This window comes from Daphnia carinata, chromosome 7 (genome assembly GCF_022539665.2).
Source record: "Daphnia carinata strain CSIRO-1 chromosome 7, CSIRO_AGI_Dcar_HiC_V3, whole genome shotgun sequence".
Classification (NCBI taxonomy): Eukaryota; Metazoa; Arthropoda; class Branchiopoda; order Diplostraca; family Daphniidae; genus Daphnia; species Daphnia carinata.
Genome location: NC_081337.1, coordinates 2,120,998 through 2,263,983, shown reverse-complemented (window position 1 = coordinate 2,263,983; position 142,986 = coordinate 2,120,998). Strand labels below are relative to the sequence as shown.

Sequence of the window (142,986 nt, the reverse complement as noted above, 5' to 3'; positions counted from 1 at the left end):
ATTGCCAATTGAGTTTATTTTATTTACGAAATTGAACATTAAACGTCAGATTGTGCCATAAAGAGCTGCAGCCGTTTACAAGTGATATGGTACAGTATAACAGACTTGATAAAACAATTTTTAATTGGTAACGGTGTTTGGTTCACTAGCGCCGTTACTGCGTGTATAACTGTTACTAATGAATGCTTATCTAATTGCAGGTATGGGAATGGCGGAAATGGAGGCGGAGATGGATTGGTGCAGTCAGTGGTTGGCGTGGTAGCATGTGCATGTGGTGTCCAAAAAATTACAGTAGCACTTGGGTTGTCGGTAGACCGCGTTTCTTGCGCCGCTCAATGGGTACACCGACGTAATAAGATTGCGTCAGCATGCACCTACCACACGGATCTCCAAACCACGGACATTCCTCCAATGCTGGGACCGCATTCTACAAGATTAGTGCCAACGTCCTGCCGTTTAGAGCATAAACGGCGTAGGCGATGCATTTATTGGCGAGTTAACCTTATTCAAGAGCCAAAGATGCCATTCAAAGCTATGCCATAGCTAGGTATAGCCACAATGTTAAAATAGTAATTAGAATTATAAAAAAAAGATGATATTTTAAAGAATAAAACAAAACAGCAGTAGTAGTAAACATTTCATAGCTTTTTAAAACCGATTGAACTCATTATACATAACAAATGTGCATTACTCTTGTAAGTCCAAAGGTTGTATTTACCTTAAGAGCTCCCACAACAACCATCTGTTGCAACTGTTGCCCTCTATTGTCTATTTCAAGTGCTGCCATCTTGTGTTTGACCTTATTACCTTGTCTGTTTTCTGTATTACTGTCTTTCCACCCCTAGAGGTCAGGTCGAACCTTAGTCGACCTTTGGCCTCTGTTTTATTCAAACGGGGAGTCGGGATTTGGCCCGATGTCAGATAGGACGCTAAGAGGGGGCTCTGCTGTTGCTGGCTGCCCTCGCGTAAGTCCTTTAAGAAGGAGCTGTGCATGACTGCTGGCTTCCTTTCGCGTATAGTATATGTGTTGTAAATAGTATCTGTGTGTATTTTGTATGTCTTTGTTGCAAATTATCTGTGAAACTAAATGTATGTAAGAAGAAACTGTAACACATCGATGCACCGATCGAAGACGCACCCAAATCCAAGGACAACCGAAGATGTAGAGCTGTCGACCCTAGAAAACCAAAGTCCAGGGACAAGCAGCGATGAAGAATCGACGCCCGGTTGTGCGGGCATTCAAAAACAAAAAAAAAGAGGTTATAATAAACACACCCTTCGGAATCTGCAACGTAGAAGGCTATTGATGCAAAAGCTGCGCGGTCCCCATTTGCTGCGGTTTTTTCTCCATCATACTCCTGGCAATGCTTTTTGTTCTTGGTCTGCTTCTTTTCATGTATTTTGCAGGTATCAGCAGAACAAGTATTTGTTCTGGGCACCTGGAAAATGTACCTGATATAACGTATTTTTAATTAAAGATTTCATTCTTTTAATAGGACAAAATTTTAAGCCCGACAAAATAAGTCCAACAAAATAAGCCCGACTTTTAGTTTTTTTACGGTTATTTCAAAACCTATAAGGCCAATGTGAAAATAAACATGATATTCGTAATCTTACCTTTCTTTAACACCAATCCTGTTAGAATTCATCGATGATTGCGAATATCATGTTTATTTTCACGATATATCATGTTTATTTGCGAAACATGATATTCGCAATCATCGATGAATTCTAACAGGATTGGTGTTAAAGAAAGGTAAGATTACGAATATCATGTTTATTTTCACATTGGCCTTATAGGTTTTGAAATAACCGTAAAAAAACTAAAAGTCGGGCTTATTTTGTTGGACTTATTTTGTCGGGCTTAAAATTTTGTCCTATTAAAAGAATGAAATCTTTAATTAAAAATACGTTATATCAGGTACATTTTCCAGGTTCAGAACAAATACTTGTTCTGCTGATTGCAAAATACATGAAAAGAAGCAGACCAAGAACGAAAAGCATTGCCAGGAGTATGATGGAGAAAAAACCGCAGCAATTGGGGACCGCACAGCTTTTGCATCAATAGCCTTCTACGTTGCAGATTCCGAAGGTTGTTTATTATAACCTTTTTTTTTGTTTTTGAAAAACCGGGCGTCGATTCTTCATCGCTGCTTGTCCCTGGAAAGGGTCGGGCTTATCTTCGGTTGTTGGATTTATTTTGTCGGTGCATCTTAAAATTTTGTTTCACAGATAATTAAAAGAATGAAATCATTAATTAAAACATACGTTAGGAATCAGGTACATTTTAAAGGACTTGGGCAGAAGCAAATACTTGTTCTGCTGATGACATCGGGCCAAACTCCCCGTTACATTTTGTCAAAAGTTCAACCTTTTTGGTTCAACTAAGTGGTTGACGTTAAAATGGCCTGAGGTTGAACTGCCCAGCTGAACTACTAGTTTACGGTAAAATGACAGTTAATGTCAATTGACATCCGCCTTTTGCATGGCTGCCTGCTACATTTTCGTCTGCTTATTTTTGTTTACATTCTGTGTAACATTGTACGATTTTATAATTGTCAAAGTTAAAATTAATACAACCATTTTATTATCTAAAAACTTCATCCTAAATATTTGTAAGTATTTTATTATTGTTTGAAGTGACTATGTATAATAACATTTATATAAATTTAGGTAATATGGCAGATAAAAGAACATTATGTCTTCTTCTGTCGCAATATATTTACAATGAAATCCAATCATCCAGTGAAGAAAGTGAATCTGACATTTTTGTAAATCAATATTTTTAGAAATGTAGCCTCTATATTCTTTGCGTAGATTTTCCCATTTGGTATTGCACGTTTGAATTTTATCACTGCCACGAATAGAAAATCCAGCTTCTTCTAGTTCAGTGGCTATGCAGTGCCAAATTTGCCGTTTGCCTGTCTTCGAATCGCTTAACATTCCCATTTATCTTTTAATAAACCTAAATGTAAATGGGTTGATGTTTTAAATTATAAATTTTAAATGAACTAAGTATAATATAATAACTTACCCAAAAAACTTTCGGTTTCAGCATCAATTGCTACTTGTGTGGCAGTTTTTTTCCCATTCCAACACTCTTTCTTTGGAATAACTTCTTCTGTTTCACTTACATAATAAAAAGGACTTTCCATTTTGATTGAATCTGTAAATTAAAACAACTAAAAAAAAGTTAAAGAAAATCAAGTTTAAAAATACAAACAACGTCTGCAATAAACAAGGATGCAATACTTATTTTCTACAGAAAACGAAATGCGTAAAAAAAATTACTCTACCACGGTTGACCTAGGAGCTCAACGGTAGCAGTCACCGTTGAAGAAGTTCAACTTTTTCAGTTCAACTTACCCTTGCAGTTGGCGCCAAAACGGTCAGCGGTTCACCATCTACCGGACTTTGACGCAAAAACGCAAGTTCGCTGAAAAAGTTGAACTAAAAGTAGACGCCAAAATGCGCCCTGAATAAAACAGAGGCCAGAGGTCGACTAAGGTTCGACCTGACCTCTAGGGTGGAAAGACAGTAATACAGAAAACAGACAAGGTAATAAGGTCAAACACAAGATGGCAGCACTTGAAATAGACAATAGAGGGCAACAGTTGCAACAGATGGTTGTTGTGGGAGCTCTTTAGGTAAATACAACCTTTGGACTTACGGAAGTAATGCACATTTGTTATGTAAAATGAGTTCAATCGGTTTTAAAAAGCTATGAAATGTTTACTACTACTGCTGTTTTGTTTTATTCTTTAAAATATCATCTTTTTTATAATTCTAATTACTATTTTAACATTGTGGCTATACCTAGCTATGGCATAGCTTTGAAAGGCGTCTTTGGCTCTTGAATAAGGATAACTCGCCAATAAATGCATCGCCTACGCCGTTTTTGCTCTAAACGTCAGGACGTTGGCACTAATCTTGTGGAATGCGGTCCCAGCATTGGAGGAATGTCCGTGGTTTGGAGATCCGTGTGGTAGGTGCATGCTGACGTAATCTTATTACGACGGTGTACCCATTGAGCGGCGCAAGAAACGCGGTCTACCGACAACCCCAGTGCTACTGTATTTTTTTTTGGACACCACATGCACATGCTACCACGCCAACCACTGACTGCACCAATCCATCTCCGCCTCCATTTCCGCCATTCCCATACCTGCAATTAGATAAGCATTCATTAGTAACAGTTATACACGCAGTAACGGCACTAGTGAACCAAACACCGTTACCAATTAAAAATTGTTTTATCAAGTCTTTTATACTGTACCATATCACTTGTAAACGGCTGCAGCTCTTTATGGCACAATCTGACGTTTAATGTTCAATTTCGTAAATAAAATAAACTCAATTCGCAATTTTAACAAATACACTGTATTCTTTACTTCTTTTAGTATCTTTCGAATAGAATTCTTTTAAGAAAAAAAATACACGCGAAAAAAAACCACAATAAAAAAATCGTATGCTCGAATGACGGATCGTGAATTTGAAAGTGTCCCACCGGAAGACCGGGAAGCTTCTGCTCGGTCGTCACTTGGTGGCGAGTGACTAGCACACTTAACTAAACCTTTTCATTCATTTCTCCCTTTGTTGCGATGTCCATTTTCAGCATTTTAGCTTCGTTGCGGGTCTCCATTTCCACAGATTAGAATTTCCTTAAGGTGACCTGGGATTTGAATTTCTTTAAGGTGACCTGGGTAAGGCAGGTGAAAAAGGTCAGTTGAAAGTTCTCTCATTTTTTAGTTGAAATTCATTTTGTTAGCATTAGAGATAAGACGAACTCTTGTTCCCTCGCCCCTAAACCGCTAAATTACAAAACAATAGTGAGGAGTATCCAGAAAATGCTGTCATTTTAGTTGAGGGTGTTTATTTGGATTCACAGAATGCCGGCTTTGTTGTTATCATAAGGCAACTAATTTTCATCATCCTTTAACCATCTTGGTTCTTTCTTCTATTAAATTTTAACATCTGTTTTCACATTAATTAGAAATTTTCATTCTAGTTTTATATGCTGTCAACCAAATTTTGTTTCTTACAGCAAATCATACATGGAAATAAATTGTCATCTCAGTTTTCAGCATCCCTCATCAAACAGTTAAATGGGCACTTCAGCGATCTGCCTTCTTGCGTCATCACACTCCTTTGAAGGTGGGACATTTCCATAAGAAAAATGGTGTAGTACAATGGAGTTGTCAGAGGTATGTCTAAGCATATGAGTATTTTGAAAATATTTGATGCATCTGTTCTTGTTCTAGATGGAAAGATGAGTTAGGAGAAAACCGAGTGCTTGGTATGAGTTACCTGGTTTTCCTTGAGGCTATCCTGAAAGACTTTTTTGAAACGAGCAACTTTAGTTTGTTAATATTGGCTGACTGCCGTAACATTGTGAATGATGAAGCTTGGAAAAAAAAAATATTGGCTTTATATGAAAAGTCAGCCAACAGTCTACATCCAAGAATCCTAGGTTAGACTGCTTCAATTGTGACTAACTATGCAAGCCAATGGAACTATTCCCATTGATAACTATTCTGGAAAACAAATTGCAGTCAGCTATTTCCTCTTCAAACAATGTTTTATAAGCATTGCGGTGAGGAACCATAAGCATTAAAATTTTGATTTCTACTCTCATCTATTTAAATTATTGATTTAATATAGGCATTCAACACACCCCAAACAATTAAGTGTGTGAAATATCCTCAAAGCCTGAAGCCACTCGGCTCGAGCTAGAAATAATGGATCGCGTTTAGTGGTTGAATAGTTATCTTCGAGCTCATCGGCACGATCCCAACAAATATTAGTAGTAGAGAAGTTTAGCCACCTTAATGTTCTTCGCCGATTGGACATACTCCGTATTTATCGACCGCCAATAACTTCAAAGTTGCCCGGAAACAACGATCCATCAGAGCAATTAGATTCCACCGTAATAGTTGATGCCGACGGTCTCGCTGATCAAGTTCAAAAATTGTCCACGGAAAGATTACAGCCCGTAGAGTTACCTGAAAATGGCCGTCCTTTGTGTGTCGGCCAACAACTCAATCGGGTCATGTCAGTCGTCATAGGCGTCCTGATTTCCCTGCTCGTCATTACCGAATTCGAGAAGACGCTTATCAGCTATGTGAAATGATTTTCACTGAGAGGCATACCTCAGCCAAACTACTCTTATCAGCTGTTAAAGGTAATCAAAAGATGATGTTACATTATCCTTGTTGGATTAAATACCTTAATTTACTGTTGTCTAGGATGCAAGTCGAGGCGACCCTTATTTAGCGTATGTAAGCCCACTGTATACTGTTGGTCGAATGGAAGGCATGACCGTAAAAGAGATGGAAAGTGAAGAACGCAAACAAGAAGACGTTATGAAGCGTTTTCGTAGTCGCGATTGTAACATTCTTGTAGCAACGAGCATTTTAGAGGATGGGATTGACGTTCCAGCGTGCCATCTGGTTATTCGGCACGATTTGCCACAAACTTACCGTGCGTATGTTCATTCAAAGGCTCGAGCGCACGCAAAAAAATCAAATAATTTTCTGGTGGTCGAGAATGAGCGCATGGATGAATTTCCGGTGAATCTCTCTGACTTGCATGCCACTGAACAAATTCTGCTAAGTAAGAGTGGCTATCACAACTGTTTGGCCTAGGTCGTCATTCACAGTGAAGATATGCTCAATAATATTGAAAAACCGTACACTTCTGGTGACGCTTCAAAATCTTATGCGTCTTTACAGTTCTACAGCCAACAGTTTCATCAACGTTAATCAAAGTTCTCATTACCATCGTCGACGTCAATAAATTTGGGTTTTTCAACAATCAACACTGAAAAGCAACCGCAACATCACTTTGATGTTGCGGTATTGTCCGGTGTACCATCATTGACCATTTCAAGCGTTCGATAGACGTCGTGTTGCAGTAGATCCGCAGTGGAAACGTATCTATTTGAATCGAGGCTTCATGTCGCCACGTTACGAGTTGAAAAAACCACGAAAGAAAAGACGGCCAATAAACAAAACAAAGAACAATTGGAAATTCCATTCAAATAGGATCGCAAGTCTCGCAGCTGGTGACAGTTGAACAGATGCGGCCGGGTCTCTATTGTTGCCGATGGCGGATGGCAGAGAGCGTTCGTGATTCCGTTGTTACGTCAACGCGTTCAAATTTCGCGGCCGTCGGCCGAGCTCATACAGCATAGCGGCCACCTGGATGGCGAAGAAGTACAACGTTATTGTGGAAGCGTCACGAGAATTTGTTTAGAAATCGAGTCAAGAAACGGCTAAATTATTCAGCATCGGGGAAGATGAATTGGACACCGATGCCACAGCTACCCCACGAGAAGAGAAAAGAAGAGATTTGCCGCAATCCGTCTGGTTTTAGTGACGCAGGGAAGACATTTACTGACAAAAAAACAAATTGATTTACGATCCACTTGAATTTTTTTTTTAGTTGGGCAGAATCAAATTTTACCTGAATTAGCACCTGGAGTTTGGAGAGCGAACGATTTCCAGTTAAACACTTCACTGGGCCAACGCTCGTTATCTTATCGTGTTATGACCAGTAGGCCATGGGAGGGATGCGGATTGGCATTCCGTTTGTGGATGGACTTCCAAACGACCAGCCGAGGCGAAAAAACAACATTGAGGCATTTCAGCGATGCATTCACCAATCGCTATATCACAGCCGTTGTGCGTCGAGGAAAAGTTAAGTGAAAAAATCGGGCAATTTTTATTTATTTATTTAATTTTTATGTATTATTATTATCATTTATTCTTATTTCTTGCTTTTTGCGGTTCTGTTTTAACTTAAACGCATGAATTGTGTGATTGAAATAAACCAGGAAGCTTTCAAAGTGTATATCCTTATAAGTTACCCCCTTCTGTTACACAATTTACCCCTTTTATACATATTTCTTGAGCTTTAGAGAATAAAAATATTTTCTCCTATTAAAAATTCATGTTGTTAATATAGTTCATTATTTGTTTTATCGATTTTTAGTTAATTGCTCATTTTAAAGCAACAAAATGGTTGAAAAGCGGCAACGTGCAGCAGCGAAATTACGGGTGATAACTACCTGTATAAAGGAGATGCCTGTAACACCAAGCGTTGGGGTGGATGGAACTAGTGGCGCCATCCACGGCCAATGAAGGTGTCACGGCGTATTGAGCCGTGAATGTCCCCCATACCCCTGGGGTCATGCCTGCTATACGCAAGCCACCTTACATTGAAGGCTATATAAGATCCACACAGGTAAGTCTACTAAGGTAACATCCCATAAGGTAAGTAAGGTTCCCGAGGAGGGAACCCATTTTTTCCCCTGTGGATCCTATATGTAATTATTCCTCAACGTACGGTTATTTGATGGCAAGGATATTTAATGATAAGTAAACAACAGTGGTTGTTTGTTTACATTAAATGCATTATTCCCAAATGTTATATTATTTTCTATCGTTTTACAAAGATCATTATCGTTTCAAGATACATTTAAGACATGTTAAATCCTATAAATTTTGTGATTTTTGTGGTTGTTGATGCCTATATAACAGCTTGGTTGAATGTTAAATTTCCACATATTTTACAAAATCAAATCAACCAGACAGTTGAAAAGCAACGTTGAGTTGACGACATAACACTTTGAAATACATTTGAACTTGGAACTGGCTAAAACGGCAAAGTTTGAGAAGGACGCACTAGGGCATTGTGGCACCTTTTTCTTAAGCAAGTGCATTGGACGTTGTTTCCAGTTTCTCACGCGGAAAGTGATGTTGGCCATCCGCAGATGGTTCCGTTCAGAATAATCGAAGACATCCATAAGATCAGTCGTTTTTGCTTTTGAATGTGGTTTGTCGTAAAGGTTGTAGCGCCATTTCGATTGAGGTAAAGGCTTATGAAGTGTCTTCAAAGTCCAGTAAAGCTCATTGCACGAATTGCCAACTTTATCTGAACGGCCTCGCTGAACTTGCCGACAAAGCGACGGAGAAAAATGGCCTATCCGGTGTACCGCTGATCCCAATAAGTCACTGGTTACACGGTAGATTTCCGATCCCTCATTCCACATTTGTTCTGCCACGAGGTCATCCGTATCTGTTATTTGATCAAGCAATCTCATCTTGCACCGCAACACATCTATGAGGGCGCTCTAAAATTGTAAAAAAAAAAAAAAAAAGAAAGAAATATTTAGTCCCTGGGATATCAAGGCTCTTTTAAAGATGAATACAATTAAAGCAGCTCCCAAAAAGAGAATATTTTTTTCAGTTTGCGCGATTTCATAGAATTTATATAGTAAGGCGTTCCAGTGTTCCAATGTAGCTGTGTCCAGATGCTTGCTGCTCAGACATCTTAGGGCCATCAACGCTCTGCATTGTACACCAATGTGCCCGTCAACATCAGCAATAATACGACTCAAGTTGTTGATGACATCAGGGATTGAGCAGTCGATTGATAACTAAAAGATGAATATAAAGAAAACGTCACTACTTCAATACTCAAAACTTGTGTTACGGAAAAACCAAAATACTTTAGCTAGAATGTGTAACGTGCTGAAAATCAGGTGGAATATACTATCATCCAGCTTTGCTCCCCCATAATTCAAAATAAGCTCTTGTACCAACTAGAGGAAGCATTTATACTGGAACTAGAAAACAAATGTAAATAATTAAGAAAGATCAGTAATATTTATGCTAACATGAATGAAGGTAAAATTACCTCAGAACCAATGTGAAGATGAGAATTGTTCATTAATGCATTGCAAATTTTGGGTATCCTTTTGACAACATGGGAATTTTCTCCACTAAAGGCAACTAAATTTCTTAAAAAACCAGAAGTTGGTAGATGGCACGGGAAGAGCTGATACAGTTTGCCGCAGAGAATTTATTGGTAGTTGTAATGGGCAAACATACGCTACATCCAAGCGCTTTTTCGCTGCTGCATCGCTTTTCTGAAACAGTTTGCACCATGTGTCCCATACAGATAGGTCAACGTATTCTCGCTTTAACTGTTCGTATTTTCCAAACAGGAATAAGGCGAGTGAAACAATCACTGGGCAACTTTGCGCAATATCTAAAAATATTTATCTTTCTGAAATTTACAGCCGTTTTTATTTCAACCCATTTGCGTTATACCTGTTAATGATGGAGATGGCGTTTTGTAAAGACGCATAAGATTTTGAAGCGTCACCAGAAATGTACAGTTTCTCAATATTATTGAGCATATCTTCACTGTGAATGACGACCTAGGCCAAAGAGTTGTGATAGCCACTCTTACTTAGCAGAATTTGTTCAGTGGCATGCAAGTCAGAGAGATTCACCAGAAATTCATCCATGCGCTCCTTCTCGACCACCAGAAAATTATTTGATTTTTTAGCGCGCGCTCGAGCCTTTGAATGAACATACGCACGGTAAGTTTGTGGCAAATCGTACCGAATAACCAGATGGCACGCTGGAACGTCAATACCATCCTCTAAAACGCTCGTGGCTAAGAGAGTATTACAATCGCCACTATAAAAACGTTTTATAACGTCTTCTTGCTTCCCGATCTTCACTTTCTATTTCCTTAACGGCCATGCCTTCAATCCGATCAACGGTATACAGTGGGCTTACATACGCTAAATAAGGGTCGCCTCGACTTGCATCCTAGACAACAGTAAATTAAGGTATTTAATCCAACAAGGATAATGTAACATCATCTTTTGATTACCTTTAACAGCTGATAAGAGTAGTTTGGCTGAGGTATGCCTCTCAGTGAAAATCATTCCACATAGCTGATAAGCATCTTCTCGAATTCGGTAATGACGAGCAGGGAAATCAGGACGCCTATGACGACTGACGTGACCCGATTGATTGTTGGCCGACGCACAAAGGGCGAGCCATTCTCAGGTAACTCTACGGGCTGTAATCTTTCCGTGGACAATTTTTGAACTTGATCAGCGAGACCGTCGGCATCAACTATTACGGTGGAATCTAATTGCTCTGATGGATCGTTGTTTCCGGGCAACTTTGAAGTTATTGGCGGTCGATAAATACGGAGTATGTCCAAAAGGCGAAGAACATTAAGGTGGCTAAACTTCTCTACTACTAATATTTGTTGGGATCGTGCCGATGAGCTCGAAGATAACTATTCAACCACTAAACGCGATCCATTATTTCTAGCTCGAGCCGAGTGGCTTCAGGCTTTGAGGATATTTCACACACTAATTCTTTGGGGTGTGTTGAATGCCTATATTAAATCAATAATTTAAATAGATGAGAGTAGAAATAAAAATTTTAATGCTTATGGTTCCTCACCGTAATGCTGATAAAACATTGTTTGAAGAGTAAATAGCTGACTGCAATTTGCTTTCCCTAATAGTTATCAATTGGAATAGTTCCATTGGCTTGCATATGTTAGTCACAATTGATGCAGTCAATCCTAGGATTCTTGGATGTAGACTGTTGGCTGACTTTTCATATAAAGCCAATATTTGTTTTTGTTTGTTTCCAAGGTTCATCATTCACGTTACGGCAGTCAGCCAATATTAACAAATTAAAGTTGCTCGTTTCAAGCAGTCCTTTCAGGATAGCCTCAAGGAAAACCAGGTAAGTCATAACAAGTACTCGGTTTTTCTCAAACTCATCTTTCCATCTAGAACAAGAACAAATGCATCAAATATTTTCAAAATACTCATATGCTTAGACATACCTCTGGCAATGAACTGTGGTTTAACAGACGAAAAGCTATGTTTTTAAGGATAAAAAATCGAAAACAACAGAATCTTTTAGGGTCTGAAGGATTTCTCTAAACTGAATTTTGATGAATAATTTTAAGATAACTAAATCAAATTATAAATAATCTCACTTTGCAATGTCAGAACTAGACAGCAATCTCCCTTATTCTTTTAGTTTGATGAGGGATGCTGAAAACTGAGATGACAATTTATTTCCATGTATGATTTGCTGTAAGAAACAAAATTTGGTTGACAGCATATAAAACTAGAATGAAAATTTCTAATTAACGTGAAAAAAGATGTTAAAATTTAATAGAAGAAAGAACCAAGATGGTTAAAGGATGATGAAAATTAGTTGCCTTATGATAACAACAAAGCCGGCATTCTGTGAATCCAAATAAACACCCTCAACTAAAATGACAGCATTTTCTGGATACTCCTCACTATTGTTTTGTAATACGCTTTAGGGGCGAGGGAAGAAGAGTTCATCTTATCTTTAATGCTAACAAAAATAATTTCAACTAAAAAATGAGAGAACTTTCAACTGACATTTTTCCCCTGCCTTACCTAGGTCACCTTAAGGAAATTCTAATCCCAGGTCATCTTAAGGAAATTCTAATCTGTGGAAATGGAAACCCGCAACGAAGCTAAAATGCAGAAAATGGAGACCGCAACAAAGGAAGAAATGAATGAAAAGGTTTAGTTAAGCGTGCTAGTCACGCGCCACCTAGTGACGACCGAGCAGAAGCTTCCCGGTCTTCCGGCGGGACACTTTCCATTCACGATCCGTGATTAGAGCATACGATTTTTTTTATGTGGTTTTTTTCGCGTGTAATTGTTTTTCTAGCTTAAAAGAATTCTATTCAAAAGATACTAAAAGAAGTTAGAATACAGTTCATTTGTTAAAATTGCCAATTGAGTTTATTTTGTTTACTAAATTGAACATTAAACGTCAGATTAGGCCATAAAGAGCTGCAGCCGTTTTACAAGTGATATGGTACAGTATAAAACACTTGATAAAACAATTTGTAATTGGTAACGGTGTTGGTTCGCTAGCGCCGTTACTGCGTGTATAACTGTTACTAATGAATGCTTATCTAATTGCAGGTATGGGAATGGCGGAAATGGAGGCGGAGATGGATTGGTGCGGTCAGTGGTTGGAGTGGTAGCATGTGCATGTGGTGTTACAAAAAAAATTCAGTAGCACTGGGGTTGTCGGTAGACCGCGTTTCGTGCGCCGCTCAATGGGTACCCCGACGTAATAAGATTACGTCAGCATGCACCTACCACACGGATCTCCAAACCACGGACATTCCTCCAATGCTGGGACCGCATTCTACAAGATTGGTGCTAACGTCCGGACAGGATTGGTCTTAAAGAAAGGTAAGAAAAAAAAACTATGTGACTTGATCACTTGAGGAACTAGTGATGAACTGAGGAAGTTGATCACTAAGATCACTGAGAAACTAGTGATCAAGTCACATAGTTTTTTAGTTTTTTTTTTCTAACTTCCGCCTCGGCCTACGGGCCAAAAAGGAGCAGGGGCATGGCCCGTGCTACTACATTGAAGCACCACCGAAATACTATTAGTTAGCCATGCATTTTAAAGCTGAATGGTGAAATTTGATGTCAGCTTTTGATACGCCTATTGTTATTTCATCTATCATATTTATTCGTTTATCGCAGTCGTTCCCAAATTGAAATATGTCCACGTTAACCATTCGCAATTCAGTTTCTTTTCCATTGTACGACGTGTGTACAAAAGAAGCGTGGCTTGGTGAATCGGGTTTATGTTCAAAGCTACGCCTATATGACGCATCTTTTCACTTTAGCAAAGGCCTTATGGAAATTCTTATTGGCAGATTAATAAGGCTTAAAGAATCCTGTCTTATACCTTTCATTTTCCAGTTTTTAACACTTATCTCTTAGTCACTAGTTATACATTAACAAAGGCAAGGCTTTATTACATTTGAGTTTTTAAAATGAAATTCTGCAATGCAACGTGCATTTATGTATCATTAGGAATTTTATGTGCAAGTGCTACAAGTGTAAGTGTATTTATTGTTCCTTCCTTGTAAGTTAACTTCGCATTGTATTATAACCTGTTGAATAACGGACAATTTTCAGTTTTTTTCAATATTTCTTTATTCTGCGGAAGGAAAAAAGTGCTTCGAGATTGAAAGGTTCGGAAGAGAGTCCCCAAAATAAGCCATTGCAAAAGACGTTCGGCTGATGGAAGCACTAGAGAGACTTGCGCCTTGTTTGAATTGTTTGAGTAGCCCTTTGTATTCACTTGGAAGTGTGTTACGATAAACATGATTCCTAGCGAATGTTTATCAACATGCAAAAAGGAATCAAGAAAATTTCTATTTTAAAATATTAAAGAAACACAGCAGTGTGAAAAACAATTAACAAACAAAATTCAAACACCGATTACGTAGTGGCTTAAGTCCCCGAACGCTCACGGCCGCATCGACGCAACTTGACTAAAGTAAGATAAACCTAGCCCACATGAAAAAGGTCAATACTCGACACAGTCAAATACTTGATCAAAGTAGTTTTGAAAAGGTTTTCATGACAAGCAAATGGAGAAACCTACTACATTCCATTCAGTGTTAGTTTATTATTTAAAGTGTATTCTGTAATGTTTCAAGAATACCATAAAGAATAACATTTGTCATGCAGGGAATTTTGAAGCCATTATGAACACCAAATTACGAATATTTGCTCGCCTTTACGGTCAACACCATTATTGACTTAAATAGAATACCAAAAGCAGCAGTAAAATTTTTTCTATATGATAATGTCAACATATTTGTCAAAATCACTATCTTTCAAATTTTATTGATAGTTACCAACGCAAAGAATAAAAAACAAATCAAATTACGCGGCCGTCGGCCGAGCTCGCACAGCATCACGGCCACCTGGATGGCGAAGAAGTACAACGTTATTGTGGAAGTGTCACGAGAATTTGTTCAGAAATCGAGTCACGAAACGGCTAAATTATTCAGCATCGGAGAAGATGAATTGGACACCAATACCACAGCTACCACACTAGAAGAGAAAAGAAGAGATTTGCGCAATCCGTCTGGTTTCAGTTAAAGAGCTAAGACATTTACTAATTTAAAAAAATTGATTTAAATTCACTTGAATTGTTTTTTTAGGTGCGTAGAATCAACTGTTACCTAAGTTAGCACCTAGTGTTTGGAGAATGAACGATTTCCAGTTCAACACTTCAGTGGGCCAACGTTCGTTACCTTATCAGGTTATGACTGGTAGGCAATGGGCGGGATGCGGATTGACATTCCGTTTGAGGATGGACTTCCAGACGACCAGCCGAGGCGGAAGAACAGCATTGAGGCATTTCAGCAAAGCTTCCACCAATCAGAGCTACTGTGATGTTCAGTATGATCCCGGATCTGAGACGATAGGAACCCACGTCGCTGTCCTATCAGCTCGAAGTTCCGTCTTCTCATTTGTTCGGCCACCTGAAATAATCCTATGCAAATGACTTGGTATACCATGTTGTGTCCACCTAAACGGTGGATTATACGGATCTAACGACCAATCCCACTCTTTTGGGTAAGTTGAACTTCATAAATAGTTTTATTTTATTTAAATAAATCATGGACATCAGTCACTAATCAAAGTAACGTGTCAAATTATGTAATCAATTACGTGTTGGAAAGTTATGAAGTATAATAGCATGTAAAATTAGTGGGGGCAGGATATACGCAAATGATACAGGCTGAATAATTTAAATAAAACGTGCTTTTCAATACGGAAGACAATATCTACTAACAATAAAATGATTCGTCCTCTTCAGTTCATGAGGGAAACGCCCCTAGAATAGTAGGCTGGAGAGCCGGAGGTTTCACGTACCGGAAAGGTTGTCTCTAACAGAAAGTCCACCGATCCAAGAGAGTAAGAGTAGCGTGCGCTTCCATAAGCGACGTCTATTCTAACCGACAGTCCACAAGCCCGTTACGATAAATATTTGAATGACCATCTATAAAAGCAAAACGTGTAAACCCGTGCAAAATTTTGTAGAAATTAAAGGTGTTTTTTTACGTTGATTGCATTTATATTTACACCGCATTATTTACATGCACATTTTGGCCGATAGCCATAATCAGCATGGTAAAACTGTTGAAACATTGAAAGATTCTATAAAACATTTGATTGAGAAATCTGAAATTTGCTACGATAATGCAAATGGCTCATGATAGCTATTGTTGCAAAAAATTCGCACGGTCAGCCTTATCCGACGGAGCGCACGAATTAGGCTGTGGCATCACGCACCGTTAATGATATGCAAAAATCCTCCACATCACCTTGCGGTCGATATTGGTACTAATGGATTCATGCGTTGGCTGGGTGTTATTGCAGTTGTGAGGAAAAAAATAAGTTGAAGCCAATCTGGGATCGTCATTATTCATTTTTGGCATTTATTGTTAACCTTGCACTTCCAGCCTCGACATCGCGTTGTCATTATAGGACATATATCTTATCATCATTTTGATAACGCGCTCTGTTTGATTCATTTGTTAAAACGCATTCGTTTTCAATTTGTTAACCACGCCACAATGCTGCCGTTGGCTGTTGTATCTCTGATGGCTGGAGAGTCCATGGGTGTACCGATGGGCTCGGCATCTTTTGGATACTACACCACCAAGGCTCCTGAGTCTTACACAACGAAGAAGACCAAGTATTACACGACCACATAGACTGGCTTTAGCTACCGCACCGAACACCCTCCCCCTCCAAGTACTACACGTCCAAAATCTGGAATATTTATACACCACCACCTAATATGCTGCTCCAGTGTGCTGCACCGTAGCCTCCAAGTACTACTGGACTCCAAGTTATTACAAAGAGGCTCTAGTTTATTGCACCACAACATACACTACTCCAAGCTAATACACGGATGCTCCCAAATACTATACAACGAAGTCACCCGGAGTACTACACAACGAATTACGATAAACCGAGCTGCAACACTGAAGCCCAGAAACACTACGCTGCCCCAAGTTGGTACACCACGGCTGTTTCTTCATGCTACTTGTAACCTGGCTACTATACCACAACTTATGCTGCTCCGTCTTACTACACAGAGGCTGCACAATACTAAACAACGAAGGCTGCTAAAAGACTACACAATTAAAGCTCCGGAGAACTACACCATGAAAGCTGAGCCAATACCACTATATACGCTGCCCCTGTTTGCTATACTGAACCTCCAAAAGGACTACTCGGCCCCAATCTACTACCAAAAGGAAGGCCCGCAGTATTACACCGCAAAGACGCCCGAATGCTACACCGTTAGGTATTCTGCTACTAGCTACTACATTGATGCTCCAAAATATTATTCTGTCGCGAGCTATTACATTGAAGCACCACCGCAATACTATTAATTAGCCATGCATTTTAAAGGGCTGAATAGTGAAAGTGGATGTCAGTTTTTGATGCGCCTATTGGTATTTCATCTATCATATTTATTCGTTTATCGCAGTCGTTCGTTTATCGCAGTCGTTTATTCGTAGTTTCTTTTCCATTGTGCGACGTTTGTACAAAAGAAGCGTGGCCTTGTGAATCAGGTTTATGTTTAAAGATACGCCTATATGACTCGTCTTTTTACTTTGGCAAAGGCCTTATGGAACTTCTTATTGACAGATTAATAAGGCTTAAAGAACCCTGTCTTATACCTTTCATTTTTCAGTTTTTACCACTTATCTCTTAGTTACTAGTTATACATTAACAAAGGCAAGGCTTTATTACCATTCAGTTTTTAAAAAATGAAATTCTGCTTATGCAACGTGCATCTATGTATCATTAGGAATTTTATGTGCAAGTGCTACAAGTGTAAGTGTATTTATTGTTCCTTTTCCTTGTAAGTTAACTTCGCATTGTATCGCAACATGTTGAATCAACGGAAAAATTTTCTATTTTTTTTCTATTTTTCTTTATTCTGCGGAAGGAAAAAGGTGCTTCAAGAAAAACAACTATCCAAGGCTTTATTTTAATTTTGTTTTTAATGAATTTAACTTTTGTGGTTTGGGTAGTAACAACAATAAACATTGCTTGCATTTTACAGCCAAAAGGTTTTTGATTAAGAAATACTTGTTATTTTCCTGGATGTCCCTTTTGTTTGTTGTCGGACACTGACTGGATCCATCTCTGACCGGTAAAGCCATTGCCATCTAAAACTATATAAAAATAGCCCATTACAATATCAGTAACTAAACTAAAATTGACAGAGCGGCATGACTGTGCTGAATGAATGAAAGGCACCTATGCTCGACAAATTTAACTGTGTGCCTTTTTATTTGAATGGATTTTTACATTTGAACTACTAAATGGAAAAGATCGAATGACATTCATATTTTGACCGACAATCGATGCGAGTTGTCCCATTTCCTTATTTTTTTCGTTATACTCCCGGCTTAGAAAATGTGAAGGTGCCACTGGAAATTGGCACTTCAGCTTCCATTATACCAGGACTAGGTGACCTTACCATCGCCTACCCTATAGATGAGGATCTTATTCGAATCTAGAGGCGGAAAACGAAAAGTTCAAACCGATTTCACGTTAATGGAACAAACGTGCAGCGTGTTGGTTGAACCAGACACGCTTTGTTGTTGCTATTTGGGAAGGACATTTGACGAAGACGTTCGCAGTGTAGGAACAAACGTATCAACAAAAATTGAAACCTGCATCTGTCAAAGACAGATACGTTTAACATACAAGATCTTGGTGCATTGATGATAATGTCACTGGTATTTCAAGTCGAATTTCCATGTTCGAATCCCGCCCACCCCAGATGATCACGCCACCTATGTCGCGATCGCTGCGTTTAATCATCGTGCAAATAGGTAAGGACAGCCGTCTGTGGGTGTTTAATGGCATTAGTGTCTCATGTTGAAGATAACAATAATATATCTTTGAAAGAAGACTGGTTTAGTAAATATTTAACGTTAAAAATTTTCGAATTACCACTCGAAACGTCAATCATTGATATGGGATTGGCCCACCATTGCAAGGCAAAACTGAATAGAGAGATAAGAACTATCAGCTGATGTCACGATGGGCATCATATAGTACAGTAATATGATCGTCATCGGGGCAGGTCTGGAGGTTACTAGCATGTCATTAAGAAGTTCGCGAAACTTTTTTTCATTTACGCAAAGCACGCGTAAATCAACGTCTAGTTTTCACCGGCGTCAATAGGTTTGTGCGTTTACATCAAATTCCCCGTTAACTCGAAGAATTCGGCTACTCTTTGGAATGCTATTAGCATTTTATAAATCCTGCACTTTCAGTAAAATCTGACGGTTTTGCAAGAACATTGGCAATATGTTGAGCTGGCTGTAAAGTAGCAGAACGAGAATCCTGTGTGTTAGTAAATCAAATTAGCAAAGGGCCGTGAGAAGCGGATCAATCTTCAAAGGATGTTCTCTGCATTCAGGTCATTTCCATTATCATTTCCATCTTCTTTGTACATGTCCCAAAACGTCGACCAGCGTCCTTGTCTTTAATTACAGATAAGGGCCCTGCATCCATTTTAATTCTCATTCAAGTAAATACAACTCCCCATGCTGAATCTTGGTCGTCCTTGTGAAGCTATAGGCACCATTTAAACCGCTGTCATGTGAACGTAATGAGATTCAACGAAATATAACATCGCATTGATTTCAATTGGTGCTCTATGTATTTACACAAAGACCATTGACGTTGGTCCGAAACGTTTACGCACGAAATTCTTACCTGTCAACGCCCTGCCAATAAAATTAACACACTGCGCGCGTTTTCAGTAAGAAACGTGACAATTAATCGTTACGTGAGCGTTCACCTTTGTTTTTTACCCTTGCCATTGAAAAGAAAAAAAAGCCCGTCATCCACCCAGCACGATTCTTGTCCATTGATAAAGTACACGTGATGCACAATATCCCTGACTGCGGACTGTCTCCATCATAAGACGGAGCATGATTCACTAGCATCCTCATTGTCTATCGATTTTACTCTTGACGCCCTTGACGTATTTCATCCGGAGAAGTATTTCTTTTGTACAGATATTTTTTATTATTACAACGTGGCACAACAAGAAACATTCGGAAGTGAGACAGTTTTCCAGGACATGCGTCAACCGTTAGTTACAATAGAGAGGGACAGCCAAGCTATAGGGAAACCAAAGCCCTGTTGACGGCTTAAGGAGTTAGTAGTGTCTGATCTAACGCATTTCGTCACTCGTCCTACTTGTTTTACTTGTGATGCCGTATTCTACAGCCAACAGTTTCATCAACGTTAATCAAAGTTCTCATTACCATCGTCGACGTCAATAAATTTGGGTTTTTCAACAATCAACACTGAAAAGAAAGTGATGTTGCGGTATTGTCCGGTGTACCATCATTGACCATTTCAAGCGTTCGATAGACGTCGTGTTGCAGTAGATCCGCAGTGGAAACGTATCTATTTGAATCGAGGCTTCATGTCGCCACGTTACGAGTTGAAAAAACCACGAAAGAAAAGACGGCCAATAAACAAAACAAAGAACAATTGGAAATTCCATTCAAATAGGATCGCAAGTCTCGCAGCTGGTGACAGTTGAACAGATGCGGCCGGGTCTCTATTGTTGCCGATGGCGGATGGCAGAGAGCGTTCGTGATTCCGTTGTTACGTCAACGCGTTCAAATTACGCGGCCGTCGGCCGAGCTCATACAGCATAGCGGCCACCTGGATGGCGAAGAAGTACAACGTTATTGTGGAAGCGTCACGAGAATTTGTTTAGAAATCGAGTCAAGAAACGGCTAAATTATTCAGCATCGGGGAAGATGAATTGGACACCGATGCCACAGCTACCCCACGAGAAGAGAAAAGAAGAGATTTGCCGCAATCCGTCTGGTTTTAGTGACGCAGGGAAGACATTTACTGACAAAAAAACAAATTGATTTACGATCCACTTGAATTTTTTTTTTAGTTGGGCAGAATCAAATTTTACCTGAATTAGCACCTGGAGTTTGGAGAGCGAACGATTTCCAGTTAAACACTTCACTGGGCCAACGCTCGTTACCTTATCGTGTTATGACCAGTAGGCCATGGGAGGGATGCGGATTGGCATTCCGTTTGTGGATGGACTTCCAAACGACCAGCCGAGGCGAAAAAACAACATTGAGGCATTTCAGCGATGCATTCACCAATCAGAGCTATATCACAGCCGTTGTGCGTCGAGGAAAAGTTAAGTGAAAAAATCGGGCAAGTTTTATTTATTTATTTAATTTTTATGTATTATTATTATCATTTATTCTTATTTCTTGCTTTTTGCGGTTCTGTTTTAACTTAAACGCATGAATTGTGTGATTGAAATAAACCAGGAAGCTTTCAAAGTGTATATCCTTATAAGTTACCCCCTTCTGTTACACAATTTACCCCTTTTATACATATTTCTTGAGCTTTAGAGAATAAAAATATTTTCTCCTATTAAAAATTCATGTTGTTAATATAGTTCATTATTTGTTTTATCGATTTTTAGTTAATTGCTCATTTTAAAGCAACAAAATGGTTGAAAAGCGGCAACGTGCAGCAGCGAAATTACGGGTGATAACTACCTGTATAAAGGAGATGCCTGTAACACCAAGCGTTGGGGTGGATGGAACTAGTGGCGCCATCCACGGCCAATGAAGGTGTCACGGCGTATTGAGCCGTGAATGTCCCCCATACCCCTGGGGTCATGCCTGCTATACGCAAGCCACATTACATTGAAGGCTATATAAGACCCACACAGGTAAGTCCACTAAGGTAACATCCCATAAGGTAAGTAAGGTTCCCGAGGAGGGAACCCATTTTTTCCCCTGTGGATCCTATATGTAATTATTCCTCAACGTACGGTTATTTGATGGCAAGGATATTTAATGATAAGTAAACAACAGTGGTTGTTTGTTTACATTAAATGCATTATTCCCAAATGTTATATTATTTTCTATCGTTTTACAAAGATCATTATCATTTCAAGATACATTTAAGACATGTTAACTCCTATAAATTTTGTGATTTTTGTTGTTGTTGATGCCTATATAACAGCTTGGTTGAATGTAAAATTTCCACATATTTTACAAAATCAAATGAACCGGACAGTTGAAAAGCAACGTTGAGTTGACGACATAACACTTTGAAATACATTTGAACTTGGAACTGGCTAAAACGGCAAAGTTTGAGAAGGACGCACTAGGGCATTGTGGCACCTTTTTCTTAAGCAAGTGCATTGGACGTTGTTTCCAGTTTCTCACGCGAAAAGTGATGTTGGCCATCCGCAGATGGTTCCGTTCAGAATAATCGAAGACATCCATGAAATCAGTCGTTTTTGCTTTTGAATGTGGTTCTTCGTAAAGGTTGTAGCGCCATTTCGATTGAAGTAAAGGCTTATGAAGTGTCTTCAAAGTCCAGTAAAGCTCATTGCACGAATTGCCAACTTTATCTGAACGGCCTCGCTGAACTTGCCGACAAAGCGACGGAGAAAAATGGCCTATCCGGTGTACCGCTGATCCCAATAAGTCACTGGTTACACGGTAGATTTCCGATCCCTCATTCCACATTTGTTCTGCCACGAGATCATCCGTATCTGTTATTTGATCAAGCAATCTCATCTTGCAAGGCAAAACATCTATGAGGGCGCTCTAAAATTGTAAAAAAAAAAGAAAGAAATATTTAGTACCTGTGATATCAAGGCTCTTTTAAAGATGAATACAATTAAAGCAGCTTCCAAATAGAGAATATTTTTTTCAGTTTGCGCGATTTCATAGAATTTATATAGTAAGGCGTTCCAGTGTTCCAATGTAGCTGTGTCCAGATGCTTGCTGCTCAGACATCTTAGGGCCATCAACGCTCTGCATTGTACACCAATGTGCCCGTCAACATCAGCAATAATACGACTCAAGTTGTTGATGACATCAGGGATTGAGCAGTCGATTGATAACTAAAAGATGAATATAAAGAAAACGTCACTACTTAAATATTCAAAACTTGTGTTATGGAAAAACCAAAATACTTTAGCCAGAATGTGTAACGTGCTGAAAATCAGGTGGAATATACTATCATCCAGCTTTGCTCCCCCATAATTCAAAATAAGGTATTGTACCAACTAGAGGAAGCATTTATACTGGAAATAGAAAACAAATGTAAATAATTGAGAAACATCAGTAATATTTAAGCTAACATGAATGAAGGTAAAATTACCTCAGAACCAATGTGAAGATGAGAATTGTTCATTAATGCATTGCAAATTTTAGGTATCCTTTTGACAACATGGGAATTTTCTCCACTAAAGGCAACTAAATTTCTTAAAAAACCCGAAGTTGGTAGATGGCACGGGAAGACCTGATACAGTTTGCCGCAGAGCAGAATTTATTGGTAGTTGTAATGAGCAAACATACGCTACATCCAAGCGCTTTTTCGCTGCTGCATCGCTTTTCTGAAACAGTTTGCACCATGTGTCCCATACAGATGGGTCAACGTATTCTCGCTTAACTGTTCGTATTTTCCAAAGAGGAATAAGGGGAGTGAAACAATCACTGTGCAACTTTGCGCAATATCTAAAAATATTTATCTTTCTGAAAATTACAGTCCTTTTCAACCCATTTGCGTTATACCTGTTAATGATGGAGATGGCGTTTTGTAAAGACGCATAAGATTTTGAAGCGTCACCAGAAATGTACAGTTTCTCAATATTATTGAGCATATCTTCACTGTGAATGACGACCTAGGCCAAAGAGTTGTGATAGCCACCCTTACTTAGCAGAATTTGTTCAGTGGCATGCAAGTCAGAGAGATTCACCAGAAATTCATCCATGCGCTCCTTCTTGACCACCAGAAAATTATTTGATTTTTTAGCGCGTGCTCGGGCCTTTGAATGAACATACGCACGGTAAGTTTGTGGCAAATCGTGCCGAATAACCAGATGGCACGCTGGAACGTCAATCCCATCCTCTAAAATGCTCGTTGCTACAAGAATGTTACAATCGCGACTACGAAAACGCTTCATAACGTCGTCTTGCTTCCCGATCTTCACTTTCTATTTCCTTAACGGCCATGCCTTCAATCCGATCAACGGTATACAGTGGGCTTACATACGCTAAATAAGGGTCGCCTCGACTTGCATCCTAGACAACAGTAAATTAAGGTATTTAATCCAACAAGGATAATGTAACATCATCTTTTGATTACCTTTAACAGCTGATAAGAGTAGTTTGGCTGAGGTATGCCTCTCAGTGAAAATCAGTCCACATAGCTGATAAGCGTCTTCTCAAATTCGGTAATGACGAGCAGGGAAATCAGGACGCCTATGACGACTGACGTGACCCGATTGAGTTGTTGGCCGACGCACAAAGGGCGAGCCATTCTCAGGTAACTCTCCGGGCTGTAATCTTTCCGTGGACAATTTTTGAATTTGATCAGCGAGACCGTCGGCATCAACTATTACGGTGGAATCTAATTGCTCTGATGGATCGTTGTTTCCGGGCAATTTTGTAGTTATTGGCGGTCGATAAATACGGAGTATGTCCAAAAGGCGAAGAACATTAAGGTGGCTAAACTTCTCTACTACTAATATTTGTTGGAATCGTGCCGATGAGCTCGAAGATAACTATTCAACCACTAAACGCGATCCACTATTTCTAGCTCGAGCCGAGTGGCTTCAGGCTTTGAGGATATTTCACACACCAATCCTTTGGGGTGTGTTGAATGCCTATATTAAATCAATAATTTAAATAGATGAGAGTAGAAAGCAAAATTTTAATGCTTATGGTTCCTCACCGTAATGCTGATAAAACATTGTTTGAAGAGTAAATAGCTGACTGCAATTTGTTTTCCCGAATAGTTATCAATTGGAATAGTTCCATTGGCTTGCATATGTTAGTCACAATTGATGCAGTCAATCCTAGGATCCTTGGATATAGACTGTTGGCTGACTTTTCATATAAAGCCAATATTTGTTTTTGTTTTTTCTCCAAGCTTCATCATTCACAATGTTACGGCAGTCAGCCAATATTAACAAATTAAAGTTGCTCGTTTCAAGGAAGTCTTTCAGGATAGCCTCAATGAAAACCAGGTAAGTCATAACAAGCACTCGGTTTTTTCCTAACTCATCTTTCCATCTAGAACAAGAACAGATGCATCAAATATTTTCAAAATACTCATATGCTTAGACATACCTCTGGCAACTCCATTGCACTACACCTTTTTTCTCATGAAAATGTCCCACCTTCGAAGGAGTGTGATGACACAAGTAGGCAGATCACTGAAGTGCCAATTTAACTGTTGGTGTAAGGTATACTGAGGAAAAACCTCCAGGTTGTTGTGAACTGATTAAATAGATCATCAGAGAGATATCTTCAAATACCGAAAACCACATAAAAACATACCTTCAAACTTCAAAAGCTTTTTTAACGACCTTGCAGCAACAAACATTTTCCCACATTTTTCTGCTTTTAAACATGCAGTGGTGTTCTTGGATTTAGCAGATTCAAAAGCATCCACCTACAAAATTATAGAAGACAATTATGAATTTTATACAATTTGACAGGTAACTCTAAATGAACTGTGGTTTAACAGACGAAATGCTATGTTTTTAAGGATAAAAAATCGAAAACATCAGAATCTTTTAGGGTCTGAAGGATTTCTCTAGACTGAATTTTAATGAATAATTTTAAGATAACTAAACAAAATTTTAAATAACCTCACTTTGCAATGTCAGAACTAGACAGCAATCTCCCATATTCTTTTAGTTTGATGAGGGATGCTGAAAACTGAGATGACAATTTATTTCCATGTATGATTTGCTGTAAGAAACAAAATTTGGTTGACAGCATATAAAACTAGAATGAAAATTTCTAATTAACGTGAAAAAAGATGTTAAAATTTAATAGAAGAAAGAACCAAGATGGTTAAAGGATGATGAAAATTAGTTGCCTTATGATAACAACAAAGCCGGCATTCTGTGAATCCAAATAAACACCCTCAACTAAAATGACAGCATTTTCTGGATACTCCTCACTATTGTTTTGTAATTTAACGGTTTAGGGGCGAGGGAAGAAGAGTTCGTCTTATCTCTAATGCTAACAAAATGAATTTCAACTAGAAAATGAGAGAACTTTCAATTGACATTTTTCACCTGCCTTACCAAGGTCACCGTAAGGAAATTCTAATCCCAGGTCACCTTAAGGAAATTCTAATCCCAGGTCACCTTAAGGAAATTCTAATCTGTGGAAATGGAAACCCGCAACGAAGCTAAAATGCTGAAAATGGAGATCGCAACAAATGAAGAAATGAATGAAAAGGTTTAGTTAAGCGTGCTAGTCGCGCGCCACCTAGTGACGACCGAGCAGAAGCTTCCCGGTTTTCCGGCTGGACACTTTCCATTCACGATCCGTGAAAAGAGGATACGAATTTTTTTATTGTGGTTTTTTTCGCGTGTAATTGTTTTTCTAGCTTAAAAGAATTCTATTCGAAAGATACTAAAAAAAGTAAAGAATACAGTTCATTTGTTAAAATTGCCAATTGAGTTTATTTTGTTTACTAAATTGAACATTAAACGTCAGATTGAGCCATAAAGAGCTGCAGCCGTTTTACAAGTGATATGGTACAGTATAAAACACTTGATAAAACAATATAGGATTGGTAACGGTGTTGGTTCGCTAGCGCCGTTACTGCGTGTATAACTGTTACTAATGAATGCTTATCTAATTGCAGGTATGGGAATGGCGGAAATGGAGGCGGAGATGGATTGGTGCAGTCAGTGGTTGGAGTGGTAGCATGTGCATGTGGTGTTACAAAAAAAAATTCAGTAGCCCTGGGGTTGTCGGTAGACCGCCTTTCGTGCGCTGCTCAATGGGTACCCCGACGTAATAAGATTACGTCAGCATGCATCTACCACACGGATCTCCAAACCAAGACCCAAACACACGGTCATTCCTCCAATGCTAGGACCGCATTCTACAAGATTGGTGCCAATGTCCTGACAGGATTGGTCTTAAAGAAAGGTAAAAAAAAAACTATGTGACTTGATCACTTGAGGAACTAGTAATGAACTGAGGAAGTTGGTCACTTGAGGAACTAGCGATCAAGTCACATAGTTTTTTAGTTTTTTTTTTCTAACTTCCGCCTCGGCCTACGGGCCAAAAAGGAGCACGGGCATGGCGTCGGCGGAAGTTACCCGAAGGCGCTCAACCGTGAATACTTTTTTAATACCGTACGCACTTTTTAAATATTACATGCGAACCTATGTTGATGCCTTTCGTAATTTGATTTTAAACATTCAAATGTACATTGTAAGGCCTTGTTAGTTTATAGGTTAGTAGTATTAGTTAGTTAATGTAACCAAGAGATAAGTGGTAAAAACTGAAAAATGAAAGGTATAGGACAGGCCTTATTGGTCAGCCTTGTTGATCTTCTAATAAGAATTTCCATAGGGTCTATGCCAAAGTGAAAATGTGCTTCATATACTGTAGACCTATTGTGAAACACAAAACACGATTCACCAGGCCGCGCTTCTTTTCTACACAGGTCGTACAGGGAAAACGAAATGAATGCGAATGTTTAACGTGGACATTTTATTGTTTGGACCATCTCATTTGCAATTCATGTTTTACTTCGGAAACGACTATGATAAACGAATAAATATAGTAGACGAAATAACAACAGATGCGTCAACAATTAATATCAACTTTCACCATTCAGCTCTTTACAAAGGCATGGCTAACTAATAGTATTTCGAAGCTGCTGTAGTGTAGTAGAGTAGTCCGTATCACTGTCATTCACGCTTTGATCACTGTTATACGAGCCGTGCGAAAAATTGCTAATCAATTCCGGCGGTGACTTTGGGCGGTACTAGAAGAATTCCTTTGGTTTTCGCTCATCCCAGATCCAACGTAATCTTGCCTTCCCACGCCGAACTTCGGGAGGGATCCTTCAAGTCCAGAAATATCCACTACCCGTTTAGACCAGTCAAAATCTGCTCCATCATCATTGGTCAGCAGAGCTACTGCTTGAAGATCGCTATAGTCATAGTCTTAATCGACCGGGTCTCCCGTTCCTGTATGACAAAACGCAAATAGCACTTATTATTAAAAAAGCGATTTAGCTTGTTATGACGTATTGCCATTCTGGTTGTTGCCGTCAATCGTATTCGGGTTCCATACTCCGATATCCAATAAAGAGGCTCCTGTGCTTTTTTTCGTTTCCTTTTCTGCGGCTTTGAAGGCGATTTTGGTACGTTACAGTCTTCGATTTCATCTTTTGGCTGTTTAACCTCTTCAATATTTTTAGCACTGCTTGCTTTTTGAACTGGTGGTAATATGGGATCTGAGCATTTGCATTTTCAATCGAATCGTAAGGCCGGCCAGCGGAAATCTAAACAAAAATAAGCAAAGCACTTAAAAACACGAGCTAATTTAAATTAACCTAATACTACGAACCAGGATCGAGCTGGCTCTTTCCCAGAAAGATTTCCATCGTTACTTTGCAGCGCAGTTGTTCCGCCAGGCGGAATCCGTTCAAACGGTAAAGAGTGCACGGTAAACTAAAATGGGCGCAAATGAACAGAAAACATATGGAATTGTTTTTATGTAAACGCTAAGAAATTTTGTGGAAAGAAGAATGAATAAAACAAATATTAAAATAGTTAACGACATTTACCAAACTGCTTGTCTCCATAGAGAGGCCGAAAAAGGATGGATGCTACATAACTCAGGCACCAATATTTGCTTTTGCTGCTGACTTTCTTGCTGGGTCTTTTTTCTATGTTCTCAACTAATAGGGAGCATTACACCTTTTCGGTTAACATATCTGTGTAAGTATTATAAAAACGCAACCAGATGTGTGAAACATTTGCAACAACAAATAAACTCCTCATACGCACCTTGGCGTTAAGAAGTTTCATCTAGCTGAAGGGTGTGATCCACGTCCAATAGCGGCTGCTTCAGGTTCTGGATTTGGATCCCATATTTAGGCGGTAATACTTTTCGAATGTTGGATAGTTGTTATCAGGAAATTTTGACTGCGGGTTGAGTTCATAGAGTATCTCGGCAACGTAGAAACATTACGCATGTTCTTGATCCCGATACCATTTCATCACGACCGCACCAGCAAACAAGCGGGGATCAAAGGCATAACCGGTTCTCTCTTTGTCTGCTACCAGCTGAGGTTTCGCGTCTCGAACAGATGAAATGAAAATCGATGAACGCAAAATCCAGACGTAAGGGGGAATTATCCGCTAACGAATTCCTCTTTAAAGGCACGATTAGATAGGAACAGTCAGCGTGGAAAACATCTAACAACATTGGATCCTTTTCCAAACAAAAAATGGCACCGTTTCAGAAGATGTAGCGTTGAAAATCTGTTATTTGTTTTAATTGCTGATCGGTCACGTAAAGCTCATCGGCAATTTTTACTATTTGCACTTCCACGTCGCCTGACCGGGTGAAAATAGGAAACGGGCAAATTTGCCATAGCCGTTTACTATTCAAAATTCCCAAACTCTGCAGGGAGGTCTCAGCTTTGGAAATTTTTCTGCCACGCATGTTTTGCTCCTGTCGTATAGGCTGACTTAGTACCTAATAAATTTTTGTTCATTAATAATCGATTACCTGAATGTAATACAAATGCCATTGTGATTGCGTGTATGTAACAGGGTTGATTGGGACGTGGAATACCATCGACAAACGGCTCGGCCACTTTCTTATAATAGTACTGCCTTCGTTTCGTAGTCCCCGGACGTGGCAAATTGTGGCGAACAATTTCGTCTTCCAAATCGGCGTTGTTATCCTCCTCCTTCTCCTCCAGTTGAAGATTTTCCTTCCCAGTAGGATAAAAGTTATCGACCAGCTCTTTTTGCTGGTGCGATAATCGACACGCTTCCAGCGCTGCAGATCGTTTGGCTATAACTTTCGATGGCACAGGAAGACCTGATACAGTTTGCCGCAGAGGAGAATTTATTGGTAGTTGTCATGAGCAAACATACGCTACATCCAGGTGCATTTTCTCTGCTGCATCGCTTTTCTGAAATAGTTCGCACCATGTGTCCCATACAGATGGGTCAACGTATTCTCGCTTAACTGTTCGTATTTTCCAAACAGGAATAAGGCGAGTGAAACAATCACTGGGCAACTTTGCGCAATATCTAAAAATATTTATCTTTCTGAAAATTACAGTCATTTTTATTTCAACCCATTTGCGTTATATCTGTTAATGATGGAGATGGCGTTTTGTAAACACGCATAAGATTTTGAAGCGTCACCAGAAGTGTACGGTTTCTCAATATTATTGAGCATATCTTCACTGTGAATGGCGACCTAGGCCAAAGAGTTGTGATAGCCACTCTTGCTTAGCAGAATTTGTTCAGTGGCATGCAAGTCAGAGAAATTCACCAGAAATTCATCCATGCGCTCCTTCTCGACCACCAGAAAAACAATTGGTTTTTTAGCGCGCGCTCGAGCCTTTGAATGAACATACGCACGGTAACTTTGTGGCAAATCGTGCCGAATAACAAGATGGCACGCTGGAATGTCAATACCATCCTCTAGAACGCTCGTGGCTATCCAGAAGCACATTACCTCTTTAAAAACAGACGCAGTATGCAATGTGCGATAAGGTTTGTGTAATAGTGTAACCTCTGGATCCATAAAAAACTCCTCTTTCTAAAAGAAAACAAAGCCCTGCATTAGAAATTCTATTTTGATTGTTCATCAGTCGAGGCTACTATATTGGTTTTCAAAAACCAGCGCTACATTTTCCTGCTTTTACACCAACAAAATGTAATATTCTTCCCCAATTCTGCCAACACCGTAGCAAAGTTCTGCATTTATTAGAGCGGTTGGTTGAAAAAACTTATACCATTTTCGCTGGAGCATATAGAAGACAAAAGTATTGCTCCATTGCTACTTTAATAACTTCAGGAGAAGGAGTGGATTCCTAACCGGGAATAGTAATTCCAGGTGAAAACTTCATTTTTCATTCGGTTTAGACCCTGTTAACCTAACCTACGATCCTTCAATCCCTTAAACAAAAATGAATATTTTCAACAACTATGCTTCTTGAATTACAGTCCATGATACACAATGACAGAGAATTCAAATAAAACACAATTTCTGCTCAATACGTTGATTTTTTTAAATAATAGCCTAGCTTCATTGAATGGCCCACTTTTCTTTCACCGCAGATAGTGTTTCTGTACGGTATTCCATAAAGATTTCCTTCTGTTAGGCTACCCAATTGGCATTTCCAGCGAAAATCATATTCCAACTATGAAATAAAAAAAAATATACAGTATATATATTTATATGGAAAAAAATACAATAGTACGTATCACCAAGAAGCATTTTCATTATGTAAGCCGGCATCGGATTGTATGGCGATAGAAAAACGAAAAACAAAGAAAGCATTATTACTAATTGTGAAAAATCTCCCGCATAACAAAACTGCTATTCCTCATATTACTTAGAAGTGTGTTTGAATAAAAATATATTTTGCAGAATAACGAAAAACAATTTTAAAGTCATTAAGTTAAAAAAAAAAGGGCTAATCAATTTTCATAGAAACATACTACTCGAGTGCCACCTAGTGGCAACCGAAGAGAAGCTTCAAGGTCTTATGGCGGGATTGGTATACCTGTTTCATTCACGCTCCGTGATTGCACCCGTTTCAATTTCTTATTGTAGCATTTTTTGCGTGCTAAAATTTTTCCAACATAAATGAGATTTTGTATAATAATAACACAGCACGTCGTGAATAGAGTTCATTTTTTATAATCGTCAAATAGTTCACCGTGTTGGCGAAATTTAACATTTAAGCTCAATAGACGCCATAACGAGCAGCAGCCTTTTGTCAGCGATGGTTGAACAGTATAAAGGACTTGATGAAACAACTTATGTTTGTAGATGTAAGTTAGATGTAAGTTAGACGTAAGTTAGATGTAAGTACGTAGATGTAAGTACGTAGATGTAAGAAAAAAAAAAAAGTCGGGTTGGTGCAGTGGTTCGAGTGATAGTCCTATCACTTGTGACTCCAAATCACGAACTAAGCACACGGTCATTCCTCCAATACTGTGACCGTACTTAGTGCTCATTGGATTCGAATTCGTTCGAATGCAATGGCCCGACTTTTTTCGTTAGCTTTGGCCCGGCCAGAAGGGTACACGTGCATGGCCTAGGGGGTAGTTTCCGCCGAAAGTCAATCATGATTAGTTAAAATTTTTTAAAACTTGTTCTAAGACCCTTTCCCGTAATCGGGGATACAACCCCGACTACGACGGATCAGTTTAGACAGGTTATAATGATTATTCAGTTAATGCAAGTTAGTGACCTTGCATTGTGAAAAGGATACAGAAACTCCCGTATCATACTTTGGTCTTGCATTCAAAATTTAATTCTGCCGAACAACATCACCTGCCGCTTAATTGAAAAAAAAAATCTTCCTTGGTGGATGTGGCACTTACTGTAAAATCATTTAAAAAAGCACCGGTAAACGGAGCGTACTCCTAATGCTTCCGTTGGTACTTTGCCTATCCATGGAGCACGACGAGTTCCGATAAGACATACATTTTTTAAGATACCATTTTTGCGGACCAGTATATTTAAAAAATTACACCAAGAGTATTATCGATAGAAGAGAAAAAACATGAAGAATGCTTCGAATTCAGAAAAGAATGAAGTATTTGTAATATTAAAGCTTAAGTTTATCCATTGCAATATTCCAATGTTTTTGGTTGTGGGCTGCTTCCATGGTTTCTTTGTGTTTGCGTTTTTGCTCTTCTAGCCTAAATAATTCTTCTTCACTACGTTGTTTTTTATCAATTTCGGCCAACAGGTCCACTTTCATTTGAATTTGGTTGACGACAAATCGTCATCGTATTACCTGGTTCTATTATACCTTGTGAGGTTTTATGCATAAAATGCCGTTTTATTTTGAATTTCTTTCAAAAGCGACGCTTCGCCATGAGTTTCAGAGAATCGAATTGATCGACAGATGAACGACATTTGCCTTTGTCACGAGAACAACCGCAAATTGAGATGATGATCTTTCGCCGCATTTGACGCAGATGAACGCAATCGAAGAAAGCGATTGGGTAGAAACGATAAACGAAAACGCACACGCAAGTGAAAGGGGGAAGTAATGATTTCAAACAACATCAAACTCTAACCAAGAGACAAAATCAAGAGAAAAGCCTCACCCACAAAAACACACACAAAAAAAAATTTGTCAACATCAAACGGTTGTAGATCTTCATCGACCTATTCGTAGAAACAACTTTTGACTTTACGAACGTGGCCCGCGCATTCCCTTTTGTCTGCCGGCTCTGATTTTTTATTTCCCCTATCCAACTCCTTGACGTGATCAAACAAAGATCTACCGTCTTCGGTTCAAAAAAAAAAAAAAAAAAAAAAAAGAAAAAGAAAACCCGCCCTAGAAATCGAGAAAGCAAAACAAAAAGAGGCGACCACGCATCCACGCGCGTGCAGCAAATGGAAACGATGACGACCAGTCAATTTTAGTTCTACTGAAGGTCGAAGATGATCAAGAAAAAAAAAAGGAAAATAGCTGGCCATTGGCAAGATGACGGACTTCGTCCGGTTTTGGCTGGATTGATGGGCAATGGCAGATGGGAAAAAAATTCGAAGAACGCCATAAGCCCGTCGATGCAAAAATCGCAATCGAATCGCCGTCCCTTGTATGAAGAAAAAAGATCCACCCACATCCGCCAGGGAGATGATTTTGGCGCTGGCAATTATGAACTGACGTCATAGATCTCATTCGCTTTATTATGTTGACGTATACGTCGCTTTTTTAATTTTGATTTTTGAAAATGAATCGCCATAATTCTAATCATTTTTCTGTGAAATCGTGACCAATTTGAATACATACAGTATATAGATACGTAATTTACCATTTACTTAGGTTTAATAATAGTAATGTCAGCTTTTCTTTTTTCGAACCTTTCTGCTGCAGATATAACAGAAAAAAGGTTAATGGAAAAATAATATATACCAACAAACAATATTTATACCGAATAACTGCATAGTAATTGCCGCATTCAGACGAACAAACTGTTTTCTACCAACGCGGACCTTAACGAAAAGTTAGATAGTTTGTGAAAGCTGATGAAAATCTCCACCAGCAGCACGCTATGAAAGGTAAGTGATGTTTTATTAACGTAAAGGTGTCATTGGTCGTTGTGCGTCGAGGAAAAGTTAAGTAAAAAAATCGGGTAATTTCTATTTATTTATTTAATTTTTATGTATTATTATTATTATTTGTTCTTATTTATTGCTTTTCGCGGTTCTGTTTTAACTAAAACATATGAATTGTGTGATTGAAATAAACCAGGAAGCTTTCAAAACGTATACCCCTATAAGTTACCCCCCTTCTGTTACACAATTTACCGCGTTTGTAAATATTTCGTGAGCTTTAGAGAATATATATATTTTCCACTATTTTAAGATTCGTGTAAATAATATAGTTCATTATTTGAATGGCAGAAAAGAGTGACGCAAGGGTCGCGACAGCTTGAATAACGATGGATTGTAACTACACTGGCTGGTTACATGGAAGGGAAACGCAATCAACTTTAAATGAAAATTAGGTGTCCACATGAATTATAAACGGTGGATTAATACGGATATGACGACCAATCCCACTCTTTTGGGTAAGTTGAACTTTACAAATAGTTTTATTTAATTTAAATAAATCACGCATATCAAAGTCACAAATCAAGTCGATTCTTCGTCAACCTAACATGTGTTATCCTTTTTTTAAATCAGCTCTCCGTCCTCTTGGCATGGTTGGTCGCTGCCAACGCTTACGTCGTACCAGCCCCATATTTGGTCCGTGCTTCGACCATGCTGATGGCTCATGACAGCATAAGTCTGACCATATATCCACTGCTGAGATTTACGCCGCCGACTCCGTTGTTTCGCAGTTTCCAATCATGCCATCGCCACCCCATGCTGCGGCTATCCTTATGCCACTTAGTTCATAGCATTCGCTCTAAACTCTAAAGCTGGCCAGGCTGTCTATGTTGCGTAAAACGAGATTATAATTCAGACGTTAAATAAATATTGATTCTGTTGATGAGAACTGAAATATTCTTCTTTGAACACGCCGGCTTTATCGATTAAACTGTAAAAAAAAACTGGTTAGGCTAATATGTTTAGACAGGTTGGCTTTCAAATCAAATTTTCAATCTTCTGCATAAGTCGCTTGGAGATTTAAAATGCCAAACTGATTTATTTTCGATTTAGGTAGAATAATGGAACACATAAACTCAACGTATTTGGAAAGTGTGTATTAAGAAACTGATCATTTAATCACGGACATCGCAACACTTGCTCTAGTACAATATTTTTATTTACGACGACGAAACGAAAGGCATTCAACCTTGCGACCAACACACAAGTCTATTTCATTCCATTCTTTGAACCGCACTTGTTATCGGTGTTGATGCTGTCATCTAAACTAAAGTCAGTTACTGCTATAGAACTGAATTATCATTTATAAAATCAAGCTTGAATATACGGTTCAAAAATGCTTATGATGAAAATGACTTTGAAAATTGTTTCGAAAAACCTAGACTGTATCTAAACTATTTTTACCCATGACGTGAAAGCTGCTTTGGTAAAGAACGGATGGATAGCACGACTTTCTGTACTACAGTTGCTGAGCGATGAGTCCACTCGACTGATTCTAACTTCGCTTTGTCCTTGTTTTATATGCATTTGTTTCTCCCGAATCCACGTCAACTAGCCTATGGCATTGATAATTGCAAGGGCAATATTATTCTTACCCCACCTTTATGACGTGTTTGCATACCTTACGACATTCTCTTCCTTTTTGGCCGTTGGCAATTACGGTTTAAAGCCGCGCATTTTCTTGTTTTATATTTCCATTCAAAAAGTTACGATGGTGAAAAACAAAGATGTTCCGTTTATTTGAACGTTAATAAGTTAGGCCTGCATAATTCGCATCACACAGATATCACTAACAAAATGCTGATATCTTAATAACCGAGTCCAGTGCGCGCATAAGGGAGAGCAGGAGCAACTGGGAGAACGTACTCGTGGACGGGAGCGACTGGGAGTTCGTAGACATGGACGGGAGCGACGGGCAAGTGATCACCCTTGGGTTGGAAACCGGCCTCATCGGCAACCCAGGTCAAAGTGAATTTCTGGCCTTCAGGAGAAACCCAGTAAGATGACCCTTTATTGGTGTTGCCTAGGCCTTCACCGTACGATTTTTTGCCGTAAGAATCATTGATAGCTCCTTGCATCTTCTTTTGGACCTGAGACTCCTCACGGGTAGTGTAGTAAGACTGGGCAAAGCTGCGGGTCGAACGAATAATTTTTTTTTAAATCTCACTATTATTAATCTCTGTGGTTTTGACGTAAAAAATTAAATTGAATTACCTCCATTACCCATAGCTCTTGCAATGCAGTGATTGCATGCAGCTAATAGGTAGCAATATCTACGTGCTTGTACTTATACTTGTGCTGTTGTTTACTGAGGCATTAACAACCTTTCTCTTGATTTCCGCAAAGACGTTCTTTTTGAAGGAGAACCGGAAATTAAAATGCCCAATTTGAAGAAATTCAGTACTTTTATACAATGTATTGACACGTTTTAGTACCTTTGACTGAAACTGGGCTGCTGAAATGTGAAAATGTTTACCGTATGGCAGGAGAGATCATCGCAAAGAAAAGAAACGTTTTATAAATAAGTGACTAGTGTGAAAAGTGAGAGTGCAGAATTTTTTGCACAACCCCCAAACCTATACTACTTGAACGAAAGCTAGCAGCCAAAACAGCTAGGTCAACTGAATGCCCGACTGCATGTTACTTACTATTCACATGACTATACAAGCCCAGGAACGGAGAATAAAAAACCATCAGTGGTTTACCAAACTAACATAGTACAACATGAAGCTGGTAAGGCTTTTAGTCTTAATTCTTCTTAAAGTGGGAAAAACTTTTGACTTTAAAGTAATGGCGAGATTTTCCGATAGTTCTTTGTCGCCGCATTCTTAGCTGTTGCTGCCGCTGTACCATCCAGCTACAAGCCGGAATACAAAGTTCCCAGCTATCTTGCCCCAAGCCACCCTGCATCAAAGTACCCTTCACCAGCCTACCCTGCATCAGATTACCCCGCACCAGCCTACCCTGCAAAAGCCTATCCTGCAGCAAGCTACGACAAGGATAACAAATACGCCGACATTACCATCACTAGCCAATCTGACGAGCGCAACCTCGATGGCAGCAGCCAATGGAGGTAGAGGCATTACCTTATAATTACCAATTTATGGTTTTAAAATATTCATACATTTAAAAAAATTATAAATCTATTTACCCACAGCTACGCCCAGTCTGACTACACAACTCGTACAGAGTCTCAGGTCCAGAAGATGATGCAAGGAGTCACCTACGATTCTTATGGCAAAGAATCGTACGGTGAAATGCTAGGCAACACCAACAAGGGATTCTCGTACTGGGTTTCTCCCGAAGGCCAAAAATTCACTTTGACCTGGGCCGCTGATGAAGCCGGTTTCCAGCCCAAAGGAGATCACTTGCCCGTCGCACCCGTCCACCAATACGAACTTCCAGTCGCCCCTGTCCACATCCCTTTCAACGGCAAAGGCTACAAGATCTACTAAATTGATGAAACCTAAATCGATTCAATGATTTTAAGTCATGCATTCTATGCCTTACGCCCCTGTTTCCTCTGTCGGTGTAAAAACGTGTAAATAAAAAACCGATACCTTCTAGCAAACGTGTTTGTTTGAAATTCAATGTAGTTCTTCACGAAATTGTTAGTTGTTGTGTCGATGTTGGGTGCTCGGTGTTACGGTAACTAATCAAAATTATTGGCCATGTTCGATCATCGGCATTCACTCTTAAAATTTTAAGTGTAGAGTCCAAGTCTCCTCTGTCAGCAAATCTTGGTATAAAATAGCGAATTTGCTGAAAGTAAACTGATAACAAAAAACAGCCCTGACGTAATCTCGTTTTCTTTTTATTAGTTTACTCCTTCTCTTGTTTTTTTTTTAATATCTCATTGGCAACTGGTGTTTTTTCTTTTTTTGTTTTCTTTGTTTGTTTTTTTTACAGAACGGTTTTCCGAGAAACTGTACAATTTTCTTAATCATGGATTTGTCAGCAACCAGAACTGCGAGAAGGTCACAGAAAATTCATAACAGCCGCTTCCTTATTTTTTGCTCCTTTTCTTTTATTCGTTTATCATATTGTCTCGCCTTTCAGTCTCAACCTCGAAAGGTTACCGCTGACATATTTTACAACCTTTTTCAGATGCTAGCTAAAATAAAATACCCAAAATAAATTACAGTTTCAGCCTCAACCTCGAAAGGTTACCGCTGACATTGAGCTACGTATTTAGCATGTTTGAACAATTCGTTTACATTACCTCTGTGGTTAAGATGCATCCGTAATGGATAGTTGAATTTTAAGCGTTGTGTTTTCGAATACGTCCGTGGTGGTTTTCCTCTTCGCACCATCAGGTAAACTCATTTTAATAGTTGTTGAATGTGTTGGTGATGTTAGATTATATGAGTTTTCTCAAACAGCAGCGATTTTTGTGTGGATACTATACACTTGAAACAAAGACGGAATCCCTCGTTTACCAGTTTGAAAAATCGGGCTGTCACATCCAACAATAAGAATTACGGTTCATACCCCAGAACCTTTTTATTCAAATCGCGGCATTGATCCCTTGCAGAAATGTTGCAGATGGGCTTTGTTTTGAAATACCAAAAGTTAGCTTGAACAGGTAAGCAGCTGCTAACTCCAACAGAGAGCTGGTTTACACAAAATTTCTTCTGATGGAAATTGATTAAAACACACTTTTATTGCAAACAATGATATGTAGGACGATGTTAAGGATTGATGGTCCAGTGAAGAATAGGCCTATTTCACTGCTTTCATGCCCTATATCTAAAAACGCAGTAACAATGTTAATTCGCAGTTTGTATTGATAACTAGGGCGGAGGTCACATATGATGGGAGCAGATAACTATTCGGTCCATCATAAATTCAGGCTATCCAATTGCCATTTCCAGCAACTATTATTTTCCAACTATGAATTAAAAAAAAATATATACATATATAGAAAAAAGCATTGTTTCATGCCATCAAGAAGCATTTTTCATACGTGATCCAGCATCCCATCGGCTTCCAAATCAGCGTTGTCATCCTCCTCCTCCTCCAGTTGAAGATTTTCCTTCCCAGTGGGATAAAGTTATCGTCCAGCTCTTTTTGCTGGTGCGATAATCGACACGCTTCAAGCACTGCAAATCGTTTGGCTATAACTTTCGATGGCACGGGAAGACCTGATACAGTTTGCCGCAGAGGAGAATTTACTGGTACAGTTTGAATTTACTGGTAGTTGTGGGATAATAAATTTGGCTGATGGGAAATAAATTCGAAGAACGCCATAAGCCCGTCGATGCAAAAATCGCAAGCGAATCGCCGTCCCTTGTATGAAGAAAAAAGATCCACCCACATCCGCCAGGGAGATGATTTTGGCGCTGGCAATTATGAACTGACGTCATAGATCTCATTCGCTTTATTGTGCTGACGCATACGTCGCTTTTTTTATTTTTATTTTTGAAAATGAATCGCCATAATTCTAATTATCTTTCTGTGAAATCGTGATCAATTTGAATACATACAGTATATAGATACTTAATTTACCATTTACTTAGGTTTAATAATAGTAATGTTAGCTTTTCTTTTTTCGAACCTTTTGCTGCAGATATAACATAAAAAAGGTTCATGGAAAAATAATATATGCCAACAAACAATATTTATACTGAATAACTGCATAGTAATTGCCGCATTTAGACGAACAAACTGTTTTCTACCAACGCGGACCTTAACGAAAAGTTAGATAGTTTGTGAAAGCTGATGAAAATCTCCATCAGCAGCACATTATGTAAGGTAAGTGATGTTTTATTAACATTAAGGTGTCATTGGCCGTTGTGCGTCGAGAAAAGTTAAGTGAAAAAATCGGGCAATTTTTATTTATTTATTTAATTTTTATGTATTATCATTATTATTTATTCTTATTTCTTGCTTTTCGCGGTTCTGTTTTAACTAAAACGTATGAATTGTGTGATTGAAATAAACCAGGAAACTTTCAAAGTGTATATCCTTATAAGTTACCCCCTTCTGTTACACAATTTACCCCTTTTATACATATTTCTTGAGCTTTAGAGAATAAAAATATTTTCTCCTATTAAAAATTCATGTTGCTAAGATAGTTCATTATTTGTTTTATCGATTTTTAGTTAATTGCTCATTTTAAAGCAACAAAATGGTTGAAAAGCGGCACTACGTGCAGCAGCGAAATTACAGGTGATAACTACCTGTATAAAGGAGATGCCTGTAACACCAAGCGTTGGGGTGGATGGAAGTAGTGGCGCCATCCACGGCCAATGAAGGTGTCACGGCGTATTGAGCCGTGAATGTCCCCCATACCCCTGGGGTCATGCCTGCTATACGCAAGCCACCTTACATTGAAGGCTATATAAGATCCACACAGGTAAGTCTACTAAGGTAACATCCCATAAGGTAAGTAGGGTTCCCGAGGAGGGAACCCATTTTTTCCCCTGTGGATCCTATATGTAATTATTCCTCAACGTACGGTTATTTGATGGCAAGGATATTTAATGATAAGTAAACAACAGTGGTTGTTTGTTTACATTAAATGCATTATTCCCAAATGTTATATTATTTTCTATCGTTTTACAAAGATCATTATCGTTTCAAGATACATTTAAGACATGTTAAATCCTATAAATTTTGTGATTTTTGTGGTTGTTGATGCCTATATAACAGCTTGGTTGAATGTTAAATTTCCACATATTTTACAAAATCAAATCAACCAGACAGTTGAAAAGCAACGTTGAGTTGACGACATAACACTTTGAAATACATTTGAACTTGGAACTGGCTAAAACGGCAAAGTTTGAGAAGGACGCACTAGGGCATTGTGGCACCTTTTTCTTAAGCAAGTGCATTGGACGTTGTTTCCAGTTTCTCACGCGGAAAGTGATGTTGGCCATCCGCAGATGGTTCCGTTCAGAATAATCGAAGACATCCATAAGATCAGTCGTTTTTGCTTTTGAATGTGGTTTGTCGTAAAGGTTGTAGCGCCATTTCGATTGAGGTAAAGGCTTATGAAGTGTCTTCAAAGTCCAGTAAAGCTCATTGCACGAATTGCCAACTTTATCTGAACGGCCTCGCTGAACTTGCCGACAAAGCGACGGAGAAAAATGGCCTATCCGGTGTACCGCTGATCCCAATAAGTCACTGGTTACACGGTAGATTTCCGATCCCTCATTCCACATTTGTTCTGCCACGAGATCATCCGTATCTGTTATTTGATCAAGCAATCTCATCTTGCACCGCAACACATCTATGAGGGCGCTCTAAAATTGTAAAAAAAAAAGAAAGAAATATTTAGTCCCTGGGATATCAAGGCTCTTTTAAAGATGAATACAATTAAAGCAGCTCCCAAAAAGAGAATATTTTTTTCAGTTTGCGCGATTTCATAGAATTTATATAGTAAGGCGTTCCAGTGTTCCAATGTAGCTGTGTCCAGATAATTGCTGCTCAGACATCTTAGGGCCATCAACGCTCTGCATTGTACACCAATGTGCCCGTCAACATCAGCAATAATACGACTGAAGTTGTTGATGACATCATGGATTGAGCAGTCGATTGATAACTAAAAGATGAATATAAAGAAAACGTCACTACTTCAATACTCAAAACTTGTGTTACGGAAAAACCAAAATACTTTAGCTAGAATGTGTAACGTGCTGAAAATCAGGTGGAATATACTATCATCCAGCTTTGCTCCCCCATAATTCAAAATAAGGTCTTGTACCAACTAGAGGAAGCATTTATACTGGAACTAGAAAACAAATGTAAATAATTAAGAAAGATCAGTAATATTTATGCTAACATGAATGAAGGTAAAATTACCTCAGAACCAATGTGAAGATGAGAATTGTTCATTAATGCATTGCAAATTTTGGGTATCCTTTTGACAACATGGGAATTTTCTCCACTAAAGGCAACTAAATTTCTTAAAAAACCAGAAGTTGGTAGATGGCACGGGAAGAGCTGATACAGTTTGCCGCAGAGGAGAATTTATTGGGAGTTGTAATGAGCAAACATACGCTACATCCAAGCGCATTTTCTCTGCTGCGTCGCTTTTCTGAACTAGTTTGCACCAATTGTCCCATACAGATAGGTCAACGTATTCTCGCTTTAACTGTTCGTATTTTCCAAACAGGAATAAGGCGAGTGAAACAATCACTGGGCAACTTTGCGCAATATCTAAAAATATTTATCTTTCTGAAATTTACAGCCGTTTTTATTTCAACCCATTTGCGTTATACCTGTTAATGATGGAGATGGCGTTTTGTAAAGACGCATAAGATTTTGAAGCGTCACCAGAAGTGTACAGTTTCTCAATATTATTGAGCATATCTTCACTGTGAATGACGACCTAGGCCAAAGAGTTGTGATAGCCACTCTTACTTAGCAGAATTTGTTCAGTGGCATGCAAGTCAGAGAGATTCACCAGAAATTCATCCATGCGCTCCTTCTCGACCACCAGAAAATTATTTGATTTTTTAGCGCGCGCTCGAGCCTTTGAATGAACATACGCACGGTAAGTTTGTGGCAAATCGTACCGAATAACCAGATGGCACGCTGGAACGTCAATCCCATCCTCTAAAATGCTCGTTGCTAAGAGAGTATTACAATCGCCACTATAAAAACGTTTTATAACGTCTTCTTGCTTCCCGATCTTCACTTTCTATTTCCTTAACGGCCATGCCTTCAATCCGATCAACGGTATACAGTGGGCTTACATACGCTAAATAAGGGTCGCCTCGACTTGCATCCTAGACAACAGTAAATTAAGGTATTTAATCCAACAAGGATAATGTAACATCATCTTTTGATTACCTTTAACAGCTGATAAGAGTAGTTTGGCTGAGGTACGTAAGCCTCTCAGTGAAAATCATTCCACATAGCTGATAAGCGTCTTCTCGAATTCGGTAATGACGAGCAGGGAAATCGGGACGCCTATGACGACTGACGTGACCCGATTGAGTGTTGGCCGACGCACAAAGGGCGAGCCATTCTCAGGTAACTCTACGGGCTGTAATCTTTCCGTGGACAATTTTTGAACTTGATCAGCGAGACCGTCGTCATCAACTATTACGGTGGAATCGAATTGCTCTGATGGATCGTTGTTTCCGGGCAATTTTGAAGTTATTGGCGGTCGATAAATACGGAGTATGTCCAATCGGCGAAGAACATTAAGGCGGCTAAACTTCTCTACTACTAATATTTGTTGGGATCGTGCCGATGAGCTCGAAGATAACTATTCAACCACTAAACGCGATCCATTATTTCTAGCTCGAGCCGAGTGGCTTCAGGCTTTGAGGATATTTCACACACTTAATTGTTTGGGGTGTGTTGAATGCCTATATTAAATCAATAATTTAAATAGATGAGAGTAGAAATCAAAATTTTAATGCTTATGGTTCCTCACCGCAATGCTGATAAAACATTGTTTTTAGAGTAAATAGCTGACTGCAATTTGTTTTCCCGAATAGTTATCAATGGGAATAGTTCCATTGGCTTGCATAGTTAGTCACAATTGAAGCAGTCAATCCTAGGATTCTTGGATGTAGACTGTTGGCTGACTTTTCATGTAAAGCCAATATTTGTTTTTGTTTGTTTCCAAGCTTCATCATTCACAACGTTACGGCAGTCAGCCAATATTAACAAATTAAAGTTGCTCGTTTCAAGCAGGCCTTTCAGGATAGCCTCAAGGAAAACCAGGTAAGTCATAACAAGTACTCGGTTTTTCCCAAACTCATCTTTCCATCTAGAACAAGAACAGATGCATCAAATATTTTCAAAATTTATGCTTAGACATACCTTGGCAATGAACTGTGGTTTAACAACAAGAAAACAACAGAATTTCAGGATCAAATAATTTTTTTCCATCTCAATGTCAAGACAACAAGTGAGGGACTCAATGACAATTTTTAACAAAAACTCATATAAAACTAGAATTTTTCCATAGAAGAAAGAACCTTTCAAGAAGCAAATGCATCAAATCTCAAAATCATCTTTCAATCTAGAACAAGAACAAATGCATCAAATATTTTCAAAATCTCAATGCTTAGACATACCTCTGGCAATGAACTGTGGTTTAACAGACGAAAAGCTATGTTTTTAAGGATAAAAAATCGAAAACAACAGCATCAAATATTTTAGGGTCTGAAGGATTTCTCTAAACTGATTTTCACTGATAACTAAATCAAATTATAAATAATCTAAACTTTTTGTGAGTTTGAATGCTGAAAACTGAGATGACAATTTAATTTATTTGATAACTGTAAAACAAATTTGGTTGACAGCATATGCAATGTAATTTTAAAATTATAAAATTTATTCTTTTAGACAGCAATCTCCCTGATTTATGAAAAATGGTTAAATTGATGACAATTTATTTCATATAAAACTAGAATGAAAATTTCTGTAAGAAAACAAAATTTGTTGACAGCATATAAAACTAGAATGAAAATTTCTAATTAACAAGAAATAAAGAATTAAAATTTGTCCTAGAAGATTAAGCTTTTAGTTTGAATGAATGGTTAAAGGATGATGAAAATTAGTTGCCTTATGATAACAACAAAGAATGAAAATTTCTAATTCTGTGAATCCAATGATGAAAAAACACCCTCAACTAAAATGACAGCATTTTCTGGATACTCCTCACTATTGTTTTGTAATACGCTTTAGGGGCGAGGGAAGAAGAGTTCATCTTATCTTTAATGCTAACAAAAATAATTTCAACTAAAAAATGAGAGAACTTTCAACTGACATTTTTCCCCTGCCTTACCTAGGTCACCTTAAGGAAATTCTAATCCCAGGTCATCTTAAGGAAATTCTAATCTGTGGAAATGGAAACCCGCAACGAAGCTAAAATGCAGAAAATGGAGACCGCAACAAAGGAAGAAATGAATGAAAAGGTTTAGTTAAGCGTGCTAGTCACGCGCCACCTAGTGACGACCGAGCAGAAGCTTCCCGGTCTTCCGGCGGGACACTTTCCATTCACGATCCGTGATTAGAGCATACGATTTTTTTTATGTGGTTTTTTTCGCGTGTAATTGTTTTTCTAGCTTAAAAGAATTCTATTCAAAAGATACTAAAAGAAGTTAGAATACAGTTCATTTGTTAAAATTGCCAATTGAGTTTATTTTGTTTACTAAATTGAACATTAAACGTCAGATTAGGCCATAAAGAGCTGCAGCCGTTTTACAAGTGATATGGTACAGTATAAAACACTTGATAAAACAATTTGTAATTGGTAACGGTGTTGGTTCGCTAGCGCCGTTACTGCGTGTATAACTGTTACTAATGAATGCTTATCTAATTGCAGGTATGGGAATGGCGGAAATGGAGGCGGAGATGGATTGGTGCGGTCAGTGGTTGGAGTGGTAGCATGTGCATGTGGTGTTACAAAAAAAATTCAGTAGCACTGGGGTTGTCGGTAGACCGCGTTTCGTGCGCCGCTCAATGGGTACCCCGACGTAATAAGATTACGTCAGCATGCACCTACCACACGGATCTCCAAACCACGGACATTCCTCCAATGCTGGGACCGCATTCTACAAGATTGGTGCTAACGTCCGGACAGGATTGGTCTTAAAGAAAGGTAAGAAAAAAAAACTATGTGACTTGATCACTTGAGGAACTAGTGATGAACTGAGGAAGTTGATCACTAAGATCACTGAGAAACTAGTGATCAAGTCACATAGTTTTTTAGTTTTTTTTTTCTAACTTCCGCCTCGGCCTACGGGCCAAAAAGGAGCAGGGGCATGGCCCGTGCTACTACATTGAAGCACCACCGAAATACTATTAGTTAGCCATGCATTTTAAAGCTGAATGGTGAAATTTGATGTCAGCTTTTGATACGCCTATTGTTATTTCATCTATCATATTTATTCGTTTATCGCAGTCGTTCCCAAATTGAAATATGTCCACGTTAACCATTCGCAATTCAGTTTCTTTTCCATTGTACGACGTGTGTACAAAAGAAGCGTGGCTTGGTGAATCGGGTTTATGTTCAAAGCTACGCCTATATGACGCATCTTTTCACTTTAGCAAAGGCCTTATGGAAATTCTTATTGGCAGATTAATAAGGCTTAAAGAATCCTGTCTTATACCTTTCATTTTCCAGTTTTTAACACTTATCTCTTAGTCACTAGTTATACATTAACAAAGGCAAGGCTTTATTACATTTGAGTTTTTAAAATGAAATTCTGCAATGCAACGTGCATTTATGTATCATTAGGAATTTTATGTGCAAGTGCTACAAGTGTAAGTGTATTTATTGTTCCTTCCTTGTAAGTTAACTTCGCATTGTATTATAACCTGTTGAATAACGGACAATTTTCAGTTTTTTTCAATATTTCTTTATTCTGCGGAAGGAAAAAAGTGCTTCGAGATTGAAAGGTTCGGAAGAGAGTCCCCAAAATAAGCCATTGCAAAAGACGTTCGGCTGATGGAAGCACTAGAGAGACTTGCGCCTTGTTTGAATTGTTTGAGTAGCCCTTTGTATTCACTTGGAAGTGTGTTACGATAAACATGATTCCTAGCGAATGTTTATCAACATGCAAAAAGGAATCAAGAAAATTTCTATTTTAAAATATTAAAGAAACACAGCAGTGTGAAAAACAATTAACAAACAAAATTCAAACACCGATTATGTAGTGGCTTAAGTCCCCGAACGCTCACGGCCGCATCGACGCAACTTGACTAAAGTAAGATAAACCTAGCCCACATGAAAAAGGTCAATACTCGACACAGTCAAATACTTGATCAAAGTAGTTTTGAAAAGGTTTTCATGACAAGCAAATGGAGAAACCTACTACATTCCATTCAGTGTTAGTTTATTATTTAAAGTGTATTCTGTAATGTTTCAAGAATACCATAAAGAATAACATTTGTCATGCAGGGAATTTTGAAGCCATTATGAACACCAAATTACGAATATTTGCTCGCCTTTACGGTCAACACCATTATTGACTTAAATAGAATACCAAAAGCAGCAGTAAAATTTTTTCTATATGATAATGTCAACATATTTGTCAAAATCACTATCTTTCAAATTTTATTGATAGTTACCAACGCAAAGAATAAAAAACAAATCAAATTACGCGGCCGTCGGCCGAGCTCGCACAGCATCACGGCCACCTGGATGGCGAAGAAGTACAACGTTATTGTGGAAGTGTCACGAGAATTTGTTCAGAAATCGAGTCACGAAACGGCTAAATTATTCAGCATCGGAGAAGATGAATTGGACACCAATACCACAGCTACCACACTAGAAGAGAAAAGAAGAGATTTGCGCAATCCGTCTGGTTTCAGTTAAAGAGCTAAGACATTTACTAATTTAAAAAAATTGATTTAAATTCACTTGAATTGTTTTTTTAGGTGCGTAGAATCAACTGTTACCTAAGTTAGCACCTAGTGTTTGGAGAATGAACGATTTCCAGTTCAACACTTCAGTGGGCCAACGTTCGTTACCTTATCAGGTTATGACTGGTAGGCAATGGGCGGGATGCGGATTGACATTCCGTTTGAGGATGGACTTCCAGACGACCAGCCGAGGCGGAAGAACAGCATTGAGGCATTTCAGCAAAGCTTCCACCAATCAGAGCTACTGTGATGTTCAGTATGATCCCGGATCTGAGACGATAGGAACCCACGTCGCTGTCCTATCAGCTCGAAGTTCCGTCTTCTCATTTGTTCGGCCACCTGAAATAATCCTATGCAAATGACTTGGTATACCATGTTGTGTCCACCTAAACGGTGGATTATACGGATCTAACGACCAATCCCACTCTTTTGGGTAAGTTGAACTTCATAAATAGTTTTATTTTTTATTTAAATAAATCATGGACATCAGTCACTAATCAAAGTAACGTGTCAAATTATGTAATCAATTACGTGTTGGAAAGTTATGAAGTATAATAGCATGTAAAATTAGTGGGGGCAGGATATACGCAAATGATACAGGCTGAAATAATTTAAATAAAACGTGCTTTTCAATACGGAAGACAATATCTACTAACAATAAAATGATTCGTCCTCTTCAGTTCATGAGGGAAACGCCCCTAGAATAGTAGGCTGGAGAGCCGGAGGTTTCACGTACCGGAAAGGTTGTCTCTAACAGAAAGTCCACCGATCCAAGAGAGTAAGAGTAGCGTGCGCTTCCATAAGCGACGTCTATTCTAACCGACAGTCCACAAGCCCGTTACGATAAATATTTGAATGACCATCTATAAAAGCAAAACGTGTAAACCCGTGCAAAATTTTGTAGAAATTAAAGGTGTTTTTTTACGTTGATTGCATTTATATTTACACCGCATTATTTACATGCACATTTTGGCCGATAGCCATAATCAGCATGGTAAAACTGTTGAAACATTGAAAGATTCTATAAAACATTTGATTGAGAAATCTGAAATTTGCTACGATAATGCAAATGGCTCATGATAGCTATTGTTGCAAAAAATTCGCACGGTCAGCCTTATCCGACGGAGCGCACGAATTAGGCTGTGGCATCACGCACCGTTAATGATATGCAAAAATCCTCCACATCACCTTGCGATCGATATTGGTACTAATGGATTCATGCGTTGGCTGGGTGTTATTGCAGTTGTGAGGAAAAAAATAAGTTGAAGCCAATCTGGGATCGTCATTATTCATTTTTGGCATTTATTGTTAACCTTGCACTTCCAGCCTCGACATCGCGTTGTCATTATAGGACATATATCTTATCATCATTTTGATAACGCGCTCTGTTTGATTCATTTGTTAAAACGCATTCGTTTTCAATTTGTTAACCACGCCACAATGCTGCCGTTGGCTGTTGTATCTCTGATGGCTGGAGAGTCCATGGGTGTACCGATGGGCTCGGCATCTTTTGGATACTACACCACCAAGGCTCCTGAGTCTTACACAACGAAGAAGACCAAGTATTACACGACCACATAGACTGGCTTTAGCTACCGCACCGAACACCCCCCTCCCCCTCCAAGTACTACACGTCCAAAATCTGGAATATTTATACACCACCACCTAATATGCTGCTCCAGTGTGCTGCACCGTAGCCTCCAAGTACTACTGGACTCCAAGTTATTACAAAGAGGCTCTAGTTTATTGCACCACAACATACACTACTCCAAGCTAATACACGGATGCTCCCAAATACTATACAACGAAGTCACCCGGAGTACTACACAACGAATTACGATAAACCGAGCTGCAACACTGAAGCCCAGAAACACTACGCTGCCCCAAGTTGGTACACCACGGCTGTTTCTTCATGCTACTTGTAACCTGGCTACTATACCACAACTTATGCTGCTCCGTCTTACTACACAGAGGCTGCACAATACTAAACAACGAAGGCTGCTAAAAGACTACACAATTAAAGCTCCGGAGAACTACACCATGAAAGCTGAGCCAATACCACTATATACGCTGCCCCTGTTTGCTATACTGAACCTCCAAAAGGACTACTCGGCCCCAATCTACTACCAAAAGGAAGGCCCGCAGTATTACACCGCAAAGACGCCCGAATGCTACACCGTTAGGTATTCTGCTACTAGCTACTACATTGATGCTCCAAAATATTATTCTGTCGCGAGCTATTACATTGAAGCACCACCGCAATACTATTAATTAGCCATGCATTTTAAAGGGCTGAATAGTGAAAGTGGATGTCAGTTTTTGATGCGCCTATTGGTATTTCATCTATCATATTTATTCGTTTATCGCAGTCGTTCGTTTATCGCAGTCGTTTATTCGTAGTTTCTTTTCCATTGTGCGACGTTTGTACAAAAGAAGCGTGGCCTTGTGAATCAGGTTTATGTTTAAAGATACGCCTATATGACGCGTCTTTTTACTTTGGCAAAGGCCTTATGGAACTTCTTATTGACAGATTAATAAGGCTTAAAGAACCCTGTCTTATACCTTTCATTTTTCAGTTTTTACCACTTATCTCTTAGTTACTAGTTATACATTAACAAAGGCAAGGCTTTATTACCATTCAGTTTTTAAAAAATGAAATTCTGCTTATGCAACGTGCATCTATGTATCATTAGGAATTTTATGTGCAAGTGCTACAAGTGTAAGTGTATTTATTGTTCCTTTTCCTTGTAAGTTAACTTCGCATTGTATCGCAACATGTTGAATCAACGGAAAAATTTTCTATTTTTTTTCTATTTTTCTTTATTCTGCGGAAGGAAAAAGGTGCTTCAAGAAAAACAACTATCCAAGGCTTTATTTTAATTTTGTTTTTAATGAATTTAACTTTTGTGGTTTGGGTAGTAACAACAATAAACATTGCTTGCATTTTACAGCCAAAAGGTTTTTGATTAAGAAATACTTGTTATTTTCCTGGATGTCCCTTTTGTTTGTTGTCGGACACTGACTGGATCCATCTCTGACCGGTAAAGCCATTGCCATCTAAAACTATATAAAAATAGCCCATTACAATATCAGTAACTAAACTAAAATTGACAGAGCGGCATGACTGTGCTGAATGAATGAAAGGCACCTATGCTCGACAAATTTAACTGTGTGCCTTTTTATTTGAATGGCTTTTTACATTTGAATTACTAAATGGAAAAGATCGAATGACATTCATATTTTGACCGACAATCGATGCGAGTTGTCCCATTTCCTTATTTTTTTCGTTATACTCCCGGCTTAGAAAATGTGAAGGTGCCACTGGAAATTGGCACTTCAGCTTCCATTATACCAGGACTAGGTGACCTTACCATCGCCTACCCTATAGATGAGGATCTTATTCGAATCTAGAGGCGGAAAACGAAAAGTTCAAACCGATTTCACGTTAATGGAACAAACGTGCAGCGTGTTGGTTGAACCAGACACGCTTTGTTGTTGCTATTTGGGAAGGACATTTGACGAAGACGTTCGCAGTGTAGGAACAAACGTATCAACAAAAATTGAAACCTGCATCTGTCAAAGACAGATACGTTTAACATACAAGATCTTGGTGCATTGATGATAATGTCACTGGTATTTCAAGTCGAATTTCCATGTTCGAATCCCGCCCACCCCAGATGATCACGCCACCTATGTCGCGATCGCTGCGTTTAATCATCGTGCAAATAGGTAAGGACAGCCGTCTGTGGGTGTTTAATGGCATTAGTGTCTCATGTTGAAGATAACAATAATATATCTTTGAAAGAAGACTGGTTTAGTAAATATTTAACGTTAAAAATTTTCGAATTACCACTCGAAACGTCAATCATTGATATGGGATTGGCCCACCATTGCAAGGCAAAACTGAATAGAGAGATAAGAACTATCAGCTGATGTCACGATGGGCATCATATAGTACAGTAATATGATCGTCATCGGGGCAGGTCTGGAGGTTACTAGCATGTCATTAAGAAGTTCGCGAAACTTTTTTTCATTTACGCAAAGCACGCGTAAATCAACGTCTAGTTTTCACCGGCGTCAATAGGTTTGTGCGTTTACATCAAATTCCCCGTTAACTCGAAGAATTCGGCTACTCTTTGGAATGCTATTAGCATTTTATAAATCCTGCACTTTCAGTAAAATCTGACGGTTTTGCAAGAACATTGGCAATATGTTGAGCTGGCTGTAAAGTAGCAGAACGAGAATCCTGTGTGTTAGTAAATCAAATTAGCAAAGGGCCGTGAGAAGCGGATCAATCTTCAAAGGATGTTCTCTGCATTCAGGTCATTTCCATTATCATTTCCATCTTCTTTGTACATGTCCCAAAACATCGACCAGCGTCCTTGTCTTTAATTACAGATAAGGGCCCTGCATCCATTTTAATTCTCATTCAAGTAAATACAACTCCCCATGCTGAATCTTGGTCGTCCTTGTGAAGCTATAGGCACCATTTAAACCGCTGTCATGTGAACGTAATGAGATTCAACGAAATATAACATCGCATTGATTTCAATTGGTGCTCTATGTATTTACACAAAGACCATTGACGTTGGTCCGAAACGTTTACGCACGAAATTCTTACCTGTCAACGCCCTGCCAATAAAATTAACACACTGCGCGCGTTTTCAGTAAGAAACGTGACAATTAATCGTTACGTGAGCGTTCACCTTTGTTTTTTACCCTTGCCATTGAAAAAAAAAAAGCCCGTCATCCACCCAGCACGATTCTTGTCCATTGATAAAGTACACGTGATGCACAATATCCCTGACTGCGGACTGTCTCCATCATAAGACGGAGCATGATTCACTAGCATCCTCATTGTCTATCGATTTTACTCTTGACGCCCTTGACGTATTTCATCCGGAGAAGTATTTCTTTTGTACAGATATTTTTTATTATTACAACGTGGCACAACAAGAAACATTCGGAAGTGAGACAGTTTTCCAGGACATGCGTCAACCGTTAGTTACAATAGAGAGGGACAGCCAAGCTATAGGGAAACCAAAGCCCTGTTGACGGCTTAAGGAGTTAGTAGTGTCTGATCTAACGCATTTCGTCACTCGTCCTACTTGTTTTACTTGTGATGCCGTATTCTACAGCCAACAGTTTCATCAACGTTAATCAAAGTTCTCATTACCATCGTCGACGTCAATAAATTTGGGTTTTTCAACAATCAACACTGAAAAGAAAGTGATGTTGCGGTATTGTCCGGTGTACCATCATTGACCATTTCAAGCGTTCGATAGACGTCGTGTTGCAGTAGATCCGCAGTGGAAACGTATCTATTTGAATCGAGGCTTCATGTCGCCACGTTACGAGTTGAAAAAACCACGAAAGAAAAGACGGCCAATAAACAAAACAAAGAACAATTGGAAATTCCATTCAAATAGGATCGCAAGTCTCGCAGCTGGTGACAGTTGAACAGATGCGGCCGGGTCTCTATTGTTGCCGATGGCGGATGGCAGAGAGCGTTCGTGATTCCGTTGTTACGTCAACGCGTTCAAATTACGCGGCCGTCGGCCGAGCTCATACAGCATAGCGGCCACCTGGATGGCGAAGAAGTACAACGTTATTGTGGAAGCGTCACGAGAATTTGTTTAGAAATCGAGTCAAGAAACGGCTAAATTATTCAGCATCGGGGAAGATGAATTGGACACCGATGCCACAGCTACCCCACGAGAAGAGAAAAGAAGAGATTTGCCGCAATCCGTCTGGTTTTAGTGACGCAGGGAAGACATTTACTGACAAAAAAACAAATTGATTTACGATCCACTTGAATTTTTTTTTTAGTTGGGCAGAATCAAATTTTACCTGAATTAGCACCTGGAGTTTGGAGAGCGAACGATTTCCAGTTAAACACTTCACTGGGCCAACGCTCGTTACCTTATCGTGTTATGACCAGTAGGCCATGGGAGGGATGCGGATTGGCATTCCGTTTGTGGATGGACTTCCAGACGACCAGCCGAGGCGAAAAAACAACATTGAGGCATTTCAGCGATGCATTCACCAATCAGAGCTATATCACAGCCGTTGTGCGTCGAGGAAAAGTTAAGTGAAAAAATCGGGCAATTTTTATTTATTTATTTAATTTTTATGTATTATTATTATCATTTATTCTTATTTCTTGCTTTTTGCGGTTCTGTTTTAACTTAAACGCATGAATTGTGTGATTGAAATAAACCAGGAAGCTTTCAAAGTGTATATCCTTATAAGTTACCCCCTTCTGTTACACAATTTACCCCTTTTATACATATTTCTTGAGCTTTAGAGAATAAAAATATTTTCTCCTATTAAAAATTCATGTTGTTAATATAGTTCATTATTTGTTTTATCGATTTTTAGTTAATTGCTCATTTTAAAGCAACAAAATGGTTGAAAAGCGGCAACGTGCAGCAGCGAAATTACGGGTGATAACTACCTGTATAAAGGAGATGCCTGTAACACCAAGCGTTGGGGTGGATGGAACTAGTGGCGCCATCCACGGCCAATGAAGGTGTCACGGCGTATTGAGCCGTGAATGTCCCCCATACCCCTGGGGTCATGCCTGCTATACGCAAGCCACATTACATTGAAGGCTATATAAGACCCACACAGGTAAGTCCACTAAGGTAACATCCCATAAGGTAAGTAGGGTTCCCGAGGAGGGAACCCATTTTTTCCCCTGTGGATCCTATATGTAATTATTCCTCAACGTACGGTTATTTGATGGCAAGGATATTTAATGATAAGTAAACAACAGTGGTTGTTTGTTTACATTAAATGCATTATTCCCAAATGTTATTTGTATTATTTTCTATCGTTTTACAAAGATCATTATCATTTCAAGATACATTTAAGACATGTTAACTCCTATAAATTTTGTGATTTTTGTTGTTGTTGATGCCTATATAACAGCTTGGTTGAATGTTAAATTTCCACATATTTTACAAAATCAAATGAACCGGACAGTTGAAAAGCAACGTTGAGTTGACGACATAACACTTTGAAATACATTTGAACTTGGAACTGGCTAAAACGGCAAAGTTTGAGAAGGACGCACTAGGGCATTGTGGCACCTTTTTCTTAAGCAAGTGCATTGGACGTTGTTTCCAGTTTCTCACGCGAAAAGTGATGTTGGCCATCCGCAGATGGTTCCGTTCAGAATAATCGAAGACATCCATGAAATCAGTCGTTTTTGCTTTTGAATGTGGTTCTTCGTAAAGGTTGTAGCGCCATTTCGATTGAAGTAAAGGCTTATGAAGTGTCTTCAAAGTCCAGTACAGCTCATTGCACGAATTGCCAACTTTATCTGAACGGCCTCGCTGAACTTGCCGACAAAGCGACGGAGAAAAATGGCCTATCCGGTGTACCGCTGATCCCAATAAGTCACTGGTTACATGGTAGATTTCCGATCCCTCATTCCACATTTGTTCTGCCACGAGATCATCCGTATCTGTAATTTGATCAAGCAATCTCATCTTGCACCGCAACACATCTATGAGGGCGCTCTAAAATTATCAAAAAAAAAAAAAGAAAGAAATATTTAGTCCCTGTGATATCAAGGCTCTTTTAAAGATGAATACAATTAAAGCAGCTTCCAAATAGAGAATATTTTTTTCAGTTTGCGCGATTTCATAGAATTTATATAGTAAGGCGTTCCAGTGTTCCAATGTAGCTGTGTCCAGATGCTTGCTGCTCAGACATTTTAGGGCCATCAACGCTCTCACAACGTGCCCAACAACATCAGCAATAATACGACTCAAGTTGTTGATGACATCATGGATTGAGCAGTCGATTGATAACTAAAAGATGAATATAAAGAAAACGTCACTACTTAAATATTCAAAACTTGTGTTATGGAAAAACCAAAATACTTTAGCCAAAATGTGTAACGTGCTGAAAATCAGGTGGAATATACTACTACCGCAGAGCAGAATTTATTGGTAGTTGTAATGAGCAAACATACGCTACATCCAAGCGCTTTTCTCTGCTGCATCGCTTTTCTGAAATAGTTCGCACCATGTGTCCCATACAGATGGGTCAACGTATTCTCGCTTAACTGTTCGTATTTTCCAAACAGGAATAAGGCGAGTGAAACAATCACTGGGCAACTTTGCGCAATATCTAAAAATATTTATCTTTCTGAAAATTACAGTCGTTTTTATTTAAACCCATTTGCGTTATACCTGTTAATGATGGAGATGGCGTTTTGTAAAGACGCATAAGATTTTGAAGCGTCACCAGAAGTGTACCGTTTCTCAATATTATTGAGCATATCTTCACTGTGAATGACGACCTAGGCCAAAGAGTTGTGATAGCCACCCTTACTTAGCAGAATTTGTTCAGTGGCATGCAAGTCAGAGAGATTCACCAGAAATTTATCCATGCGTTCCTTCTCGACCACCAGAAAATCATTTGATTTTTTAGCGCGCGCTCGAGCCTTTGAATGAACATACGCACGGTAAGGTTGTGGCAAATCGTGCCGAATAACCAGGTGGCACGCTGGAACGTCAATACCATCCTCTAGAACGCTCGTGGCTACGAGAGTATTACAATCGCCACTATGAAAACGTTTCATAACGTCTTCTTGCTTCCCGATCTTCACTTTCTATTTCCTTAACGGCCATGCCTTCAATCCGATCAACGGTATACAGTGGGTTAGATACGCTAAATAAGGGTCGCCTCGACTTGCATCCTAGACAACAGTAAATTAAGGTATTTAATCCAACAAGGATACCCGTACAAAACGTTAAGCTTACCCAAGCCTTGAGTTAGCTTAGATTGCGACCGCTCCAAACCCCTCCAAGCTAACGATTCCAAGCTTAAATTTTTTACGATTTAAGCTTGGAAATTCAAGCTAACCTAGGCCCGCGCGTCGCTAGCTTAGATTAGGCAAAGCGAAAAAAGGAAGCCCCTGGCTGGGATCGAACTCGAGTCTCCCGCACCGCAGTCGGATGTTCTATCCACTGGACCTTTCTATACATTCTATAATTATATTTCCGAACAATACAATAAGAATCTAGAAAAATACTTAGAATTTTTTCGACAATAGATCACAAACAGAATTGAAAAAAACATAAAGATAAAGTCGAAATTAAGTTCAACTTTCGTTCCCTCAAAAATAAGTACACCAATTATGCTAAATGTTTTTTATTTTCAAACTTAAGTATGATTTCTTAATTTTTTTAAAGAAAATTTATTATTTGAGATTAAAGTCCTATTATAACTCATGCTTGTTTTAAGCATTTCTTATGCTAAATAATATAAATTTTCCTAACTACCATTTTTCTAGCTTTCACTTATTTCAGTAGCTTCATTTTTGTAAGCTAAAAGGCAAGCCTGCGAATTCACAGCTTGCGCTAGTTTAATTTTAAGGCGCCGAAGCCACCCCCAAAACTCAAGCTAACCTAGACGTATCCCTAGCTTGATATCTGCAAGCTAGCGACGGGGAAGCTTGATGAAGCTAGGATTTTGGCATCGCCAAAACGCAAGCTTACCGTTTCGTACGGGTAATGTAACATCATCTTTTGATTACCTTTAACAGCTGATAAGAGTAGTTTGGCTGAGGTACGTAAGCCTCTCAGTGAAAATCATTCCACATAGCTGATAAGCGTCTTCTCGAAATTCGGTAATGACGACCAGGGAAATCAGGACGCCTATGACGACTGACGTGACCCGATTGAGTTGTTGGCCGACGCACAAAGGACAAGCCATTTTCAGGTAACTCTACGGGCTTTAATCTTTCCGTGGACAATTTTTGAACTTGATCAGCGAGACCGTCGGCATCAACTATTACGGTGGAATCTAATTGCTCGGATGGATCGTTGTTTCCGGGCAATTTTGAAGTTATTGGCGGTCGATAAATACGGAGTATGTCCAAAAGGCGAAGAACATTAAGGTGGCTAAACTTCTCTACTACTAATATTTGTTGGGATCGTGCCGATGAGCTCGAAGATAACTATTCAACCACTAAACGCGATCCATTATTTCTAGCTCGAGCCGAGTGGCTTCAGGCTTTGAGGATATTTCACACACTAATTCTTTAGGGTGTGTTGAATGCATATTGTTACGTTGGCAATATCCGATTCGCCACTACGGCGGCGACAACAGCGCTAGAACGGAAATCCCGCCCCAATTATGGCCGTCCATTGGAGCACCACCTTCGTCGCCGGATATAAAAGGGGCGACTTTGCATACCTGTGTGGCTTTTTGATTAATTGTTTAGGGCAGTTAGTTGCAGTTGTGTCATTAAACCCTTTTGGTAAAATACACATTATCTTTTAATCTGAAACACAACGTCTCTATCTTGGTTCAAGATCCATATCCGTGACATCGCCATTGGGTGAGTTCTTCACCGCCCAGACCATCGCAAGGCATTCTTTTTCCGTGATAGAGTAATTGTTTTCGCCTTTTGTCAAAAGACGGCTTGCGTATGCGAGGGGTCTTTCCACGTTATCGATACGTTGTAATAATACTGCTCCAAGACCGTAATCACATGCGTCAGGATGGATCTCGAAAGGCTTGGAAAAATCCGGATAGTCTAACGTAACGGCCCTGATCAGCGCTTGTTTTAGTAAATTGAAGCTTTCTTCTTGGGGTTCTTCCCATACAAAGCATGCCCCTTTTTTAAACATGTCGGTTAAGGGTTTAGCAGTATGCGCAAACTGCGCAATGAATCGCCTGTAGTATGAGCAAAAGTCCTATAAAGCTCCTAACACATTTTAGTTGGTCAGCGGGCTTAAGTAAAGAACACGGAGACGGAAATTTTTCAATTGCCTTTAGTTTTTCCGGGTCTGGGCGTATGCCTTCCCCGTTGATTACGTGCCCTAAAGCTTTCACTTCGCGGGCTGCAAATTGACACTTCACTAGTTTTATCTTTAATCCAGCTTTGTGTAAGGCATTCAGTACCTGCCGGAGTCGTATTAGATGTTCTTTCGTATCACCCGCGTAGATGATGATATCGTCTAGGTAGACGAGGCAGAGCGTCCATCGGAGCCCGGCTAATACCAGGTCCATCATCCGTTGGAATGTTCCGGGAGCGGAAGCTAAACCAAATGGCATTACCAAAAATTGATAGAGCCCGTCGGGCGTGATAAATGCTGTTTTGACTTTGTCCGCGTCGTCCATGGGTACTTGCCAGTATCCACTTTCTAAATCCATAGTTGAAAAGATGCAAGCGTCCCCCATCCTGGCTAGGGTCTCCTCAATCCGAGGCAGCGGGTAAACGTCTTGTACGGAAACAGCATTTAGTTTCCGATAGTCCACGCAGAATCTCCAATTCCCATCTTTCTTTTTTACTAAGACAACTGGTAATGCCCAAGGGCTGGTGGAAGGCTCGATGACACCTTTCTCTAGCATCTCGTCGACCTGCCGCTGTACAATAGCCCGTTCCTTCCAAGCGCTCTTGTACGGAGGCTGGTGAACCGGCGGCGTATCGCCCGTGTTAATTCGGTGCTGTGCCACACGGCAAACTCCCAGCTCACTATCGGCCAACGCGAAACATGACTGATACTCTTCCAACAGGTCAATCAATCTCTCTGTTTCTGGGGGTGGCAAGCCTTCGGCAATCCGAGCCCTGAATGTCTCCCTGGGAATAGGGATGACGCTGGATGGAGCTAACTTTCCTTGACTGAGTGCCAACACGGCCGGGTTCTCCTCGTCTACATCCTTTTTGCCCTTCTTCTCTCCCTCGTCTATTGTCACGATAACGGGTTCGATTTTTTCCATTTGTCCTAAAACGGTCCCTTCTCGGAGATAGGCTCTCTGGTGTGTTAGGTTCACAACAAACACTCGGTTTTGTGGGGAGTCACTGGACACTAGTACCTTCCCCGTGGTAATGCCTTTGACTCGTGCTAAATTGTCCGAAGGCTCTACCATCCAAACGTTTTTCTCTTGCACGGTAAGCTCTACTTCCACTAGAGCGAAGGTTCTCGGTGGAAGCATCCTTCCTATCTTGGCTACCAACTTCGGTGGCGACATTATCTGCTCGTTAATTACATTCACTGGTAATTCGCCTAGGGATGCCACTGCCCCCGTCTTCTTGTACTGAACAACCAAACGCTCAAACTGGCTTACGAAATCATTCCCTAACAGTAGTTCTATTCCTTGCATTTTCAAGAGAATGATTTTCCCACTGGCCTTGTGGCCCCGATGTTCAATTTCCAACTGAATGGCACCAAGAGGCTGAGTACTCTGACCATTTACCATAATAATGGCCGGTCCCTCCCATTCCACCAACGGTGCTTTTAGCTTTTCTTGTAGGCTCGGCGAAGAAACTGAAATTACTGCTCCGGTATCAATAACTGCCTTGACGGCCAATCCCTTACAGTTTACTTCTTCGAATATGAGCCGGGGAGAGTAGGTCAAATAAATCGGTACATTTTCTCCCTCTCCATTTTTACCTTCCATAGCCCTGTAATTCTTTTTCTGTTTTTCTCCGAGCGATTCCATCCCATAGCCAGTTCCTTCTTCTCCATTTTTAGCCTCCTCGGGCTCACCATCCATTTTCCTTTTTTCTTCGAGTGAAATCATTCCCACCGCCATTTGATCCCCATCTCGATCCATTGATGATCTAGATGTCCTTCTAGGGCTACGACTTTTCCTACTATCGTCCCTGTTATAACCCGAACGTTCCCGACTTCTGTTTCTTCCCCCACCTCGGCTTCCATCTTGCCTTGAGTTCTCACGTCCTCGCCGGTCCACATCACGTCCATTTGATCTCCTTTCATCCTCCCTTCCTTCCCGATCGGGTGTTGCTGATCGTGGTCTCGTATTACTCAGATTGGTCTCGCAAAAACGAGCAATATGACCGGGTCGTTCACATCGGTAGCAGATTGATTTACCGTCTGCTGTTCGAAAAGGTTAAGGTTTCTCCCCTCCCCTTCCCAAGCGTAATTGTTTAGTGCCTCGTTCCAGCTCTTCTATCCGAGCTGCCATATTGCGTATCAGGTCTTTTAACTCGTCATGGGACCCTTGGCGCGTGCCGTCTCGCTTTGCGTCGTACTCGTACGCTTCTTGTTTCAACGGAGTTCGCCTTTCTTCATAGTCAGCATACGTTACACGCTTGGCTGGAATAGGATCCTTCGCTTGTCCCATAAAATTAACTGCCTGATTCGGTTTCTCTGAATCCTCGTATGCCCTAGTATAAATTTTTAGCGCTCTCAAAAATTCATCTGTCGTCCGGGGCTGTCTAATTGTCATTTCTCGCTTCAAAGGCTGATTAAGCCCACGCAAAAGATAATCTACTTTCTTCGCTTCAGGCATCATAGGGTTCAATTTACGGCACTGACTGAGCACGTTATAGAAATATCCTACGACTGTTTCCGAAGCTTCCTGCTTCCGATTACGTAGCCTAGCTTTATGATAACGGTCGAAATCTTCCGATCGAAATGTTTCTAAAAATCGGGTTCGGCTTCATCCGGAGCAACATCGTCCCAGACCACCTGTCCTGATTGACAAGCTAGCCAATCCTTTGCTGTACCTTCCAAGAACAGCCCAAAGTATTCCGCTTTCTCAGCGGCACCCCATCCATTGAAATTTGCGGTACTCTCGAACCGTTCCATCCATTCAGTGGCATCGTCGTCTGGTCCTCCGCGGAAGACTGGTGCTTCACGATACTGCGATGGATGAGCCGGTGCACGCTGAGCGGCTCCTTCTGCCTGAGCTGGTACACGGGCGGGAGGTCCATCGTTTCCTCCAATTCCAGCACGCTGGGCCATTTCAAGCGTTGGTGCTACAACGAGCGGTAAAGCTCCCGAAAAATCGTCTAATCCCTTATCACTTCCCTCGCTCGGGTCAATACACGTTTGTTCTCCTACCCCACTATCTCTCGATCTTGCTTCCTGCACAAGCTTCCGATACCTACAAGAGGAATTTGTCCTCCCGTTCGATTCTCCGATCGGGTTCAGTGATACGATTCCTCTTCTCGGAATGGTATGGCCGATCGCTTGGGCAGCCTGTGCCCCTACTTCTGTAACTCTCTTTAGGGATTCCGCCTGACTTCCGTCAAAACCAGCGCTTCGTGGTCCTTCCTCGCTTATCGGGAACGCGGCTAACCCTCGTAAACGCCTGCTCTGCCTAGGCGGATCCACACTCATCCACCGAGCTACGTCTCTCTCTCCCACCCAATTGGTAGGCCTGTCGGGCTTTTACTACGCGCTTTTCACAACTTACTCGGACGGGTCTCAACCTAACAGCGAATCAAGGAAATTGGCCAGGTCTGTGGTCCTGTACCACGGCAATTTAAGGCACTTTCTAGCCGGCCGGTCACACTTCCCAAGGACCCCTAAACAGCACCTGCCTCCAAGTCCCTTATTCAAAAACTCCCCAAGACTCGTGCGAAAAGAACAACAATTGCGCTTACCTTACTCAGCCTAACAGGTGGTACCCTGCATCTCCACCATGTCACGGATATGGATCTTGAACCAAGATAGAGACGTTGTGCTTCAGATTAAAAGATAATGTGTATTTTACCAAAAGGGTTTAATGACACAACTGCAACTAACTGCCCTAACCAATTAATCAAAAAGCCACACAGGTGTGCAAAGTCGCCCCTTTTATATCCGGCGACGAAGGTGGTGCTCCAATGGACGGCCATAATTGGGGCGGGATTTCCGTCCTAGCGCTGTTGTCGCCGCCGTAGTGGCGAATCGGATATTGCCAACGTAACAATATATTAAATCAATCATTTAAATAGATGAGAGTAGAAATAAAAATTTTAATGCTTATGGTTCCTCACCGTAATGCTGATAAAACATTGTTTGAAAGTAAATAGCTGACTGCAATTTGTTTTCCCCAATAGTTGTCAATTGGAATAGTTCTATTGGCTTGCATATGTTAGTCACAATTGATGCAGTCAATCCTAGGATTCTTGGATGTAGACTGTTGGCTGACTTTTCATATAAAGCCAATATTTGTTTTTTTTCCAAGTGTAAAGAATCTTCCCGTGTGGGATGATGGACTTTACGGATTCAGACAATAAAATGTAAATTGAACTCGAGGCGTTTACCCACAATGATGTATGTGTTTATTATAAGCAAAGACATAAGAGTTAAGAAGACAAAGAACAAAGAAGAAGAAGAAACATTCAAGAAACAAGTTAAAAGAAACAAATATAATTGGGTCTTACCGTGATCACACGTATAGGGAACGAGAAGAAAAACGACACGAAGCGAACGTGATACGCAACTTCCACGAGAGCGATACACAAACAATAGTTCAAAATAAATGGAACTAGACAATCGAATCGCCGCGAATAAAGTCTAAACAATTTTACTGGACTGACTCTGCGAATAAATGTTAAGTAAAAGGCACAACTTCAAGCACAATAACATTAATAAAGTAAGAGAAATGCTTTCGTGCAACTACTCGAATCGGCTACAAGTTCCAGTCTGATCTTCCTCAGATGCTGGGTTAACCAAGAAACTTTGCATCTTGTAAAGTGGCGTGATTGGGAGGAGCTTGTAGGCTTCATGCGGTTAACCAATCAAAAGACGCGTTCAATATGGCGTGATATTGGTGACGTATCGTCTGCGTGAATCAGCTTGCAGGTGTTCATCTAGGTCAGCCGCGCTGCGTATGTTGTGGTGCAATTAATATGTTCACCCTTGATGATTAATAAAGATGTGAAGAAGAAGTATATGTTGAAGATGTCTATTTGGCTTCGTTACACAAGCTTCATCATTCACAACGTTACGGCAGTCAGCCAATATTAACAAATTAAAGTTGCTCGTTTCAAGGAAGTCTTTCAGGATAACCTCAAGGAAAACCAGGTAAGTCATAACAAGTAATTGGTTTTTTCCTAACTCATCTTTCCATCTAGAACAAGAACAGATGCATCAAATATTTTCAAAATACTCATCTGCTTAGACATACCTCTGGCAACTCCATTGTACTACACCTTTTTTCTCATGAAAATGTCCCACCGTCAAAGGAGTGTGATGACGCAAGTAGGCAGATCGCTGAAGCGCCAATTTAACTGTTGGTGTACGGTATACTGAGGAAAAACCTCCAAGTTGTTGTGAACTGATTAAATAGTTCACCAGAGAGGTATCTTCAAATACTGAAAACCACAGAAAAACATACCTTCAAACTTCAAAAGCTTTTTAAACGACCTTGCAGCAACAAACATTTTCCCACATTTTTCTGCTTTTAAACATGCAGTGGTGTTCTTGGATTTAGCAGATTCAAAGCATCCACCTACAAAGTTATGGAAGACAATTATGAATTTTATAAAATTTTACAGGTAACTCTAAATGAACTGTGGTTTAACAGACGAAAAGCTACGTTTTTCAGGATAAAAAATTGAAAACATCAGAATCTTTTAGGGTCTGAAGGATTTCTCTAAACTGAATTTTGATGAATAATTTTAAGATAACTAAATCAAATTTTAAATAATCTCACTTTGCAATGTCAGAACTAGACAGCAATCTCCCATATTCTTTTAGTTTGATGAGGGATGCTGAAAACTGAGATGACAATTTATTTCCATGTATGATTTGCTGTAAGAAACAAAATTTGGTTGACAGCATATAAAACTAGAATAAAAATTTCTAATTAATGTGAAAACAAATGTTAAAATTTAATAGAAGAAAGAACCAAGACGGTTAAAGGATGATGAAAATTAGTTGCCTTATGTTAACAACAAAGCCGGCATTCTGTGAATCCAAATAAACTCCCTCAACTAAAATGACAGCATTTTCTGGATACTCCTCACTATTGTTTTGTAATTTAACGCTTTAGGGGCGAGGAAAGAAGAGTTCGTCTTATCTCTAATGCTAACAAAATGAATTTCAACTAAAAAATGAGAGAACTTTCAATTGACATTTTTCACCTGCCTTACCCAGGTCACCTTAAGGAAATTCAAATCCCAGGTCACCTTAAGGAAATTCTAATCTGTGGAAATGGAAACCCGCAACGAAGCAAAAATGCTGAAATTGGAGATCGCAACAAAGGAAGAAATGAATGAAAAGGTTTAGCTAAGCGTGCTAGTCACGCGCCACCTAATGACGACCGAATAGAAGCATTCCGGTTTTCCGGCGGGACACTTTCCGTTCACGATCCGTGATTAGAGCATACGATTTTTTTATTGTGGTTTTTTCCGCGTGTAATTGTTTTTCTATCTTAAAAGAATTTTATTCGAAAGATACTAAAAGAAGTAAAGAATACAGTTCATTTGTTAAAATTGCCAATTGAGTTTATTTTGTTTACTAAATTGAACATTAAACGTCAGATTGAGCCATAAAGAGCTGCAGCCGTTTTACAAGTGATATGGTACAGTATAAAACACTTGATAAAACAATTTGTGTTTGGTAACGGTGATGGTTCGCTAGCGCCGTTACTGCGTGTATAACTGTTACTAATGAATGCTTCTCTAGTTGCAGGTATGGGAATGGCGGAAATGGAGGCGGAGATGGATTGGTGCAGTCAGTGGTTGGAGTGGTAGCATGTGCATGTGGTGTTACAAAAAAAATTCAGTAGCACTGGGGTTGTCGGTAGACCGCGTTTCGTGCGCCGCTCAATGGGTACCCCGACGTAATAAGATTACGTCAGCATGCACCTACCACACGGATCTCCAAACCACTGACATTCCTCCAATGCTGGGACCGCATTCTACAAGATTAGTGCCAACGTCCTGACAGGATTGGTCTTAAAAAAAGGTAAGAAAAAAAACTATGTGACTTGATCACTTGAGGAACTAGTGATGAACTGAGGAAGTTGATCACTTGAGGAACTAGTGATCAAGTCACATAGTTTTTTAGTTTTTTTTTTCTAACTTCCGCCTCGGCCTACGGGCCAAGAAAGGAGCACGGGCATGGCCCGTGCTGCTACATTGAAGAAGCACAGAAATACTATTAGTTAGCCATGCATTTTAAAGCTGAATGGTGAAATTTGATGTCAGCTTTTGATACGCCTATTGTTCTTGCATCCATCATATTTATTCGTTTATCGCAATTGTTCCCAAATTGAAGCATCAAGTCAAACGAGATGGTCCATACACTAACATGTCCACGTTAACCATTCGCTATTCAGTTTCTTTTCCGTTGTACGACGTGTGTACAAAAGAAGCGTGGCCTGGTGAATCGGGTTTATGTTCAAAGTTACGCCTATATGACGCATCTTTTCACTTTAGCAAAGGCCTTATGGAAATTCTTATTGGCAGATTAATAAGGCTTAAAGAATCCTGTCTTATACCTTTCATTTTCCAGTTTTTAACACTTATCTCTTAGTCACTAGTTATACATTAACAAAGGCAAGGCCTTATTACATTTGAGTTTTTAAAATGAAATTCTGCAATGCAACGTGCATTTATGTATCATTAGGAATTTTATGTGCAAGTGCTACAAGTGTAAGTGTATCTATTGTTCCTTTTCCTTGTAAGTTAACTTCGCATTGTATAGTAACCTGTTGAATAACGGAAAATTTTCAATTTTGTTCAATATTTCTTTATTCTGCGGAAAGAAAAAAGTGCTTCGAGATTGAAAGGTTCGGAAGAGAGTCCCTAAAATAAGCCATTGCAAAAGACGTTCGGCTGAAGGAATCACTGGAGAGACTTGCGCCTTTTTTTTTTATTGTTTGAGTAGCCCTTTGTATTCACTTGGAAGCGTTATACCATAAACATGATTCCTAGCGAATGTTTATCAACATGCAAAAAGGAATTAAGAAAATTTCTATTTTAAAATATTAAAGAAACACAGCAGTGTGAAAACAATTAACAAACAAAATTCAAACACCGATTACGTAGTGGCTTAAGTCCCCGAACGCTCACGGCCGCATCGACGCAACTTGACTAAAGTAAGATAAATCCAGCCCACATGTAAAAGGTCATCATCACTGCCCTCTCCCAACTTTAAACACTCATGTATTCACTCTTGTCATTTATTCAATGCTGCTGCTGCGTCTCACGAGGTAAATTTAGCCCTAGAAAACTGAAGGAACGGGATTCATACGTTTTGCTGAGGTATTTTTTTATGGATTAGTGCCGTTTAGATTTAGGCTGCCCAGAATCTAGCTTTTGCGATCAGTCTCATTTCATCTGTGAAATATACCTGTTATGCCAAAGTCTTTTAAATCAGGCAAACAACTATTGAAAACTAATTACGGAAATAAAATTTTTGAATTAAATGAGATGATCAGCCATAGATATTTAAACTATTCATCCAGCAGCCGAAACTGGCGCTTTTTATTTTTATTTATAAAACTTACGACCAGCTGTTGTCATTTAAAGTACGGACGCCAACTGGTAGTTGTCACTGAACCTTCGTTAGAAGGTTCCACAAATATGTTGTTTGTGTAAAAAAAAAATGTGCGTAAAGCTGGCGTGCAATGATTTGTAGTATGCTTCTATGTAATAGTCCGAAAGGTTTTGTAATTAAACGTACCACGATGTTGCTGGATAAACTTCTGTGTATTGCACAGCTAACTGAGACAACCACACTGTCTCTAGCCTCGTCCCTCACTACCCGCCCGATACACACCGGTCTCTCTTCTCCATCTCAACTTGCCACCTGTCGACAGCCCAGAACACTACATCCCTTCAAAACTAACACAGGACAGATTAAGGACACTGAGTGTGACAGATTGAGTATGGCGACAGCAATGAGATCGAAACAGAAATCGAGACGGACATGTGGAGAAAGAGAAGGAGATACAACACGTTCACAAGGGGATTACACACATAACCATCATTTTCCTGAGTTTTAATTTCCCTTCGCATTCCTCTTACAAAAAGTCTTGAGTCAGATAACCCGGTCGCCTACTCGTACGGCCTGATCTCATCACGACAGGATTTCTTTCTGCTCCCGCTGTTTGTGCGCGCTCTGACATCTCAAATCCATGAAAGGCAACTCCACTGCTTGGGCTGTCCGGAGTAGTAGTTTCAGCTGCCATCCCTGGTTGTTGAGCAGCCACGAGTGGGCTGCCTGGTTCTTCGAGTTCGCTAGAACCTTCCACTCTGTCTGAGTCATTAGGTACGACCACTTCTGTTGCCATCTCTGACTGGGGGTGTGCATTTTGCATACAACTCGGGGGCCTAGATGACTGCTGGGGGGAGACAGGCCCCGCTCGACCCAGTGTTAGAGATGAGTCGGCTGGATTTGGTGTTTGAGCAAGCATAGTTGGTCCTTGGGGTGATACGTGAGCGACGGAGCTGCCAGTAAGTATCCTGGATCGTTCGGTCTGTTGCCGCGTCGGCTTGGTAGTAGACAGCTGGCTGCTACGCAGGTGCGGGACATTGGATGACATCTTCTTGAAGTAGCTGCTGTTTCGGCACACTGTCAACTTTGAGTTAACTGCCGTGATGCACGATCCTTTGACGCGGACTACTCGGTACGGTTCCAGCTCATAACGGCTCTCTGCCTTGTTGAGTAGCTTGGTGGGCCTCTTTAGTAGGACTTTATCCCCCGTTTTCAGACCAGAGACGCATACATTCCTTCGTGAGTCTGCGTATGCCTTTAGTTTTGACTTGTAAAGCGCGTCCCTACGCTTGAGTTCTGGAAGCAGCTGCCGAGGTGAGTGGCGAAACATAAGGTCAGCGGGCGAGACACCGGTTGCTGGGTGAGGAGTTAGTCGATAGTTTGCTAAGAACGTCTCCACTTCTACTTTCCAGTCTTTCTTTTCTATTGCTGCAGTTCGAATTACCTTACTGAGCGTCCTCATGAAGCGCTCAACTAGGCCATTTGCTTCCGGCCATTGGGGTGTGATTTTCCGATGATGAATCCCTCGATCTTTGCAAAACTCCTCGAACTTTTGACTGTTGAAAGGAGGGCCGTTATCCGAGCGGATCGTCTCAGGATTCCCAAACATTGCAAACGTTGCTTGAAGCGTGGGGAGTACGTGAGTTGCGCTCGTACTTCGTACATGACCAACTACTGGGAACCTGGAGAAATCGTCAATGAGGACCAGGATTTCCCCACCGCTGGACGTGGTGTAGAAATCAACCGATGCTGCTTGCCACGGGTGATCTGGTAGTGTTGACATTTGCAATGGTTCTCTTGATGCTTTCGCCGTCACCGCTTGGCATGGAAAGCATGCGTTCACTAAGTTTTCCACGGCCGCATTCATTCCAGGGAACCACACTTTAGACCTTAGTAGCCTCTTACTGCGATCGATGCCTTGATGCCCAAGGTGTGCAAGTTGGACAACACGTTCTTGAAGTGACTTTGGCACCACAATCCGTAGACCTCGAAGAAGTATGCCATCAGAAGTCGTTGTGAGTTCCTGCTTGACGAGATTGTAGGAGGCTTGCACCTGTTTTGGCAAGGTGTGCCACAAATTCTTAGTTAGAGCGTTCACAACCAGCTGCAGCTCTTTGTCTTTACGGGTTTCCTCCGCAAACGTGTGTTCTGGGATCGCTGTTAGGGAACTCGAGCTACTAATCCTTCGGACATACAACTCCGCAGCTTTCGTGGCTCTTGCGTCTCCAGTTAGTGATTGGGGTGGGTGCCTCGACAGGTAGTCGGCTGCATTGTCTTTCCCAGCGATAGTCACTTGCATATCGAACTGTTGCCGTCGCATCATCCACCGTTCGAGTCTCGCAGACAGCTTGGCAGATGGGTTCGTGAACAATGGTACCAACGGTTTATGATCGGTAAGAACTGTGAAAGGTGCTCCTAAGAGGTATATTTTGAACTGCTCACAGCCCCATACAATGGCCAGGGCTTCTCGTTCAAGTTGAGAGTAACGTGACTCAGTTGGGGTTAGGGCTTTACTAGCAAAGGCAATCACATGTCGGCCGCCATGAGAGTCAAGTTGAGTAAGGATGGCACCTAAACCAATTGGGCTTGCATCCACGATGACTTCCGTTGGGCGGTCCGATCTGAAGTACGACAGTTTCCTTGGGTTTGCGATTGCAGACTTGAGGTCTTGAAAAGCTCTTTCGCACTCTTCAGACCAGACGAACTCTTTTCTGGAGGTGAGTTGGCGAAGAGGTGCAGACAGATCTGCACGCCGCGAGAAAAATCTGGAGCAGTACGTAGTTAGGCCTAGAAAGCTCCTTACTTCTGACATGGACTGTGGGCGGCCTGCTTCCAGCACTGCTTGACGCTTGGCCGGATCAATCTCTACTCCATCAGCACCGATGATGATACCGGCAAACTTAACTCGTGTTTGGCAGAATTTGCCCTTTTTCTCATTGATCGTGAGACCTTTGTCTTGGAAGACACGACGTACCGCAGCATATCTACGGTCATGTTCTTCTTTTGTCCGACCATGGATTAAAACATCGTCACTGAGGTTAACAACGCCTGGAATGTCTTTAAGTGTTTCTCGGATGAGGTTGTGGAAAACTTCCGCTGCAGCTGAGACGCCAAAGAAAAGCCGTTTGTATCTGAACAACCCTATGTGGGTTGAAAACGTTGTGATGTGTCGGGACTCAGGAGCTAGCTCAACTTGGTTGTACGCCGACACTAGATCTATATTTGAGAAGAAACAGGAGCCTGCAACATCTGAGATGATGTCACTTATGGTCGGCATGACATGGCGTTCTCTCTGGATAGCCTTGTTGGCTAAACGCATGTCAACCACCATCCTCCATTCATCCCTCTTCGGAGTCATATGGATGGGTGAGATCCACGGCGTTGGGCCCACCGCTTTTTCAATGACGTCATTCTCTAACAGGCGTGTAACTTCCGCCTCTACTGCGCCATGTAGGTGATACGGTATTCTTCTATGGGGCTGTGCTATGGGTTTGACTGACGGGTCAATGTGTAGCTTCACCTGCACGTCTTTGTACTTCCCAATTGACAGCGACGGGCTTCCTATTTTGAAAACTGTTGAGTTTTCAACAAATGCAGCCATCTTGAAGCAACCAAGCTTCATTGCAGCTTCATATCCCAGAATGCATGGTTCCGTTGTTGAGCGGACAACATGTATCACAACTGAGCACGACCGGGAGCTTTTTGCAACACGCACTTCACACTTAAACTTCCCAAGCAGGGTGATGGGACACACAGAGTCATACCCAAACACACGTCTGTTAACAGTGGTAAGGGCAGGGGAACCAAGTTGTTTGTACATTCGGTAATTGACGATAGTTAGTCCGGCAGCCGTGTCCACGATGAAATTTATCTTGCGGCTGCAGAGTATTAGGGAGACGGACGGAAACAAGTCCTTGCCACCAGCTGTTTTGAAGACTAACCGACTGACCGAGCTGTCTGACCCAGAGTCTGTTTCTGTCGCACTGAAAGTTACTTGACGCACGTCTTTTTTCAGACCACCGTTTGAGCCACTACTTTTGTTTCTGCGAGAATGACCCTTCTTCTCTTTTTGTTTAGTGTAGCATGCCGCAGCAAAATGATTGGGCTTTCCGCAGTACGAGCACTCTTTGCCTCTCGCCGGACAATCAGATAGTTTTTCATGGTCATCTTTTGCACAATACTGACAAACATTCCGTGGACCTGCGTTTTTCCGCCCGAACTGCTCACCACGCTTCGATGTCCCAGTGCCACGTTGACCAACCTTGTAGACTTTCAACTCATTGGGCCCGTCTATAACTGCCTCCGTTGAGCGGTCCTCTATATTGGTGGCTTGAACCTTGGTTAGCTCTAACGTGCGGCCACGATGAAGGAGGTCAGACAGAGACAGGCCTGGTTTAGAAAGACCAATTTCTCGTATCTTACGGTCTGAGCAGCCCGTAATGATCTGAATCAGGATTTCCCGATCAACATCTGTGAAGCCACAGCCCAACGCGAGCATAGTCAACCGCATGTGGAATCCATCTAATGACTCGTCGGTTGCCTGTTTCGCTTGACGAAACACATACGTGTTGTAGATCTGGTGGTCATTTGGGCAAAAATGAGCCGAGATCGTCCGAACCGTTGCATCAAACAGCGACTCTGCAGCGACTGCGGCTTGGTTCTGAGCAGGGTCAGCGGCTACCGCAGGTTGAGGATTTACCTTGAGAGTTTTGACCAGTTTCTTTAGCTCACCTCCACCGTAGTAGTTGAGAGCTGATACTTTTTTCCCATCGTCAGTGTAGCCCAGGATATTCAGTAGGTCAGTGAAACCTTCAATCCATTCAACCCAGCGTGCGCTTAGCGTGGTTTTGTCCAGGCTGATGGAGAATGCCTCGTAAGAGGGCAATGCAGCCGCTTGCATTTTATTGCTCACGTGAAAGGTTACTTAGACTCGTCTTCGTCGCCAGTGTAATAGTCCGAAAGGTTTTGTAATTAAACGTACCACGATGTTGCTGGATAAACTTCTGTGTATTGCACAGCTAACTGAGACAACCACACTGTCTCTAGCCTCGTCCCTCACTACCCGCCCGATACACACCGGTCTCTCTTCTCCATCTCAACTTGCCACCTGTCGACAGCCCAGAACACTACACTTCTATAGCTTGCATTATGGGTATAGATAGTCTCATGGTAGAATTAGACGTTCCTGCTGGAATTCATTTCCATAGAGAAGAAGTGTCTGAAGTAGTTCCCATCTCAAATATCAACAACAAAATACTGAAAGGTTTTGAATTATATCATTTGAAATTTCATTCATTATTACAGTTCTTTTAACTTTGGTAGGAATATACCTGGGTGTCAAGGCAATGCAAAATTCTGTTTCAATGAATTAAGTAGCAAGAAGTACTATTCAGCTGAAGATATTTATCTAGACCTGAAAATTCCTCTAATTAACAATGAAGGTGCCAATTTAGTAATAAGAAATGTTATCAATAATGTAAAACACTTCAATTATCTTCTACACATGAATTGTTTACTTACAGGTAGAGAAAGATTCGAACCTGTCAATGGGGTTCATCAATTTCCATGTGCTTCTGTACAAAATTCCATCCATTTCAAACTGGGATGGTGAAAAAATTTGGCTATGCCCATGTCAAATACTTGATCAAAGTAGTTTTGAAAAGGTTTTCATGACAAGCAAATGGAGAAACCTACTACATTCCATTCAGTGTTAGTGTATTATTTAAACTTTATTCTGTAATGTTTCAAGAATAGGCTACCATAAAGAATAACATTTGCCATGCAGGGAATTTTGAAGCCATTATGAACACCAAATTACGAATATTTGCTCGCCTTTACGGTCAACACCATTATTGACTTAAATAGGATACCAAAAGCAGCAGTAAAATTTTTTCTATATGATAATGTCAACATATTTGTCAAAATCACTATCTTTCAAATTTTGTTGATAGTTACCAACGCAAGGAATAAAAAACAAATTAAATTACGCGGCCGGCGGCCGAGCTCGTTCAGCATCACGGCCACCTGGATGGCGAAGAAGTACAACGTTATTGTGGAAGTGTCACGAGAATTTGTTCAGAAATCGAGTCAAGAAACGGCTAAATTATTCAGCATCGGAGAAGATGAATTGGACACCGATGCCACAGCTACCCTACGAGAAGAGAAAAGAAGAGATTTGCGCAATCCGTCTGGTTTCAGTTAAAGAGCTAAGACATTTACTAATTTAAAAAAATTTATTTAAATCCACTTGAATTGTTTTTTTAGGTGGGTAGAATCAAATTTTACCTGAATTAGCACCTAGTGTTTGGAGAATGAACGATTTCCAGTTCAACACTTTAGTGGGCCAACGCTCGTTACCTTATCAGGTTATGACTGGTAGGCAATGGGCGGGATGCGGATTGACATTCCGTTTGAGGATGGACTTCCAGACGACCAGCCGAGGCGGAAGAACAGCATTGAGGCATTTCAGCAAAGCTTCCACCAATCAGAGCTACTGTGATGTTCAGTATGATCTCGGATCTGAGACAATAGGAACCCACGTCGCTGTCCTATCAGCTCGAAGTTCCGTCTTCTCATTTGTTCGTCCACCTGAAATAATCCTATGCAAATGACTTGTTATACCATGTTGTCAATCGTGACTGCAACGGCTTGTCCACGGAGCAGTTGTTCAACTCGTTGACAAGTATCCTAAAATAATTGGTTATTTTAACTGTGTTAATTCACAAGTTGTTTTAAACAAATAATGTAGTTGAACTTACAATTTCTAACGAGTTAAATTCTTCTAGATTGGAAACTTGGGTAATAACATTTAACATTAACAGTCAAAGTTTGAATAATTAATGCTCTTTTAATGCATTGCATTAAGCATTCTTAAACCAAAATGCATTTGGCTCCGTACATTTCCGCGCTAAGTTCCACGACATACCATTCCGCGCTCCAAGAATAACAAATATCCGATCACAGCGTAGATATCCAGAAGAACAGAAAATCAACAGTGACAAGCAGCTGATCATACTTCGTGCCCATACTTGCTGAAACTACGTCCGATGAAAGCTATATTGCAACGAGTACTGAATGCTAAAGTAGTTGGTAAAATTTCATTTTTCCTTTTGTTTTTCTTGCTATTTTATATTTTGCAGCATTATACTCAGAAAAACCATGTGCCGGTAAGGTACTACATTTTGAATCCTTGTGTCACCGTGTTTAAATAAGGAAAGCAAGGTGTTATTCGCCGTCTGCTACGATATTGATAACCGGTAAAGTCGTCAAAAATAATTTCAACGGTAAAGCAAGCTGGACGAAAGCCGAATACGGATATAGCATAGTAACTTCGGAATTGGGAAATAGATTTCTCTTTGTTGGCAAACACAGAGAGTTGTGTGACTTAAGTTTTTGAGCAAAAAATTTTATTAAGGCCAAATGTGGTAGCAAGTTGTAAAATAGTCCTCTCTTTATCCATAAAGGTTTTCATTCCTTTTATATGTGAAATAGTAGATGGAATTGAAGCCAGCTCCATACAGAAAGGTGTGCTTGTATTTGTTGGGCTCGCTGTTACTGACACAGAGGAGGATGCAGAATACATGTAATTATAACTATATTTATTTTCTAATATATTTTGTTATTAGGTTTTGGAGGATTCAAATAATACTGAAATTAACTTTGATTATAATAGGCAAGCATCTATACATGTACTTCTCAGCTAATGTTTTTCTATTCTATATTTTGCAGAGCAAGAAAAATTTTAAATATACGTCTCTTTGAGGATGAAAATCAAAAGAGATGGGCTAAAAGCACAGCTGATCTCAATCTTGAGATTTTATGTGTTAGTCAGTTTACATTGTATCACAAGCTAAAGGGGAACAAGCCAGATTTTCGCCAAGCTATGAGCTCAAAAGAGTCAAAAGTTCTCTATGGCCGGCTATTGTCAATTTTACAGACCAGTTATAATCCTTCATTGATTAAAGGTAGATTGGCATGCCAAAAACATTGTAACTTTTATTGTAGAAATGTTTAAATTGCTTTGTGTTCATAATGTAGATGGTGTTTTTGGAGCACATATGTGTGTAATGTTGGAAAATGACGGTCCGGTAACCTTGGAAATTGATTCAAATCACAAATCCTCTAGCAATACTCTGCCATCTCAAGTGAAAGCGGACTGATCTTGATTCTTTGAAATCGTCCCGTATTCCGTGAGCTTCTGAATTGCGTTTGAATTGACAATGATTTGAAATCCCTGAAGTAAATGAAATATGTAAAAAAAATAACAAAACAAGCTCACGTAAAGAAAAGAATTATGGTGTATGATTAGGGCGCAGTCTTGCGTTATATTATTGGGGTTTTTCTGCGGTTTGTTTGGTTGTCTTGTTTTCCTGGGGTAATTCTAATAGGCCGTAGCGCGTCTGCTCTTTGCCCTTCAGCCCTTTTCAAGCGAGGAACGAAACGGCAATACTCATGTCTCGTCCACTGTTTACACAGTGTTTTTCCCTGTCATACCAACCTATATCAGCATAAGCGTCGTACCGTACCGTTATCCAGCGTCTTCCAACGTGCTGCCATCAGCGACACATATTAACACTTTCAAAAAGCTAAAAGCAGACGCTAATGCCCTTCGGTGGTACCTAAGGGATAATTTTGGTAACAAAGTCTAATGGTCACGTGATTTCGGCTTTGGCCAACTAGAGGTAAGGCGTGGCAAATCGCGAAATATGCCAACTTTTCATGAACATGTAGAACTAGAGCGTTTAAAAATTGCCAACGGCAGCACAACAATACTAATTAGAAATTAATAATATTATATGAATATATACAGCATACACGGTTAAATTATATTTCAGTGATAAATTAAAAAGTAGATCACGAGAAGTTAAGTCGAAAAATAAACATGCGTACGCTTAATTTACACAAATCATTTTTACTCCAAAAAAGTAAACATAAACTTCTATTAATATTTAACTTAAAGATAAATTTTACATAAATAAAAAAAAATTAAATTTTGAAGGCTCTCATTTTTAAAAGCGAACTCCCGCCAGCTCTTGACGTACGATGAAAGTAACCGAATTTTCTGCGATCTAAATATTTTCTAAAAATTAAAATGATCTTGGAATGGCGTAATCGAAAAACAAAAACTTTAGAAATAAAAGATTGGGCTTTTTAGTTTAAACAATTTATTCCATTTATCAGAAAATCGACTACTTTCCACGTAAGAGCTGTACTAGGAATTGCAGAATTGGCATCACATGGACCCTGGCATCTGAGTCATGCTACTGGTGTTGAACATCATGCAACTTTGCAGTCAAGCTCAGTCCATTGGGATCTGTATCAAATGTTCGTATTGACTTTCACGTTAGCAACAATATTTTAATTTACATAAATTATTTTTGCCAACTTCTCTCAATTTTAAAAAATCTAAACAAAACCATCCCACTCAACATTTGATTGTCAACGGTGTTTTGCTAAGGGATGTAAAAACCGTACACTTGTTATTGGAATTTTTGGCAGTAAGGCAGTCTAAATTTACGTTTCTGAAATCTAAATCGCAAAAGGAGTAGCTAAAGACTCGTACCTGGCTTGACAGCACCGGTAATCGAATAAGCCAATTAAACGTAGCGAAACCAATGAACCCTAGATGTGTTTTGTTCAACTGCAGTTTGATCTTGCCGCGTCTATTCATCATTTCGTCAGCTGTAATAGCAAATGTAAACTAGAAGCAAACACTAATCTCGCCAGAGCAAAAGTAGAATACTAATAATGATGATGGGGTTCGTGTGCCTTACTCACCGTTAACATCTTTCTACCAATTTGATTGTTTCCATTGACGGAACATTTTTTTGTCAGCTGAAAGGCAATACGTAATGTTTTTCGATCAATCCACACGTGGAGAAATAATAATGGCCGGTAGCCATCGTTAGGAAGGAAACAGTTAGTAGGATTTGTCTAATGTTTGCCAGGGAACACGTCGTTAAGATCCAGATCGGAGTAGTTTGTTAATAATAAAATGCGAGCTGCATTTTATTTTTTTGCAAGCTGATTTGCAATACGTCAAGAGAAGAGAACGTATAAATAAAACTGGGACTCGCTAGTGAATCTCGAGTTTCATTTCTCAACAACGTTTTATTTGAGCCATTTCCCAATCGGCTACGAAGAATTAATAACTGTTGTACGTCTCCTAATGTTTTGGCTTCTGTAGAAAAACAGGACTTCCATTAATACTGTAAAGCTTGGCCACAAATAGTGGGGAACAAGCTAAACAAAATAAAGATAGATAGGAGTACTTACAGTGGGCTCATGGTAGAAGCGGCGACTGGCGGTGGCATGACACAACACAAGTGTAAGTATAACAAAGTTTTTATTGAACACACACACTTAATACAGAGTACCGGTTCGCTCCGACTCACAAAATTGACTGACTGTATAGGTTTTTCAGGGGAACATTTTATAGGAAAGTGGAAGGTCCTAATTGGTTAACACTTAGGAAAAGGTAGGGAATTTTGCCGTGTAAATTTAACACGAAGGTGTGAAAAGGGGATGGCCGGTTCTCGGAGGTTAAGGCCCTCCGTGGGAACCAAGGTCGGTGTGGGGAAAAACGGTGCCGACGGGTCGTTCCTTACAATACAATGATATAACTTTCTGAGGCAATACAAGTTGATGATTTTCCTTAGCTGCATTTTCTTCCAAAGAATAACTAATTTCATCATACTGGGAGAAGATTCCTTTCTTATTTTACTTAACACGACAAAGCAGTGTATGTGGCTTCAATTTAACTGCAGATTCATTTACCTGGATGCTGGATGCTGGAATGTTTTTGAAGCTGGTGGTCAATATGCATTTCTTGGGAAAGCAAAATACCAGAATTACCAGAAAACAGTTTCCTTCAATTGGCATTCGCATAAATAGCAGTGAAATAGAACCCTGCGGCTGAAAATCTACAGCTAGATGGCGAAAAGTTTGATCGCTAAAAACGATCGGATCGCGATCAATTTTTTGGGATCGCCGATCCGATCTCCGATCTTTTTCAAAAGATCGGATCGGCGATCAATTTTTTGATCGGAGATCGGATCGGCGATCAATTTTTGATCGCGATCGCGGCAAGTCTGGATTGGTATACCGTACTGCCAATCGTGACCGCAAGGGCTTGTCTACGTAGCAGTTGTTCACCTCACTAATAAGTATCCTAAACTAATTGATTATTTTAACAGTGTAAATTCACAAATTGTTTTTTAAAAATACTGTCGTTGAATTTAAGCGTTAGAAATAACGCTTAAATTCTTCCAGATTGGAAACTGGACGGTTAGGTAGTAACATTTCACATTAACTGTCAAACTTTGAACAATTAAAAACAAACAAACAAAAAAACCCATCAGGAACCAATGAAAAACGAAAGTTTTCTCTTCTGCTAGGAATCGGTAATACGATTTTCCTACGAAATTTCCGCGCAATCTGGGTATTTCCAGAGAATGCACGGAACCTGGAAAAGGCCTCTGGTCTTGCTTCTCTGGGGTGAACCGTGGAGGAAAATTGCATTTGGCTCCGCCCAGTTCCGCGCTAAGTTCCACGGCATACCATTCCGCGCTCCATGAATAAGAAATACCCGATCAAAGCGTAGATATCCAGAAGAACATAAAGTTGAGAAATTAGATGCTACAGAATCACGAACACTTTTTACGCTATGGCAGCAGGACCAGTTTCTGAAAGAAACCAAGGTAACCACTATTTCTGCTATGATCACATTCTACTATAGTTTCGAGAGTAAAATTTGAAAATTGTAGATGCCACGATTTATGTCGGTGGCTTGGATGAAAAAGTGACGGAGCCGCTCCTATGGGAACTATTTGTACAGGGAGGTCCCGTGGTTAATGTTCATATGCCCAAGGATCGCATTACATTGCTACACCAAGGATATGGATTTATAGAATTCCTAAGTGAAGATGATGCAGACTATGCATGTAAAATCATGAATATGATTAAGCTCTATGGCAAGCCTATACGAGTAAACAAAGCATCAGCACACCAGAAGAATTTGGATGTAGGAGCAAATATTTTCATTGGAAATTTAGACCCTGAAGTTGATGAGAAGCTTTTGGTAATATTTTTTTATTTTATTCTGAGTCATTCTTAATTTAATCTTGTGTTTTTTTTTCAACAGTATGACACCTTTTCTGCGTTTGGTGTCATCCTCCAAACCCCAAAGGTAAATCAATCAAGCTATGAAAATCAACGCTTTGTCTCTCATGCATTGTAAATTTAGATTATGCGTGATCCCACTACTGGGAATTCAAAGGGCTTTGCCTTCATCAACTTTGCCAGTTTCGATGCATCTGATGCAGCCATCGAAGCCATGAATGGGCAGTATTTGTGCAATAGACCTATTACAATTTCATATGCCTTTAAGAAAGATTCTAAAGGTGAGCGCCATGGATCTGCTGCTGAAAGACTATTAGCTGCACAGAATCCTCTTGCGCAAACGGATCGCCCACATCAACTTTTTGCTGATGCTCCTCCAATGCCTCCTCAAATGCCTTCCATGGGAATTGCCACCGGGATGCCCCCACCGCCGCCACCTCCATTGCAGGGACTGTCGATGGCTATGCCACCACCACCCCCACCTCCACCTTCCTGGGCACCTCCACCACCGCCTCCTCCGTCTTCGGCTTTTGTTCCCCTTCCACCTCCAATCCCACCGCCTCCGTCGTGGGCGCCTCCACCGCCGCCACCATCTACTGGATTTGTGCCAATGCCACCACCTCCAGCTTAACGTTATTAACTCATGTATTGTGTGGGTACGACCAAATGGCGTACGCTGTAAGAAAATAATACATCATTTCTTTTCCACGTTTGAATTTCCAAATTGCTGACTTGGTAATGGCTGTAGATTGCACGTAGGCTGGTGAAATGATGATAATAGTATAACTAAAGTTAATTACAAAGGTGATTCAGTTATAGAACCGAAATTTGCTCAGTTCTTTGGCCGGACGGTTTTATAATCAAGCAGGGCAAATGAGTGAAACCCATTCCCAAAACAATCTTCTCTGAAATACCACGTGCTGATTGCGCTGCAACTGCTTCAGACTCCCGATAATGTTAAACAAGTGGACATATTTATTGAAAAATCAATTTGAATATAGACGTGAAAATCATGCTATCCAAAGCCCATACTGAAATAGTCTTAGGCAGTACGGGGAGAAACCCCGTATCATACAGTTTTGTAGGTTTATTCTACTAGTCGTGTCCCCTAAGAAAGTATTAGGTTCACGGGTCAATCAATTCAGGGCTTGGCTCCGACTACCCGAGATCGGTAGAAGTACCAACACTATCATGCTCAATCGGTTCGATGTGCAGTATCATGCACAAAAAGGAGAGTACCGATTTATTCTGAAAAAAAAAAAACCATTTTTGGGAAATATATATATGAATTGTTTACTTTTTCAAAATAGAGCTAGGGAGGAGTTGCCGATAATTTAACAGTTATTCCCTGCATTTTTTAAAATTTATTGGTTGCTTCCTTCGAAAAATATCAAATAATAAACTAATTATACATGATTTGCATTCAACATTCAACATGAGTCACGAATATTCGTTTTATTTTTACATGAAATGTTTAGTTTTTGAAATAAATGTAAAAGACGTGCTTTCATATGGGAATTGTCGTGGGAATTTTCCCTCAAAAATCTGCAAAATTTGACGCTCTTTGAAATTTTATGAAAATCACAAAATGTACCCAAAATTGAATGCTGATTCCGAGAAAATTGTACTATTTTCATCAAACCAACCATTTTGGAAATGCACCGAACATTTAGGTTTCAATTTCAGGTTTCATCAATTTTTTTATCTTGATTGGCGATCCAATCAATCTCTGGGCGATGAAGACCAAAAAATTGATCGGAGCCATAAATCTGTTTCTGACAATCGTAATAGCGGTCATTTTCATACCGCGCCAAGTTCAAATTCTTTCCCCGTTTTAATTTCTTAAAATAGTAAGCTTTGGATAGCACACCATACTCGTTATTGAATATTTTAATATGGCCTTTAACATCCATGACTAAATCATTAAGTGTTATAGCTTCTTTCTTAACTGTAAAAAGTATGATCTGTAAAATATATATGAAAATTCGTGTTATTTTTAGTAAGTAAGCATTAACATTTCGTTCGTGACATGAAAACCTCGATGTTCGTCGGACCTCGAGACCTAGAAGAAAAAAAATCAATCAAATTTCATTTATTTGCCGTTTTCATTTGATTTAAAATTTTAGGGCTCTTTTTTCATATTTCCGCGTGGAAAAATTCAAAGCAGACAACATTGCCATAAAAACAATTGACGTGAGCTACACGCATCGTTGTTTAACTGGTTTAACCACCAAAACAACCAATCAAAGCCCTGGTGGCGCCGGCAGACATAGTCCAAAAGGAAAACGGTAGTCGCGATTATGTGTACGTACAGTACGTACTACGTAGTATATAGTTCGTCGCGAGCAGCCTGTCGAATTGACTCGCGGAGACCATGTTGCCCCAAGAAGCCCTTAAAATCGAGCTTGCAAAAAGTGACGGGGCGTTGCTTTCTTATAGAGGTGTCAACATGGAGTAGTAAGACCACGATTAATCAAGAGAGGTAGCAAAGCGCGGGAGAAAATAACTGCCAATCCTGTTTCTAGTACATACGTTGCCCCCTAGGTTCTCTAGTGGTGTGTGGCTTTCAGTTTTGGCGCACAGTTTAAGCGGTATTAGTCGGTAAGGCTAGTAATGAAATGAATTCATTCACAATATGCTAGTTTATTCTTTATTAATTCATTTTCATTGATTTTTTTTTCATTGAAGAAATGAGGACGTAAAAAAACCCAACAACAAATCATTGATTGATTGACATAATTTTTTGTTAAATTTGTAGCCTGTTGAACATCCAACTACGAAGCACTTTACCTTTCAAACACTAATTTGAGAAATACTGCTTAGTTTGGGACTTTAAATAATAAATTTTGTGATGAACGTCCATGAGATCTACTATATCAACATGACAACATGATAAACCGCGCCAAAATTAAGGGCCAGCGACCACTAGAGAACCTAGCGGTTAATAATACAAACTAGAAACAGAAGTCAGTACATATAGTTTTCAAGGGGATAGCCCTTCTGCGTTTGGCCAACCCTCCTGATGCATCGTGGTTAGACCATATAATCTGTGACTGGCTACGGTGTATTCGGTATCTATTAGAACAATTAAACATTTGGAATTTCGATATGTCTTCTGCCATTAACTTCCAAATAGTAGTGAAGTGAAACAGAGTTCGTTGTCTTTTTTTAGTACAGGTGAAGTTTCTTGTTAGTTAAGTTTGCCTTGAAAGCTTTTTCAGGCTATGTAAACTGTTTGGCTATGGTAAATTGTACTCACTATTCCTACCTGAGACATCGTACTGCATCGTCTAAATAGCTTAAGTAAGGATTTAGTTTAAATTTTTTTTAACTAAAAAGCTTTTGTAAATTTGCTTTTGTTTTTGTATTTCTAGAAAAATGGGGCCTGTTTCTAATGCTGTGCCTGGTTTGGATGTTGTGGCTCAAATGAATACTTTTACATCATTTGTGTCCATGCTATCTGATGCTGGAGCAAAGGATGAAAACAAATTAAAGGCAGCTCAAGAGCTGAGTGAAAATCTAGAAGTTATTGTCAGCTCTCCACAATATCCAGCATTTTTGGATCATGCAATGAAGAATTTCCTGAAAATCTTGCAAGATAGTGAACCATTATTCATAGCAGAATATAATATTCAGCAAGTTCGGAAATTGATTCTAGAAATGTTTCATCGCCTCCCAACTAATGAGCACTTGAGGCCATACGTGAAACAATCACTCAATTTAATGTTCAGACTACTGGAGAGGGAAAATGAAGACAATGTGCTCATTTGTCTACGGATTATTATTGAACTCCACAAGCAATACCGCCCACAGTACAGTGTGGAAATACAAACTTTCCTTCAGTTTGTCAAAGGCATATATCGGGACCTACCAAATCAATTGAACAAGATATTTGAACCACGAAGCCCCATCAAAGTCAAAGACCTCAGTGAACTCAACATTGAAGCTGTTCTTGCTGAAACTTTTACTGCAACTGTTGTACTCACAGAGACACGAACACCTGATGGCAACAACATATCATATAATTTGATTCCAAAAGGAGTACTTTCATTAAAAGTTTTGCAAGAACTACCAATAATTGTGGTCCTTATGTACCAACTATACAAGCACAATGTTCACCAAGATGTTGCTGAATTCATTCCCCTCATCATGACTACAATCACGCTTCAGCCATCAGTTCAACACAAGACCAATCCTGGATTCAACAAAGAAATTTTTGTGGACTTCATTGGGGCCCAAATCAAAACACTATCTTTTTTGGCATACATTATTCGCATCTATCAAGAAGCAGTTGCCCAGCAGGCAGCACTGATGGTCAAGGGTATTCTGGGGCTTCTAAGTCTATGTCCCATGGAAGTGGCTCATCTAAGGAAGGAATTGCTCATAGCATCAAGACACATCCTTGCAACTGACCTTCGCCTTCATTTCATTCCATACATGGAACGACTGTTCGACGAGAACTTATTGTTTGGTAAAGGATGGACAACGAATGAATCTTTACGACCATTAGCGTACAGCACATTGGCTGATCTCGTTCACCACGTTCGACAACATTTGCCAATGTTGGATCTAGCCCGCGCCGTTCACCTGTTCTCAAAAAACGTTCATGACGAGTCTCTTCCAACTAGTATTCAGACTATGTCTTGCAAATTGCTGCTGAATTTGGTGGAATGTATTCGTCAGCGCTCGGATGTTGAAAATGGACCGGGAAGAGAGCTGTTGATTGAAATGTTGGAAGTTTTCGTGTTGAAATTCAAGAGCATCGTGAAACTGCAGCTACCTACGCTAATGGGGACGAAAAATAAACAAGATTCCAATGGACCGACCACCACCCCCAGCAGCGAGCCTTCGTCTCCTTCCTTAAGCTGGTCACAGAACGGATCCCATCCACAATCGTCGTCTTCACCTTCAGCTGGGAATGAAGTGAAGTCGGAAGATACACGGTCGTCGCTAATCCTCTTAGACGAAAAAGAGAAAGTGACGAAATTTACAGTTCGAACTGCGAGTCCTGCGTTCAGTATCACTGAATGTCGGAGCTTGGTCAAGACACTGGTTTGTGGCGTCAAAACTATCACATGGGGATGTGCTGCCTGCAAAACCCCTCTTGAAAGTAAAACTACCGCTGCATCTACAGGAAAGAATTTGCAACCTAAAGAAACTGTGATATTCATCCGTTTGGTGCAGTGGGCCATGAAGGCACTCGATGTTTACGCGTTGAACATTCCTAGTGCGGCCGTGGCGGAAACAACGGGTAGCCTTAATAGCACTTTGGCCGGCTTTCCCGTCGCCGGAGTAACTGCTATTCGACAAACTGCACCTGCACAAACTATTCGATCCAAAGAAGAAAAAGAAGTGTTGGAACATTTTGCCGGCGTTTTCGCGATGATGAACCCTCAGACCTTCAAGGAAGTATTTGCCACAACGATTGACTATGTGGTGGAGCGCATTTATCGCAATAGTGCTTTACAAGTAGTGGCCAATTCTTTCCTTGCCAATCCTTCAACATCGGCCGTGTTTGCCACCATCCTTGTTGAATACTTGTTGAATCACATGGAAGAAATGGGATTGAACATGGAACGTTCCAATCTCTATTTAAAGCTGTTCAAGCTGGTTTTTGGGAGCGTTTCTCTCTTTGCTGCCGAGAATGAACAAATGTTGAAACCTCATCTGCCACACATTGTCAACAAATCTATGGAGCTAGCTTTGAGTGCTAAAGAGCCCTATAATTACTTTCTCCTGTTACGGGCACTTTTCCGGTCCATCGGTGGTGGTAGTCACGATCTTCTTTATCAAGAATTTTTGCCATTACTTCCAAATCTTCTTCAAAGCCTCAACAGCCTACAAAGTGGACTCCACAAACAACACATGAAAGATCTATTCGTAGAACTTTGTTTGACTGTTCCCGTCCGGTTATCATCATTACTTCCGTACCTACCGATGCTTATGGTAACAACAATTTGCACTGCACACATTTCGGCTGATCTTTTAACACTGTCCTTTTTTTTTCTCTCTTTCTTAGGACCCCCTGGTATCATCACTAAATGGATCGCAGACATTAGTAAGCCAAGGTCTGAGAACTTTGGAGCTTTGCGTTGACAACCTTCAACCAGACTTCCTTTACGAACACATACAGCCCGTAAGGGCTGAACTTATGCAAGCCTTATGGAGAACTCTTAGGAATCCAAATGACCAAATCGCCCATGTTGCCTTTAGAGTCCTTGGTAAATTTGGAGGGGGCAATCGTAAAATGATGGTTGAACCACAACGACTGGATTACTGGGACAAAGATTCTGGCCCTTGCGTTGTTATCCACTTCCAAGAATTGAAGCACCCAGTCTCTCTTCCTGTTGAAAAAATTATGGAGACAGCTTTTTCAGCCCTTAAATCGAGTAGTACTGAACCATTTTACCGCACACAGTGTTGGGAAGTTGTTCGCTGCTTCCTGTTATCCTCACTTCATCTGGACGACGATCGTCTTGTAATGCAGCGCTTGCTGTCTCATCATTCGTTCTTAGAGGGAGATGTTCATCCTGTACAAAGTCCATCGTTCCAGTGCAGTGACAAGCAAGCCAGACATGTTCATCAAACGGCAGTCACTGCTATGTTCGTCGCTGCAGCTATCAAGGAGTTGAGACAAGCCGTACTGCCTACAATGGTGTCCCTTGTCCGACACTACACGCTGGTTGCCGTCGTCCAGCAGGCCGGCCCATTTCCTATGCTTGTTCCAGGACGTTCTGCCCAACGGATTCAAGGAATGGATCCACTTGTGTTGGTTGACGCATTGGCTACTATTATGGGCCACGAAGAAAAAGAACTGTGCAAGCCAGGGCATTTGGCGTTAGTGTTAATGCTAGACACGGCTTCAATCGTTCTCGGGTCTAAAGAAAGAGCCTGCAAACTCCCTCTCATGGAATACCTGGCTGAGAGAATGTGTAGTCTCTGCTATGACCGAGCCTGGTATGCCAAATTGGGTGGGTGTATCGCCATCAAGTTTCTATTTGAGCGAATGGCGTTCAAATGGGTTCTTGAACACCAGTACGTCTTTCTGAAGGCTCTTCTTTTCGTCATGATGGATCTCACTGGTGAAGTGTCAAGTGGAGCTATTGACATGGCCAAAGCCAATTTGGAGAAAATGCTTTTACTGTGTGCCACGCCGCTAGCTGAGACTTCCCCATCCCCTGAACTGTTGTCGGCGCAAAAGAAGAGCTTGCACGATGTGACTCACGAACTCGTACGCCAGGTCACCAGTCCAAATTCGACTGTGCGTGAGCAAGCGATGCATCTGCTGCAGGTACTGGCACGTATCACAAACCAAACACCAACTGCGATCATGGAACCTCATAAAGAAGTTTTGGCTGACATGATTCCACCGAAGAAACATTTACTGCGGCATCAACCCGTCAACGCTCAAATCGGTCTGATGGACGGCAATACGTTTTGCACGACCTTGAAGCCGCGACTCTTCACGATTGATCTCAACGTTGTTGAGCACAAGGTCTTTTTCCACGAGTTGCTTTCACTGTGCGAGGTGGATGACACAGTTCTCTTGAAACTACCCTGCTACAAGTCGGTCAGCAATCTGACACCACTGAGGAAATCTGCATTGCAAGCCCTGGCCGCGTGTCACTACATAACGCAGTGTCGTGACAAGATCCTGAACGTGATCTTCAAAGCTTTGAGTTGTAACAACGCCGAACTGCAAGAAACGGCATTCTCCTGTATGAAGAAGATACTGGTTGGCACTCAAATCGAAATGGAAACGGTGCACGCGGCCGTTCGTCCGTTGCTACTCCTATTGGGTGACTACCGCAGTCTGTCTACCAACGTCATACTGCGCTTGTCGCACACGACCCAACTTTTCCCTCACGTCTTCAACGAGAAGCTTTGTGAGCAACTTCTTCAACATTTGCGCAAGTGGCTCGAAGTGGTCATCGTGGCGTTCAAGACTGGAGGGAATCGTCCCGTTGCAACCCATACCAGCAGCGGCCCTTTCAACAGCAGCAGCAGCCTTTGCAGCAATGAAGTTAAGGTGGCCATCGGCATCATCGGCCTGTTCCATCAGATACCAGCCGCGTCGGCCAGATTTCTCGAAATTCTCTGCAAACTGGTACTGCAAACGGAACGCGCTTTAGGATTGGAGCCAGGCAGCCCATTCCGCGAGCCGTTGATCAAATTTCTTTTGCGATATCCGACGGAAACGATCGATTTACTATTACGAGACGATATTATTGGCGATGCCGATTGGAATCGCTTTTTGGAGCACTTTGTGCGTCACAACGATGGTAAACCTTTCCGTGACGCCATCAAGGCCAACACCACTAGGCTGATCAATTTCGTGCTTGGCGGAATCCCTTCGGAGTCAGGCACGGCCAAGCCTCATCCGTTGCAAGTAACTGTTCGAATCTTGCGCATCATTATTTGCAAAGACGACCAGTGGATATCGGAGCAAGCGGAATTGATAAGCGTTTTGACGAAAGCCTGGTACTCGGGTCGCTATGACGAGAAGAAGACGAGCGATCTTTCAATTGCTGAGCGAAAAGAGCAGCGCCAACTGGCCAAAATTCTGTTGCACTACTTTCAACAGCACCCCGAAGAAGTTGAGTTACTGTTTCATCTGATGCGCGCCTTGTGCGATCGCACGATTCCCGATTTTTATTTCTTGAAAGAATTTTTGGAGAAAACTGTCGGCCAGTCGTATGGCGCCGACTGGAAGCGAGCATCGTTCTTCAAATTTGTGGAGCTTTTCCGCAATCCCAATCTCGGCCAGGAACTCAAAGCCAAAATCCTCCAGCACATCATCATTCCGGGATTCTCTGTCAGCTTCGAACGAGGCGAAGGTGAACTGCTGATAGGGACACCGCCCACTCCCGATCAAGACAATAATGAGAGCGTGGTCAGTGTTTTCATCAATAAAGTGATTGATCCGGATAATCCTTTCGGTACGTCGGATGCCGTTCGAATCCTACTACTTCAGTTGAGTTGCCTGTTGGTCGAGCAAGCTTCGCAACATATCCACGATGCTGCTAACAAACGCCAAGGAAACAAGCTTCGTCGATTGATGACTTTCGCGTGGCCTTGTCTCTTAAGCAAAAACTGTGTTGACCCAACGACGCGCTACCATGGCCATCTTTTGCTGAGCCATATTATAGCCAAGTTCGCCATACACAAAAGGATTGTGTTGCAGGTGTTCCACAGTTTGCTGAAGGCGCACGCCGTCGAGGCGCGCAGCGTCGTCCGACAGGCGCTCGAAATTCTGACGCCAGCCATGCCACTCCGAATGGAAGATGGCAACACGATGCTTACCCATTGGACGAAAAAAATTATTGTCGAAGAAGGTCACACCATTGCCCAGCTGGTGCACATCCTGCAGTTACTGGTGCGCCACTACAAAGTCTATTACCCGGTTCGACATCACCTGGTGCAGTACATGATCACCTCAATTCAACGCCTGGGATTTACTCCGACCGCCACGCTGGAGCACAAGAAATTAGCTGTCGAATTGGCAGAAGTTGTTCTCAAGTGGGAACTGCAGCGCATGAAGGATGAAGCGGATTCGGGAGGTGAGTCTTGCGATGAGACTCTGCCAGCAGGTTCGCAGAAAAGGGCAGGCAATGACGGACAACCGGAATTAAAGAAGCCGAGGCTTGCATCCTCATCTTCCTCCGGCAAAACGCTTGAAGTCAGTAAACCCATTGAGAAAACTCATTGCGACGCCATTGCAAACTTTTTGCTAAGGCTAGCCTGTCAGGTAATCTCTCTTCATATTTTTTTTTTATTAAGCTTTATTAAATCCTCTAAAAATCTGGTGTTGGAAGAGAAAAATAATAATAATAATCATAAATAGGTGAACGATACAACTTCTACGGCCAACAGTTCGGGAGAGCAGTTATCTAAGCGTTGTGTAGCCCTTCTGAAGATGGCTTTGAAACCTGACGTTTGGCCCAATTGTGAGCTGAAACTGGCTTGGTTCGATCGCCTTTTCCAGACGGCAGATAACACTCCCGCGGCTGCAACGGCGTCGGCGGCGACAGTCTCTGCGCCAAATTTTACCAACATTTGCACAGCCCTCGATTTACTAACTTTTCTGCTGAGCATCTTACGCAAAGAACAAATTCTAGCCGGATTTAAACCGCTTCAACGCGGCCTTTCTTCGCTCATGAACTGCGTAAATCCTAAGGTAATTTGAGTTGTAACCGTTGAGCTTTGCATTCAATGCAGCTTGTCATCTGTGTGCTCCTCTAATTCAGGTTATACGATGCCTTCACGGACTGCTATCTCGTCTGATGTCCGTGTTCCCGACCGAACCAACCAACTCCAACGTGGCGTCGAAGCACGAAGAACTAGAAGGCTTGTACGCTGCCGTTACGAAAGCCATTTACGAAGGTCTAGGTGCCTACGAGAGGAACACGACCGCCCCGTCCACGTCTTTGCTTGGAACCTTGATGCTACTGAAAGCTGCCTGCACCAACAATCCATGCTACATCGATCGACTCATTACATCTTTCATGAGAGCGCTACAAAGAATGACTCGTGAACATTTAGCGCCTGCAACTGGCGATCGCCAGACGACGGCGGCCACCACGACGACTGAGAGTGGCTTCAGCTCGTGCGAATTACTCATCCTCAGCCTCGACTTGGTCAAGAATCGTGTAGGAGTTATGGGAGTTGAGATGCGAAAAGCCTTCATCGGCTCTATTCTCGTTGGCCTCCTAGAGAAGAGCAGTGAGCCCAAAGTGGTGCGGTCTATCGTTCGTATGCTGGATGAGTGGATGAGAACAAAAACGCCGATCGCCATCAATCAAGGACCAAGCTTGCGTGAAAAATCCATCCTCCTCGTCAAGATGATGCAGTGCTTGGAAAAACGATTCCCTGACGACGCAGAATTAAACATTGCTTTCTTGGAACTTATCAACTTTGTCTATTGTGAAGAATCGCTAAAAGGCTCCGAGTTGGTGTCGAAATTGGAACCAGCATTCCTTGCTGGCCTACGCTGTCCACAGCCGTCAACTAGAGCAAAGTTTTTTCAAGTTCTTGATACGAGCATGAGGCGCCGGCTGCATGATCGACTGTTGTACATAGTCTGTTCCCAAAACTGGGAGGCCATTTCAGCTCATTATTGGATCAAACAGTGCTTAGAGCTGATTTTGGTGACGTCTGTTTCCGGCGCTCCCATTCATACGGCTCCTGCATCGGCATTACTACCCGGCGTTACATCTGTCATCGCCACAGCCGATGCTAGTGAAAGAGAAAATTTCAGTGTAGCCGGAAACATTAAAGAGGAGCCCGAGGAATTGCTTGACGTTTTCGCTCACGTGAAGGAAGATGACATTGACATGGATTTGAGCAACGCTCCCAATGATCCGCTCACCCCGTCTGGCGTGAACAAGACTGGGTTAGCCACGCTGGTCAACCGTCAAGTTAAATTTCTGGAAAGCGGTCGGGAAATAACGTCGGCGCAATTTCTGGAAGCGGTCGCACAACTGGCCCATATGGATACATCTCTAGCTGAAGTTCTCTGGTTGGAGTTGTTCCCACGCATCTGGAAGGTCCTTGGTGAAAGACAACAACAAGCGCTCTCCGTTGAACTTGTACCATTCTTGTGCAGTGGAGCACACGTGATACAAAAAGATTGCCAACCAAGTGCCATCAATACGTTTGCTGAAGCCCTTTCGTTGTGTAGCCCACCAATTCGCATTAAACCCTGCCTTTTAAAGTATCTGGGTAAATCTCACAATTTGTGGCACCGAATGACTCTGATGTTGGAACAATTAGCATTCGACAGCGGCAATCCCACCGCGCACACCAAGGTGAGTACAACTATTTACGGAAAGAAAAAAGAACTAAAAGAAAAAAACAATAAATTCTATTCTTGGCAAGGTGAAACAAAAAGAAGCCAGCAATGATTTCGATTTGGACCCCGGAGCCGTTTCTCATCAGGAAACCTTAGATGCTCTCTCCGAGATGTACAGGTATCTTCGTTGAAGTACATTTTGTCAAAGTGGATCAATGCATGTCCTACCGTTGTATTCAGCACATTAAAAGAAGAAGATTTGTGGAGTGGATTGTGGCAACGTCGTGCTCATTTACCTGAAACCATCATTGCTGTTGCTTACGAACAACAAGGTTTCTTTGAGCAAGCTCAAGGAACTTACGAGCTTGCCATGACCAAAGTTCGACAAGAATTCGCTAACACGGCAGCTCCAATTTCTCTTCAGAGCGAATATAGGTATGAGACCAACATCGATACCGTTGCTTTTATCGGATGTTGATGTAAGAAATCCTTCACTGCAACAGATTACTTGAAGAACACTGGATTCGTTGTGGCAAAGAGTTGAATCAGTGGGAACTGCTTCAAGAATTCGGTTGCTCTCCCGAATGCTTGAACTACCAATTGGTCTTAGAAAGCGCCTGGCGTACACCAAACTGGATTGTCGTTCGAGATGCATTAACTCAGTTGGAACAAGCCTGTCCAAAGGAGTATGCATGGAAGGTTGGCACTAAATGGGAATCAGCTATATAGCAATACGTTACAGAAATTCGTTAAAATTTTACTGGTTATCACCAGGTGAATTTATATCGTGGATTCTTAGCCATGTGTCACCCAGAAGAACAACACCCAAATATGGTTGAACGTTACGTAGAACTAGCGAGTAGCCTTTGCATTCGTGAATGGCGACGACTACCTGCAATTGTTTCTCATGTTCACTTGACAACCTTACAAGCTGCTCAACAAGTAGTTGAACTTCAGGAAGCTGCACAGATTCATCAAGGACTTCTTCAATCTCGACCTGGGACGCTACATGACGTAAAAGCTATCGTCAAAACATGGAGGAATAGGCTACCAGTCATTGCGGATGACTTGAGTCATTGGAGTGACGTTTTTACCTGGAGACAGCATCACTATCAATTCATCGTGTCTCATTACGACCAACAAAGTGATCAACAAGCCAGTGCCCAGTCGATGCTCGGAGTTCACGCATCCGCCCAAGCAATCATCCATTTCGGTAAAGTGGCACGGAAGCACAATTTGACTGGCGTTTGCCTTGATTCCTTAGCAAGAATCTACAGCATCCCAAGTGTACCTATCGTTGATTGCTTTCAGAAAATCAGACAGCAAGTTAAATGCTACCTTCAGGTGAGTCTTAAACATGGTATTTTGTGCAAAGCTCTTTAATTCCTTGGTTTGTAATTTTGTCTGAACGCAGGCTGCCAATGTGTTGGGTAAAAATGAATTGCAAGAAGGACTTGAGGTTATCGAGTCAACGAATTTAAAATACTTCGCCAAGGAAATGACCGCAGAACTTTATGCCTTAAAGGGCATGTTACTGGCCCAAATTGGCAGGGCAGACGATGCCAACAAAGCTTTTTCGGCTGCTGTGCAAATGCACGACACGCTTGTCAAAGCTTGGGCCTTGTGGGGTGACCATTTGGAACAAGTTTTCACAAAAGACTCTCGCAATATCGGCATTGGAATATCGGCTATCACTTGCTTCCTTCATGCGTGCCGTCATCAAAATGAATCAAAATCGAGGAAATATCTGGCTAAAGTGTTATGGCTCCTTACCTACGACGACGACAAGCTGTCATTAGCTGAAGCTCTGGACAAGTATTGCGTCGGAGTTCCACCGGTGCAGTGGTTACCGTGGATCCCTCAACTACTGGTTTGCCTTGTGCGCGACGAAGGAAAATTAGTCCTTAACTTGTTGAGCCAAGTTGGACGAATGTTCCCTCAGGCAGTGTATTTCCCCATCCGCACCTTGTACCTGACTCTGAAAATTGAACAGAGAGAACGTTATAAATCCGCCGAATTGGCAGCCACTCAGGCCACGGCTGACAGTGGTGCCACGGTTGGCAATGGGACACCCCAGGCTAGCACACCCGCTGCTGCGGGGGCGGAAGCAGCTGGTCCCATCAAAGCCACTGAGCCCATGTGGCGTTGTTCGCGAATTATGCATATGCAAAGAGATTTGCACCCTACTGTGTTGTCATCCCTTGAAGGCATCGTCGATCAAATGGTTTGGTTCAGGGAAAACTGGTACGTATGTCTGACATCCTCTAGCATTTATCTACTGTTATAGTCCAATAACGTTTTAACGTGGGTAATTATATTATCGATTACGTGTTGTAGGTATGAAGAAGTATTGCGGCAATTGCGACAAGGTCTCGCAAAGTGTTATGCTATCGCTTTTGAAAATCGAGGATCCGTTGCCGAAGCCACCATCACTCCCCACACGTTGAGTTTCGTCAAAAAGCTGGTAGCGACGTTTGGCATAGGCATCGAAAACATCGCCAATTCGGCCAGCGGCTCGTTCAGTAGCGCAGCTTCCGAGAGTTTAGCACGGCGAGCTCAAGCCACAGCACAGGATCCTGTTTTTCAACGGATGAAGACGCAGTTCTCTACTGATTTTGATTTCACGTTACCGGGTGCTATGAAACTCCACAATCTTATTCACAAATTGAAAAAATGGATAAAGATTTTGGAAGCCAAAACGAAACTGTTGCCAAGGTATGTGTATTTATCCACTTTGAGGTGCGTACAATTTGTCGGCTCAGTAACAAGAATTTTTTCTCTCTCTCTCTCTCTCTCTCTCTCTCTCTCTCTCTCTCTCTCTCTCTCTCTCTCTCTCTCTCTCTCTCTCTCTCTCTCTCTCTCTCTCTCTCTCTCTCTCTCTCTCTCTCTCTCTCTCTCTCTCTCTCTCTCTCTCTCTCTCTCTCTCTCTCTCTCTCTCTCTCTCTCTCTCTCTCTCTCTCTCTCTCTCTCTCTCTCTCTCTCTCTCTCTCTCTCTCTTATTAGGTCCTTCCTTATTGAAGAGAAGTGCAGATTTCTCAGCAACTTTAACCTACAGACGGCAGAGGTCGAACTACCTGGAGAATTCCTTCTACCCAAGGTAGGGGCTTGTCCATCAATTTGAGACCCACTAGAATAATGCTCACTTGTGAATGATGTAAAAACCCATTCAGTAGAACTGCTCCCATCTTTGGTCGAGCTATTCAATGACACTTGCTGATAAGATCTGAAAACACCTTTTGCGTTATTTGTTTTAATTGGATGCCTGACATTTGGCCGTGTATCAATTCGTATTTCATGTCTGTATTTTGCATTTCGCTAGCATACTCATTACTACGTGCGCATAGCTCGTTTCTTGCCACGAGTGGAAATCGTCCAGAAGCACAACACAGCAGCCCGGCGTCTTTACATTCGAGGACACAACGGCAAAATCTATCCGTACTTGGTTGTAAACGATGCAGGCCTTGGCGACGCCCGGAGAGAAGAACGCGTTCTACAGTTGCTGAGAATGTTGAACAATTACCTGAATAAGCATAAGGAGACGTCGAAGAGATTCCTAAACTTCACTGTTCCGCGCGTAGTGGCTGTATCACCGCAGATGAGGCTAGTCGAAGACAACCCATCCAGCGCCACGTTGCTGGACATCTATAGACTGCGTTGCGTGAAACGCAACATTGAACACGACATGCCTATCGCCAAATACTACGAAAGACTAGCCACTATTCAAGCCAGAGGGTGTCAGGTAACCAGTGTCTTGTGATTCGTATTTCCTCTTGAGTTTAGGTTGTTACATGCGTTTTGGTTTAATATATCATTCAGGCTAGCCATCAAGTGCTGCGAGATATTCACAAAGATGTACAGCAAATCATGGTGCCACGAACTTTGTTGCGCGAATGGGCTAACGTCACGTTCCCATCAGCCACATTTTACTGGACTTTCCGAAAAATGTTAACACTACAAATGGCTCTGGTTAATCTGGCCGAATATGTATTGCATCTAACGCGTCTCAATGCAGACATGCTGTACATACACCAAGATTCGGGTCTTCTTAGCGTGTCCTACTTCAAGTTCGACGTTGAAGACCTAAACGGAGAATTAGATGCCAACAGACCCGTACCTTTCCGATTGACTCCCAATATGGTTGAGTTTTTAACGATGATTGGAGTGGCTGGTCCTCTTACAGCTAGTATGATTGCTGCGGCTCGTTGTTTGGTACAGCCCAGTGTCAAAGTTGCTGCTATCCTGAAAGCAGTTTTGCGAGATGAGATGATTGCCTGGCATAAGAAGAAAACCGCCGACGAGAAAGACACTGGGGGAAGTGGCCAAGTGGAAGGAGAAATTCTAATTGGTTTGGTTAATAAAGCAGTCAATGCGATTATCAACAGGCTCCAAGGGTTGTCCACATTCGATGGAAATGAGTCTAAAGTCAGCACTTTGGTTGCCGCAGCCAATAGTAACGACAATTTGTGCCGAATGGATCCTTCGTGGCATCCGTGGTTGTAACGTAACCATTTTCCCCCAAGCTGATAATGTCTAACATCAAATGTAAACATCATGTAACCAAGTATAAAAGCTTGCTTCATCAATACACTTGTCAATTCTTTTACTTGGCGGTGTACATGCACCTAAAATGATTTGAGTTGCTATTAAAAAAAATCTAATTTTGCGAACTTCGCTTTGCCACTCATCGCATTAGGGATGCACTTCGCCAACGGTTGCTAGTCAGACATGTAGATATTGCTTAGATTTTTTAAATATTGTGCAAGAAAAGCTCAGTTTTTGATGTTTGATTATTATTATTTTTTTTCATACTTGAAAAAATGTTTAATCACACAAAATATATAATATGCGGCTTGGTAAGGAAATAGGTTACAACAAGTGGAATGATACATGGTCATCTTGTAGGAGATTAGGGGCAATTGAGACGCAGACTCGATGATAACAAAATTCTCTCAATTGTTATGCTACGAATGTGAAGTTAGAACAAATGTGGCACAGTAGAAATAACAAGACATAGCAAAAACAACACAATAAAACCTTGACTTAGCGAGTTTTGGTCCACTCTTTAAAAAAAAATTATATATATTTCTTCGGGATGCTGAAAAGAATTCAGTCACAAAACAATACGCACGAAACTGCCCTCGTGGGATTCTTGTGGCACAGAAACGCATAGCAGCTACCTCGTGAGAATACACCACGATTGAGGGCTACAAAATGACACATTAAGCTTTCAAAAACTTACGTTCGAGATCATGGTTGATTTGAGATTTTTTCGCGAGATGAATTAACATTTACCCACATCCCATGGATTTAAATATGCCAATAGCTCATTCAGAAGATGCATTCCTTGTTCTAACAGGTCAATTACGAAGGAGGGGCATATCAAATTTTCCTTTGGGCTATTCTTTGTTTGTTTGCTAGATTTTTCTTTGTAGTATAGAAAACTAATAGATATCAGCTTTGTTTAATCAAATATGTAGAGAGTATTTGCACGAGTTGCAAAATCTTTAGAACTAGGGCCGTTGATTCGATTCCAAACCATGGCCAGCAAAAAGGCAAGCTTGGATAGCAGGTCGCCTTTCTTCAGCTGATGTCTCATGTGATTGGATTGGCTGTGTCCTGGAAAAACAATTGGAATAAATTAATGTAAATACAGGAAACATAAAGTGTAAAAAAAAAGTTAAGTAAACTACCTTTGCATGTGCGTTAACGGTAAACTGTTAAACGGTGAACACGGCGCAGTAGTACGAAGTTGAACGGAACCGTTGCTCGTCATAGGTAACGAGGTAAATGTTGTCATTTTCGGTTTGACATAACCGTACGGATTGCATAAGTCCCTATTTGGCATAGCCAAACGAGGACCATGACTTTGAATCGGTAGGATGTTTTGGCGTTTTGAGCTGCAACTGAATCCAGAATCGACTCCGCTGCTATCGCTGCTACTACTCATCTCGTGCAAGTCGACTGGTTCCGTTTCTTCCGGTAACGTAACCAGAGGTAGATCACGTAGCGTTGCGTAGTCTCCGTCTTCTTCAGTGCTCGGGATGCGCATAAACGGTTTCCGCACCGGACGAGCCAAACTGGGGGACATCACTGTGTTGGCGTTTGAAGGTACAACCATGGAGTAGTCCGAAGACGGGCGATTCACGGCGGAAGACGGTAGCTCAGCGGCGGTGTTTATGGCCACTTCACTTCGTCGAGGACTATGGATCTTATGGCTGCTAGCGTCGGCGATACTTGCAGAACTGCCCCCGCTTAAAGGTTCCGGTAAAGTGGGTGTTGTAGGAGAATCGATTTCAGAAGAAGGTGAAGCATTGCAGCCACCGCGAAGCCAGTAGACTTGGTTACGGTTGTCGCTCATTTTCTGTTGATTTTCCAGAGGCGGGGCAACTAAGTGTTGGATTTTCCGCTGAGTATCGGGGTCCAAAATTCCGTAGGCTTTGCCACCGGATAATATCAGAGTTGGCGCTTGAGAGGGGGCGCCATGAAGAAGAGCTTGTGATTCCTACGAAGGGAAAAAAAAGTTTAACAAAAGTTTTGTGCATGAAACTATTTGTATAGTAGTAGTATAACACGTAAAGTCAAACAGATTGAACGCTACGTTACCTCAATAGTTTTCTTACAGTTGGGTTTGAATTCGATTTCAGCCGCCAATGCCAAAGACGATGGTGAACTGAGCAGCGTGCGACCAACTGATATTTTTAGTCGAAAATCCCAATTGGATTTGACAGTCAAAAGCAGCCAGAGGGCCACCCACAAAAAGGCATGCACGATGGAGGCAGTCACTATGCGAAACGAGAAAAAGATTAGTTAAAAACGTTTATTTTTTAAATATGTTGAAGTCTTGTTTTGTTTTCTTACCGGCCACTAGTAGAACAGGCTGAGGATTCAATTTATACAGCTTGCTAAAGTCATGCAGAAGAGGGGCCGCACTTGCTGCAACAGCCAAGAGAGTAGCTAATGCCGCCAACTAAATAGTTAGGCACGAAAAAAAATCGATAAGAACATTTGAAGAAGAATGCTTGGCGTAATGTGTGGCGATGAAACTCACGTGAGGGTAGAAACTCCACAAATAGGAGCGGGCCGAGGGTAGCTCACGTATGTACTTTTTCCTACTTTTCGTCAGGAAAAGCGCTAGTTTGTTGAGGGCATACATGTTAAGAGGCGAGCAGCCGAGAACTAGGGTGCAGGACAATAGCATGAGCAACATGACAGTGATGGGTGGATCGAGAAGTAAATAGTCAGACATCGACCCACCGGCAGCCGAGATGGCTGCAGGTACCCCCGTTAATGCAACCCTACATCGCACAATGAAAGAATCGTTAGTTGGCTGAGTAGGGTTTCAAGCAACGTCTAAATCACCTACTTGTACAGAACCGAAGCTCCACAAAATGCAAGAAGAGCGTGAATGCCGTTTGCAATGAGTTGGAGAGAGACGAGGAAAGCGAGGCATTTATTTGCTCCCCAGAAGACGTCGCTGCAGCGAACGGCAAACACCAACAAAGCAAACATGTAGCTGACGAATTCGGGACTGGGATAAGGGGTCTGTTCAACGAGACGATTTGCGGAAATAAAAGATCCCTTTTCCGGCCAAAGTGAATTGCCCAAAAATGCCAAGTCCAAGTCGCTACTCCAAATCTGATCTGTTTGAGTGAAACACAAAAACCGTTAGCGTATGCTTTCACTAAAGATTGAAAAAAAAACTCGTACCACGATTGATTAACTGATCTTTAATCATCCGAGCTTCCAAAACCACTTTAGCAACCAGGCTGCACAGCGCAGCAACGGCATGCAATGACGGCCCAACAGGCGGACAATGCCTCCATGCGGCTCCGCAAGCGGAGCCGCTCCTCACGAGCGGGTCACGAACCCTTGAACGTGGGATATCAAGATCCATTTCCAAATCGATTTGTCTTCCTAGGCGATACCCGTCATTGGCCAGGTTTCCTGTTGTGCATTAAATACTTTGTTTTATAACCAAGACGCAAACAGCGCATTTTTTTTTTTACTCCGAAATTGTTTCATTAATTCAAGTAAAAATACATTTTTTGAAATGCATTCACAAACTGTGCATGCCTGATTACCTAGTTTGAAGATGGAAGCAAATGCCAAGAAAGGGAGTAGAAGCAGGGCTGTCGCCTGGCATGTAAACGGGGATCAGAACAGTATAATTAGTGAACAATTCAGTTGCAATGTAAAGAGTAATGAATTACCTGAAGTGAGATGTAGAGGTTCGTTTCCCAGGTGCTTATGGCGGTGCTAAATTTGGAATCCATGTATTCGATGAATAATTTTGAGTTCTGAAGTACTATGTAAGCCTATACGTGAATTGAAATCCAATGAATAAACAGAGTTTAAAATAAAATTAATAATGAGAAGTGTGGTGACACGAATACTGAATTGTGCCACCACGAAGAATGACGTGCTTACGTGAAATGTTGTGATGGCGATGCCGTACCATACGGAAGGCAGACTGTTGAACGAAAGACAGCAGCATCGTTTGCTCGAACGTGTGGAAAGTGGAAGGGGTCGCGTTTCGGACTGGGCGCCAGTCATTTTTTGGCTAGAAAATAAAGCAAATATTTTTTTCTATTATTCACCATTCGCCTGATGCGTACGCCACAATTAGTCGTTGTTTTGGTTCATGTTTTTTATTTTTTTTTTTTTATTGGATGTTCGCTATTCCAGCATTGCTGAAATTTTCGTCGATAAATATCCTGCGTCCATATTATTGCACAAGTTTCACTGATTAAGTTATAAGCATCAAATTCAATGGTCACATCTGTCAGTGTAAATTGAGCGAATTTTGCATGGGAAATATGTCTGCTGGCCGGTATATCAACATCGTATGAAAAGCTTGGGCACGAGTAAGCAAAAATAAAAAATAATATGCTGTAGTTGATAAAAGAGCTACATTGAAAGGACCATTATGCATTGTGAACGGTCATGACAGAAGCGAACATTAAATTCATTTTCTCTCATTAAAGTTATTCCAGTAATCGTGTATCATTTTTGAGTTTCCGTTCCCCAACAAATTTTAGGTTTTTCCTTCTTTTGAATCACATTTTTTCTTTTCCTTTTTCTTTTTTTGATACTTGTTTTTGGTTCTGTTTTGTTTTGGATTTGTTTTGTTTTGGTTTTTCATTTCTCGTTTTCTTTGTTTTTAAACATTGTCGCCTGCCTAATGCCTAATAGCTGAATGTCCAGTTTGCTTATACTATAGAACTGAACCAAGGAGATGATGCGATATCCCATGGAAAGTAATAGGTTTCTACCCTAAGCACTAAGGGAAAAAAATAGCATTTCTGCGCTAAGTATTTTGCATGCAAACAATTTCACAAGGAAACAGGCAACAATGAATCATGTTCTCATTGCGTTCCTGATCCATGCCTCAACGTACTCCACCACGAGTCACTACAGTACATCCCCTCGTCCCACCCTAGTCTATTCAAGCCCCCCACTTTTACCGATCGTTACCGTACCCTGCCTCTCATGACTCTAACCCTCCCCCTCTCCATCCACGTTCTGTGCTCCTTCCTTGGCGTCGTTCGCAAGTAGCAAAGTCTCGCAGCATCAGCGATGACTCATCTCTACATCTCCAAGCTCATTGGTTTTCCCCTAGCTCGTGAGACACTACTGAATGTCACCTCATAGGATTCGTTGGCATCAAATTGAAATTGAATTAAATCGACGGTTGGTGGCAAGAGTTCTTTTTTACGGCGGAATTGGAAAACAGAAATCCAAATACATTGATACACTCCATGGATTATTCCAAAAACCGAATAATTTGCAGGGAGGAAAATAGAAATCCTAGCTGAAGATATGAAGCCCACCGAAACATCGCTAAACTTAACGCGTTTATATCTATCGACGTATAAGGAATAAATTGGACGACAAGAAACGCCATAAAGCACGCGGCTATCAGTGAAATCTTACCTTCGGTCAAGGTGTTGCAGCAAGTAGCGAAATGCAAAAACACTTGTTGGATTAATTCACGAAAATATCGGCTGATTAGCGAGAAAATGGCACAGAATTCACTGTGAAAAAGTCAATGTCGGATTTCGATGACGGCAATCTCTGATGTGACGCATCCAAAGTGGGTCGGGGTGCATACGAAACTCTGCGTCTGACACCAGTGACGTCCCAGAGAAGACTGAATTCGTCTCTGACGAAGGGTGAATGGGCACTCGTTGTCGGCTCACACAGAGCCAACGTTAAAAGCGGCAATACTAAAAACGAGACGAGAGCACCGAGAGCGAGCGAGTGTGCGTTCTCGGCCTACGGGGTGGGGTTGTTGGGAGAGGGGAGGAATGAACAAACGAGAGGAGGGGTTGGAAAATATCGAGTTATCGACAAACACCATTGCCATTATTCGTCGCGGGTCCCTGCATGGTCGGCACACAGCACGCGGCAAGACGGGCACTCGGGGTATGGGGAGACTGGATGAACAAACTATGGCTGTGCAGGCAGACGCGTATCCGCTACATGGTTTCAACTTATACACATCCTTTTTACCATACGATTGGTCTCACTTTCTTTGACATTCAACCCTTTAAGAATGACACATTTTTATCTTTTCGCCTGCGCTTCAAATATAAAAGTGACGAAAGAAAGGCATGGCTCCAGATGGGCTTGTTCCCTTTCTCGACATCGTTCAAGCACAAAACGCGAGTGACATGAATATCCAGCAACTGTATTTGAAGTCACTTCGCGTCGGAAAGGGGTGACTTGTGAACGAGTGGAACCTTATTGCGAATGTATTTGTTGGACTATGATATATGCGATTCGGAAAGCAACCCATTGTTGTACAAACGATTAGAGCGTAAGTAGTGACTTGAACAAGAATTAGAATATAGAGTTCGGTTGTTCATGGCAAAAAATGAGATATTTTACTTTATTTATATGATGACAATAATGTGACTCGCTTGGGATTAGGAGTAGTAAAGATGAGTGGGAAAATGTATTTATTACTCCTAAGAAGTTTGATGTGATCAAGTACAGTTAATCGTGCCGCAGTTTTTTCTCTGTTTAGGCTATTTCAACATGCCGTGCCTACACCTGATCTACGCACATGAGGCAGTCTCGAGTATAAAAAAAACTCGAACTTTTTTTGCTTTTTTTGTTTTTTTGCCACTGCAGTCGAAAAAGCAATTCCCCTATTAGACTATTGTCAACATCTAAACAACAATTTGGTGCAACATGTTGCCAATACATTATGTCTCACATGTTTCTGATGGCTATGATCTTTTCAGTAAGGACAAAACTGCAAGCAAATGTATGCGTGAGCTTTTGCACGGCGCTCTGGGTTTGTGCTTCTTGCCTTCATAATGCGTGTTGGCGGACCGCTTTAGAACACCACGTACCGCTGGTGCCATATGGTAAAATCAAGGAATCAAATAGCATTTCCCAATGGAAGGTAATGCCCTAACACATTAGACGGCAGATACACCTGTATCGGCTGTATACTGTATCAATGCTGTGTGTGAGTAGCCTACTGAGTTAGCAGAGGAACGACAGCCACGTACGGAACAATAAACATACAAGAAAATGAGCAGCAAGGGTATAGAGGAATCGGTGAACCTCAGCTGCTTCGAATATGTGAATAATAGCTTTGCTGGCCATCTGCTCCTACCCAAGCCGGTCACTGCTCACTAGTTGCCTTGTGAGCGGTTCTGGCTTCAGGCCCAAGAAAAGAGGGACAACAGAAACCTGTAAACGGCGAGACGTGTTCTATACCTGGAGACCGAACAAGGAAGGCACATGCCCACCATCTGGAGTTTTCAGAGTCACGTGACTGGGGCTTCTTTGTAGTCACAAGAAGTGAACCTGGGGTTAATTTTGTTTTATTTTTTAAAATGAAAATTGATGCTCAGGTCCTTAGAAAATGTCCAAACGCGGAGAAATCTTTTCGCATATCAGTTCTGTTTCAATAGAATGGCCATCGTTTCAGCTCAAATCTCGCTGAGTTTATTTTAATTATCTATTTTGTGCAAAGTTTTCGCTGATTGATATATGATCTACATTAAAGCTTGTTTTGAACAATTAAATGATGTAGACACGGTGTCAAGCTAATACAGCTACAAGGGTTCCTGTATAAATAGGACAGGTGTGATGAGTTGGATGATTCACATTTTGCACAAAATGCCGCTGAGTTTTTCCTACTTGAGGAAAAATCAGACTTCATCTAAAATAAATAAAAAATACCCGCATGACGAATCATTCTGATTAAGAGGTGAAGGATATTATTCGTCCGTGAATTAAAGAAAAAAATGGCTGCTTTTTTTATTTCAGGTAGCTTCAAACCCGCATAAAAAATTTAACAGATGATGTCGCAAATTGTTTATTAGAGACGTGATTTCAACAACATTCATTATTTCGTGGATTTGCATAGTTTTATCAAGTAACGTGTCAGTCAAAGCGGACTCTGGACAGCCCCATAACCAGCTAATAAGAAGCTTCTAGCGATAAGTTCTCTTGTCCGTTTACAAGTAACCAAACATACAATACACCCAACACGTATCGAAACTTCCTCTTTCGTTAGTAAAACAAAATTTTCAACAGTATATCGTTGCTTTGCTTGCCGCCTTAGTTAATTGTCCCAGCTTTAAATGTGTTAGTTGGCGAACTGCAAAATAAAACTGTTTCGATACTGTAATTATCACTTCATAAGATTTTTTTTTTTTTCTTTTTGGATTTGATTCTAGGTTGTGATCGTATTCGGATAGCCGATGTAGGCAGGGTAGACTCAAACAGACTAAACATTATACCTAGACTAATATCAAAGCAAGGAACTTGTTTGGATCGCGTTTTTTTTCTCCTTCTCTGGGTTATGTACCAGGGGTGCATTATCGCCAGCCACCTGCATCCCCTTTCTTTTCTTTTTCTTTTTCTTTTTCTTTTCTTTTTTAGAATTCCTTTCCCTCGGCACATGTTTCTGTTCCAGCTTTCAGACGAGGGTCAATTCTCGACCCTTTCCTGTGCCCTTCCAGCAAGATAAGTGGTAGGAAGTCTCGGAGAGCTAGCACCTGGCGTCTTCTGACCAATCACATCAAGCGATAAATATTTTTCTTTCAGCTGCAGCACAGCTGACATGCCACCAAATAATCGGAAATGGCTCTTGTAACAATTTAAATCCATAAATGATTTTTCTCCAGATTTCTCTCGTAGCAACAAAAAAATTCCCTAATTAATATGCTTACAGAAGAAAACAGTATAAATGCCAACAGGTTTTCCATTATTTTGCATTGCATTTGATGGCAAAATTCAACTTTGCCAGAATTTTAGAGCGATATCATTCCACCGTGGCAGGGCAGCCGGAGTACCTGTGGCTTCATTTATTCAAAATTATTCAAATTAAGTTACTAGAATATGCGGAATGAAAGTTAAGGTTACCACGGAAAACGTTTGTTTTGATAAATGAGCAGATAATAGGAAGTCCAGAGTTATTGAACTAGGAGCAAGAATATTCCCCATGGCGAACGATGGCGACTCTGATTCAAACGCGCCATCGACCACATTGAAGACATTTTGTCTCCTATTTTCGAAAATCTTCTTACGAATTTTTTAACGGTTCCATGCAATCGCATACTGCGTACTTAGTAGCCTAGCCAGTACTAGCTTCAGGCCGTTTGGAACGAAAGCGAGTACCAAAAACACATCTTTGCGGATGCCTTTTGTACACTGGGTATTTTTGCACTACCAAAGAAAACTGATTATAGAAATCAATGAGTTAGGGCACTATAGCTATTTGCTCCTTTTCGGTTTTTTATTGGTTTTACTAGGCCGATATGGTATGGTGCCCGACAAATTACGGCGAAAGAATTATTTATATAGCTTCTACCACGACGGGATGGGAGGAGGGATCACAAATATTTACAAAATATAGTTCATCTTTGTAGTAAAAACTACATGGTTTTGTCAAGAAAGCCATGATTCTTCATTCCAAGAACCGCAAAGGAAACACTTATCATTCGAGAATCAGTCGTCATTCTGGAACCTCGTGCACTTTCGCCATAGGGCTTCACACCCACAACTGTAGCAACCCAATGTTCATCCATGCATCGAAACATATCCAAAGCGCTATCGGTCAAACGAGGAAAACCTCAGTTGTAAAAATCGGTAAGCTCTCATCAAGGGCATAATTAAAATCGGGTTCTAATTAATGAATGTTGAACGTTTAGTTTTTCTCACGATAATTATTTCAAGTGCGTGAACCAATCGGGAGAGGGGTAGCACAAAGAAAAATATACTTCTTTGGACCCTTCGTTAGGCATTATTTTCAGTGTTTCAATGTTTTAAAGCAATTGTGAGATTCTTAATAGAATTAAGAATATAGGCCTACTGAAGTAATTTTTAACTGTTAATAGAATTAGTCTTAGATTTAAATTCAAAGATATTCAACACCGGAAGCTACTGGCGTGACAGCTGATCTGCTTTTTTACTTTTCTTCACCTTTAGGAAATTTGTTTTTTCTGCAAATGCGGCAGCGAATTGTTAAGTGGGCAACTGAAATTTTTTTTAATTTAACTGAGTACAGCCAGACAAGAATCAGTTTGGACATTATAAGCCAAAATGACAGCAGTTTCTCGTTTGTTAATGCCTGCAATGACTGAGTTCTTACTAACTATATTTATGCCGAAGGAGCAATTAGTAGTTCTTCATTTACGCTTTAAAGGAATCTTTGTCAAGAAATATTTTTGATTCTAGATGGCAAAGATATTTAAAATTTCTTTTTGGGCGCGGATTTGCTGGCATAATGGGAATAGTACCTCTCCAACAACACCAAAAAAGTAGAGTTCGTCTCGCAAAAACAAAATGGTTTTTTTCTAATTTAATATCGTTTAATTAATGCTTTTATCGGTGAGCAAAAAGCTTGTCACCCAACTTATTGTAACTGCAAGTGATCTAGACGTAAACATGGGGCAAATTTAAGAAATCATTCAACAAATTTTTTTATCTGGGACCAAAAAAATTTAGATTTTAGTAAAAGCGGTGGATACAAAGCCTAAATCGGAGATATTGGTAAAAAAAATTCGATTACGTACACTTTACTGAGGAATTGGCTACCATGTATTATACCAAGAACCAAATCAGGCCAAATAAAATTTTTTTAAAAAAAGTGTGTAGTTCCTACAATTACTGTATGGTATAAACATTTGCAGATCGATAACCAGGCAGTAAGCCGATCTCCGTTTTGTGAAGAGGTTAACAGCAAAAATAAAAAAAAATAAAAATAAATAAAACAAACAGCCACTCCGTGTAATCAGAAAGCAATTAAAAGCAACTAACTAATTTAGTTACTTACCACGGATGTCAAAAGCTATTATTTACGACATAATGTCCGATCTGATGTAAAACTAAAACAAGCATTCGGATTGATCGTTGTGACACTTTTCTCTAAGATTAATAGGATTGCAATGCCATGAAAAATTTGTAGCATCAACTACGCGTACACGAAAAATTCAAAATGGGAAATGAGAGATGCAAATTACGCACGTCGGTAGAAAATGTTCTAACTATGTATGGCAATGAATGATGTGTTTATATTTTTAAGCAGATCATGAAAAACATAGGCAGAAAAGGATGTTGGCTTTTGGTACTTAGAAATATTAATGTAGTGTCCAAACAGAAATGCTCAAGCAGCATTGCACAGCAGATGTGCCAAATCTTTTACTTCCCATTCCCACAAAATTTGAAGATTTATGCTGTTATCCAGTTTGGTCATTTTTATGGCTTGTATGAGTGGTGTTTGGCTAGAGGATACAACTGTACCAATTACTGAACAATACACTCCTAGTAAAAAGAAATTTTGAATTAGAAATCATCACAACTTTACAAAACCTAAATACATACCTTGCTGAATCCAATTTGTAACAGAAAAAGATATCAAGGAAATTTTTACGATTCCTCCCGAAACATCTTTCAGAATAACATGTGAGTCATTGATAACATGAAGAATATTTCCTTGAAGCCAAACAGTGTGCACATAATAATTGATTTCTTTTCCTGTAATGAAACTTTTTAGGGGTACAATCCATTGTTCACATTGATTTTCTCCACGAGACAAATCCGTCGACTTTGAATTTCGGCAATCTTTCAGTTGGCGACAAAATAATTTAGTTGCAGGTACACTAAAGAAATCTGAGACGCAGTCAAGCTGCATTTTCAAACAAAACGGAACAAATCGCTAACGTACAAATTTTTCTGCAAACATGCTACCAAACTTTTCACGATCCAACCATGGTGTACTGTATATTGCAGAAAAATCTGTCAGGTAAGGCCGAAGGTTTTTAATACATATATATATAGGTTTCTTTTGCTGTTTTGGCGCTAGGGGGCTTATAAGGCCATACTTTGACAACTATGCTTTCTGCAAGTCACATATCCACGGATTCCTACACGGCCTAGCAGACGGTTTTACTGCCTAAGTCAAAACGTCAAAAATCAAAAATAAGTTTTGTGTCAAGTGTATTCGTGATAAAATACTCTATGATAGGGGAGACCGGACCCATCTTGGACACTGTACCAAGTTGTACAATGCCGCGGAAAATACAAGTTTTCATAATAAAAATATAATAATTACATAATATTTTCAAAATAGGTTTTATACATGGTGTAAAAATTTGATCCTGTGTCTGTTTTATTTTTTGAATTGTTTAACAAATAATAAAAATACGAAAAAGTCTGTATTTTTCTTCGTTCTTAATCGATGATTTTTTAAAATGTTATTTTATAATTATACGTTAATAGATATTAGAAGTAAGTAGACCAGAGATTTCTTAATAATATTTGAAAAGAAAAATAATTTTCCTTATTCAACTTTCAACAGAATCATTTATTCTGCGAAAGTTATTTTTTGGGGCCAATTTGTACAAACGGCAGGGGTGATGTTGGACACCAAATGGGCGTGCATGGGATGGGCCAAATCTAAGTGGGAAAATTTGAAATTTTGCAATTTAAGGAAACATTTAGAATATAACTAATGCTTATTACAGTAATATTGCAGAAAAATGTGGCGGTTTTCCCTATGCTTTGTTTGCCAAACCTGACACATTTCACTGCAACCTCCTGTACATGTTTTACCTAAAATGAAAACAAATTTTTTAAGAAAGACTGAAGGGAAATAATCAGCCCGTGTCTGATTTTTACCTTTGAATAAATTGAAGAAGTTGTAGATTAAACACGGGAGGCACTGGAGAACTTGTTGTTAGCTGTAGGAGATGTATTTCGCGACTGAATGCCCCTTGCCCTCTCTTGCGAGACGGCCAATAGGCCTAGGGCGGGGCTTACATACAAGAAAATGTACAATGGTGGCCCTCTATCGAGGACCACCCAATTCAAATGCGTTAAAACGGCTGGGCAGCCTCGTGCGGCGTCCAGACCGCGTCGTCTGCTGTTGGGAATCTAATATATTCCCAACACACTCCCCACCAGAGCCCGTGCTCCACGGCTCGCTCTCTTCGACCGGGCTGGCGGCTGGAGTTGTGTCTTCTTCCGGCTCCATCTCCGGCGCGGGTAGTACTTCAACGTCGTCGGGCTGGTCCTCGCGTAATTCCAGGGGGTGTAGGGACTGAATCGCCCGGTTAATCAAGTTCCCGTTAGGGGTCTTGACCGTTACCGATCGAATCAGCCCGTCTCGACTGGAAATCAGCTCCTTTACTACGCCGACGGTCCACATAAGTCGTTTTGTGTTGTCATCGTGGATGATGACAACCTCACCTACTCGGATCTTGCGTCCAGGCCCTCCCTTGCAGTGGAAATTGTCTACTTGTAGCAAGTAGTCATTCACGAATCGCTCGCAGGTGTCCTTGACGTAGTCTCTGCGTAGACGGTCCATTTCGATGAGTCGTGCGTTGGTTGGGTCGGGAGTCAGTAGGTTAATTGCTGGCTCCGGCGGAGTGCAATTAGATCGTCTGTTGTTCAGAAATTGATTTGGAGTGATGGGAAGTGGATCATCGCTCCCCTCGGCCACATAGGTGAGTGGCCTTGCGTTCACTACGCTTTCTGTCTCGATCAAACTGACTTCCAACTCGTCGTATTCTAGACACGCACGGCCGTTGGAACGCCGTAGTAGGTCTTTCATTGTCCTAACCATGCGTTCCCAAAAGCCTCCCCACCATGGGGCTAGGCTGGCGGAGAAGATCCACTTGGTTTTTCGCATGGCTAAGAGGTCATGGATCGCTGGATCGGATCTCAAGACCTTTAAGTGTTTGGAAACGCACCTAAATGTTTGTGCGTTGTCCGAATACATGACAGACACGTTGCCTCTCCTAGCCGAAAATCTTCTGAAGGCTAGGAGAAAGTCACGTGCTGACATGGTTTTAGTCAACTCCAGATGGACGGCCCTAGTCACCGCACAGGTGAATAGGCAGGCATAACTTTTGGGTTGCTTGATTGTACCCTTTTTCTTCTTGCCTGAGTCGTCCGGTTGGAGGTTTTCTTTTTCCTCCGTTTGTTCCATGGCTGGAGGCTCTGCTGGAGTCTCCATACTTGGATCATCCGTTTGTGGGGGATCCACGGAGGTCGTAAGTTCCGCTTGCTTGCGTTTCTTACGTGATATTGGGTGTTTGTAATACAAAGGCCCTGCGAAATCCACACCCGTGATTTCGAAGGCTTTCGCTTGTTTCAAGCGATTCAGTGGTAGAGGTGCAGCTACTTCTGTGAATGGCGGTGAAGTTAGCCGTTGGCACTTGACGCAGGCATGCCAAACTGACTTAGTCTGCTGACGTCCTTTGGTGATCCAAAAACGTTCCCTTAGATCGGAGAGGGTAGTTTTCACTCCGGCGTGTTTAAGTGAGACGTGCCTGTCTGCGATGAGCAATTTGACAACTGGGTGGTGAGTGGGCAGCAGTATGGCAGGTTCAATGTTCCTGTCTCTTAGTGCCAATTCGACCCTTCCGGTCACTCTGATCAGCTTGTCTCTTTCATCCCACACGGGTCGGAGTTTGGCAATTTTCTCCTTGTGGTGTGGTTGCCTTCCCTCTTGTAGGTCTTGGAACGTCTTTGGAAATGCTTCTTTTTGGAGCTGCCTGTAGATCAGTAGCTCCGCCTTCGTCAGTTCCTCTACTGTCAGATGGTCTACCAGTATTTCCTTTTCGTCTCCTATCTTGATTGGAGTTTGGATTTGCGTTCTGTTGATGGGGCGATTCTTGGAGATGAACCTAAGCATCCAGGCGGTTCGTCGAAATAGCCGATTCCATGATGGAATTCGTTCCAGCTGCCATTACATTGGGGTAGCTGGTTCCACGGTAGCCACCGACATGATGACGGTTTTTCCTTTGGCTTCCGCTTCGATCTTCTCGTGGATGCTCGTCTCTCCTGCATCGGGTGTTGAATCCGGCCATTCTGTTTCTTCCTTTAGCCATGGTGGACCATTCCACCATAGCTCCGAGTGTACCAGCGCTGACGCTGGCGCTCCCCGCGAGGCAAGATCCGCAGGATTGTGTATGCCCGGGCAGTGCCGCCACCAACTTACTCCAGACAGCTTCCTGATAGCTTCCACTTGGTTCCTAACAAATGGTTTCCATCTGCTAGGATCTCCTCTGATCCACCCAAGTGCCACCAAAGAGTCCGCCCAGAATATGGTTCGCCATGACTCTATGTGGAGAAAATTTTTTAGTTTTTCTCCTAGCCGTGCGGCTAAAAGCGAGCTTAATAACTCCAGTCGTGGTAGGGTTACTTTTTTCTTTGGGAGAGGTGCCACTTTCGTTTTACTGGCTAGAAAGTGAATGCTGGTTTCATTGCTTTTTGTTTGGAGCCTTGCGTAAGCAACGGCTCCATACGCCGCCTCAGACGCATCGCCTCAGACGTGAATTTCTGCTGATTGTATGACCCTTTTCGAGTGGCCTATCCAGCGAGGGATTTTCAATTTGGCGAACTCGTTCAACCCAGTCATAGCAGCTATCCATGTTTGTCTAATTTCCGGCGGCGCTTCGACGTCCCAGTCAATTTCTGCTTCCCAAAGCTTCTGGTAGATGATTTTTAGCAGGAGTATAGTGGGTGCTAAGAACCCAATGGGATCAAACACTCTTGCAGATATCCGTAGGATATTTCTTTTGGTGACAAGGTCTCCCAATTCTGTAGCGGCTTCAATGATAGGCGCGGGGTCGAATTGGAATGTGTCGGATTCGGTGTCCCACCGAATGCCTAGGACCTTTGGTTGGCCCTCTTCCAGTTTCTGAGTGAAGATTTTTACAATGGGGTTGATGAGCCCCTTCTCACTGAGAAATTTGCGAAGTGTTTTGTCGTTTGTCACCCAGCTTCGCATGTTGAGTTTGGCCTCCTGGAAGATGGCCTTTGTTTCCTGAATCCTGTTTTTTGCTGTGGGTATGCTGTCGGCGCCACCTAGGTAGTCGTCGACGTAAATTTGCTCTTTTAGCTGCTTTACTGTAGTGGAGTACAGTGGCTCCATTCCATCCAAATGCTTGTTGAGGGTAACTCTAAGCAAGAATGGGCTGGAACTGAGTCCAAATGGAACTCGCTTCCATTTGTAAGCAACTAAAGGGGAGCCAGGTGATTCTGGCTCCGTTACCCACAGGAATCGTACTGCTTCTGAATCTTCAGGATGCAGGGCGATATTTAAAAAGGCTTTTTCAATATCTGCTATCCATGCGATCCGATTTAATCGGAATCGCATTAGAACGGCTAGCAGGTCAGGATTCAGGTTTGGACCGGTTTCTAGGACGTCGTTGAGACTTGGTCCAAATTTGGATTTAGCCGCTCCGTCAAAGACCGGTCGGATTTTTGTTGTAGTTTTATCCTGTCGGATGACAGGATGGTGTGGCAGATAAGTGTGGAGTCCATCGTAGTTTAGGTCTGCCTTTTCTACGAAGTCCTGGACTCTTAGTTGCTCGATCTCCTGGTGGTAAGCAGATAGAAGCGCTGGCGTTTTCTTGAGTCTGTTTAAAAGACTCTCCAGTCTTCCTTTAGCCATCAGGAAATTTTTCTCCAGCCTCCACTTATCCGTTTTCCATGGGATTGGGGTGCAGTATCGCCCATCTTCTTGACGGGTGATTTTGTCTCCAAAGGAGCCTAGAGGATCGTCTGGCTCCACTGCATCGCAATCGTCTAGAATGGCGAAGTGTTCTAGCTTCCAAAACAAGGATAGGTCAAAGTCCGTCTGCCGCTTTAATTCTTCTTTTACAATCTTCTTTTTTTCGTTTTTAATAATGGAGTTCTCTATGGAAATTTCTTCCATAGAGGTCGGGTGGGGAGATGAAGATTCCTTTTTCTCCTTTACATCCGGCGTTTTCTCCTTTTCTTCTGGAAGAGTTGTAAAAGTGTAGTTTGAATTAAGGCAGCCGGCTGCATATGAAGCTACTGATTGGGCTGAGAAACTACTGCATTGCAGCATTTGCTGGATCAATGCTTTGCCTTTTTTCGAATTTTTTTCTTTAGAAGGTCCAACTATTATCCGCCCAAGATTTGTGTTGTAGGCCCTTAGGCCACACGGGCTTTGGATAGCTGCTTCGTTAGGGATGATTTCAAACATCTGGTCGACTCCTATTAAAATCCCGACATCTTTTTCCTGGCTGTTTGTCTCGAACCTGTCGTCAGCCATTCTTTCGTTGTCCAGCCACAATTTTTGTGCGAATGTTGTGTGGGCATATGGACCAGTGTCTCCAATGTAGTCCGTTTCTAGTGCTGTAATTTTGACGAGTGGGGCACCCTGCCAAGTGCCCCTAAATGTCAGCTCGACTGAATTTGTCTTCTCCACTGGATTGGGTTTTCGTTGCTTGAAAACTCTGGTACCGATGTTTTCCACTGCCACCACTTTGAGATCCAACAATTTTGAAATAGATCTTGTGACCCAAGATCTATGGCTGCCGTCGTCTATAAATAAAATGGCTCTTGTTTGTTTGCCATTTGGGCCTACTACATTTACTGTAGCTGTCTTCACCACGAGATTGCCTGGGGTGTTTGCGCTTGCAGCAGACGCCGTAACATTTGTGATGGCGCTGTTGCCATTAACAGTTTGGTGCGCAAAACGTGTCTGCTTTTTGTCGCAGAGAGCCGTGTGATGAATGGCTTGGAAATGTTTGCAAGTGTAGTTTGTGGTGCAGTTCAGAGTTTCATGGTTTGCACTGAAGCATCTGACGCACCTTTTCAGCTTAGCGATGATGGCCTTTTTTTCTTTTAGGTTCACTGGACAAACCGTGGGGTAGTGAACTTCCCCGCAGAAAATGCATGGTCTTGTGCATTCTCGCATGATAAAATTGTCCTGTCTCCTAAAAGGTGTGTTTGACGGTGGCACAAATTGTCTGGAGTTTTTGCTGGTGTGTGGAGCTGGTTGTGATCTGGCTCCAATCGCCAGCTGTGATGCTGTGGCAGCGTGTATTGGTTTCGCTGGACTTGGCGATGTTGACTGTTGTGGCGTTTTTGTGGTTTCCGATTTCCATCGGCTGTACCTCTCCGCTGCGTCAACTTCATCCCTGATGAAATTCAGTAGGGATGCGATGTCTGTGATGTCGTTTTCTTCAGAGCTCGACCACTCTTTCTGCAATTCTGCAGGAAGCAATTTCATTAATTTTGTGCCAAGGAGTCCTCCAAATGATTCTTTTCGAACCCCGAGGGTTTCCAAGGCGTTAATATGCGACTGGACTGTGAGCTGCAATTTTCTCAGCGCCGATACGTCTGCCATTGTCTTGACAGGAGCTAGGTTGTCAAACTTGCATAAATGAGTTTGAATAAGAGCCTTTGGTTTAGCGTAGACTCTTTTTAGCTCTGCTATGGCAATGTTGTAGTTTGCTGCGGTGAGTTCCAGATTTTCAACGCACAAGTACGCTTCCCCTTTTAGATATTCTTTTAAGTAGTCGAATTTTTGGACATCCGACATTGTAGACGAGTGAATGGAGGCATTAAAGCTCTCCCAGAATGATGTCCACTCAAGAATATCTCCTTTAAAGTGCTTGATTTGTCTTTGGGGAAGACGTGTTGCTTGTTGAATTGGAGCTGCTGCTGCTGCTACTTGAGCTGGTGCTTGGTTTTGCGCCATAAGTTGTTGAATTTGTAAGGCGTGGGCTTGCTGTTGTTGGAGGATTTGGGTTGCGAAGAGCTGCTGCTGTTGAGTAAGCAGGTCTTGAAGCAATCGGTTTCTGTCCTCCTCAATTTGGCGCTGTTCTTTTCTCTGCAGCTCTTGAAATTCCAGGTCTTGTTGTCTTTTGTACTCGTCTCGTTTGTTTTTAACGAAGGCGAGTATACTGCTCATTTCTTCTTCTACTTCAGCTACTGTGGAGTAATCTTGCTCGATTTGCTCCTCGGTAGCGTTCGTATTCTGCAAGGCCCAGCGTACTTGGTCACTTGCTTTAATAAATTTCTGGTAACGTTGCTTCAGGAGTTCTGTATCCGTTGCAATATCGTTATCCAGTTCCGCCGTCATCGTGAGATCCTTGTATCCCTTGATCTTCTCCATTGTCCTCGTAAGGTGGCCTTTCAGGCCCGCTCGTGTTGCTGCAACTGATCGTGACATTTTTTGTTTTGCTGGAATTGGAAAGTTGATTCTTCTTTACAATCCTCAGCGGGGTTCACTCCTGGATTTCCCTTGAAGGAGTGAGGAAAAAAAAAGAAAAAAGGAAAACTTGGAAAAAAAGTTTTACTTTTAGTGCTTCCACTAAATTGTGCGTGAAATGGAAAGGGAGCAGCGCTGACGCAGTGCTCCAATCAGTGGGCGTATTTTTTGAACTCCACTGGTTGAGGTTTCTCCTCCTTGCTATGTGACACAATCTTTTGAAAAGTGGAAGCTTAAATTTGTTGCTCTTAGTTAGCTTTCGGTAACTTCGAGCGAAAAAAACGACCTTGTTGTCAGTAAGAATAAAAAAATGTCAAGATTTGGTAAGTTGCTAGCACGATGCTCAATGGGTAGGAATGGGAAAGGACTATTTTCCGATGAGTTGGGAAATAAGGTTGCTTATTTGGCCGTTAGGCTGCATAAGCTTTCAGTTTAGAAGAAATGAGAAGAAATAGAAAAGTTTTACCATCCTTTGGTTTTTGACCGCCAGATGGTGTTTGTGTTCAGTTTCTGAACAAAATCGAAAAAAATGAAAATAATAGGGAGGTCTGTTTTTCTGACCGCTAGATGGATCGGGCCTCCAGTTTTTGAACGAAAATCAAGAAAATTGAAAGCAACAGAAAGGTCTCTTAATTTGACCGCTAGATGGAGCAGGCCTTCAGTTTTTGAGAAAAAAGTAAAGAATTTTTGTATTTTTGAATTTCTGGCGAGAAGTTTCTTAATTTGACCGCTAGATGGCTCGAGCGTTCAGTTTTTAAGAAAAAGAGAAAAGAACTTTGAAATTTTTTGAATTTTTTGGATTTTTAGTTTGCTTACGACCGCCAGATGGCGTAAGCTTGCAGTTCTGAAAAGAAATAAGTTTTTTTTTTTTGAAAAATTAGAGAGTTAAGGTTTGTAATTTTGAGCGCTAGATGGCGCTAGTTTTCTAAAGGAAGAAGAAAAGAAAAAAAAAGGAATGATTAGTAGGAGTTTAGGTTTTTAGCCCAACTCCAAAAAAAAAATGTAAGAAAGTTTTTTTTTTTGTGTGGAGTACGGTTGAACCGTTTTCTCCTAGCTAAAGTAAGTGAAAAGGGAAGGTTAGTGATCAATTATTTTATTGTAACATGGGGAATTACAATTTGGTGTAGAGATCAATTAGGTCCATTGGATCGGCTTCAATCTGCAGGATGTCTTCTTCTTTTTCAGCTGCGCGCTCCACTAATCTTATTGGTTCCAACACTGGGGTTGGATCTTTAATTGGAGTTTCCAATGGATTCTCCTTTTGGGGTTCGATTGGTCGATCACCTCCGCTGGCTTCTGCTCCGACTTGGGGCTCCTCACTCTGGTTAACAAAAGTGGGGAGTCGCCACCCACGTAAGCGAAAAAGAATTGCTCTTGCTGCAATTGTTTGGGAACTGGTCAACCCACTTGGAGTTGGTTCAGCTGCGGCTCCCTCCTCCTTCTCCTCCCCCTGGTTTATTGGGCGGTACCTGATGTCCCCGCAAAATTTCGGCTCGAGAGCTTCCTTGATGGTTGCCAAGGGCATGTGACGAATGGCAATTGGAAGTATGGAGGCAGCTCCTCTGATTTCGGGTTCGGCTGCTGCAAGGCGGTTGAAGATACTAATTTGCCGCCGTCCTTCCGGGGTGTTTCTAAATTGCCTCGGCTGTTGTGGACCTGTCCACGGTCTCTCCAGACCCTCGGCCCTCCTCTTCGCCCTCTTGATTTTCTCGGCGTCGCGAATTTTTGAAGTGGTGTTGGAGACCTTACAGGTGCTCCGCTAAAGCGGAGAAGAAAAGAGTAGTAGTGGAGGATATAAATATCCTCCAAAGGGAGGGTATTCCAAAAAAGGTAAAAAAGGAAAAAATTGGACCCCTAAATGTGAAGCAACGAAGATGGCCGCTACACGCAGCAAGGCGAAATAGTGTATTTGAAAATTGAAAGAAAAAAAAAATTTTGGAGGTGGAGTCAACAATGGCCGCCGACCACGCGACCGAAATTGCAAAAAGCAAAAAAAAAAATTTTTTTTTCCACCCTACTTAGCCCTAACTTTACTTGAAGTAAATGGGAAGGGAGATGAAAAGGAAGGCAAAGCAAAACGTTTCTCAACGAGAAAAAAAAATTTTACCAAAAAATTCTAATCTGAAAAAAAGGACGACCAAATTAATGGCCGCCAACCACGTGTTTACCCTAACAATTTAAAGGCAAAAGGGAAAAAAGGGTGCCTACACACTCCACACGTGGTGAAAAACAATTTCACACGTGGTTCAATGAGTGGTAAAAGGCGAAAAGGAAAAAATTTCACAAGCTTAACTAATCGCGTAGTGAAACAGCAAAAAAAAAGTTTCACACGCTTAAGCTAACACGTGTTCAAAAAAAGGGAAAATTCCCACGCGGTGTCTAGGTACTAAAAGGGGTGAGCCCAGAAAAACTCCCCCACAGAACACAACAAGTAAATACTTAAAGTAAGAAATTTTAACTTAAATTAAGAATACTTAAACGGTTACGAAGGACCATGAAGGGAAATAATCAGCCCGTGTCTGATTTTTACCTTTGAATAAATTGAAGAAGTTGTAGATTAAACACGGGAGGCACTGGAGAACTTGTTGTTAGCTGTAGGAGATGTATTTCGCGACTGAATGCCCCTTGCCCTCTCTTGCGAGACGGCCAATAGGCCTAGGGCGGGGCTTACATACAAGAAAATGTACAATGGTGGCCCTCTATCGAGGACCACCCAATTCAAATGCGTTAAAACGGCTGGGCAGCCTCGTGCGGCGTCCAGACCGCGTCATCTGCTGTTGGGAATCTAATATATTCCCAACAAAGACTGTACTTTAAGCTTTCTGTATTAATTTACTTTGATTTACATATTTTTTTCATAACTAATCACATTTTTTTTGAAGATATTTTTAAATGCTGACCAAAGAGGTCGAGGAAAGGAACATCCAATTGTAAAGGCACCTTAGTTACGACATAATCTGGCAAATGAGATTAGAAAACAAATACGAAAGATAACTACACGTCCACAATCATTCTACGTTGAACAATTCGACCAGCTCGTGTGCGATGAGAAAGACTAGATTGTTGATTAGAGATCACAGAAGGTGCATAATCATTGCAACTTTCATGTTGCACGAGTTTTCCTTTTCTATTTTTGATTTCGTCGGCTTTGTTGCAACCGTATTAACAGCAGGATTCATAATATTCCCTGACAACAACTTTGTTCTTCCTCTTTTTGCCTTTTTTGTTCTTTTTCGTCTTTTTTTCTTTGCTCTTCATCAATTTTCTCTTTTTCCGAAGTATCAGTTATAATCCGTGTCCTACCCAAACGGTCATTCTTTCGTTTGCGTGGAGCAGCTGGTGTGTTTGGGAAACTTGCGTGTATGGTCTGACATGCTCTGGGATAACATGCGGTGTAGTATACCATATGTTAAAGACAACGATGATATAGGGCAGTTATCGACATCTATTAAACGAAAAAGAGTTAGTAAATTTAATTTATGGTGAGCATACCATTCTTGAAACCTGAAGTGCAAGGGTTATTTGCCGTAGTTGAGAAGGGTTCATCCATGCTTGCAATTTTAGCTTTGGTGTTGTACGTGGAAACTTCCATATCAATGTCGTGTGACTAATTGGAAAGCAGATTATTTTCTGCTTTTGGAGCTGTTTCAAACAGAAATTACAAGTTGCTATACTTATAAAACCAACAGTAATATTTAATGATGTTTAATTAAATTTTTACCTGGTGTATCAGTAACATAGGAGGGCAAAAAAATAATTTTTCTCAATACCCCTCCCTATCCCTTGAAGTTAACTCCCTTCTAAGTTTTGCGACGGAAAGTGTAGTTCACACTTGTTCACCAGAGGCGGTGTAGTGCAGCTTTTTGCTGTTAATGTTTGAAATTGGGGGTTTTTAAAAAACATAATGGCTATCAATCAGAGCAGACAAAGTTTTATTCACTCTTTGTACTGTTTATTAAAAATTCTTAGAAATAAAAAAAAATATCACAAATAATTTGATCCTGTGTTAAATGCATGATGTTCAAACAAAAAACAGCTGCATTGCTGCGCCTCTGGTGACCAAGTGTGAAGTACACATTCCGTCCCAAAACTTAGAAGGGAGTTAACTTCAAGGGATAGGAAGGGGTATTGAGAAAAATTATTTTTGAAAAAATAACATTACATCTATATTAAGTAAGAAATGCTATATCTTTTGGGAAAAAAGATTTTTTTTTAGCTCACCTCTAAGTATTTTATATAAAATTTTCAAAAACCTAGTCTTAGCATTACGCTTATGGGGAAATACCGGGTGTGCCTATTTCGTGAACGAGGAGCTAGAGCCTTAGGGGTAAGTTCTACAAAAAAACTAAGTATTAGTGAATTGTAGATCACGACCTAATCTGATCAGCAAAAATTTAAAAAAAAATCTACCTGTATCCATTAAATAGCAATGGGAGTTTAAAAAACACCGTAGCGCCATAAGAATACACGTAAATGGAGGAGGTGTGCCTAATAACTTGGTGGGTACTGTAGGACTGGAAATTTTTAGTCCTATTTCTACTGGAGAAAGAGAACTGGGAGAAATAGGACTGACTAATTTTTAAAATCTTTTAGGACAATCCTATTCCTCCATGGCATCAGTCCTATTTCTCCTCGGCATTAGTCCTATTTCTCTTTAGAAAGAGTCCTATTTATTTTATTTTGTTCCAGAAGGACCGATGAGCCACCAATCCGGCAAAACCAGAAATATTTATTACTTTTTTCGCACTTTATTTGGGCACAACTAACTTACCCAGTTGCACTCATGTTGTACTTGCTCATACAACTATCAGCAACAACTAACTAAAGCAAGACTTACCATATCGGTAACGCTCTAAGCTGTGACAAGAGTAGTCCTGTGTTCGATTCTTTGTGGTTTCCTTTCGTCTAAGATTTTTGGTAACATTTGCATTTACGTTAACTATGAATAGTAGAAAAATGTTAATGAATCGGTAGCCGGTGAAATAGAACTGAAACGAAATAGGACTGGAGAAATAGGACTGGAAATTTTCAGTCCTATTTCTACCGGAGAAATAGGACTGGGAGAAATAGGACTGACTTTTTAAAACTTATTAAAACGATATAACTTAAAACGATATAACATATTTAATGGTCCCCTGCAATTTAAATTAAATTAGGATAAAAGGTAAATTTTTGGTGAACCATTTAAGTTATGAGTTAACACCATCGGATTTTTACAAAGGGAAATGGATATAACCCGACGGTCTTACGCTAAATGTTGCCTACCGGATTGGAGGCATATCGTTCCTACTGGAACAAAATAAAATAAATAGGACCATTTCTAAGGAGAAATAGGACTGATGCCGAGGAGAAATAGGACTGCTGGCATGGAGAAATAGGACTGTCCTAAAAGTTTTAAAAAGTCAGTCCTATTTCTCCCAGTCCTATTTCTCCGGTAGAAATAGGACTGAAAATTTCCAGTCCTATTTCTCCAGTCCTATTTCGTTTCAGTCCTATTTCACCGCCAATCAATGAATCTTCAGCTGTATGAAAGCAAGTGCCTCACCAGGCGCAAGAAGAACTGTTGAGATACAAGAGAATGGATGACAGAGGAGCTGGTAGAAGATGGTAGATGGGGGAGAAATAAATTATTAGTGACTTAACATTTTAACTATTCCTCAACTTCTTTACCAAGAGGAGGATTCTAACACAGAAGTAGATGACATAATTTGCAATTATTATTCGAAACTTACTTAAAAAATTTCCAGTAATATTTAAGCTATATTTGTGCGAAAAATGCTTCAATAATGAAAGTTATTCTTTAAAAGGATTTTTGGGAAGAAAGCAATTACGGGTGTTTAGGGAAAGACTAATGAAATGGTAAATAATGGTAGTTTTAACTTCCCAATTTTCACATGCGGTTTCAGCATTTCAGCCAGTCAGTATTTAGATCTACATGGTTGTCGTGCTGTGTATGTGCTGTGTATGGAGTTTTCGGATATGGATTGCTTTCCCTGCCTAAGCATCTGTCGATCGTGTCCAGGGGTCTGCTCTATTCCTGCCCAGCGGCCCCTCTGTTCCTGCCCAGCTGCGTATTGTTTATACTGAGTCGCCTTCATATTGTGGATAATTAAAATGGAATCGCAAACCGTAAGTACATTTTTGATTTCACTAGTGCTGGGCCGAACCCTGACACAGGGTATCAGGCTTGGAACGGATAGGCAACGGTTCGAGTTCTGGCATTCTAAAAACTGTTAAAATAAAAAAAATGGAAATTTTCAGTCCTATTTCGTTTCAGTCCTATTTCACCGCCAATCATGATAAGTTAATGCTAGGTGAGATAATCGTAACACATTCACTCATATAGCGTAATGTTACCTTATTCAAACTAGAATCTCACCCCCACAAATGTTTATGAAGTTAATAGACAACAAATTATCAATGATACCTGTACGTAAGTCGAATGTTGCGACAATATGGTTCACAATAAATCAAAGAGTGATTAAAAATTTCACGCAGCAGACGCCGCCATGACATGACGAAGGCCAATCAGGGAAAACCAACGGAAAAATTGATACTACCAAATTATCGATTCTGTGTTGGCTCCACCTCCTCCTATAAGGAAGACCCTTATCAATAAAATGAAACTTTTCAGGTATAATAAAAGTATTTTATTTCACGTAACAGCTTATTAAGACTAAATTTAAATTGTTCACTAATTTAGTTTGAAAAAGTAGAAAAAATTAAAATTTATTACAACACAATCTGCCTCTTTTGACCCCGTCCAAAGTAAGTACCCCCGAATCGGTCGAAACTCCCCGCAAAATAAAAATGGTAATAAATTCTAAAAAAATTATATTCCATCTCTGAAAAAAAATTCAGCGAGTAGCGGAAACGTTGTAAATTCAGTTTTAACAAATTTGACTAATTTCGCGTAAAAGTAGGATGGTAAATAATGAGGTAAAACCGAAACTGTTGTGTGATGGGTCCGGTCTGTCCAACAATACATTGTGCAAAAGTAAAGGTGTTGAATTTTTTAATTAAAGTTTTATCTTAATTTATCTTTTTCTACTTTTCAGGGATTAGAAGGAGTAGAAAATATAAAAATGTAAAAATATCAAAAGTAAACTTCTGTTTTGTTGGGCTTTGTGGTAACACAATAAAAGGAAATGTCTATCGAAGAGTAAACTTTGTGTTGTTCCGATTGTGATGTTTCCGATTTCCCCGAAAGGATAATACAATTTATATTCCAATACAAGTTTTTGTATTCCAATTAAATTATTTCAGACTAAGGATTTAACTGTAGTTATGTGAATATACAGTCACCACCCAAAGAATTTGATCACCCTCGTCTAATTTTTGTGTTTTAACACGCGTAGGATAGGCCCTACGGTGTCGCACGCCGGAATTTTTTTCCTATAGAAATATTGCGCGCAAAATTATCGGGTTTGTTGCATTACAAAGATAAAGGAATGCTCTTTATCTTTCTAATTTTTTTATTTAAAATCCGTTAAGGATTTTACGAAATAAAGCGTAGACATGAAATATTTGATCACCCCTAAAACAGCCGCATAGATTGTCCTTACCCGCGGCTTAGCCTTAGGATATGGGGGGTGGCAAAGATGGGAGAAATAGCTACCTAAAAATATCAGGTAAATTTTTGTGCCATATTCCAATAGAGGCGCTGATGCATGCATATTTTTCCTTAATTAGCGAAGGAAAACTTTTTCGCTTTGAAAACTTATTTGCGCATTCTTATTTGCATAGAATACTATGTTTCAAAGCCAGGGAACGAAAACCATGAAATTTTTTAGTGTAGCGTAGGCTTTTGACGAAAACCAACATGGTTACGAAGAAACATTTAAGTGTGGAGGAGAGGGGAAAAATTATTCATTCGTACAAAACGTTAGAGTCCATTAGGAAAGTGAGCAAAACATTAAGTCTTCCGTATAGCACCGTTAAGTACACCATCGTACGGTTTAATGAAACGAATTCGAATAACGATAGACCTGACCGTGGCCGCTATGAAGTTCTTTCGGATTCGGACAAGCGCTTCATTAAACTTATTAGCAGAGTTGGGAGTAGCTCACTGAAATGGGAGCGCGCTCTGAGCTTTCCGCTCAGTGCTTCAAAGTGAGCGGAAAAGCTCTTTCGCTCGCCAAAAAAAAAAAAAGTGAGCGCGCTCTCGCTCATTTTTCGCTCGCGCTCTTTTTCGAAAAAAAACCCCGCGTAAAACATGCATTTTGATCCACCTATAATTTCTATTAAAATATTGCAAATATAAAGCATAGCGCATCCACAAAAAACTTAGTAAATAAAAAATGTTTAACTGCACCAGTGTATTGAACAGTGTTGATCACGCATCATTCTGGATACGCCATATAGCGTTTAGAACATATTGTTACAACAGAACATCAAAACAAAAGGGGAACTTTGGCACAAAGATGCATCAAAATGTTTTTGCTACGTAGGTAGTTTTTGAAGGGCAACTCTGCCAGTTCCTCGACGACATTCCATTTTGTTTCAAGAAAACCAGCTTATCGAAATTGCTATCCGATAAGTTTGACCGTTTCGGAACAAAAATGAGACCAGTCGTGCTAAAAAGTCTTTCGCAGGCAGCAGATGATGGAAGCGCGCTATTGTATTCCCTATTTAAAGAAAAACATAGATTAGGCATCGGCTAAATAATTTCAAAGAAAGTATTAGGAATAAAATATGTTACATAAATATCTGTTTAATCGTCGGGAAACGACTTAGATCTTCCAGAGAACCGGCGACATCATTGAAATACCGATCTACTTCCCCGATTTCGGTAGAGGCCCTTTTTCTTAGGCTGTTTAAAAACTGATTGTTAGATTTCTTTTTGGATGGTGAACTATCACTTTGACTTGTTTCATCGCAGGTACTTTCATTTGCGCTAAACCAGAAAAATAAAAGACATTTCAATTAACTAGATCAACGAATAATTGCACAACGCTATACTCACTCAACTATTACATTTGCACGCCTTTGAACTTCTTTTTTAAGAAGAGCAATATCGTTGTTTTTTTATTCTTCTGGAACCCAAGATAGCTTAAAATGCGGGTCACTGATAGCCGCTAGACGCATATGGTCGTCGTCAAACAAGGTGTTGAATCTTCTATTTACACCATCGAACAGGCAATTGACAAGTGGAATGCAATGGACGATACATCTATCTTGTTGGAGACTTGTAAGTTTGTCCTTCAATATTGTAATGACAGGAAGAACACATCCCAATGACATCGCTTCTTCGTATTGGAACACGTCCAAGGCTTGAGAAATTGGCTTCATAACTAATGAACTCTTTAAGGAATTCTTGTTCAGCGGCTGACAGTTTTTTAAGCTTGAAATGTTCAAAAATTGTTTGAAGTTCTTCATTTTTCTTCGATACGAAATAATGCACTTTGCACATCGCGTTGTAATAGCTGTTCCACCGTGTTATGTTATGGATAACGAATAACTCACCTATTGTCTTTCTTATGAAATCAGAAGCTAGGGAACTCCGACTTTGTTTGTTCCAAACGGCAGACAGTTTTAAATCCAACTGTTTTTTTCAATTTTGTAAATTGACGATTGGTGATGTTTTTGACATCTGCTGTGGCGATCAGATTTAAGGAGTGACAGGTGCAGCGGAAATGACGAGGAAGAAAAATTCTACCTTCAACGTCGCAAATATCACTATCGCTTTCAAACTCCATCTCATCTTGAGTTGTTTTTAACTCACTTTCTTGCATCGACACCGGTAGCCGGTGAAATAGGACTGAAACGAAATAGGACTGGAGAAATAGGACTGAAAATTTCCAGTCCTATTTCTACCGGAGAAATAGGACTGGGAGAAATAGGACTGACTTTTTAAAACTTTTAGGACAGTCCTATTTCTCCATGCCAGCAGTCCTATTTCTCCTTGCCATCAGTCCTATTTCTCCTTGCCATCAGTCCTATTTCTCCTAGGCATCAGTCCTATTTCTCCTTAGAAATAGTCCTATTTATTTTATTTTGTTCCAATAGGAACGATATGCCTCCAATCCGGTAGGCAACTTATTGCGTAAGAGCGTCGGGTTATATCCATTTCTCTTTGTAAAAAGCCGATGGTGTTAACTCATTAATTAAATGGTTCACCATACATTTATCTTTTATCCTATTTTAATTTAAATTGCAGGGGTCCATTAAATATGGTATATCTAATATAGTTCATTTAATAAAAACTTCTACGGCCACACCAGAAATATTTATTAAATTTTTCTTACTTTTTAGCGAATAAATAATTTTTCCAGTTGCACTCATGTTGTACTTGCTCATACAACTATCAGCAACGATTAACAAGCAAGTCTTACCATATCGGTAGCGCTCTAAGCTGTGACACGGGTAGTCCTGTGTTCGATTCTCCGTGGTTGCATGTCTTTGGAGGTTTTTAATAATTATTCTATGAAAGAATTTTTGGGAAGAAAACAATTACTGGTGTTTAGGGTAATACTACTGAAATGGCAAATAATGGTAGTTCTGACTTCCAAATTTTCACATGCGGTTTCAGCATTTCAGCCAGTCAGTATTTAGATCTTCATGGTGTAGGTTGTCGACGGTGCTTCGAATGTGCTGTGAATGTGCTGTGAATGTGCTAATCATCTGTTGTTCGTGTCCAGCGGCCTGCCCAGTTCCTGCCCAGCTGCGGATTGTTTCTAAGGAGTCGCAAACCGTAAGTACATTTTATATTTCACTAGTGCTGGGCCGTACCCGGACACATTGTATCAGGCTCGGAACGGATAGGCAACGGTTCGAGTGCTGGCATTGTTAATTTAAGTATAAGGGCATTGAGACTTGTCACCTCAATGGGCACAGGTATCGGGATTGGTTTCACAGTGTCGTCGTGAAACCAATTGTCTGACCCAGGTCAGTGGACCTTCAGTTAAATAGATATCTTAGTCGGGACGTAGGCCGACTAGGATTAAAAATATTTACGATAGTTATTTAATTATATCTGCAAATTATGGGTATGCTACCTAACTATACTTCACGTCACTTAATGCTTTTTCTTTTTTTTTATTGTGTTTCAACTGAACTTTGCTTATGTTTTACTAATTTTTTTTTCTTCTTTTTCTTCTTTGTAGGTTTTGCCTGGCAATTTCTATACAGTTTACTCAGGCCGGTTTAACGTTTTTTTATTTCTTAAGTTCTTTTTTTTGCCTTTTTCATTAATTTTATTTTTCTTTTTTCATAGGGAGCTCTGATCAACGAATTTTTAAACCGTTCTTCCGGACAATTAAAAGGTTTTGCTTTCTCTTATCACTCGTTTGGTAAATGGTTGGAAGGATTTAAACATGCAAGGTAAATTCATTTATAGTTATATGGTGTACATTGGTATAATTATTGCAATTTTATTTTTTTTAGAACAATCATATTCTAGGGAATTGTGGCCACGAACCAAAACCATCAATCGGCACATTAGTCGTCGCTTGCACAACAAGTATTGTTGTAATAATTCAAGCATAATGTATTACATTACATATTACATTAAAATAAAAAACTCAATTGAGATTATGTAAGTTTATTTATAAAGTATGTTAATTTGTAAACATTCGTCAAATAAAATACATGTTACAAACAAACAAATGTTATTCAATTATAGACATATCTAGTTCATCATTAATATTATTTATAGCAACATTAAGGGCATGTGAGGAAACAATAGCGGGAAAAGATGATCTAAGCTCTAAAACTATTTCTTCTAGTAGATCCATTGTAGATAGCTGCAAAAACAATGATTAGTTATAGGGAAACTTTTTTTTCTTGTAAATTTAGAAAACATACCTCATTATTTTGATAGCGCGCCCAAAGCTGGAACAGTACGGAATTCTTAAGTTGGGTCTCTTTCTTCCGGTGAGCCCTTATTTTGTCATGGCAGAGTAGCGTGCTAGTAAGGGAAACTTCTTCGGCCAGTTTCCGCAATACCATTGTCATCTTGTAGAATTTTAAATTAGATCCGCCTGCCAACTACAAACATTTTTTTTATTAATTATTCATTACATATTATTGTTCAAATTTAAATTACCTTGTTCCATTGGTGGTGCATTCCTTCGCAGTCGTTATTGGTACGCGTTAAGATGTTGAAGCATGACCAGTTCTCAGGAGTCCAGAACTTGCCCCGAATCCAATTCCGCTCCATATAATCCATGAGTGCTGAAAGTTCGCTAGGTGCTGAGCTCTTCAACGCGTCAAACACACCAGGAATTTTACCAGCTACAAAAAATTAAAGTTCACAAATGTTATTTATGACAATTAAATATAACATTTGTGTGCTATTTACCTGGAAGATATGCAAGGCATAGCAGGCGAAACACAAAGTCTCGCACTGGATTCGGTCCCTTGTTGTTGTAGAGGGTGGAAAGGTGAAGATCCCGGACCTTTTTCAGAACGGCTTGGCACCAGTGGAAATTGCAGCCAAAGTGCTGGCAATCCACAAAGTGCCTGCGGACAGCCGTAAATATAGCACGTTCGAAATCGGTCACGATCCGCTGGACTCTAGGAAGGGGGATTATATCCTATTACAATATAAAATTTATTATTTTTACATAACAAACTATTTGTAAATGAGATAGTATCTATACCTTTATCTTCTCGAAGACAGCGCTATAGTCGGCTGCTCTTCTCCTGGTCATGCAAATCTCTTCTTTCTATTCGCCGCCGGCAACTATCTTCAACTTCCTCGGCTTTAGCACCCATAAATCTTCTTCATCAATTTTATTTCAAAGTCAATATAAATATTAACTTAATCCTTTGGCATACGTCACTTGATGAGTAATGCTATGTCATGCTCGGCCATCCACTTCGGTGGTAGAATCCTCTTCTTGGTAAAGAAGTTGAGGAATTGTTAAAATGTTAAATTACAAATAATTTTTTTTTCGCCCATCTACCGTTATCTACCATCTCCTCTCTCATCCATTCTCTTGTATCTCAACAGTTCTTCTTGCTCCTGGTGAGGAACTAGCTTTCATACAGGCGAAGATTCATTAACATTCTTCTACTATTCATAGTAAACTTAACCGCAAATGTTATTAAAAACCTCAGAAGAAATGTAACCACGGAGAATCGAACATAGGACTACCCGTGTCACAGGTTAGAGCGCTACCGATATGGTAAGACTTGATTGTTATTCGTTGCTGATAGTTGTATGAGCAAGTACAACATGAGTGCAACTGGAAAAGTTATTTATGCACTAAAAAGTAAGAAAAATTTAATAAATATTTCTGGTGTGGCCGTTGTAGTATTTTATTAAATGAACTATATTAGATATAACATATTTAATGGTCCCCTGCAATTTAAATTAAAATAGGATAAAAGATAAATGTTTGGTGAACCATTTAAGTTATGAGTTAACACCATCGGCTTTTTACAAAGAGAAATGGATATAAGCCGACGCTCTTACGCAACATGTTGCCTACCGGTTTGGAGGCATATCGTTCCTATTGGAACAAAACAAAATAAAATAAATAGGACTATTTCTAAGGAGAAATAGGACTGATGCCGAGGAGAAATAGGACTGCTGGCATGGAGAAATAGGACTGTCCAAAAAGTTTTAAAAAGTCAGTCCTATTTCTCCCAGTCCTATTTCTCCGGTAGAAATAGGACTGGAAATTTTCAGTCCTATTTCTCCAGTCCTATTTCGTTTCAGTCCTATTTCACCGCCAATCTCGACACCGCAAAGCCACAGGGCTCGCCGCTTTCTACATGCACTGGAATGTCGTTGCAATGATCCAAAATCAAACCAATATCAACGTAAATGACGTCTTCACTGTCATCTTCATCGTAAATTAAGTCATCTTCTTCACACGAAGCTCCTGGTAAGTCTTCCTTTTCCTTAGATGGAAACATCTTGAAAGCTTTTAGAAAGTTCGACCCGTTGTCTGTAATGGTGATGTTTACTTTGTTGCTAATCCGGAATTCAGCATGGAGATTTGCCATTGCCTTGGCAAGCACATCGTAAGTGTGTGCTCCATAAAGTCGCCGAACACCAAGGCAAGCACTTCGACGGATAATCTCTTTCGCATCCTTTCCTTCCCCTAGCCAATGAACCGTCATTCCCAAAAAGCTCTTGCGGTGGGATGTCCAGCAGTCAGCTGTGGTGGAAACATAATCCACCTTTTCAAGTTCTGAAATAAGGTTTGATTTAGTTCTTGCGAATTTTTGATTTAAAATCTCCATCATCGAACGCCGACTTTTGATGACAAGTGAGCCAATCAATCCCCCAATAAGCTTCTGGAATCCTTCTTTTTCGATTTCGCTTAATGGCAAAAGATCTGCGATGACATGATTCTGTATAAAAAATGAATGAAAAATATATTGTCCTGTTTCGAAATATATAAGAAATACATTGTTTGCTACCAAGATCGCCTCGTCAAGTTCTTCTTGGACTCTTATTTGCTTAAATTTTGAGAAACTCGAATGCAAATGATCATTCAGTTTGGTTTGTGTCATTTTCTTTGTTGTAGTGTTTGTAGCTTGAGATGCGGATTCCTCTCTCTTATTGTTCCACGAAGCAATGAAATCAGAGAGATGGGAAGGGTGTTTAGTCTGGAATGATAAACATGAAACCATTATAAACTGGGAGTAAATCTTATATTAATCTTATTACGCTATCACTTTTGAAAAGTATATACCTTAATATGCCTTTTAGCATTAAACACCGAGTTGTTGGTTATTGACAAGTACTCTGCCTTTCCATTTTTTCCGTACTTGGTCTTATGCTTATGGCATAACATGCATTTAACCTTAAATCCCTTACCACTTATCTGGTCGTGCATGAATGTGAAATACTTGGCTGGCAGTTGAATTCTTGACTTACTTGACGCACTATCAGCACGAACTTGACTGATTTCACTTTCCTTCACCCTACAGCAGATTAGAAATATGAAAATGACAATACAAATGGAACTTAGTTAACTATACTTACGATGTATCACAAAGAGTCATCAAAAGGTTCTGAATCTGAATGTGAAGTAACATAAATTTCTTTTTCATAGTCTTCGTCTCGGCCTTCTCCATCGTGAATATTACTTGAATTGGAAGCCATAATAAATACCGCAATCTTTGGAAAAACAAACAAAAAATTTATATTACATCTTATTATTTAAAGATTTTAAATCATGCAAAAAAAACCAAAGATTGTACTTGCCCACTCTCTAAACAATGTTAAACTGAAAGAATTGTTTGCGTCGTCTGCGCATTTACTGTGTCGTTCCCGCAAATTCTTTGCTATATTAAAAACAGTTTAAATTGCTGCCGAAAGATGGCGGAAGCGGTGTGAGCGCTCGCTCACTAGCCTTCCGCTCAGCTCATCGCTCGCGTTTTTCAAAGTTGAGCGTCTCTCGCTCGTCGCTCCTGTAAATTGGCGAGCGCGCTCGTTTTTCGCTCTCGCTCAGAGCGCGCTCGTCCCAACTCTGCTTATTAGTATGAGGGACCGAACTAAAACAGTGCCTGTTATACGTGAAGAGTTTAACTGCGGCAGGGAGAAAACCGTTTCAAAAACAACAATTCGCCGCCGTTTATTGAATTGGGGTATTAGGGGTCGTGTTGCGGCAAAAAAACCTTTATTGCGGAAGCAAAATGTATTGAAAAGATTGGCGTTTACCAAAGAACATGTTAATTGGACTCAAGACCAGTGGTCTAAAGTTCTTTTTTCTGACGAAAGCAAGTTTGAAATCTTTGGTAGCAAACGCCGCTTATTCGTCCGCCGTTTTGAAGGTGATAGGTTTAAGAAAAATTGCTTACACCCTACAGTTAAGCATGGTGGAGGTAGTGTTCTGGTATGGGGTGCTATATCTGTAAAAGGTGCCGTACCTCTGAAAAAAATCGAAGGTATCATGGACACGAAGGTAACTTATTGTTATTCACGTCCGTTAATATAGCATTAATTGAATTTTTATTAGGCTTATCACCAAATTTTGATTCGTCACGCCCTTCCTGGGGGGAAGCGGCTTTTAGGAAGGGGGTTTGTCTTCCAAGAGGACAATGATCCCAAGCATGGATCTAAAATTTGTAGGGGGTATTTAAATAACAAACAACAAGCTGGTGTGTAGGTCATTGAATCTTGTTATTAGTTCGAGTTAACGCTGAGAGTCTTGCTTACGATTTAGGTGAAATTATCCGGATGGTCTGGCCAGCTCAAAGCCCGGACCTCAATCCGATTGAACAAATTTGGGATCTTCTTGACTCCAAAATACGCAAAATGCCTAACACCTCGAAGAATGCTTTGTGGAAAAATTTGCAAACGGCTTGGGCAAAAATTTCAAACGAGACTTTGGCGAAATACATTTTCACAATGAAGTCCCACTGTGATGCAGTCATCGAGGCTAAAGGTGGCCACACTAAGTTTTAATACAGAAGTATCGAACAATGACTTTTTAATACCTGCGATTTTTCTTATTGTTTAGCATCTCTCTCTCCTAGTGTAAGTTATAATTTAAAAATATTATCTAGAATTACTGTGGCCTAATGCCATAAATATTAGAAATAGTAGACGAAGGAAAAACTAAAAAACCCACAGCACGACAGATAAAATTCTTTTCAAAATCCGAACATTTATTTTCTGGTCCCTTCAGTGGTACTACACTTTACAGAGCTTGTTATTGAATCATTTCCTGGTTTACAGCTTAAGTCGACAGACTGTTTGGGTACTTCTTGCTTCTTTTCCGTAGATTGAGGTTGCTCATTAGGAACTGTCAATGGTCCTAAAATATAAACGTCCCCTGTACTGTCATGTATAGCTGTTTCACCATCTTCCGAAAAAATCCACTTCGCCATTATCTAATAACGAATCCTTATTACCCTCCAACTGAGACAACTTTTTTTAAATGTGTGGTTTTACCGTTCAACGAGCGTTAAAGTAATTGTAATTCTTGTACTATTCTTCAATTACAGATATCTGTAAATGCAAGATCTAGGGCAACGAAAACTTCATTATTATTACTTCGGTCAATCAAAAATATGTTACCTTACGTATTAAAGGGTACGAAGCTGTAATCCAGTTGAATTTTAACACTGATTTCTATCACTGCGATATGATAGAAAAAAAACAAGGAACCCAAGACAGAAAGTAGTCTGCTGTGCGTTTTTTGCGAAACACTGCATCAGCGCCCCTATCGGAATATGGCAAAAAATTTACCTGATATTTTTAGGTAGCTATTTCTCCCACCTTTGCCACCCCCCATATCCTAAGGCTAAGCCGCGGGCAGGGACAATCTATGTGGCTGTTTTAGGGGTGATCAAATATTTCATGTCTACGCTTTATTTCGTAAAATCCTTAACGGATTTTAAATAAAAAATTAGAAAGATAAAGAGCATTCCTTTATCTTTGTAATGCAACAAACCCGATAATTTTGCGCGCAATAGTTCTATAGGAAAAAAATTCCGGTGTGCGACACCGTAGGGCCTATCCTACGCGTGTTAAAACACAATAATTAGACGGGGATGATCAAATTCTTTGGGTGGGTACTGTACATTATTGTTCAGGTGGAGGGTTCATGTTATCATAACCTCCGGTAAAAATATGAGGTAGAGTAAAAACTACAGGTAATAATTATTTTCGTATACGCAAGTTCTGGCAATTCATAATGCAAGACAAGAAAGTATAAAGCATATGTTTTTGTCCTGCAAGTTTGTGTTCTATTTCAATTATTTCTGCTTACGATTACGATTAATTATACGTGCTTTTAGTAAAGTTTATGTTACGTTAGAGGTTTCTGGGGAATACTTGTATTTTGAAACTAATGTGTGAGAAATAACGACACCGATTTAGATTCACTAAGTTTATTCGAGGCGAACACAACTCACGAATAGAAAATGTTAAGATGAGTGGACGTGAGAAACACTGAACGTAATTCGGGTGAAACAGCAGGACGTCGACTGACGATTAGAAAAAAAGGGGATACAATGGGGAAAAAAGGGGGAGTAAAGCGTCCGAGTTCTCGATTGCGAAACAATGGCGTACAATGATGCCAAATATCAGAGAGAAAATTAAGTGTGAATGTAATTTTCGACATACTCCCGGCCCGAGAGTGTATTATTCTTCCGCCATTAACCGGATCCGTTCCTTTGCGGCAAGGGCTGCTTGACGTGGGGCGCGAAGTGTTCGAATTGGATCTGAAGAGGCGATTTTCTTCTGCTTCTTGGTGAGCTTCTTTGGTGAGACCGACGAGGCGTTTCCAAAAACCACCATACCCAGGGGTCGCGCTTTGGGATGAAACGCCATTCGATTTGGCTGCCTGAAAGGTATTTGACGACTTCGGCGCTTTCGTAGAGTCTTTTCAGCATTCGAGCGGCACTTTCGGAGGTGGTTGCGTTGTCTGAAAGTACCATTTTCGGCTGGAAATGGTGAGTTATGAAGCTACTAAAGACTAACATGAAATTAGCTGTTGTAAGGTCCTCTACCAGCTCAAGATGGATGGCACGAGAAGTACTACAGGTGAAGAGGCAAATATATGCCTTTGATTCTTGCTGACCAGGTAGACCACGGATGGGAAATGGGCCGGCAAGATCAATTCCGGTCACGATAAATGCCTTATCGCCACGGACGCGAAAACTAGGTAGACTGGCTGAGTCTGGAGCTCGGTATGGAGGTCCGTTCACCCGGTGGCAAGTTGCAATTTTTAGCAAATGTAGTTTGGCAAATTTTTAGCGAGCTGAGAGGCTAAATGAGAGCAAACTGTAGCAACAGCGGTTTTAAGAAAAACGAAAGGCATTGAACTGGTTTTGATTGCTGCCACGATCTTTGAGTGTGATTTGTTCAGGAGACAACCAGTATGAGATGAAGAAGGCTTGGCAAGGAAGTTGGTGGAGGTATTCTTGTCATGATGAAGGCTGGTATGATGTGGATGTTGACAACGTTGGCAGCGATAATGAGATGGGCAGTCTTTAATGTTGGAGTGCCCTGCATTGGGACAGTTGAGACAAAGCTTCTTGACCTTGGCGAGCTTCGTGCGTTCTTATGGCCCTCTAACGTCAATGACTGTGATTGATAGTGTTCACCCGAACAGTAAGGGCATAACTTCTTAACTGGATTGGATGTTGTGAAAAGTACTTGCTTTGTAGGGCGACTTAGGTGTAAATTGGTCATAGCTGTCACTCATAATATCGATTTCTCGTCTAATGGCCGCTCTGAGCTCGTCGAGAGACCATCCCGTGTTACCTTGATGCCGCGTAAGATTTCTGCGCACATCGGATGAAAGCTTGCGAATAAGAAGGCATACCAAATGATCACCATAAGAGTTAGGAATGGTACCGAGAGCTTCGAGGCCACGAATATGGGATTCGAACTGATCAGACCCAGACATCACCGTTCCGTCTTTAAGACGTCTTTTGTCCTAGTCAATGGGACTGTGCCTACCGTATTAAAAACGCCCCAGAATGGTCAGAAAGGCGACCAATTCTGGTATTTATGACCGCCAAACCAGGGATAAAAAAGGGCGTTTGTAGGTTTTTTGTACGGTGACGTGGGCCCAAAGACGTCTTTTGGTCGGGCCTAAAGACGTCTTTTATTGGGCCAATAATAGTTTTTTGGCTGCTTGTACATAACGTTAAAGGCAAAGTGCAAAAAAGGATTCTGTGCCTTAAATCGAACTCGGGTCTGGGACAGAGTCTTTTGGGCTAGTTGCCAAAAGGACTCTAGGTTTCCCGGCACTAGGACTTTTGTTCCTCGACAGTTGGACATCTGGTTCACGACGAAAGTACATCTGGCTATCGACGTTTGGACTAGTAGTTCCAGACGTTTGGGCGCAACAATAAATTGTTGCTGAAATCAACGAGTGATACACTTGACGCCAAGAAGATTCCAGTGCCATCGACGTTACGGCTTTTAACTTGTTGTGTGTCGTTTTTTTTTCGACAACAGATCCCATACAGGATTTAAAAAACATAAAGATGTAGTCGAAATTAAGGTAAACTCTAGTTCCCTCAAAAGTAATTAAACCAATAATGCAAAATTTTGTTAGATTCCAAACTTAAGTATGATTTGCAAATTTTTTAAGGAAATGAATTATTTGATATTTAAGTCCTATCATAACTAATGCTTATTTTGAGCATTTCTTATGCTAAATTAATATAAATATTTTCCTCACTTTTTTCTAGCTTACAATTATTTCAATAGCTTGATTATCGTAAGCTATTTGATAAGGCATTAATCCGTCTTTTTCACAGGGTTTCGAACCGCGTAAAGTCGTGAAATATGCCTAGTTTGGGACTGATAAAAACGGTTTCTTTTTGTGCACGCACTTTGGGTCGCACGTTTTGGTGAAGAAGACCTAGTTTGGGCCTAAAAAAGCTCTCTTTTCAGGTCCTATATAATGTATTTAGGACGGTTTTTATCCCGAAAAAAAACAGGCGTTTTGTCTGGGTTTCAGACCATGTGTGTTTTGGTTAAAAAGCCTGATTTCGGCCCGAAAAAACTGTCTTTTTAACAGCGTTTTAAACCGCGTAGGGTCGTGGAATATTCCTTGTTTGGGCCCGATTAAATCCGTTTCTTTTATTGCGCTTCGGACCGCACGTTTTGGCAAAGAAGAACCAGTCGGGCCTGATAAAAGCTCTCTTTTCCCGGTCCTACATGACGTTTTCGAAAAGACGGCTTTTATCCCGGAAAAAACCAGGCGTGTTGTCTGGGTAGACTGCTACGGGTTGAAGCTGCAACGGGCAGATTGATGAGAGCCTTGAAATGAGCAGTAACTACATTCTTCGGTTCTTCGAACTTGGAAATAAGGAAATTAAATTTTGTGGCGCCACTGTAGCTTTTGGCATCTACTTCTGTTTCAAATACGTCCCAAAAACTGGACCATAGAAGAATGTCTCCTTTAAAAACAGGTAAATCGAATTTTGGAAGGGCCTGGCTGACTGACTAGGCGCGACAGGAACGACTGGAAGTTAAGGAGCAAGCGCAGCTGTAGCAGCATCTTCTTCAGACTGGGAAGCTGACAATTGAAATTCGAAGTTGTCTCTGGCGTCACGAAGAATTCGGTTGGTGTTATCAGCGCCGCTCATCTCTGCTTCTAAATCTGCTGGATCCGTTTCAATAGAAAGGGCATCGTCAAGGGCTTTAATAGCCGCAATTTTCGTCACCAGATCGGCAAGTTTCCTTCGAAGCTCATCAATCTTCTGCACTCTAGTTTGATCATTATTAGCAACAATGTCATCCATTTTGTTCACCATACGTGTAGCAGCTGAACGATTACTACCACGTTGGGCGGTGGAACTGCCACAACAACTAAGAGATATTTCGGACAGGAGTAAAAAAATTGCAAGACAGCCACGAGTTAAGCCTTTGCGTAGTGGCGTGGGTAGTGCTGTGTGCAGCCACGAGTGACAACACGAGGGACAAAACACGAGAGACAAAACACGAGATGTGTGGACAGTCACTGGTGACTGTGATGTGTGATAGATTCACTAAGTTTATTCGAGGCGAACACAACTCACGAATAGAAAATGTTGAGATGAGTGGACGAGAGCAACACTGAACGTAAGTCGGGTGAAACAGCAGGACGTCGACTGATGATTAGAAAAAAGGGGAGACAAAGGGGAAAAAAGGGGGGGGGCGCGTAAAGCGTCCGAGTTCTAGATTTTCGACATAATGTGAATACAACCAGTTAATTTCCAAAATCCGTTTTATTATACTTTCAGCAAAACATAGTAATCTAATACTTAGTCCAGTCGCCATCAACAGCTATGACTAGTTCTGAGCGGGAACCCATGGTCTTTGCGAGAATTTGGCGACCCCTGATCTTTTAAGAAAGATCGAAGATCGGATCGGCAATCCCAAAAATTGATCGCGATCCCATCGTTTTTAGCGATCAAATTTTTCGCCATCTAGCTCTAGATTTTGCAGTCGCGTGGCTCTTTTTCACTACTATTTCTGTCGAATGCCAATTGATCGAAGCTGCCAACATTAGTGTTAACCCTCAATGGCCGTCAGTGATTGCGGCTGTGACAGCCAATGCTACATTCGTTAAACAGTGTGAATTTTCATCATTAGATGGCGCACAGAAATGATCGGTAGAAATGATCGGCAAAATTTGATCGCCGATCCGATCGACATCGGAACATGATCAGCGCGGGATGTCTGGGCTAGGGTTGAGCTTCGTTCCATTCGTTCGATAAACGAAGGCACGACCACATTCGTGGTAACTGTTAAACGAAAATAAAAATATAGAATCAAAATTACGAAAAATGAAACTAATAAATTCTTTATCCAAAAGTATGTTCATCACTAAATGTCATTTTTGCCCACCAATCTACATCTTAATTGACGAATTCCGTTGCGAATCTTGCATTTTTTTGGGCTTCTGTAAAGAATTTTTTTTTACAGCAATTCTCCCGTGAATCCCTTTCACTTTAAGTCTTCGAGAAATCGTCCTCGATGAATGGGCAACTCATAAATATTATAGATGACCATGCTTTACTAATGTATAACATAAAAATTTCTATTTTTTGTTACCTTTTAGTTCCTGTGGGCTTGGTTTTCAGCGACTGGCGGAATAGGATCTATTTGTCGAGTAGGCAATTATCCAGTAACATCATCGAATTGTTCAACGGCAAATTTGGTCCTGAACAGCTTGCTGAGCTCAAAATTCGCAGTATTACGTTCACGGACGGAAAATCATCAGACAACAGGGATGCACTGCAAGAGTGAGTCAGGGGGGAAAGAAAAGGTTATGCGTCATCCGTGGTCGGAAAATTTCAGGGATTTTTGGTTATTTTGAAAAATCTGGTTGGATCTCGGAAAAACAATTTCTTATAATGCGCAACAGCCAGGAAACAAAGAAGATTTATGGCCCTCATCGAAAGATTTTGGGAAAATAAAAACAATAGTGACGTGTATTGGAGAGACCTTTTAACTTCTTTTTCACTTTAACTTGAACTCCGTATCGGAAACGGAAATTTTTTTGTCATATGTCTTTACTTAATTTATTTGGTTATTTCGCCGTTTACTCTGTTTGTTTCCTTTAAATGGATTTCGGCCAAGAAGCTTGACCTTTCGTTTGTCTTATTTTGTTTCCTGAACAACCGAAAATAAAAAAAAAAAATTTTATTCTTGACTTCTGTTTCAAAGCTTAGAAAATATTATGTAACATTTAAAACAGGTTTCGTTTCATAAAACATTTTTTGAAACAATAAATTATCACGAGTTCATTATGAAAAGACTTCAGAACTACACAAACACAAATGCCTGTAAAACAAGAAAATTTATAAGCCTAGTTTGCATTCCCACATTTGCAACTCAATGATAGCGGGCATCATTCACCTTTTGCAAAATGCAATTATTCTTCACATTGAGCAAAATAAAATACCTTTGCATATAGTTGTGATGTAACGTACTCATCCTTTACTATTAATTGCTGTCCTAGTATAGCTATTCTTACATCACAGCTTCCCCATCTAAATCCCAATAGAAGAACAGAAAATAAGATTAAATATTAATTTTCTTCTTCAAAGTGTATTGATATCCACCATAGCCATTTAACAAATGCACTTAACACTTAATATATTTTTGACATTTGACGTTTTGACATATAGCTAAGACCGTCTGCTATGCGATTTAGGACTCGGATGTGTGGTTTGCGGAAAACGTAGATTTCAAAGTATGCCTTACGAGCCCCCTAGCGCCAAAACCACAAAAAATATATATTAAAAACCTTGGGCCGTACCTGACAGATTTTTCAGCAACATACATACAGCAACTGTACAAGGGAGGGGAAGCAACTCTCCGTTTAACGGCACACCTTCGGGTGAAACCTGTTTGTGGTACATGGTCGTCATAGCTAAAGACGCCTAGTGGCTGATTCTGAACTAGATGGTAAATGCTGCACCCACCTGGAAAATATTTTGTTAATGTTATGTTTTATTAAAGTTCAAACCATGGGACTTGTGCCTATCAGCCATCGCCACGGGCCATAAGATTACATATCAAGATTACTATTACTGTACCTAATAGATGTTTTTGACTTAGCTACCGTATTAAGAAATCAACGTTTCTTAGGCAACAAATTCTTCCACAAATCACTTTCAGGTCTCACCTTAGTTTTCTGTTGTAGCATGACTGACGTATAATTGGAGTAGGTGTCTGAATTGTCTCCTTAGTGTCCGAACACCCATCGTTTTCGCGCCTTTTATCAGGAGCTCATACAGCGTCGGATGTCTTGCGAGGACTAATAGATGAGAGCGATAAAATCGGTGCGCACGCTAATGAAAATTTGGTTGATCATTAGCCTAAGAACAGGGAATTTTGCACTATTTTTTCATTTGTTTTGTGCCAATGGTTGTTGAGTAGCATGCTAGTCAACAAACATTCGAATACCGTGTTCTGCTAAATGATGGCTTACGGCGTGACCACGCTATTTCAGTTTTTTCTTATAATTCCTATAAAGTTGTTTGAAGAATTTTTTTTAAAGATTTCAGCTTATCCATATCATTTTAACTAAATTAACGTAGTGTATTAGTAGTGATTTTTTTAGTTGGTTTTATTTGATTAAAAGCTGCAGCGACAAGATAGTTCGGTAGAATCATTCAACCTACAGTAGGGAAGACCGAACCCATCTTGAACACCGTACCACGTTGTACAGTGCCGCGAAAAATATAAGTAATCATAATAAAAATATAATACTTATACATTTTGTTCGAAATAGGTTTTTTAAATAGTGTTAAAGTTTGAGTCTGGTTTCTAAATTATTTATTGAGTTATTTTAAAAAAGAGAAAAGTCTGTATTTTTCTTTGTTCCTTATCGGTGATTTTCTGATGATGACGTCAAAATAATATTAGTCACTTAACTATCAACACACTAGTTTTACTGCAAAAACTGTTTTTAGGGCCAAGTTGTAGAAACGGCATGTGTGAATTACGCGTATTTTCATAACTTCTCACATTTTCAAAGTTTCGTCAGCTGACGCAGCCACGACATTACAAATAAAGAATCAAGGATATCAACTGAAAAATCAAAATAACCAAATTATCGATATTGTGTTTGCTCCACCTCCTCCTATGTCTGCTCTATCAGTAAAATGAAAATGTATCAGGGATAATAAAAGTCTTTTATTTCAGGCAATCTTTTATAAAGACGGCATTTTAATTGTTCACTAAGTTAACAGCAAGAAAACAGAAAGAAAAGTAAAATTTTAATAAAACTCATTCTAGCTCTATTGACCCGATCTATGTGGGACAGTGTTCCGTCCAAAGTCACCCCGATTCGCCCCAAGTTCACCGTTAAATAAAAAGCGTTATAAATTCTAAAAAATTTACATAACATTTTTGAAAAAAAATGTTAAGTGTCGGAAACGTTCTAAATTCATTTTCGAACAAATTTTCGAAATTTCGCGTAAGTGGGGTGGTAGATAATGGAGTAAAACCGAAACTGTCCAAGATGGGTCCGGTTTCCCCTTATAGGGTAAGCATGTAATTTTACTGACTATTACCAATTAACGTCGTTTGTCGTACAACATTTTATAAAACATCTTTGCAGTAATAGAAAATACATTGCTTGTAACCAAGTATGTTGGTTATTCTATGTTGGGGTTTTCACGGTTGTCCATCACGTCCGTGATGTTTCGTTTTTGAAAGCCTAATTGCATATGAAACCAGTCATAAACACCTGTATCGAGCTTCTCATGGTAAGTTTCTTGTTGCAATCGGTAACTGACAATCCTTTCACCACTGTCTATTAGAAAGTTATATAATGCACATCAACACGGTGTTATCCATACAGCTTTTGGAACATGGGCATGAACATATTATAACCTGCGTCAAGTGTTTTTTAAATCAACGTATGTTCAACGATAATGCGTGTTTTTGACCATTTTCTTTCAAAATCACTTTTTTCTTTGTGTTAGCAAACCTGGGCTTAGTTTAAGAACTTCAAGATAAAATTAAGTTAGTTGGAAGACCCGCATATTGCCTTCTGCTATCTCCCCACCTCACTCGACCTTTTTTCTACGATCTCCCGTTTTATTACCTTCTTCCGGTTGACCGAGGTGTCAACGAAACCAAGCTCATCTGTTAACCTCGTTTCCCTTTTTGACACCGTTTCGCTGCTTTATTGCCCACGCTAACCTTAGCGTCCCCAAGCCAAGACGCAGTATAAAACCCCACCCGAGCTTCCCAAAAGAGAGTTCTCTTGTAGCCATCACATGTACTAGTTATGTGCAAATTTTTGTAATGTGTTGGTGCCAATTTTAAAATAAACTTGAAACCCCGAAACAATAAACAAAAACGCAAGTTCCAATTGTTGCATTAGACACAGGAATAATATGTGGGGTACACGGGAACGCCGAGTCTCACAAAATCTGAAATTCTGGGTTTGGGAAAAGCGACTCAGGATATTCAGAAGTAATAGCTTTTAAATCAAAACATAAAAAAACTTTAGCACCATGAGCACTTCCAAAAAATGCAGCAAACGTGTAACTGATTGAACGATTTGGCAAAAGCGAATAAGAATTTTCAGAAATAATAGCTCCTAAGTCAGCATCGAAAAACTCTAGCATCGTGAGCACTTGCCAGAAAACCAAAAAACGTATAACTGACTGAACGATGGACGAACAGCAAGCAGAATAAGCGAATGAGAAAACTTACGATTATTATAGTTTTTCAGATTTCTTTCTGAAGTTTGATATTTATATACGTTCCATCCAAAACACCTAGGACACCAGGCAACCCAGCCAGCTTATGAAATTCTATTGTCGCGAGGAGAAAATAGTGACGTGGTTGTCATTTCTGAAAAGACGTGACAACCAACTTTTGAATTGCTTGCAACACAGCTTCCCTTGAAAAGAAGATGTTGCAACACGCCGATAATCAGTAACAGATAGTTATCCCTAGAATTCACGAAACCCTAGAGATGGGGCGTATATCCTTCACGAGGGTATAAAAGCCCATACATATTTAGCCCTAAGTTAGTTCTTAAGTTCTCCCGTGTTCTTCAAGTTCTCCTACAGTTCTCTTCACGTTCAGGTTAAGTAAAAGTGTAGTTATTCCTCATTTCTGCTATGTCTTGTATTCTTTCTTAAAATTCAATCAAATTCATTAACAAAGTAAAGTCCAGTGTGACACTATTCTGAGTGCAGAGACATCATTTGGGCTGGCTACTGGGAAAAGTAATTGAGATGTATTTCAAATACTTTGTGTTATGTTATCGGTTGTTCTTTAGATTGTTGAAATTTATATTTGTATAATGTATATTCAGTATGAAACACCGCTGCGAAACCAAGTTCGATGAGTCTCTATTGGAGGAGCTCCCGGAGTTGTTGAAGCTCCGTTAGTTGAGTTCCATTGTTTTCCCTAGAGGTCTTCATTGTGTACAAATGATTGGGAGCATGTAACTTAGAGCGAAGGTGTACATGTTCTGATATTTAGAACAAACGTTTTACTTCTGAAGTTCGATAAAGGCGCTTAGAAGGTAGTAAGTTAGAAACACGTTAATAATCAATTAGCATGTATGAACTTAATATAAAAAACTTTTAACGTAGGGAAACCGGCCATTTTTTGAAAAATTTATCAAATAAAAAGATCCACTGCGAGCTACTTAAATTTTAGTTCTTTTTCTTATGCATTTAAGTGAGTAAAAAAAAAATCAGCCACTAAAGGGTGCATACTACAAGGGTGGACATTGAAAACGTTAGTGTAAAGAAAATAATAAAATCAGCTGAGCAGTTTCGGATTTTATACGAAACGTGTGAAACGATACAAAAAGTCTTTTGGACGCCTTGGTTGAACTTGTTCTGCTTGACATGATTTCTCCTTCATATACAATGCTGAAACAAATCGGATTTTCAACGAATCTACACAACACTTAAAAGATGACACCTTGATATGGTTTTTTTTCTCAATAATTGTTAAAACTTCTTCGTGGTGGGTGAAATAAATGTAACGAAACTAAATATACATCTTCGATATATTTCCCTTCTTCGCATCTTTATTAATTGTCCAGGTAATGTATACTTTACAATTGCAACACAATATGTGCAACACGGATGACCTAGATAAACACCTGCCAGATGACTCACACATGCGACGCAGCCATACGTTATAAACATCACGCCACTTAAAACACATTTTTTTATTTTCTGCACGGGCGACGCTCATACACGTAATCCACATCACACCACTTTATTTCCGTATTTGTATTATAATGACCTAACCTAGAGAATATATTTATCGTTGTGGCTAAAATTCCTCGCGAGTTCTTTATTTAAAATTTGTCTTAATATCCGTAAAGTCATTCACCCAACGAGGAGAATGCTTTACATTTGGATAGCTGCAAAGACCTTATCTGTTAATTTTGCTCGCAGCCTCTGAATAGTCTTCTCTTCAGACCACCCTGGGCCATCCACTATACTGTCAAAAGACTCGAGCCAAAAATGAAAGCAAGAAAGCGGGCTTCCAGAAAAAGATGGGAGTAATTGTAAATGAGGAAGGCATGTTGGCTGTTTTTTAAATCATTTAAGTCATTAACAGTGGCTGCTCTGGCTGGAGAAAAACAGTAAGCCACGTTGTTGGTTGGATAAATCAGGAGAGATTTTATGGAATCTTTTTGTTGATTCTGAGCGAGTCGTGAATATTACTCGGAATTGGAGCCGAGTAAACGTGCAGAATTATCCTTAACCGTTCTTAGAGTAATAGAGCTAGACCATTATTTCACTTCAGGCTTGCTCGTGACATTTTATGTTAAGCAAATACAGTTCGCATTTTTTAAAATTCAAGTTGAAAGAGTTCTAGGTGCTTTACGGTGAACACAGACGTGCCTCCGGTAGCAAAGGGTTCCAGATTTTTTAATAGTGAAATGGGGAACTAACCCCTGTTTTTATTTGGGCTTTATCATGTTAAAAATAAGCCGAAAAACGCATACGACTAGGCCTACCTTGAAGATTGCGTCAATGAGTTCATTCAACTTCAGCGTACCGGTTTTTGCCGTAAAGGGAAAATAATTAAAATTTTGGTCGTTGGATTCACCTGTGATGCTCAGCAATTGCCCTGAAAAAATGTATTAAAATTTATACAGTCTATGAAAGTTGCCCTAAGTGTGAAGTTTACGGAAAGTGGGCGGTACAGGGCGTACTGTTAGAAACATCGGCTCCGCCTCAATTCC

At 40.5% G+C, this 142,986-nt stretch overlaps 10 protein-coding genes, 3 long non-coding RNA genes and 3 pseudogenes across 13 annotated transcripts; 5 read left to right on the top strand and 11 right to left on the bottom strand.

Annotated features, from left to right (window-relative positions):
• Window positions 1-8,457: 8,457 nt before the first annotated feature.
• On the bottom strand, window positions 8,458-10,315 carry LOC130703499 (uncharacterized). Its single transcript, XM_057524955.2, is given in 7 exon segments — window positions 8,458-9,133; window positions 9,212-9,439; window positions 9,512-9,622; window positions 9,700-9,855; window positions 9,899-10,040; window positions 10,116-10,225; window positions 10,301-10,315. Coding segments are annotated over 7 exon segments (1,326 nt in total). The 3' UTR covers window positions 8,458-8,569.
• An 11,411-nt stretch (window positions 10,316-21,726) lies between these two features.
• On the bottom strand, window positions 21,727-23,534 carry LOC130703501 (uncharacterized; annotated as a pseudogene).
• Window positions 23,535-36,608: 13,074 nt separating this feature from the next.
• LOC130703532 (endocuticle structural glycoprotein SgAbd-1-like) lies at window positions 36,609-37,428 on the top strand. The gene is made up of 3 exons (XM_057524991.2): window positions 36,609-36,654; window positions 36,732-36,994; window positions 37,079-37,428. Exons 1-3 carry the CDS (start codon window positions 36,646-36,648, stop codon window positions 37,374-37,376), a joined length of 570 nt encoding a protein of 189 aa, XP_057380974.1. The 5' UTR covers window positions 36,609-36,645; the 3' UTR covers window positions 37,377-37,428.
• A 3,056-nt stretch (window positions 37,429-40,484) lies between these two features.
• On the bottom strand, window positions 40,485-42,346 carry LOC130703502 (uncharacterized; annotated as a pseudogene).
• Window positions 42,347-54,118: 11,772 nt separating this feature from the next.
• On the bottom strand, window positions 54,119-55,211 carry LOC130703503 (uncharacterized; the record flags this gene model as incomplete). The annotated part of the gene is made up of 3 exons (XM_057524957.2): window positions 54,119-54,782; window positions 54,858-55,076; window positions 55,149-55,211. Coding segments are annotated over 3 exons (846 nt in total), but the record flags the coding sequence as incomplete, so codon positions are not given.
• Window positions 55,212-55,215: 4 nt separating this feature from the next.
• LOC130703534 (uncharacterized) lies at window positions 55,216-57,304 on the bottom strand. The gene is made up of 3 exons (XR_009004691.2): window positions 56,810-57,304; window positions 55,461-55,969; window positions 55,216-55,398 (listed from the first exon to the last, which is right to left on the bottom strand). It is a non-coding gene; the product is annotated as an uncharacterized LOC130703534 (long non-coding RNA).
• A 4,413-nt stretch (window positions 57,305-61,717) lies between these two features.
• On the bottom strand, window positions 61,718-62,647 carry LOC130703535 (uncharacterized). The gene is made up of 3 exons (XR_009004692.1): window positions 62,402-62,647; window positions 62,012-62,233; window positions 61,718-61,897 (listed from the first exon to the last, which is right to left on the bottom strand). It is a non-coding gene; the product is annotated as an uncharacterized LOC130703535 (long non-coding RNA).
• An 8,968-nt stretch (window positions 62,648-71,615) lies between these two features.
• Window positions 71,616-72,669, top strand: LOC130703504 (uncharacterized; annotated as a pseudogene).
• Window positions 72,670-73,410: 741 nt separating this feature from the next.
• Window positions 73,411-74,667, top strand: LOC130703529 (D-aminoacyl-tRNA deacylase-like). Its single transcript, XM_057524988.2, has 4 exons — window positions 73,411-73,556; window positions 73,959-74,049; window positions 74,196-74,431; window positions 74,505-74,667. Exons 1-4 carry the CDS (start codon window positions 73,514-73,516, stop codon window positions 74,624-74,626), a joined length of 492 nt encoding a protein of 163 aa, XP_057380971.1. The 5' UTR covers window positions 73,411-73,513; the 3' UTR covers window positions 74,627-74,667.
• Window positions 74,668-76,557: 1,890 nt separating this feature from the next.
• LOC130703537 (uncharacterized) lies at window positions 76,558-76,851 on the bottom strand. Its single transcript, XR_009004694.2, has 2 exons — window positions 76,743-76,851; window positions 76,558-76,647 (listed from the first exon to the last, which is right to left on the bottom strand). It is a non-coding gene; the product is annotated as an uncharacterized LOC130703537 (long non-coding RNA).
• Window positions 76,852-78,026: 1,175 nt separating this feature from the next.
• On the top strand, window positions 78,027-79,311 carry LOC130703528 (splicing factor 3B subunit 4-like). The gene is made up of 4 exons (XM_057524987.2): window positions 78,027-78,166; window positions 78,233-78,546; window positions 78,610-78,654; window positions 78,712-79,311. The coding sequence occupies exons 1-4, from the start codon at window positions 78,133-78,135 to the stop codon at window positions 79,216-79,218; spliced, it is 900 nt and encodes a 299-aa protein (XP_057380970.1). The 5' UTR covers window positions 78,027-78,132; the 3' UTR covers window positions 79,219-79,311.
• Window positions 79,312-81,965: 2,654 nt separating this feature from the next.
• Window positions 81,966-94,981, top strand: LOC130703526 (transformation/transcription domain-associated protein-like). The gene is made up of 13 exons (XM_057524985.1): window positions 81,966-84,533; window positions 84,607-88,335; window positions 88,432-88,764; window positions 88,835-90,394; window positions 90,465-90,556; window positions 90,619-90,813; window positions 90,882-91,077; window positions 91,153-91,722; window positions 91,793-92,622; window positions 92,716-93,093; window positions 93,382-93,475; window positions 93,698-94,117; window positions 94,195-94,981. The coding sequence occupies exons 1-13, from the start codon at window positions 81,966-81,968 to the stop codon at window positions 94,876-94,878; spliced, it is 11,649 nt and encodes a 3,882-aa protein (XP_057380968.1). The 3' UTR covers window positions 94,879-94,981.
• Window positions 94,982-95,206: 225 nt separating this feature from the next.
• Window positions 95,207-100,590, bottom strand: LOC130703527 (uncharacterized). Its single transcript, XM_057524986.2, has 11 exons — window positions 100,312-100,590; window positions 98,806-98,938; window positions 98,589-98,693; window positions 98,460-98,514; window positions 98,086-98,322; window positions 97,742-98,018; window positions 97,427-97,673; window positions 97,237-97,345; window positions 96,982-97,160; window positions 96,069-96,880; window positions 95,207-95,994 (listed from the first exon to the last, which is right to left on the bottom strand). The coding sequence occupies exons 2-11, from the start codon at window positions 98,929-98,931 to the stop codon at window positions 95,889-95,891; spliced, it is 2,253 nt and encodes a 750-aa protein (XP_057380969.1). The 5' UTR covers window positions 98,932-98,938; window positions 100,312-100,590; the 3' UTR covers window positions 95,207-95,888.
• A 5,305-nt stretch (window positions 100,591-105,895) lies between these two features.
• On the bottom strand, window positions 105,896-106,637 carry LOC130703531 (recQ-mediated genome instability protein 2-like). The gene is made up of 2 exons (XM_057524989.2): window positions 106,228-106,637; window positions 105,896-106,167 (listed from the first exon to the last, which is right to left on the bottom strand). The coding sequence occupies exons 1-2, from the start codon at window positions 106,535-106,537 to the stop codon at window positions 106,010-106,012; spliced, it is 468 nt and encodes a 155-aa protein (XP_057380972.1). The 5' UTR covers window positions 106,538-106,637; the 3' UTR covers window positions 105,896-106,009.
• Window positions 106,638-107,453: 816 nt separating this feature from the next.
• On the bottom strand, window positions 107,454-109,543 carry LOC130703505 (uncharacterized). Its single transcript, XM_059496201.1, has 2 exons — window positions 107,757-109,543; window positions 107,454-107,457 (listed from the first exon to the last, which is right to left on the bottom strand). Exons 1-2 carry the CDS (start codon window positions 109,541-109,543, stop codon window positions 107,454-107,456), a joined length of 1,791 nt encoding a protein of 596 aa, XP_059352184.1.
• Window positions 109,544-110,176: 633 nt separating this feature from the next.
• Window positions 110,177-113,785, bottom strand: LOC130703506 (uncharacterized). Its single transcript, XM_057524959.1, has 2 exons — window positions 113,575-113,785; window positions 110,177-113,508 (listed from the first exon to the last, which is right to left on the bottom strand). The coding sequence occupies exons 1-2, from the start codon at window positions 113,783-113,785 to the stop codon at window positions 110,177-110,179; spliced, it is 3,543 nt and encodes a 1,180-aa protein (XP_057380942.1).
• Window positions 113,786-142,986: the final 29,201 nt, after the last annotated feature.

Coding starts and splice junctions, on each gene's coding strand:
- LOC130703531 (XM_057524989.2), bottom strand. CDS start 106,537: ATGCAGCTTGACTGCGTCTCAGATTTCTTTAGTGTACCTGCAACTAAA. Junction 106,168..106,227: donor TACAAATTGGATTCAGCAAG/GTATGTATTTAG, acceptor TCTTTTTACTAG/GAGTGTATTGTTCAGTAATT.
- LOC130703528 (XM_057524987.2), top strand. CDS start 78,133: ATGGCAGCAGGACCAGTTTCTGAAAGAAACCAAG. Junction 78,547..78,609: donor AAGTTGATGAGAAGCTTTTG/GTAATATTTTTT, acceptor TTTTTTCAACAG/TATGACACCTTTTCTGCGTT. Junction 78,655..78,711: donor TCATCCTCCAAACCCCAAAG/GTAAATCAATCA, acceptor TTGTAAATTTAG/ATTATGCGTGATCCCACTAC.
- LOC130703527 (XM_057524986.2), bottom strand. CDS start 98,931: ATGACTGGCGCCCAGTCCGAAACGCGACCCCTTCCACTTTCCACACGT. Junction 97,346..97,426: donor TGTGGAGTTTCTACCCTCAC/GTGAGTTTCATC, acceptor CTAACTATTTAG/TTGGCGGCATTAGCTACTCT. Junction 95,995..96,068: donor CCGTTAACGCACATGCAAAG/GTAGTTTACTTA, acceptor TTGTTTTTCCAG/GACACAGCCAATCCAATCAC.
- LOC130703506 (XM_057524959.1), bottom strand. CDS start 113,785: ATGGAGAAGATCAAGGGATACAAGGATCTCACGATGACGGCGGAACTG. Junction 113,509..113,574: donor AGTAGAAGAAGAAATGAGCA/GTATACTCGCCT, acceptor TGGAATTTCAAG/AGCTGCAGAGAAAAGAACAG.
- LOC130703532 (XM_057524991.2), top strand. Junction 36,995..37,078: donor GATGGCAGCAGCCAATGGAG/GTAGAGGCATTA, acceptor ATTTACCCACAG/CTACGCCCAGTCTGACTACA.
- LOC130703526 (XM_057524985.1), top strand. CDS start 81,966: ATGGGGCCTGTTTCTAATGCTGTGCCTGGTTTGGATGTTGTGGCTCAA. Junction 91,078..91,152: donor CAAAGGAGTATGCATGGAAG/GTTGGCACTAAA, acceptor GGTTATCACCAG/GTGAATTTATATCGTGGATT. Junction 94,118..94,194: donor TTCAAGCCAGAGGGTGTCAG/GTAACCAGTGTC, acceptor TATATCATTCAG/GCTAGCCATCAAGTGCTGCG.
- LOC130703529 (XM_057524988.2), top strand. CDS start 73,514: ATGAAAGCTATATTGCAACGAGTACTGAATGCTAAAGTAGTTG. Junction 73,557..73,958: donor ACTGAATGCTAAAGTAGTTG/GTAAAATTTCAT, acceptor TATGTGAAATAG/TAGATGGAATTGAAGCCAGC. Junction 74,432..74,504: donor TAATCCTTCATTGATTAAAG/GTAGATTGGCAT, acceptor TTCATAATGTAG/ATGGTGTTTTTGGAGCACAT.
- LOC130703505 (XM_059496201.1), bottom strand. CDS start 109,543: ATGCTTAGGTTCATCTCCAAGAATCGCCCCATCAACAGAACGCAAATC.